Raw genomic sequence first — 143302 nt, forward strand, 5'->3', positions numbered from 1 at the left:
TATCAAATGCTGCCAGAGGCACAGGCATTGTGGGAAGTGTTCTTGATCTGAAGGCAGCTATCTCAGACCACCACAAATGCAGCCAAGCGGGACAAAGAACAAATAAAGTAAGAATTACCTAGGGAAAGTGTTATCTTTGTGATACATCAAAAGTTAAAGATGATTCCCCTTGCTGTCCCTGGCCCTCTCCCTCTGTATCCATAGCTGTTCTTTGGCATACCAAGTGTGTCCTGACCACCATGCCATAGGACACAACCACTCCATTATGCTTCGGTCCTTCTCAAAGATCCAGCTGTGCTGAGCATCTGGCCGAAAGTCCCAAATGGAATTTGTTCCAGAATCACTGAAGATCAGCACTAGTAACTTTTCTCCACAAAGTGCCCCAGAGCAGCATGTGGAAAGACTTGCAAAAGCACCACCATGAGAAATGAGGAACTTGAGGGTGGAGCAGCAAGACAGTGATGGGAAGTAAAAGGGGGGAAATGATTGCACCGTGGTTAGAGGAGAGAAAAACAAGTGGGTATCAAACTCTTCTAGAAAGAGAGCAAGAAGTGCTACAGGATGACAATCAATGTCCAACAAACTGGACAGAGAAGGTGTAAGAAATGGAGTCAACCCAAAGAGCAGCATGGGCAGGGTGCAGTAGGAGAATTGTGGCAACACTTTAATATGTACAGTTGGAAAGAGTAATGGCAAACTTGCATATGGTCAGAATGTTAAAGCTCACATCTTGCCCAGATTGCTCATGGCAGGGGTCAGGGTCTTGTCTTTTACCTCTCCCCTAAAAGCTTTCCCAAGTGATGGTTCCAGCACCTGCCATGTTCCCCATTCTCAAATATGATCATTCACCTGTATTTTTGGACCAAGAACCCCAGGTAAGAGCTGCAGTCAGGTTTGCACCCTGTGCTCCCACAGAAGACTTCCCTGGGTATCACACCTGCTAGAGATATCCTGTGGGATGTCCATCAGCAATATGATGATGTGTTGGGCATCCCTTCTAAGCATGGAAGTTACACAGAAACACGGCAAAAACAAGTTAGAACAGGAAAAAACATGTATAAATTGTCTTCCTTAAAGGCTAGGGCAGGCCTGATCTATCCCAGACACCCAAAGCTCAAAGCTGTGGTCTGCCCAACCATCCCCCCCCACCTCCTTTGGCCTTTTGCTGCTCTGAACATGCTAACAAGAGACCTCCATGCAATTTGCTGTCTCCTTGGTCTCCCAAGCGCTGCCACCCACCACCAGTCCTTGCTTTCAGGTAAATGAGATCATCCAGGCCTGAGCTAAGTCTTTTTATCTGCATAATAGACATACATTTCCACAGCAAGCAGGGAAATTTCAACAATATCCCACTTTTTTTTTTTTTTTTTTATTTTGGGGGGGTGGGGTGGGGAAGAGTCTACACAAAGAGTCTACACACTAGCTTATGGGGAAAAGAAAGTTTCCCCTGGACTTCCGTCCAGACTGCTGGGTCGTGCTCCCCCTTTCCAGGTTTGTCTAGGTCTGCAATGGACCTGAAAGCCTCCTGCTCTCTTGACTCAGAGGATTTAGTGGGCTAGGTCTGTGTGGCAATGGGAAAAGTGAAGTCCCTCTCGTTATATCCACCCTCCCCCCCCCACCCCGCCGCAGAGCGATGTGTAACTGATGCATATCAGCCAGAAAATCCTGCTCAGCCCTTTCAAGAAGCTTTCAGAGTGCCTGGGAGGAGCAGAGCATTTAGGTATTCTCAGACTATAATCTCTTCTCTGATAATCCTGATTTGCTCTTTGGCCTGGAAGCAAAGGCTAATAGAAAGCAAAATGCCTCAGCAAAGCTCAGCAGGTAATTTAGCAGCTCTGGTTTAGTTGTCTCAAGTATAATGTGGGGTTACTACTGCTGAGAATTAATGTTTGTGGAGGTGCACTGGAGCTGTCACAGAGATAGAAGTACACCATAATTGTCAATTACGGTTTTGAAAAGGTCACTGTTTTCTGGAGACAGAGCGAAAATCAGCTGTTGTCACTTAGAAATTTCACTGGGGACACTCATGATGACCTATTTTTAACATAACAGAAGACTACGCTGCAATACCGTGAATAATTTATGGGCATAGTAGCATGATCACAGCCACAATACAATGGCAGCTTCAGTTCCTGCCTGATGATGGAGGGAGACAGAGCTCTCTGGCAATTTCCACTGAATTAGCAAAACAAGACACACGTGGAATGACTGTCCCAGCCTTTCAAAAGCATGTGTGTCAGGATGAATACATGTCCAGAAGGACTAAGTGGGGCAAAGATTTTATCTGGAGCATCCATAAACCTCCTCAGTCTCCCAGCTCTTTCGACAAGCACTGGGGGCAGAGAAATGGGAGTGTGTGTAGGGCTTGGCATGATGGGGAGGAGGAGGGTAGCTTTCTGCATTTGCTATGCTAAACTATATTGAGAAACCAAGAGAAACCGCTCATACATCCCTATCACATGTATTTGCATAGGATGGAGGGTATTTCCTTGAAAGAGGAGGCTGCAATATGAATGAAGTAATTTGCATCTCCAACCTTAAGTGCAAAAAATCTTCTGCAAGATAAGATCAAAAAGGCCAGAGGGAATCGGTAACAATTGACCAGAACTGTAGGAGGCTCCAGGTTGAAGTAAGATGTTGCAATTAGTCTATGGCACCGAAAATCTTTAACAAATTAACCAGGCTTCCACAGTGAGAGCTGCCACCCCCTAAAAGGCTGAAATGGACTCAAACACATATTAAGTGTGCATGATGAGACATTTATAGCTTTTAGCTTGCCACAAATATTTCCTCTTCTCTTTCCCTGGCATTCCATAGCCCAAAGTGCACAGCTGCTTTTTCCAGAAAGTGACTCCTCCGCCTTTGCCTCAGAGTTCACATCCTATGTGACACACATGAAATCGGGGAATAGTTGATTCAGTCAGAGATGTAGAAAGGTCACCCTTAAAATTTTGCCTTGGAGCTACGGCAGTGACACTGTGTTGGCAACAGCCCCTGCACTTTTTCTAGTGGAGAAATGGGTGCCTCTGGAAATACCACAGACATGATGGCTGTAGAGCCTGTCTGAACTCAGAAACCTTGGAAACGACATGTAGGCCCCAGAGGTCCACACACCAGTGTGAAGAGCATCCTTCTCTGCTTTTACTAAATCTGGAGTAATTTTCTCTCATTTCTACTTTCTAAAGGCAACAGGATTTATTTTCAGCATACAATATAAATAACTCATGTTCATTATTCCTGCTGAAAATTACTTAAGATGATAGGTCATCTGGAATTGGCAGCTTGGATTTTTTTATTCAGGAACCGTTTTGGGGGTGGTAAAACATGCACAGTGCTCTATAAAAACCTAGCTCTGTCTTCCTTGTCATTTGCTTAACTTCTTTATACAGTATGATCCTCTGTGTGACAGGTCAGTGTACTCAGTGAAAAACATTTGCATTTGAAGTGGTGAGTCTACCTATCCTGACCCAAAAGATACAGGAATATGGGAAGGGTATCAGCACTGACTTCTGGAGCCTCCTTCTGAATTGTGTCTGTTTACCAACCCCATAGATTTGCCAGGGATCTCCCTTTTCCCCCTTCCCCTAAAAAAGAAGCACTTGCAGCTGTTTAAGAGGCACAAGGGAGAGCTTGTTGAAGGACCCTACAACAGCTTTAAATGCTGGCAGAGGAACAGCAAATCGTATAGAAAATACAACGTGTATTTGGTACTTCTGTTGGCTGGCTGATATAGAGTCCAGTATTTTAAAAAGTCACAGAATAGAAATTAAGAAGTCCTAAGGGTAGCAACAAATACATGTAAAATCCATCTCTCTCTAGAGAGAGATATTGATAGTAAATAGGACTATACATTTTCGAAGGAAGACTGAAGTTGAAAAAAATACCTCACAGTCTCTGGGAAAATACGGTATTCCTGCCTTTTTTTTCTTGGTATAACAGAAAAGATGCTTAAAGGAAGAAACGCGAGGTCCATTCATTACAATGTTCTTTCATTTATATTCGCCTTTAACTGCTGTCTTCAGCCCGCCCAGTATCCAAATTTAGAGCTTTCACACACACTACTGAAGGCAACGGAGGCTGCACCGGGTGGTCCACAGACACGGGGAAGGCAAGCGGCTGCAGCCCGCTCCCTGCCCCATTCCAGGCGAGAAGCGCCAGAGGGATTTTGCGGATGTTCCGTCTTTGGGACAAACGGCCTGAGGGGCCGGACGCATCGAATGAAAAAACGCAAGAGCCTCACCGCCGCCTCTCCCAAAAAGGTACGGAGGCTCCGGCAGCGCCGGCTCCGCCGCATCCCGTGGGGCCGAGCCCGGGGGGCTCCGCACCCCCGCACTGCCCGCGGGCTGGGGGCGGGCGGCAGCACCGCCTCCGCCCCCTCCTCCGCCTCCCTCCCGCGGCTCCGCAGGGAAAAGCCGGCAGCGGCTCCGCTCGCTGGCAGAGTGGTGGCGTGCGGCGGCGGGAGGCGCGTCAGCCTCGCTTCTCGTTTTTAATTTTTTTTAAATTTCATTTTAAAACTTTAATTTTATCCGCTTTTAAAAATTATTATTACTCGCTGTTTGTGAGTTTTCCAGCTGCGGGCGCTGCCGCCCGGGATGGGGCACCGCGGTGCCCGGGCAGCGCTGGGCAGCGGCGGGCGAGCGGCGTCCCGGAGCGGGCTGTGAGCCGCGGCGGCACCGCCGGCAGCAACAGGTACCGGGCGGGCTCCCGGAGGGGTGCGGGCCACAGCCCGCGGGGGAGGAAGGGGCGCTGCCGAGCGGGGACGTGGCCGAGCCCGGCTCCGGGGCTCCGGGGCTGGAGAGCCGCGCTCACGGGAGAGGTTCCCGACCCCGCTCATCTGCCGGCGCCAAGGTTTTGAGGAGGGCGAAGAAGCTCTTTTGGGGCGTCCCGAGCATGGTTTAGGGCTGTGATTGTGAGGAAAATCTTGAACGTGTGTGTTCGCTGAGGGAGATGAAACTGGCTTAATATTTTCTCACTGAGCGTGGAAGTGCTTAGCCCTGTTTCCATAAAAAAAGTCTCCGCGTTTCCTTAGGTCTTGTCTTTCTATTTCCAGTGGGCTTTTATGGCATTACTCGTTAGAGGAGAGCTTAGACCCTCTTAAGTTCCCTTTCCAGTCCTCTGGCTCGTTCCCAAGGACTGATGCAAACGCATTACACACTGGCATTGCTCTTCAGTTTACCTTTGAATGCCCTGGATACAAAAGGTCACCCTAATCCTGTGACTGGTCTTTCTATTGCTGTGTTAGCCGAGCATTTTGCTGCCTCTCATTCAAAGTTTCAAAAAGCTTTCTGGAAACTGTGTGCTTGTGGCCATGCTGCCTTTGCACCCTTTCATCCATCTCTCTAGGAAGAACTGAGTGTATTCCCAGTGTAATTTCAGCATTCATTAATCTGGCCATGCATTCAGCCACGCTCGTTTTAATTACCGTGTTTGAGCTGCTGTCACGCAGCTGGAGCCCGGGGCAGAGAACACGCTCCCAAACAGAAGCATCATCTTCTCCAGTGGTTAATTAGGTTTCACAAGTATCCCTCTCCTGCATAAACAAAAGCAGGAGCATACCCAAACAGAGCTTTAAGGAGGAAGACAGGAGGAAGGTGTATTTCCTGAAAGATTCCTGTGCTGGTTGCCTAGCTGTCCTGGAGATTTTCACTCGGTGCGAAGAGACTCAACCTGATGTGTTTTTTGTGGCCAGGCTCAGAAAGGTATCCACTGGGATGGATTTGGAGCCCTGCTTTATAACCATAATGGGCAAATATGACAGATTGTTCCACGTTTAAATGAGTGTGGGTGGGTATATATGTTGCATAGTGGGAGTCTAAAGGAAGCAAAGTTTATGTTTTCTTTCTCATAAATCCAGTGTTTTTCTAAGCTGGTAACTGAAGATTAGGACAGTCACTTAAGATGGTGTCTGTGCTGCTTGCAAATGCAGGTAAGCACTTGTGCAATGTGAACTTTTACAATCCCAACATCCATAAACTGATTCTGGTTTAACTTTTGGCATCCAAGCAGCATTTCCTTGACAAAGTGTGGGCTTTGGGGGTTTTCTTTGTTTTGTTTTGTTTTTAAGAAGCAACATGTTAAATTTCTTTCCAGGATGCTGCATAAGAGACAGAACACTTAGCTTTGTCATGTTGCTACTCCTCTCTAGAGTCACAGTATAGTTATACCGTAGAGGCTTTTCCACAGCAGAGTTAATATTTCTTAAATTCTTGGGAACATGTAAGTGGAGAAGTGTGTGACTTGTGAAGGAGCATCTATAAGTGAAAAAGGTGCTTTTCTTCCCTTGTGCTTTCAAGGCACAGGACCATTTTATTCACCTGTATCACAGAACAAACACGTGGGAAAAAAATGGTACAAAACACAGCCTCAAAGCTCACAGTGGCATGTTTTCATGCCATGCAGGGTTACCTTTTGCTCTTTGATATTTTTAAACTTGAACAGGCAGAAAGGTAACTTCCACACAAAGTACACTGCTGGAGAAGGTCCGGGGAAGCCGCCTTGCTTTCCAGCTGGGAGAAGTGGGTGTGAGAACTGAAGGCAGCATTTGCTTTTTCCAAAAAAGGGTTGGCTGGTTTGACACTTTTTTTTCCCCCTGATGCTATACATGTGGCAGTGACAAGCTGCTCCCAGACAACCCACTTAACTGGGGTAGTTTTCATGAGGCAAGCTAGGCTGCGAGCAGCAGGGAAATAGACAGCCTGTGTCTGTGGCCATTCACCCTGCACAGAGCTGAAAGCTGAAAGCGGACTGGGAAGGAAGTGAGGACAGCAATGCCTGAACACACACTGCTGGCACGGGCTTATTAGAGAGGGTCGGGATGTGAATTAGTATCAGATAGGGGCCTGTCACATCACTTTCAAGCTGTGTGGTTCCTGGATGATTCTATTAACAAAATGGGAGGGGAAAAAAATGGTTATTTTCTCACTTAGCAGGAGCTTGGAGGTCATTGTTTTGTTCGCTCAGCTTACAGTGCCTGCTGATTTCCTGAAAGGGAGGTTGCTAAAGAAGTTTCTTAGTAAGAGATTTTCAGAATTAATCAGGAAGAGCACACACTGATTTTTTTTTTTTCCCCTCCACTAGTTTTGCACAGATTGTTGCACTGACTCCAAGATGTGCTTGCCCTTTTAGGAGGCAGATAGAAAGAACTGGGCCCACTTGGAATTTAAAGTAAAATGTGAAGTCTTTTGAGAGCAGAAGCAATTTTGCCCTGGGAGACTTAACAAACCATGCTGGCTGCACTTTAAACACGTAACAGAGTCAATGAGAATTTAAGTTACCAACATTGTTTCCCATGCTGTTCTTCAGACAGTTCAGTTACACCAGAGCAAAGGCAGAGGGGCAGTCAGTGAGCAGGGGAGCCAGGCAGCTGGAGGAGGAGTGGCAGGATGGGCTTTGCCAATTCCCCATGAGAGAGCTGGAAGCAGATCGGTGATGGAAGCCAACCCTGGATGCAATAAACTGGATCATGTTATATCTCTGCCTAATGTCAGGAATGGCTTAGCTAAGGCTGGGCAGTCAGCTCAGTTTGAGCTCTATGACTCTCCTTCCCTACATACCCCAAATCAAAGCAGAAACTGCATTTTCTGTTCTGCAGCTTTATTTCTGCTCCTCAGTGCAGATGCTGCTCACGCTCTCACTTATCTGCACCCATGCGGGCTGTTTGGCTGGCCTGGGCCTTGCTTAATCCTGTCCTGTCCCTTCCCATAAAGCTGGTGCTCTGGCATCTGAAATACTTCCAAGCAGGTATTTCAAGGGGAAAGGAAGCAGTGGGTACCAGGTAATCTTCTCTGGGAACTGGTGTTATCCCCATCTGGCAGCCTAGGGACAGACAACCTTCAGCTCTTGTTTTACAGCGAGTGGGCACCAGTCTTATCTCAGCCTTCACAAAATCATAGAATGGCTTAAGTTGGAAGGAGCCTTTAAAGGCCATCTAGTCCAAGCCCCCTGCAATGAGCAGGGACACCTTCAACTAGGTTAGGTTCCTCAGAGACCTGTCCAACACGACCTTAAATGTTTCCAGGTGGAGCATCTACCACCTCTTTGGGCAACCTGTGCCAATGTTTCATCACCCGCACTGTAAAAAAAATGTTTTCATGTCTAGCTTAAATCTGCCCTCTGATAGTTTAAAATCATTGCCCCTTCTATCACTATAAGTCTACACCCAGGGGATTTGGATTAAATCCCTTGAATTTTTGCCCTTCAGCTCTAGCTTTGAAGTATTTTTGCTGCTGGCTCTGGTGCTGTTTCGAAGAAAGAAGATTCCCCCTCCCCAGTCCCATCTAGATTAATTAGGGAGCTGCAATGAGGCTCCAGGAACCAAGCCATGATCAAAAACAACAATCCCAGCACATGCTGCCCCATGGGATTTGGTAGGTGTGGAGAAGGGCAGGTTCATGGTCTACCTGAATTGGATTTTGGTAGTCACAAGTACAGCCCTTGCCTTATTCTTTGCATACAGCCTCTGCACCCAGTAGCCTCAAGAAGGGTGTCCTCTAAGATAACACAAGAAGTAACTGGCCTTTTTTCCCCTAAAGTTACCTTTTTCTTATGTCTTTTTATGTTGCAAGGGTGTCCTGCAATTTTTACTTCCCGACCAGCACAAAAGAAATGACGGATTAGCACAGAAGTATGCGAGCATCTTTCTTCTTTTCAGTGGGAGGAACAAATCGAAGCTGACAGTTCCCTGGAACCAGCACAACACATGAAGTAGTCGCAATAATACATTTTATCTTCCAGCCCTTTTAGAGCATCAGAAGCTCTCTGGTCTCTGATGCCTCCAGTAAGCTGACCTTGGCTGGCAGAGCCAACCACCTCATTACTGCTGTCCCACTGCTCACAGCCTGCCCTCTCTCCTGGCCCTCAAACAGCCTGATTAGCTGCAGGAGCAGCTATTGCTTTCCAGGTTATGCAGCCTGCTGGTAGCCCTTCAGTAACACCAGAACTGTTCAAATAATCCCTTCTGAAATCAACCTCTTTTTTTTTTGTTGTTTTGTTATTTTTTAATTCAAGGCCCTCATCTAGCTGCAATGCCCAGAGATTTGTCATAGATGATTTTGTCCTGAAAAGCCTCATCAACAGGAAAACTTCTAGTCATCAATTAATTCCAAAAAGCAGTTGCAATAGAGAGAATCTATCTGGTCATCACCGGGGTTCTGGTTTTAGCTTGTCTTTACTTCTACAAAACACCAGGCTAGACTAACCCTATCTTTTGCTATTTAAACATTTTTATTTGAGCTGACCAAAGAAAGGAACTCCTTTTCAGTGAGATCTGTAGAAGACAGGCAAATAAGCATCTGTAAACAGTGGCAGGAGGTTCATGTTTCAACAGACCATGCAGGGCTGAACACCAGAGTTTCCCTTCTCTTTCCCTAAATTAAGATCTTGTTGTCTGAACAGCCAAAACTGCTTGATTTGTGCCTCAGTGAGGTATCTTTCTTCATTGTCAGGTTTGTCATGTATCTGCTAGAACACTGAGGAAAAAAAACAGAGGTTTTTTTCTCTGTCTGAACAGAGGAAAAAAATTTGCTTGTAGCAAACAAACATGCTTCCTTGAAGGATGTGTCCCCAAGGCTTAGAAGCATTGGGGATCTGGGCTTGGAGTTGAGATGGTGACACTGGTCTGTGATACTGCTGCAGGCAGATAGGGCAGAAAGCGTAGCTCTGTGTTCAAAGTCTGATGGGCATTTTATTGTTGTACAACATGAAGGAAAGTGCCTTTTCCACAATTAAGCAGCTTTACATCCGCTGTTAGCATTTAATTTTAAAATGTTTGGTTTTCCAACTTTTTAACTGTGGTGCAGAAGTAGTGGCATACGTTATAGCTTTGTGAAATAATATCCCTGCAAGTAGTCCTTGGGCAGTGAGTCTCCTTGGGTATGGACACACCTTTTTCTCTGGTCACCTCTGCAAACATCACTGGGTCATGGCAGCAACAGCTATCCCTGTGTACTTTCCCAACCATACAGGCACATCAGTGGGTGACAGTGCTGTTGCTAATGCTCAATTAAGTGTATAATGTGTTGCCCTGCATGACTGACTGCCCTTTCCTTGTCTTGTTCTTTACATCCTCAAAATAGTGTTCTGTTAGTTCAAAGAAGGACTTGGGTTTTCACAAAGAGGTGCTGGTGGCATTGGGAGCAGTTGGCTGTGAGGTGCTCTTTAATCCATGAGACTTTTTCTTGAATTCAGCATGACACTTGCAGGCCACATCTACTTAGATATACACAAAATCTTGTATATAAGAAAAAATGTTTGCTAAAATAAACAGAGAAGAATGTTTAGTTTATTAGATGTTCAGATTAATAAAGCCAGGAGCTGGAATTGCCCATTGCAGTAAGTCATCTGTGCTACACAAAACCAAACAAAAGCTACATTAAAAATGCTAAGACTCAGCTGATGCCAGAGAATTATCAGCTTAAAATTCTGCCTGCATAAACTAAGGTTTTGCTTTCTTTGAAATCAGAGGGGGATGTTGTCATCATCTCCCCAGATGACAGCTGGACCACAAAGCCTTGTTCCATCACACTGGTGCTGGACTAGAAGGGTTTTCAATACATTTGATTTCCATACCCTGCACTGAAAACAGAAGTTCCCTGAAGGTTAGATGGCTTTTCATATGCAGTTATCCAGTAAAAGGTTGCTTTTTTCCCATTCTCTCCTAGCTCTACCCTTAAAAAGAAAATAATCTTCCATTTTAGTAGAGGTGGCAGCAGTGGATCCAGTGTAAGGGCTCCTATCTTAAACTGAACCCTGTATGCAGGGTTCCTCCAGGCACTGTATTTCTTGTGGGCACATCATGCTGCCACCAGCTGAGGAAGACAACTGCCTCCATTGGCAAAAGGACAAAATAGTTTTCTAGCCTCATGAAAAATCATTATATCCTCCTTTTCCTATATCCTTGATGATAGTCAATACAATGTGAATTGGAAAATGCAGAAATCAACAGAGAAGGAAAGAAAAAAGGAAGGGCAGCAGAGGACAAGCTACGGGTTCATTCCTAAAAGCTTGTCATTAGCCTGCAATGGCCCCAGTAGGTCTTTCTTTTAAATGACATACTGTAGAATAGCAGGGATGTGCCAAGATGCGCTGCCTTAAATTGTGCATAGAAAAGTTACACAAGATAATTACCTTGTAGTTCAGTGACAAAAAGCACTGTCAGATCTTTTTGGTTCATGCTCAGTTTATCTGTAATGTCTCTGTGTCTAGAAAATTCAAATGGTAACGAATCCTTAGCGTAGCTGGAGTATGTGCCATTTTAAGGTCAGGATTTGGGGTTTTTTAATGTCCACTACAAATAAAATTTACCAATTAACCCTGACTAGATCTACCTGCTGTAGATTTAAGGGTTTCATCAGGTTTGCATTGGCTTTGTCTGTGGCAGTGTGAATTTTTTTGGGCAGGAACAGCAGCAGGCACAGACAAGCCTGTATCTATGGCATTAAACTCCTCTGCCCTTCAAAGGAGGAAAGTACTTAAAGACTACTTTAGGAATGGTCCTTGGTCCATGCTTCCCAAAATACGCACAGTAGTTGTGTAAGAATGCCCTATCTGGCCCAAACCAGAACTGTGCCACTGACTGTTCAGCCTTAACCTCCTTTGCCCTAAGGAGCAGAAAGCTATTGCAGAGTCAAGAGAGAGAACAGCTTTTCACTACTGAGAATCTCAGAGCTGTAGAATGTTTGGTGTTGGAAGGGACCTTTAAGGGCCATCTAGTTCCAATCCTGCCCCCATCATGGGCACCTTCCAGTAGACCAAGTTTGCTCAAAGTACAGTCCAAGTCAACCTCAAATGTTGCCAGGAATGAAGCATCTGCAGCTGCTCTGTTGTAGATGTTCCAGTATTTCAACACCCTCACTGTAAATAATTTCTTCCTTATATCTAGTCTAAACCTATCTTCTTAGTTATAAAAGATTATCCCTTGTCCTATTACTACAGGGCCTGCTGAGAAGTTTGACCCCATCTTTCTTCCAAGCCCCCCTCAGGTATTGAAAGGCTACAATCCAGTCTCTGAAGCCTTCTCCAGCTGAATAACCCCATCTCTCTCAGCCTGTGTCTGTAGGAGAGGTGCTCCATCCCTCCAGTCATCTCTGTGGCCCTCCAGCACGTTTGTGTCTTTCCTGTGCTGAGGCCCCAGGCAGGGATGCAATACTTGACCAGGGGTCTCACCAGAGTAGAGGGGCAGCACTGTGTCCCTCACCCTGCTGCCCACGTTGCTCTTGATGCAGCGCAGAATACTGTTGGCTTTCTGGGCTCCAGCTGCACATTGTTGAGTCATCATGATAAGTGTTGAAATGAAATGTGGTTTCAGAAAGTGGTGGCAAGAACAGGTCTCCCTAAAATTCTAGATATTTTTTCAGGTGGTCCCCGTAAACACTTGTGTGTCTATAAAGCTGTTCTGCTCTTTTTGTGGATGCCTGGTATAGATAACTGTGGGACAGGGTTGGGATAGCTGTGCCTTCTGTAAGCCTCCACATAGCAATCACCTTTTTTTATTTTGCTCAGCTGCCCCATTAGTCATCAGTCTTCTTTTTCCAGCACCAGTGTCACTAACACAAGCTTTTTCCAAGAGGGACCCTAGCGTAGACCCTTACCACTTTATCCTCTTTCAGATACTTCTTACAGATCCTTTAATGATTCTGACCAGAGAAATTGGTCGTGTTTTGGGAGTAGTTTAGCCTGTTTCATGGTATTAGATATGTGCTCTTGTATCCTGTGCCTTCAAGAGGTTTCCAAAGCTTAAAATACTCTTGCCAAGAGAATAATAAACTCTGCCATAACTTTAAGTAGAATTTCCAAAAGTCATATATGTAAGAAGACTGAAGTTTTGAATTTGAAAATGAACTGAAGCCAAGAGACAAGCGAGTTGCATCAGAGCAGCCAGCCATTCTTGGTTGTGCATGGACAGTGTTCAACTACTTGATGTACTGGAAGAGAGCTTCAGACAGATGCTATAGCCAAATGTAAATGAAGTAACACAGGACTTTTATGGCAATGCTCTTTAAGTGGCCACGCTTGTGAGATGTCAAAAAGATTAAATAAATCTGTTTCTGCAGTGCTCATATCTGGGAGAAGAACACCCAGCTTTAAAGATGTTCATCCTAGGACACATAAAGGTGTGTCTTCAGTATTTTAGTGAGTAGTGTGCCATTACGACACTTCTGGAAATAGGACAATCATATAAACATCCGTGGAGTTTTAAGTCACCCTAATCCCATGTATTTAAAGAGGAGCTGCAAAGCATTTGTATCTCATTAGTGGCTGAAAGGATTTGACAACAATGATGTTTTACTTTCCTTTCAGGGATGGAAAGCCTGTCTTACTTGTTTAATTTAGCTCACTCGTGCTTATATTAGACCGTACCTGGAGTGGGTACCAAGAACAGCTACTTTGTCTGTCTTGGCTGAGGCAAAACAAATAATCTCTAGAGCAGCCCACTGGTTACCCAAACCATCCTGCATGTGTTTACTTGATGCATTTACTTTCCTGCAGTTACAAAGAAATGGTATGCTCAGCTTGCTGTCCTTGCCTATGCTACTACCATCTGCATTAAATGGGGTTGTAAGCAGCAAAAATATTGGTGCCAAGTTATTGAAGAAATCTCAAGGACAACTTTGCTAGCCATTGCTTTTTTCTCCTGTCACGGTGAAGATTTTTATATTCATTCCTTGCACAGTCTGAGAAAGTGAAGCCACTCTGTGCTGCTTACACTTGACGTGCAGATTTAGGTCACTGCTCAGATTCATCATGGATTTTGCCAAACGACTCCCACTGGAGTTGCATCTATTGACGTCAGGACTGTCTGACCTTACCTATGCTCAATGTTACTCCTGGGCTTGGAGTTGGTCAGTAAGGTGAAGGGAGACCCACCCAGAGCACTCACGGGTTCGTAAGCCTCTCTGAATGCTAATGCTTGCCAAAATGGGCAATAAGTTCGTCACTTTCCGTGGTCTGAGCTAAGAAATTCAAATTCTGCCCAACATCTATGGTCAACCAGGCGTATGCTAAAAGAGCAAGAGAAGTAGCCAGGCTGCTCCTAGGTGGGGGCGTTCCCACAACCTGTTTTGCATCCTGCTAGTCCTACTACTGCTCACAAGATTGCTCCTAGTAGTTTATCTCCTGATGCAGGGATAGATAGCAAGGCTGCCCAAAGTCTTGCACCTTTATTACTATGCAGTGCTGCCAGAACAACAGCATGGTTAATTGTGTGCTCAGGCCACTTGCGCTGAACCGCTTGTTAGGGATTTTGTGCAAGGTGGATTTAAAGCATGAGAGGATTGTTCTCAGTTGGGTTTCAGAAGTGCTTTTTCTTTGGATTATTTTCCAGCACTTGAACGGCAGTGGGACTTCATTTTTAATTAAGTCCTACATTGACATAAAGAATTATCAGTGATGAAGAGAATTGGAGTTGACTTCTAATCAAACATAATTCTGCATACTGGGGTGGGTTTGAGATGAATGAATGTCAAATGTAATTAGATGGTCAGATTCTGATCCCTCAGCCACACTCATAAGTACAGTTATAGACCAAATTTTGCTTATTTATGCTAATGCCAGCTGAATATCATGATTGCCCTGTGTCTCTAATGCTGTAGGGAGCAAGATTAGGGACAGCTCCATGTGGGCTCCTGCGCATGCTCAGCCAGCCACCAGTGTGAAATAAATGTTGGAAATGGGAAAAAAAAAAAAAAAAAAAAAAAGGAGGTCAGCTGCCACGAACCCATCTGTTGTGTGTGGAGCCATCTAGGATCAAATTTATTTTCTTTGGGTTTATTACAGTGAAATAACTCATTTGCATTTCCCTCTCCTTTGGTTTTCAGCTGTACCAAGGGGAAGGTGCAGTGGTGTAGTTCTTTCTCTGAGAGGAGGTTAAGCAGAGGCTCCCTGGCAACAAAAACAGAGAAATGGGGACATTGCACTGAGAGTTCTGGTGAAGGAGTAGCTGCAAAAAGGGGAGGAAGAAAGCTAACTGTGGTATGAGACAAAAAAAGGGTGCTGCTTTCACCTTAGCCAGTGCCAATCCTTATTTCTGTGTTCTAGCGAGGTGATGAGAATTAGAGCCAAGGGCATGTTTTACAACAAAAATAAAATTAAATGAGAAGTTTTCGTGCTGACTTTAGTATCTAGACTGGTGTGAGAGATGACTTACTGAATTTATGGAGCTATACTGTATTGGGAGCATCAGCTATCATGTTCTATGCATTTACAGCCATATCTACTTTACCATTTTGCTCTTGACCTGGATTGTGAGCTTTTTTCTTACTGTTACTATTGCTTTTTGGTTTATGTGCATCATCTCGTTTGGGTAGGAGGGGCAGAACAAACAACACGGGCTGTTCCAGATGGTAGACAATTTGTATTTCTGTTCAGGGTGTCTAGTGATGAGCTAGCAAATACTGTAGCATTTGAATTGAAAATGCCCTTATATGCAACACTTAAAATATTCTTACAGAAATGAGACCATAAAGCCTTGCTATTATAAAGCCTTTTTCCTAGGGCTTGATACTATTTGAAACAAAAGCTGAAATTTGGTACTGAAATACTACATTTTCATTTATTAGGAACATGTAATGGCACCTTGTACTCAGTTCAGGGGATTTCTGCATGAAAAAGTAAAGCTCCCAGCTGTGGGCTTGAGAGCTGTAAAAGATGCATCAGTTGCATAATAAACATTGCTTTGTGCATTGTAGAAACTGAATCCACCCAAATTGAAGGTACTGAAATAGAGCTAATAAAAGAATCACTGTAGGTGTGTGTCCCTGGTGGACATAAAGTTGTCAGTGAGAAGTGTGCTTAAGCCTTCAGAGAGATCCTGCTGCATAATCAGTCCTGAGGATGTCCATGATAGGGAAGAGGCCACCTCAGCAACAGCAGGATGAGCTGAGCTGGACTAAGCTAAGATTTTTGCTGCTGCAAGAGGTGGGGCAGAAGTTTTCCCTTCCTGTGCTGTGGCTACCAATGGTTTTGATGACCACACAGATGTGTCCCACGTGCTCCCATATGTCTCGTTTGAAGGAGGGGGCTCCATGAGCTGAGCTGCAGCTCCTTCTCTGTGCAGCACTGCTCTCTGCAGCCATGCAGGTAAGCCCACATGGCTCTTTCTGTACTAAAATTAACGTCTGAAGCTCATGGATCCGCTGGCCTTTCACCGGCTCATGTAGGCTTGGGAAGCGTGCTTGTCAGTGTAGCCATATGCTACTATTTAGGAATATCTTTAAGCCTTGGACTTCAGTGGAGCAAATGCACATGATTTTATTCTGGCAACCAAGAATAGTTCTTCAGATGGAGCTCACACGTTTGTACAGCTCTAGCAAATGCTGCCCTGCACAAGGGAGGAGTAGCCCAATCACTGGGAGCATAAAATGTGCCATGAAGGTTGTAATTTGGGTAATTGAATGACCAACAGAAGACACCTTTCTACAGGTGCTTCCAGGAGACCCCCACCCAACAGAAATCTTCCTGACATGTACAGAAATTGAGCCTGCTCACTCATGCCTAAGAGTTTTTGTCTTTAAAGTGTAAAAACCCTTGTTCAAGAATTAAATTTCTTGTGAAAGTTTTTATAATGCTCCTGAGCGCTCTTACCCACTTATCACTGTCAAATTTTTGTATTAAAAAACCCAAAAGAATGTCTACTTTCTCATCCAAGATGCATACCACTGTACCTTCTAGGAGCCTAGGGAACATGGAAATCATACATTCCAGGTGGTTGCTTGGGCTACTGGCCATGCTGGCCTTATATTGCCAAAGTGATTCAGCTAAATCAGAGGGAAAATGTTGGAAAATAAATATGAAAAATTACTAGACTTGAGGCTACAAAAGCAAGCAGCATGAGTTGAAGGTGTACAGAATGAGCTTGGCACTGAACTAAGCCTGTGTTAAGTTTAGAATTGTGTTATGCTCTTTGGGCTTATGAATGCAAAGCAGAAAGAATTGGTTGTTTGGGAGGAGGACATGACTTCTTGGGAGGAGGGCATAACAGTTCCTTCTCTTATTGTGATTGCCGTTTTGGTCCTAAATCTCATCTCATTGCATTTAAAAGTTTCTACCTTTGTAAGCCAGCCAGCCCAATAAGCAGAATACAGATGTTGGCATAGATGAGAGAGGAAAATGTTATTTTCTTTCATTAGTCACAAAGACATCAGCTCATTTGTCAGACATACCCCAGGTTTGCAGGTAAGACATGTTCTTAGCATGCCAAACAGAATCAATTGACTTTTGTAGCCATCCACTCACATTAGTTAGTGGACCCCCTCAGCTCCCCTTAACCTCAATAATTATCACTTAATTTTTAACAGACAGCCTGCAGACCATCATAAACAAAAGAATCAACATACGAACCATCTCACTTGTAGGGATTACTTCTCCTTAGATCCAGAACGGACGTTGAACCATTTGTCACACAAGAAAATAATGTAGGGAAAAAGGATTATCAAGGATGCTTTGTCAGGCAGTCCTACCCCACATTCCCATTTAATCAGCAATTATATGTAATCCTGGAGTGTCCTCAAAGCCCCAGCTGCAGACAGCTCCCTGACACCTTACAGCAAATTGTAGACCTGGAGCCATAACTGTAGCTGCTACAAGGAGAGAACAGAAGGGTTTAAGAGCACCTTCACCACTCTGTATTGCAACTTTGCGTGGTTGCTAGCACATCTAGCAAAACCAACTTCCCCCTCATCTTGTGGTGAGCAAAAAATACCATCTCAAAACTGGTCATGAAGAAGAAGCAAAGAAAAAAAAGCTGAGCAAAAGTTAGACTAGATTTAGTAAATATGTTTCTGCCTGAATTTTCCTTAGCTTGAATCAAAGTCCACACTGTTTATTAAATATTTTGGCACTGTGGGAGGCAGAGGTCTGTGATGAAGAGGGCAGCCCTCTGGAAGTGATTGTCCCTTCCCCACTCATTAGCTCAGGCTCAGCTGTTTCCCCATTTCCAGACTGAAAGGAGAGCTGAGAGAGGGGACTTTTATTTCCCTGGGGACAGAGACATCATCAATTATCTGCCATTCTCTGCTGCAAGCTGTCAGCGAATAGGGCAGAGGAGTACTGATAGGATTTCACCTTATCCCTTCCCTCACTGATGGGCTCATCATTCAACTGCTGTGCACTTAGTATGGGCAGTACTAATTATATTAATTATACTTCTACATAGGGCATGCTTATATTAGCAGTAAGGAGAGTGGTGTCTTTTTAAAATGAAACATCCCTGGTTCATTAACTATATAGATTTAAAAGTGTAAGCGTAGTCATTATATTCACTGCTGAAGTGGATGTCTCAAATCACAGAAGCATTTAATATTATTTTAGATGTGCTACTTGCATTATATTGAGAGCAAAATTTATACTGCATGTAAAAGACAGTAGCATTATATCACATAACTGCTAAATGTAGACTGAGAAACTTGATCACCACCTTGGCGTAGCACCAGAATCCCCTTTAGCAGTGTTCAGCTGTGGGGATACCCATCATCAGGTCAGTAAGAGATCTGGGTGAGTCCTCATGGGCTGAGCCTTACTGAAACTGTACTAGCAACTGCATCCATGCATATCATCAGGATGCAAGGATACTGCTAAACTCAGAGGTAGGTTTATGGAGTTGATAGCAGACAGACCTGTGAATGGTTTAAGAGGCAGAAAAAAGCCTCCTCTCAACAAAGGGTATCACAGCAATGTGACAGATACTCATCACTCAAAGTGTATTTGCAAGATGGGTATCATTAATAATCCATCAATGCAGTGCCCATATGCAGCCATTGTCTCTGTGAATCTGGGCCAAGGGGCTGATGCAGACTATGCAATTTTCTGAGGTTGGTTGGAGGTGTCTGAGATGTCATATTATGAATATTAGTTTAAGTCTTAAGAACAGATGGTGTTTGTACAATAGAGTCAACCTTTAACCTGACCAATGGAAAATAACTGAACAGAACTGGGAGATTTCACTTGTTCCGACTCTGTTACCTCCTTTTATCTCAGTTTTCTTCTGTACAGAAATTAAACATACATTATTCACCAAGATTATATATAATATATAGGGAGAGGCCACAAGCCTATCTGGGCTCTGAGTTCTGACCATTTTATGCAAAAGCAAAGCAAAAGTAGCTCCAGGCAGGTCTTCAATTTGCATTTCAATTGCACTTCTTGCACATTTTTCTGGTATCTTGGGGAAAGTCTCAGCTACTAAAGCCTTTCGAAGCCGTCTGAGTGCTTGAGCAAAATAAAGAAAATAAATAAGTACATTCCTTTTCCAAGATTATTTATTTTTTAGTTTGCCCAAAGGAAAAGAAAATCAAAACAGTTCCAGTGTTTCTTCAGAGTCAGATTTGGACACTATGATTCTGTTCAGAGTAAAAGCCATTCGTATTCTGTTCATATTAATAGAGAAGAGACATCATGCAGAAGATATTATTTTCATTTTCACAACAGTTTTGAATCTCAAGCCCTTTTCTTTTCATAGCCAGTGTGGTTGTGGTGAGCACCCAACTTCAAGTTTTGTTTTATCTCTCTTATTTTTTGACCAATAGTTATGTTTATGCAGCTAAATCTCCTCTGATTCTCAGTGTTGTCTGGCTCCTCCTAGGTCTCCAGATGTTGTCAGGGTGCGTGTGTTAATCATCCTGTTAAAGCATTGCAAGTGCTGAACACTTGCAAGGGATTTTCTGCTCCTTGGCACTCTGGACCCGATTTTTAATGCAAATCCTAGTATGGAAGCTTTCAGATTGCAGCCTAATTGTCTAAAGGTTATTTGCAAACCCGAAGGGAACTTGCTGTGCAGAGCCCAGAGTACTGTGGTCGGGTAGTTTCCACTCTGTCTCTCAGGAGGTGGCTCTCTAGAGTTTGAGCTGTTAGGCATAAGCTGCCATAGGGAAACTCTGTACCATCTATAGGGATGTGAGGTTTGACCCTGGAAGCTGCAAAAATGTCTTCTGGCAAGTGCTGTGCCGGGTATCAGCAAGCCTGAGCAGAGTTCAACCCTGCAGAGGTGTGTAGAGAACTTTACGGATGTAGGGCTGAGTACAGACCCAGATTTGGGCTCTCATTCACTGAAGACTCAAGCACCTCCAGCTGTGGCTGGAGCATGTTTATCCCTGTGGGAGTTAGCCAAAGTGCATCCTCACTGTGGTATCTTCTGAGTTTGTGAGGAGCAGCTGCTCCAGAGGCTATCTGCTCCCTCCACCCTCTCCCCTAACCATGGGTTTCTGCCCAATACAGAATGGTCCTGGTCTGCCTGACAGCAACTTCTCTGTCCCAGGGGTTTTATCCTTGCTGTGGTTAAACTCTGAGCCCTGAGCTGGGTGGGCTGCATCTGGGCTTGGCCAGGGACACAAATGGTGAAGTACCATTACCTGCTGGCCACAGTGGAGGAGAAAACTAGCTTTGCACCCCGTGTGGTATCTCTGAGGCTGCTCAGTCAGGGGGGCAGCCCTCACTTCCAGAACAGGAAGATGTATTCTGGTTGGATTGTGCAATAGAGAAAATGTCTCATTAGCAGTAGCACTGGCAATGCTGGGACTGGAAGAAGTGTTTCTGCCAGATGTCTTGCAGAAATATTCCTGAGAAAGCAGCTCCTTGGGCAATGCAGTCTCCTCCAAAGAGAAACAATAGTTTGCCATGGCACCTTCTGCCACGCCAAAGAGTATTTGCCCAGCTTAATGCTACAAATTAAATATAACTGAGCAGTGCACAATGTTTCTTCGCATATTTGCTTTCTGCAGTGAATGTTTGCCGTGCAAGCACCACGTAGCTTTGGTGCTTATCATTAATAAATACATTCAGTTGTGAAGGCTCACAGTGTAGATGTCTGGCTTTCACAAATGACTGGTTTTTTTGGGCACTCGCAATCATTCCTGATCTGCAGGGATTGGGTGGGTGGTTTAGACTTGCTGTCACCCCCTCAGCCCTGTAGGTCAGAGTTTCACAGAACATCAGCTCCCTGCCTGCAGGCAGCTTCAGCCCCTGCCATACCATCCTGCTTCATTACCAAGCTCATCCCTCAGCCCAGCTACTGGAGTGAAATGAACTGGGGGCATGGGGCAGGCTGGGTCCAGCTTTTAAAATAGATGGGAAAAAAATTGCTAAAATCTGTCTTTTTCATTTTCTGTCAGGTTATTTTTAAGCTGGCCTAGTTTCTTAGTCCATTTCACAGCACAGTGGTGTCATCAGCTGAACTGACATCCCAGGAAGGATGGAGGCAGTGAGAGGGTGGGTCCTGCAGGACAGGGGAGGCTTGTCTGGCAGCACCCGCTGACCAACTCTCTCTTCTCCAGCATCCCCGTTTTTCTCCTGCTCCCTGCCCTGTGTTGGCGATGGTGTTTCCCACAGATTGGTGGGGCCATTCCTCTTGCCAGAGCAGCACAAAACCAAGCCAGCAGAAAAATCAATTTAATTGTCTGCCGAGGGCAGAGACAAGAAAAACAGTGGATTGAGGAGAAAAGGAAGATAAAGGCATCCCCCTTTTCCCTTGTGGCAGCAGATAGAGCTGCCGTGAACCATAGCACTTCTCTGCTATTTATTTGTGGATGGATTGAAATCATCCTAGTTTAGTGCAGATGCCAAGCTGGGAATTGGAAATGAGCACACAGAGGGCAAGGGCTTCCTCCCTGCTGAGCCCCCCCTGGACACATGAAATGCAGAGCATACAGTGCCTGGAGCTTGTTTGCTCCTCTCCCTGGACAGTGGAGGGCATCCCCTTTATCATGGCATGTCGTGGCTGCATTTACTCCCACCCTCTCTTCCTTCTCAGCAGCCCCTGGGCTGAGCAGCCATGGGAGCAAGGATCAAAGGAGTGCTGCAGGGCGTTCATGATGTATCAATCCTTATTAAAATTATTATTGTATGTAATCACACTTTGCAGTGATCGTAAGTGCCTCCTAAGAGCTCTGCACGCTCCCATAATAATTCCCAGGACAGATGGGGACACTGGGGCTGGGGTGAAGCATGCCAGGCATGGCAGAAATTTGGATTATCATACTTAAGTGTCTGGTTTCTAGTACCACATCCCTCTTTTGTCTCTGGTAGATTTTCAGTAGACCCTGGGCTGTAAGTCAGAAATTAAAATAGGACCAGTTTGGTTTTGAGTGGGGATGATTTGGAAATGCAAACAAATTTGTGCTCTCTTGCAGCCCATCGTGGGGTTCAGATGCCCCTTAATGTCACGGATGGACACCAGGCTGTCCTGCCTCACTGCCTGTCTTTTGCTGTAGCTCCATCCTTACTGACATGCTTTCTGTTGTTTTTCAGGAATATCTCCGAGGCTCCCTGAAATCATGTCTATAGGATCACATTCATTCTCCCCTGGAGGTCCTAATGGGATTATTAGAAGCCAGTCCTTTGCTGGCTTCAGCGGGCTTCAGGAAAGACGGTCCAGGCAAGTGTCCTCGCTCTCGAGGGGGAACTTCAAAATCGGGATGTAAGGGAGTCCTGGGCTTTAAGGGATGAAGGTGAAAGGAGGTGAGAGAGGACTTCTTTCTCTCTGACTCTCTACCAAATAAAGTGTCCTAGGCTAAAATGTCTCTATGTGGTGTTTGTATAATTAGGCTGTTCCCCTCTGCCTGTTTGCCTCTCCCCCATTAATTCAGGGCTTTCTCACATGCCTCAGAGCTGTGAGAGAATTTCAGAGAACCATTTAAACTTAGGCAGTGATCTTTTCAACATGTGAAATGTGCAGGAACGCTGCACACAATACACTTGCCATCAACTCCTGTTTAAGACCAGTGCTGCCTAAAAGACAGTTTTCTCATTGCTGCACCACTATGAATTCCAAACAAAGCTGTTTCCCTGAGCTTGGCTGCAGAGCCTTTCTGTGCCCTGCCCCTTAGACAGACAGGACTTATGCTTTGAGTCAGGCATGTCCAAGCCATCCAGTCCTGGATGCTCCCAGAGGCCACTTTACAATTGATTTTAACTTGTGTAGTCTCCCAGTGCCAGACCACCAGTTAGCAACTGAGGAGTAACAGCAGGCAGTGTTGCCTCCTACTGTCAGCCCAGGTCAATGATGGTTGTTAGATGCTGACCTACCTGCCAGCAAAGTCCCCAGAGAAGTACTTGTATGCAGCACAACTCTCCTCACTTTGCCACACACTCCACACTCAAGGCCAGTGGTGGGATGCTGTTCCCCAGAAACTCTTTTAATGAAACCCCAATCTTCCTTAGGACCTGCAGGCTTCACACCTGAGATTATCTAGGCTCCCCTTTCTTTTTAGCACACCTGGATGTAGCTCAGCTCTCTCATGGGCACTCTAATGTGAGTTAGGACAGGCGTGGTATAAAGACAGAGAAATGTCTGACGAGCCTCAGACTTGGCTTTTCATTTCCAGACAAGCATTTGTCTTGGGAAGCACATATCCCAGGCTGCTCAGAATCTTAACCTGTAAAGAAATGCAGTCCTTTAACTGGCAGGCATAGAAGCAGATTCATTTTTGCTAGCAGAGATAGTATCAGAAGATTTCTTCAAGCTACACTCCTTTGAGATTTCTATGATTTATAGGGATTTCTTCCTCTTTGATGTTCATTTTGCAGGTGTAACTCCTTTATTGAAAATTCCTCTGCACTCAAAAAGCCCCAAGCAAAGGTGAAGAAAACACATAATTTGGGCCATAAGAACAGCACCACGCCCAAAGAACCCCAGCCTAAAAGGATGGAAGAGGTCTACCGAGCCCTGAAGAATGGCCTGAAGTAAGAGCTTTTATCCTGCTTGTTGATTGAAGCTTTCTGTGACATTTTAGAGCCTAGAGAAACAAGAACAGGTATCCTTCCTCATAAGAGAAGAACATACACCTCTTGGAGTCAGGATTGTGACACTTGGTATCTAAAATATTTATATGGGAAACGGGAATACCGGAGGCAGAACCCCATTTCCATTCACATTTTCAGAAAAGCTCTCAAAGTCTGGAATTTCAACATCAGATTTTTTTCCCCTCTGAGTTTCCTAGAGTCGTATCAAAGGCTTATATTGCCTTCCAGATAACATCCCAGATGATAACAGGGCTTTTATCAGCCAGATACAGGGGCAGCGACTGGAAGGCACCAGCCCATAAACTAAGCAGCAGATTAGCTTTCTTAAAACTGGTTGTTCCGTGTAGAGAGAACACCGAGCTCCTATACACAGTTAAGTAAGTGGGCTCCTATTTATTCCCAAAAAGGCAGCAGGGAGCTGCTTTTAGGACAGATTAACATAAGTGAGTTTTTGTCTGTAAACACATCCAGTGAGGAAAGCCATTTGTCAGGCAGATTTTCTTTTTAGGATGGTCATCGGCCAGGTTGGTATGTGCTGCAGAGCTCATGCCTCGTTCTCTGGTTTGTGTTTGCAGTGAGTATCTGGAAGTTCACCAGACAGAGCTGGATAAGCTGACTACTCAGTTGAAAGACATGAAAAGAAACTCACGCCTGGTACGTGCCATGCTTTTCCATCGTGTAGGTGCACAGTGGCCTTCTTGAGGTGCTGGAGCAGCCAGGGGATGGGTGTGGGGTACAGGGAATTTGCACTGATGCTTTTTTTCCCTTCTAGCCATGGTCTTGTTTGTGATTTCTGTTGAGTGTCAAACACTACTTTCTCATGGTGCTGTTGTGTTGCAAAATTAATCAGTTTTGTGTTCTCTGTTGCAGGGAGTCCTGTACGATTTAGATAAGGTATGCTACTCCCTTTAACACTCATTTTGCAAGGAAGCATTAATATCCATACAGTGTACATGGAAATCTTTCTCAGAGGGATCTGCTAGCTATGCCAACATCTACATTTTCAAAGGAAGAAATCCCACTCTCTTCCCAGGGGCTCTGGTATTGCCCACTAATGCAGCATCAAACAGAATGTGCTCACTAATCTGGCATGAAACATAGCCCACCAACCCTTTTTCTGAGGTCTGCTGGGTCAGCCTGGCTCTGGGATGGGCACAGACAGAGAGACAGACCCCTGGCAGGCAAGGAAGGAAGGAAGCAGAGGAAATACTTCCTTCTTCTGTCAGCTGACAGCCATTAAATCCATTTCCAAATGCAAATTCTCTCAGCCAGCTCCAGTCAGATGGGGGCTGATAGTGGCACACCAGGGGGCTGGGGGGGAGTCAGGTCAAGCCCCAGTTGATTCCTGCTCCTGCCAGTTCCGAAGAAAGAAAAATTGAAAATAAATTTTCCTTGCACAAAAATTTGGGTAAAAGAAAAGCTGTCAAAAACATTTCCTGAACAAGTCTGACTTTTTTTTTTTTTTTCCAGTCAAAATGGCAAACTTGGGTTTATTCTCAAAATGAGCTTGCTAGGGAAGACAGTGGATCTTGAAATGCAAAACCTGATCAATATTAATATGGGAATTTAAAGTACTGAAAATATTATTTTTAACCAAAAATAAGCTCTGCTTTCTTTGGTTTTTTTTTCTTATAATAATTAGAAAAACCTAGAGAAATTCCATCAAATAAAACCTCTTTTTTATTTAGAAATATGCATTAGATAAAGAAGTGAAGGAGCTCCATTGTCAGCAGCAGCTTAACAGGTGTAGGGTGGGAAAACTGATTCCAGATTCATGGTCAAGGAAATCCTGTGTGTTTTAAGGAGGAATATCTTGGATCCGTGGGGACTAGTAGAGCAAGTGTGGCAATGTCTTACTGATTTATTTAAAGGTGCCTCACCCTTTGCCTTTTCCTTTCTTTCAGCAAATCAAAGCAGTTGAGAGATACATGAGAAGGCTGGAGTTCCACATTAGCAAGGTAATGTGCTCTCTCCTATCATCTTTCTTCTGCATCTGTTCCTGTATTATTGAGGAAACAAACCCTTGGCCTCCTGCTACCCCTTTGTGCTGGGGAGGCCGCTCCCAGATTTGCTGTTTTCTCCACGATAGGCTGGTGGTCAGAGCCAAAGAAAGAGCTTGCACATAGACCCCAAGGTCCAGCTGTGCCCCAAAACACTCCCTCATGCTTTTAGGTACAGAGAGAACAAGGGTTGGAGACTTGCTGGGGAAAATCTATCTCACAGCATGCTTACTGTCAGACTTTAGGTAGAAAGAGAGTTGCATCTGAAAGCAATTTAATTCAGCAGTTATCTCTAGCACACACAGCAGCTACCTTGGATTTATTCCTGGATTTCACTGCTAATGCTTTTACTGTATGGTTTGGGGCCCACATCCACTTGAATGCATCAATGAGAATATCAGTGGAGGTACTTGTGATTTACACTAATATGTTTTGAGCTGGATAAAATCCATGGCATGTATTCTCTTACTTATAAACATATCTGCTAGTGATTAGTTGCTTTTTTGAGCCTGACAAAGAAATGAATTATTTTTGACAGATGAAACGTCTTTGAAGAGTAATTTGAAAAGCATTTGTGCAGCTTCAAGTCCTCTAATTATGACAACCTATCCAAACCTTTTAATTTTAGTCCTCTCTTACTCTTGGTGCCAAAAATAAAAGTATAAATCATAAGGCGATAGACTGAGATTTTGTTCCCCAAGCCACCTACTCTCTTGCTGGCAACATGAATGGCAAAAATTAGTACTTGAAGAACATTTCCATTCAAATCCTTCTCACTTCAGCCTGCTCAGAGCTAATGGTTTCTGGACTTATAATAAGAGTGAAAAGCACCAAACGCAAGAGGTAACGCTGGTCACTGTTACTCAGGCTTGCCAACTGCATGAGTTCACTCTCTGTAACCCATGGCAACAGAGACAAAAGGAACTGAGTGTGTGGCGTTAAAGCCACAGGCTTGGGCAGGTGGAGAAACATCTTTGGTTCTAATGACAGAGAAGGGTTTTTTGCAGCAGTATTTAATCAGGGACACAGAGATGCCTTCTGTCTTTTACCAGCCACTGCTGTGTGAAGGAAGCAAAGCAAGGAGGACGAGGTGCACAACAGCACATCCCACATGCTTGGGGAGCAGATGAACATGTCCTAGCCACACTCACATGGGCAGGAGCAGGCTATCAAGTCCTGGACCAAGGCTCCACTCTGATGTCAGAAGTGAATACCAAGTGACAGCTATTTATAGTAGCCATCTTTAGTTTGCTGGCTTGCAAGAGAAACAGAAGTCAATATGAGTGCAGAAAGCTTTTTTTGTAACTTCAAAATGGCAAAATGCTACCTGTGTCTTCATTACTTTATGCTAAACTCTTTCACTTTGCAAAGCATTCCATGTTTTGGGTAGGGTGCCCTCAGGTCAGAGGCTTCAGCCACCAGTTATCCAAGATAGCCTTTTAAAAATTGACCCAGAGCTTTGAAGCCATCAGGAAGACAAGTCCCATTCCAAACAAATTAGCAACAGCATGGTTTTTTTTTTTTAGAGGTTAAGCAGGCTTGGAAAATGGGATTTGAAACATGCCTGGATTGTCACATGAGGCTCATCTCTAATGCAGCAGTCACAGACTGATGAAGCCAAGGTGCTGGATGCTTTCATAGAAATTCTGCCATGAAAATCCAGTACTGAGCAGGAGCACTGTGGGACACAGAGTGACTTCTTGATTTTTGGAGATAACAATGGAAAAAGTTATTTTAGATAAAACCCAAATATCATCCTGTTTTAGGAAGGACATTAGAAGCCAAAAGAAGAGACAGCTTCTTCCATTCCTGTTCTTCTCACCCTGATAGTGAGGTTAGAAAACCCACATCTTCTGTATCTGACAGATTTAGTTTACAAAAATATAAACCAGTATATATAGCTGGTATATATATATGTGCATATATTACACGGTGTAAATGTATACATTGAGTACAGGGATTAGAGGGAAAAGGGAAACCAAACCACAAGGTGTGTAAATCCATTGCCCCTCTGAAGCTAGATCCAGGTGAGACTTCAAACAGTGTGACTATGTTTTGCAAACCTTCCAGCTCATTTACAGTATGTTGGGTCACTGGGTTATGTAAAAGAAGCGTAAAAAGATGACTAGATGTAAATGTCTGGGGGGGGTTGAAATTCAAAACACTTTTTTGACTTGACTTCAGCTGTTTATAAGCCCTTCACTTGTGCTGATTCCTAGTATGACTCCCAGTTTCTGGAAGATTGAGGGTAAGAATTCAAAATATCACTCCCAGCTTCCAATACTACCCATTAGTCAAATATTGCAACAGCCTTGATCCATGGCTGATATTAGGGAACCAAAGCCACTGCTGACCCTGTTAAATGTGTCATTTACCACTTCCAGTCACATTTGGCAGCATGGGCATTGCAGTTGCCTTTTAAAAAGCTTTTCCACAGTGAGATGTTTGAGAAACTGGCTGCATTCCTGCCTCTCTGGTAGGATGGGGAGAACACCAGTAGCAATGCTTAGAGGCATACAGGGCAAGAAGGTGAATTGCTGGCATCTACTGTTGCTCTATTGATATTTTTACAGAGGAAGTTACTTTTATCTTGTGTTTCTTTCCCACAGACTGTAACACTATCACAGCTTCATTTCCTCAGCCCCTCCATTGGATATAATGGTTCAGCTGAGTTTTCTTTTAATGAAAATTACTCCATTGTGTTGGATTTATTTTGCTGAATTTTCTGGGTTTCTTCTCAGCACATTTTCCTTGTTCTCACTAGGTGGATGAGCTTTATGAAGCCTATTGTATCCAAAGACGTCTCTGTGATGGTGCCAGCAAAATGAAGCAAGCTTTTGCAATGTCTCCTGCCAGCAAAGCAGCTCGTGAGAGTTTGACTGAAATCAACAGGAGCTACAAGGAGTACACAGAGGTACCTCCTCCTCAGTTCATTCTTTTCACTCTCACGCTGTTTAAAAGCCATGGGAACTTTGCCACTGATTTCAGGGAGCGTTTCATCAAGATAGAATAAATAAAAGCAAACTCAGCAAAGAAGAATTAGTATTTGTTTTTCTTCAGGTGAATACCTGATGACTGACAAAGACCTGGGCCCAAAGAGTTCCTTGAAATAATAGTTTAAACTCTATTAGAGCCTGGTTATGCCTAGGAACTCAGCACAAAAGCAAAAGCATAAATCTGCCCTAACCCTACTTAAACTCCAATTTCCTCCTTCCAGCCTGCAGATTTAGGGATGGCAGATTGACTGGAAACCATGTGCCTATAGACATATGCTGCATCCTACAAGTTGCACTTGCTGTGATTGAAATCTATTTTATTAAACAGGCAGTAGTTGATGAACAACAGTCTAATAGTGTTGGAAACATCCTGGCACATAAACTGTGATAACCTTCCAAGATCTGAAGGAAGAGCTGGAGAGGGTCTAATACCCAGTCTCTCACAGTCTTCTTTCTTAATGTAGTTCATGTTTCTTGAGAGATTAAATCATGCTGGGAGCCACTTTGGCATAGAGCTGCTGCTGTTGGCACAAGTTCTGGCTGGAGAGGGCTGGAAGAGTGAGCAGGTTACACTCCAAGGGCAGATCCTCTTTTTGCCATCAGAAGGATTAGCACACAGCAGCAGAGGAGCACAGGATTGCAGTGTCAAAAGAAGCAGGCATAGCTGCCACTTTTTAGGGCCAGATCTAGCTAAGCAAGAAGGACGCTTCTGAGATTGATTTTATTGTGAAGTAACTTTAATTCGCCTAGCATAATATATCTTTACAAACAGACCTTAAAAAAAAAAAAAAACCCAAAGAAATTTTGTCTGACCTCACTGTTCTCTTTTCCTACATAGAACATGTGTACCATAGAAGCAGAGCTGGAAAACTTATTGGGGGAGTTTTGCATCAAGATGAAAGGTAAGTGTATTTCACCTTTCCCTTCTTTCTCAGAAGGAGTAGCATTTGCTGCACACATTGGTGAGGGAATTGAGACATGCTTTGTGACATGTATTTATGACAGGTGGGGTTTCCCACCCCCCCCACCCATTGCTGAGCCTTCAAACCCCCCAGTTTACACCCCTGACCACTGGAAAGGATTACAGAAACAGACCACCAATGCTTACAGACTTCCTGACATTCTGCTGTTTGTTTTCTAGACTAACAGCCGCCCACAAAGACTCCTTCCGACAGCCAAAGCAATTCGATTTTGAAGGCTGCTATAATTTTTGCCTCTATTTCAGTAATTCTTTGAGAAGGTGGCTGGGAAATTACCTGAATTTCCATGGAGTTGAACTTGAAATTTAAAATACCTTCTTAATTTGACATCAGCTATTTCTAACTCATTTACTTTTGCTAATTGTGACCAATACTATTTTTGACTAAATGTAAAAGCAGCAAAAAGCTGGAGATAGTTTTCCTAGATAACTCTGTGATGGCATTCACCTTTCTGTTTTATTCTTTGTCTTTATTACGGAGAGTTTATGGGTTTGAATACAATGGAATCAGTTTTACTTGAAGCTTCAATGGATCATCAGGTATTGCTGATGCTGTTATCCCTTTAAGACTCAATGTCTTAAAGAAGAGATTGGGAGGGGATATCTCTTTTGGATCTTCAGTCACTGGCATGAGAATAGTTCTATAAAACAAATCAGCATCTAAATATTCATGAACTCTTAATTCTTCACTTGATATCTTGCCATTTAAAACACCCACAGCATTGCTGGTAGAGTTTTGAGAGCTCACAAATCTCATACAAGGTTTTGATTCTGCCTGCCTTGCCACAGTTGTTTCCTATGATTGCATTGTGTAAGATTAAGATTAATCTTAGATTAAATTAAAATAGCTGCTCTGCACTCTCATATTAGAGAAAACAATTGCAGCAGATGTTGGAATTCTCCTAGTTCTGTCCCTCAGGTTTTAGATGAACACACAGAGACTGAGCCAGATATTTCTGTGCGGGGACACACTGCAGAACCACAACATGGACATGCTGAATGAAACAATGTCACAGAGTGTATAAAGAGATTTTCCAGCTCCCTTGGAGCATTTCTTCACTTTCTGTAAATGCAGTGCACATTTCCTGACAGTGGGACATGTTGCAGAAGGTGTCACAGTGTCACAAATGTCTTGGCTTAAGAGGTCTGGCCCCTTCTCTTTTGGATGCCAAATCCTCTGGCAGAACTCAAGGGCTCTGGAAAAGGCAGGTACTGCACTCACATGTGGGAGCAGAGCACAAAGCACAAGCAGTAGCTGCTTCTGAACAGTTTGCATCATGTAAAGAAGCCCAAATTAGAAAACAGAAAAGAGAAATGCCCTATTAAGTATTCTCTAATTAGGGCATCTGAGATTTCTATCTAGATAGTTTTCCCTAGGAATAGGAATCCTGTAGGACAGTACAGCCGTCGCTATTGCTAAGGCTTGCAACAGCTCTGGCACAAAAGCCTGCAGATCACACAGCAAGTTCCCCCCTAAAGTTACACTGCAGCATATCCAGCTAACTTTAGGATCTAATTTAAAATCAAAGCATTCCTCTCCCCAAAGCTTATCTGTTCCTAGCCATTCCAGTGAAAGTTATTTTTATTTTGTGCCCTCTGTCACTTACACTGAAAGCAAGCCAACCTACACAATGCTGTCAGGAAGCAGGGGAGCTGCACAGAGCTTTTATGACTGATATTTATAGAAAAAAAAAAAGCCTAATAATTTTTCAAAATAAAGATAATAAATGTACCAGTTAATTCATCAGGATTAATCAGTTATTGAAATTTACCAGGGAGACCCGGTGTGGAAATTCCTGTATGGAATCTGTGTGTTCTGTTGTGATGTACAGGAAAGTGCCCTTGCAGCTGTTTGAAGAGCCAGGACAGCAGGAGGTGAAAAGCCCAGATGTTTCACACAAGGGAGAACAATACAGTGGCCTGACACACTGGTGGCTCTGCAGCACAGAACCACCACCAGCATCCACAGTCCAGAAGCCCAGCATCCTGCATACCAGCAGAGCTGCACATGCTGTAATTACTTATGCTGACTCCCCAGAAGCAATCTCCTGTCCTGTCTGCATTACAGGCCCAGTGCTTTTACATAGCACTGATGTTTGAAACTGTATGATAGAGCCATTGGTTGCTGCCATTTTTTTTTTGATCTCCCAAAAGCCGTTCAGTCACCAAAAACTTGTTTCCTGTGAAAGTACTTACCCCCTATTGTCAAGTCAGCATTTAGCCTCCTCTTCATCATGCTGAAAGGACTTGACCAGCCTGGTTGGGCCAGTCACAGCTCACAGACCTAGACATCTATATGGAGTTTTAAGCTGGAGTTTCCTTACCCATCCACTGGGCAAAGAAAGGACCTTTTATTTTCCTCACGTGCTTTTGGTGATGTGTCCCAGGAGAGATCAAATTCACTTACAAAAGCATGCCTGGGGAGAGAGAAGCAGTGGTGGAGTGCTAGCAATCTTAAATTATTGATAAATAGTAAATAAATTAGAAAGGAATTGGTAATATGAGCTCTATGCAAGGGCCCCTCTGTTCTGCTAAACACTAAGATGAGCAAAGAAATTTTCTGGTCAAAGAAATGGAAGAGGCAAATAAGCAGATCATGGGGACAGTCCATGACTGCATGCAGGGATTGAATTGCTTCTACAGTACAGCTAGCAGGACTAATTTATCCCTGCAAATGCAGCCAGCACTAGGGTTCCTTATACTTGCCTTGATCTTAACACACCCCTGTATGTTCTGTTGTGGCATCCCTTTGTCTGCCACAGGCTTTGTAAATGGCCTCAAGACAGTTTCTTTGGGCACAGCAACACTAGAGGCATAGATTTAGGCTCGCACAGCAGAGCTAGGTAAGTTTTTATACCAAAACAAGTGCAATGGCTACATACTGAGGGGATCTGTGAGAAAGGAGAAGCTCCCTGTGTGGGAAAAACAGCCAGCTGAATCCTGTAGAAAAGCAGGTCAGCAGGCCAGGAGAGGGCTGGTAATTCCCCTTGGATTTCAGCATGATCCCTCAGGAGACCTTAATTTCATACGCACAGTGCTGATACAAAAATAGCATTGTTGTGTCCTACCTTAAAAAACCCCCAAACCTCACACAGATCACAAGTGCTTTGCTGTGCTACTTCTGCTCTGGGGAAAAGTGGGATTAATCTGGTATTACAGATGTCAGTCATATTTCCTGATGCACTTACTATTGAAAGACACTCAGCTGTTATGGGAATGATAATGTTATGGAAACACCAAGCAGAAGGAGCCCCTGTTGCTTGCTGTGTCTCTCTGAAGATGTACTAAAAAGGAATCTGTGTTGAAGTGTAGAGCTGGGTCAGGTTAGCGTTGAGCAGCAGCACTACAAGGGAATCAGCAGCTCGCCTACACCTCACCATGGGAAGGGCTCTCAGCTGAGTGGCTGAAGCCAGATGATGTCAGGAAGCTCTTTTTCCCTTCTCTATAGTTATTATATAAAAGGAAACCTTAGGCTTTCATAGAGAAAAAAGCTGAAAGGTGTAAATCTTTCATGTGCAAGAGACCACAGCCCAACAAATTTTATACAAAATAAAGAAGAAAACAGAATATTAAGATGGTAGGCTGTCTTGCTTTGGAGGGTGCACAGGCAGCAGTAAGAGGGGGGACATGAACAGCAGCGGGGGGGCTGCAGGAGAGTGTTGCTCTCTTCTGTCCAAGTGTGGCAGTGGTGGCCCTGGGCACACCACTGCACCCCACTTCTTGGCTCAGCCATGCTTGGCAGCCCAGGCTCTCCCACAGCCTCTCTGTTCTTTCTTTCTCAGGTCTGGCTGGCTTCGCTCGGCTCTGCCCAGGAGATCAATACGAGGTACGTGTATACGTGTTTGTTTATTAAATAGTAAAAGAATCAAAAGGAAGGCATACCTCTGCTGCTTTTTTATATCATGATGAACAGAACCTTTTCACAACAGCACCTCTATAAACAGCTATTATTTTTTCCATATGTGCTCTGGAAAATGTTGCAGTTCTCTGTATGTCTGCTTTTGTCAGGGCATCTGTCAGAAGACCTGGATTTTACATGCAGAGAGACAGGTGATGGCTATTTGAAGAACTATGAGCTTTTATTTTCTAGCTTTTGAAAAATATTATTTGTGACAAAAGTTTCTAATTCCCCTGGGAAAAAAACATATGCCCTATCCCATTCACGTAGGACAAATGGAACACATCCTTGCAAGGATCCTTTACTGAATGCATAGGCTCTAATTCATCACAGAGCTAAGAAAGACACTGAATTTCTCTCATTTCTCAAGAACCAGATGTTACCTGCTGTGAGGCTGCATCAGGATCTCTGGTCATTGCAGTGTTTCAGTAGAGAACATCAGGGGCCTATTAATTAGAGATGGATTAAAATTAAAGCCTTCAGCTCTACCAGAACAGAACTAACCTTGCAAGAAATTTGCAGTGGATTGATAGTGGATCCCCTCAGCCAGTATTTCCTAGCTGCCTTGACCATAGATTCATTTGTTCCCACTCTCATTCCCTGTGACAAATGACTCCTGCTGCTCTCACTCCTGGTTCCTCTGTGGGGTCAGTTGATTGGTGCAGGTGTCTCCCAAAGTGATCTTCCTGCTCTTGATGCTTCAAACTGAGTTACTGCACTATGGATGTCATCCATTTCCATTATCAGACAACCAAAACCTCACAGCTGGGGAGGTCTCTGATGGGGAATGGCTGAAAGTTCACCTGCCTGGGAAGGCAGAAGATCCAGCAAGTTGTAGATGTTGGGATAGACCCTGGGTACTTTCATCCTGCCCTCCCAAATCTCCCTCACCTTGCCACTTTCCCTGTAAATGGAATTAAATGCCTTGCAGCTGTGTTATGAGTCATCAAGTTATATGAAGTTAAAATCTTGGGTGAAGGGTAAATTACTAAAAGGAGCAATTAGGAGAGCTGAGAGATCCTCCAGTAGATTTTTCCTTCTGACTCAATGGGATGTGAATGGGCAGCACCTACACCACTAACTCTTCCAACCTTTTTCAGACCCTTTTCCCAGTTCTGTTTGTGATATTTGTGCCTCGTGAGAGCAGATTTCTCAAGAAAATAAAAGGATTTTTCTTTCATAGATTTTCATGCGTTACGGTCGCCAGCGATGGAAACTAAAAGGCAAAATAGAAGTGAATGGCAAGCAGAGTTGGGATGGAGAAGAGATGGTTTTTCTCCCTCTCATTGTTGGACTGATCTCCATTAAGGTATGTATGCATGCTGACTCCTTTGCCTGCAAGCAAGGCAGGAGTCAAGAGCCTGTCTTATGAACCATCAGCAAAAACACAGAAGCAGATCATTAAGCTCTTTAGAAATGAGCCATAATTAATACACACCTACTAAAGTATTCTAGTATTGTCCAGTTTAAATATCACAAGACTAATCAGTTTGTGAAAGCTGTGGGAGAGATTTTCTTCTCAAACTGGAGTCTTTCCATCACTATTTCATCTCTTTATTGCCCCAGCCTCCCAACACAGTTTAGTCCTGGCAGGAAGTCCGTATGCTTTCTTTCCAGTAAGCCTCCAACCTAGAGATACCCAATTTCTAGACCCCCATCTACAAATTGCTGCTAAAAACCATTCTAGATGTCCCTGGTTAGGTAGCTTAAACAGAAGAATGTCTTAAAAGTCTTAAGGGACATGGCCCACTTAGACACTGCAAATACATTATGAAAAAAAAATGCAGGTGATTACAAAACCCACAACCAAAATAATCCCATATGTGTGAGACAGTAGGTTTTCAATGAAAGGCAAGTTGTGACACACGGTGAGTCACTCTCCTCAATCTAATACACAGGTTTAAGGTGGAAAGTTAAGAGAGAATCCCTTTTTATAGTACATAAGAATCCCAGTATTAAGGTTAATGTGTATATTCTCTTCCCATTTTGGACTCTGTCCAAACACTTTAACATAAAAGGTTCAAGAACTGAATTTCAAGCAAACAGCCAAAGGCTGATTTGTGTAGGAGCTGCATATAGAGCTGTCACTCTGAATTTCCAGGCAAATATATCTCTATATATGAATAGTGCTCTACTCTTACTGTAACAACATATATGGAGGTGGTTCCTCAGCAGTAGATCTGTGGAAATCCTCACCAAAGGCCATCCTTGGTGCAAACGATGACATGGCTTCGAGTTACAAGAGAGAAATGCCTGGAATAGAGCTCCCGTGGGAATTACTAATTATTGGTTACTAAGGTTACATCAGGAGATTCCCAGTCAGGAATTTGTCAACTGCTGAGACACTTTATGCCCCCCCTGTTCTCACTCTTTCCTTGGCCTCATGTTATCATTAGTGAAAAGATCAAATACAAGCCTAGAAAACCTGTTGGTCTGAGCCAGTATGGTTGTTCTCTTCTGACTCCTATAAAAAACATAAAGAAAACATGGAACCGTGATCATACGCAAATAAGCATTTCTTAGAAAAACCAAAACAAAACCACCACCAAACCCTAGATTTTTTTTCCTTAAGTAATGTAACAATCATATTTTAGAAGCTTTTTAGCAAGGGGGCCAGACCAGACAATCAAAACTATTATCTTGAGATCAAGGATTGCAATGCTTTGTCAGGCCTTAAATATCCTGTTCTTGTCTCCTGCAGGTCACAGAAGTTAAAGGGCTTGCTACTCATATCCTTGTGGGAAGTGTAACCTGTGAGACAAAAGACCTGTTTGCAGCTCGGCCTCAGGTGGTTGCAGTAGACATCAATGACCTTGGCACAGTAAAGCTGAACCTTGAGATCACCTGGTAGTAAGTAGAACAACTCCGTCAGTTGGTCAATCCATCAGCTGTAAAACTTCAACCAAAGAAAAATGGTTCCTCCATGTGGCTTGTTCTCTCCATATTTTTCCCTGCCAAGGAGCATTGTGAAGGAACTGTGGCCCAAGTTTGGTATACAAGAAGTAGTTCATAGTCAGCCACAGTTTGCCGGCTTTTCCTGTGGTAAAGAAGGTTGTTCCCAGTTTCAGCTGTTAAATTTGGTTTGGTAAAGACTGACATTACAAAGTATGGGAACTGCTTAGTGATGACAGATCTCTGAATTGCCTAAAGCTTAAAAATGGGATATAACTGAGTGCTCGTATATATAGATACATAGATACTTAATATTTTTAAAAATCAGTGTAAAAATCAGTGCTGGATTTACGGATTTACACTAGCATAGCAAAGTTCCGGAGCTTGCCAGTCTTGAAAAGCAGCCTTTTGAGGGCTTCATACACCACAAGAGTGATAGGAAATCTCTTGGTGTTTTCTATTCACATTGGTCAGCATAGGTGGGCTGGTAGCCTTAGGGAACAAACCCAATTCTCACTGCATTTTTATGAAGTAGCTAAATGTCATTTCTGAAGAAGCATCGATGCATTTAACCTTTTACAATAAACATGAAGCCAGCAATAACAGCTCCTGGTTTCCTTTATAATGCAACAGCTCTATTAATAGCTGAGCACCTTTCTCATTAGTATGTGTGACACTTGGCAACTTAAATCCAAGAATACTTTTCATGTGAGAAGAATAGCATCAGACTACACTACATAAATGATTTCTGAGGGAACACTTTTATCAGAACTGAAAACCACACTTCTGAGACTGCTGTCTAATTAACAACATTTTCTTTAAACACTTCAGTTTAAAAACTTGCTACCTCTGGGTTTTGATGTGCTAATAAACCACCCTTTCAAAAATAGCTTCTATGGACCTGAAAGTCCCTCTTGCCCAGCCTAACAACCTTTTGTTTTCTCCCCTCTTGCTTGTGTATCCATAGCCCCTTTGATGTTGAAGACTTGACCCCATCCACAGGAAATGTGAGCAAGGCATCTGCTCTCCAGAGGAGAATGTCCATGTACAGCCAAGGCACTCCTGAAACACCAACCTTCAAGGACCACTCGTTCTTTGTAAGCTCTGTTTGGCTTTGTGTTTATGTAATGAGATACCTTAGAGCAAACACTGCAAACATTTCATTGCTTTACATGTGTAAGCTTTTTTCCCCTGGTTCCAGCAGGTTATCTTTACAAATACTTATAAAGCAAGTGCATTCCTAGCTGCTAATCCTAAAGAAGGTGACTATGATTCTGGCATCTTTGAAACTATGTGGCCAATTAATGCATACCTATCCTTCCTGCCTAACTGCTGTGATACTTTAATAACCTTTAAAAAATGTGTTTTCATTTTGCAACAGTAGTTAAACAACCATTATAGCACAAGTATTTTTAAGTATCCTGTGATAAAATTTGCCCCTGTACTGAAGATATTCATGGGGTGTTCCTATATTTTGCATGAATCGAATTCTGAATGCTTAATCAGGCCATCTGTACAGAGATTAACTTTATGAGTGCTGCATCCCATGCCTGTAATTTAGTACTCTGCTACAAAGCATTCATTTAACTTGCCCTTCCTCACACCCTCTTTGCTTTAACTGTTGAAGAAATGGCTGCATCCCCTGCAAGACAGGCCAAAGTTGACAATCTTAGATGCTCTTCAAGACACTTTCTTTGACAAGCTTCGTCGCAGTCGCTCTTTTAGTGACCTGCCATCGCTCAGGCTAAGCCCAAAAGCAGGACTAGAGCTATATGTGAGTCCTGGTTTTCATTTGGTGAAGGATTTTTTCAGTTCTTGTGTGGCATTTCCATTCCCACGCATGCTTCATGTGTTGCTCTCTGTTGCAACTCACTCATTTTGCTGACTGATTAGAGGGCAGGACATAACTGTGACCCCATGCAGCTCACATTAAATAAAAATTCCTCTTGGTTTCTATAGAGATAATGATCAGAAGTCAACTATCTGTGGGCAGAGAACAGGGCAGGAATACAAGCCAAACAGTGTTTTTAAAAATCACCTGCTACACTGATTGACACTCTACCTTTGCCCAGTAACAGGACTTTCAAAAGCTAAAAGCATACCCATGTCAAGGGAAAGAAGACATAAACCTTTGATTATGATTATGTTTAGGGAAAAAAAAAGCTGCTAATAATACTAGAAAAAACATTCAAGTTTTGAACATTTAAACCTTGAGCTTAGCAACATGTGAATGCCTATAGTTCTTTCCAGCAAATTGTCAGCAAAATAGTAGTTGCCTTCCATCTATGCCATGCATTTCTGTGAGCTGGCCACATAACAAAGCAAGGTCTGGAGTTCAGAGAGGCAGGTTGTGACTCCTGTAGTGATTTTTCCCCATACATCAGTCAGAGATGAACATATCTGCCCTGATAAGTCTGGAGTCTGCATAGGCTGGTTTTGCTTCTTAAATGATCAGTGTCCTGCTCAACACACTACCAGTTTTGCTGACTTATTTCAGCAGAACCTCATGTTGGATGGGACTCCTGTATAGCTCTTGTTCAACAATTGTTCCAGGCATCCATGCCATATGCAGGACATGGGATAAAAAGAAATAGCACAGTTTTATTACCATTTAACCACTATGACACTAGAGAAACTTTTGGAGCAAACTGTGTTATATTTTACAGATTGCTACTTAAAAGTCAGGAAGTAAGTAGAACGGAAATCTGTAATGAGTAAGAAAATGCAGATGAGAGATGGCTTACATGCAATCCCATTAAAAAGAGTCATGGTACAGGAACTAGAGCAGTGCACTGGAAATGCTGTTTGAGAGAATATAGTAGGGTGAGCAGTATTCATGTCCCTCTTCATGAGATCATTTCTTAGAGTTCTCTATTTAGCAGAGAGATGCTGAGCCCAGGTTTTCCAGCAGTTTTCATGCTGAAATTGAGGAGCTGTGCTAGATGAAAGCAGAAGTTTGATTTGAAATATTTTTTTCCATTTTTCAAGTCTTGAATGCTTCTTTAATCTTTTTCCTTGCCTTTTTCTTCCTTGGGCACGTGCTGTATTTCTATCCTCTTTCCAATGCTGCATGAAAAGCATTTTCTCCCTATTATCTTTTCAGTCGAATTTGCCAGATGATGTATTTGAGAATGGGACAGCAGCCACTGAGAAACGACCTCTCTCCTTCACTTTTGGTGACCTGCCTTACGAAGATGCCGTGCCCCCTGCCAACTCAGCAGAGTCGTCCTCTGCTCATGTCAGCTCCAGCCCTGACATCACTGTGACCTCCACCCAGCACCGAGCCCTCGAGTCCTCCCAGAGCTCCAGCCTAGACTGTAGCAGCAGCAGCTCCCGCAGGGACTCTGTTGCTGAGCCAAAGGACCTGCTGTCCCACGGAGAGGGAGCAGTGGCTGAGAACAAGAACACCCCAAGGGCAGCTCCTGAAGTTTGCCAAAAAATCCCTGATGCTGGCAGCGATCGTGTCTTTGTAGAAATGAGTGTCCCGGTGTCTCTCCTGCAGGACACGGATGAAGGTTCAGAACTCAAGCCTGTGGAGCTGGATACCTATGAGGGCAACATCACGAAGCAGCTGGTCAAAAGGCTTACATCAGCAGAGACACCCCTGACCCCAGAGAGGCTGCCATGTGAGGGATCCATTAGTGGGGAATCAGAAGGATATAAGTCTTATCTTGATGGAAGCATTGAGGAAGCCTTGCAAGGGCTTCTCTTAGCTCTTGAGCCACATAAAGAGCAGTATAAAGAGTTTCAGGACCTGGATCAAGAAGTGATGCATCTAGATGACATCCTAAAAGTGAGTACATTTTCAGAAAATACTACCCTAAAGAAAATCTGAGCAAGTAGAATCTCCTCGCCTGCCTCACAAACATCAAAGTAGGCTTTCTGGAGAATAGTAGAATTCCCTAATAGCAGTAGATTTGCTCCTGCTTGGAGCATCCTTTCACAATGTTGCATTTTTAAACTTTTGTCAGCAATGTGCTTATCATAGCCTTGTGTCCTCAAGCGACAGATCTCGTATCAAAACCTGGGGGAAAGAGAAAAAGGTGCTATGACAGAAGGGTAATTAAATTACACCCTTCTCTGAACGCTTTGTGAACCATTATGAATCACCACTTGTGAACCCATTGCTTGTGCCATACTGGAGATCAAATATAGCCAAACTTTTGCCTTTGAAATCTATGAGTCACATCCTCAGTGGGTGTACTTTAGCACACTACCCCTGAACTCTGTGGAGTTGTGCAAAACGACACTGGCTGAGGATCAGACCTTGTAGCCGTAGAAGCTGAATTTTCCAAATTGCCAAAGGGATTTAGAAGCACAAGTATCAATGAGGGTTGCTGTCGCTGTGTCACCTGGGCATGGCCTTTTCCTTTTTCCCTCACCCATTTTCATGAGAGACATTCTGTCATTACGTCAAGATGCAGAAAATAATGTTAAAATTTGAAAGAAAAGGGGTTTGCATGTGTGTTTGTTAATATGTTTTCTACAGATCACTGTTACTCGTATCTCCCCCATGAATAACAACTCATGACACGTTACTCTGCAAACAGTATTTTATGGGAAATAATCATTTCAAATGCTTCATATTCATATGCAAGTTGGTCTGCTAGTCATTTAAGCCTCATAATTCAGAAACATGGCTGAGGAGGAAGCAGGGAATCATTTATTCTTCTGCATTACCTTTTTACAAAGAACCTTTGTTAACGTCCTTATTTCCATTGGTGTTTACAGCTGCTTGGTACTTTGCCAAGTTAAGTGCTTTTTTTGACAGCCTGCAGCCCCTGTTCCTTGCATTATTTATTCCTAGAAAGGTTTGAGCAGGCAGAGGTACCATTGCTATTATTTTCTAACTTGGTACAAAGAGGCTAACTATCCAACGGGCAGAGGGACAATGGAGACTGTTTATATAGGCTGTTTTGATCAGAAGTTACAAACAGAGACATGGGCTGGGGGCAGAGAGGATGGAAGTGTGCAGACAGGATTCCTGCACACTTGAGATGGATGCCACTTCCAGAGCTGTTGATGTCTGGATGTCACCTGTTGATCAGCTCTCAGCATCAGGTGACACTCAGCATCACCAGCAGCCATTCAGAAAGGGGCTGCATGGGCTCCTCATGCAGAAGGGTTGAGCTGGAATCCAGCTGTAGCTGAAGAAACCTCTCTTGGCCATATTAGATGAGCAGAGAATATGGCCCACATGTTGCTGTTTGTATCTGCTTGAAGGAAGAAGCTGCACTGCCAAGCCCTGAAGGAAATGGAAGCTGAAATCATTGGTACCCCACAAGAGGCAGGATACAGCACTCATCCTTGTCACAGATGTGTTGGAAAGTGTGTTTGATCAGCTAATGACTGTACAGTCAGTTTAAGGACTCTAACATCCTAAGTGCAAATGTATGACTATTAGTATTGTGTGCAAATGAATTGCAAATAGAACTCCAACTCCCTTCAGCTCTAGAGCAGCTGGTGTTGAATCTGAACTCCTTGGAGGCCAATGCATTTTTTTGTGAGCTGAGACAAAGTCATGGCTCCCGCTTGGGACTGGAGGATGTGGCTTGTGTAATGGCTCACATCTGTTTCTGAACAAATAATCACACAGTGTGAAAGATGAAGTCATTGCACCAACCAGTGGAGATGATCCTTCAAGTTACATCTGATTCTTCAGGGTGACCCTGGAAGCAATTCTGTGGCCGCATGTGGATGAATTGCTGCATGGGGTCAGGGTCTTCCATACTTCCTACAGCAACAGCAAAGTTTCCTTTGAGTTTCTTCCCTGCAGTGAGGTGGGATAGTTTCCCCCCTCTCTAGCAGTGTTGTGTTCTGAGTTACGATACTGCCTTTCTCTGTCACCTAGGAGTCTGATGCCTTATTGGCTTTTCCTTGATAATCCGTTTGGCTTCGAAGGCCACAAAACTCCTCTCATCCTATTAATAAAAGTGTGGCTATGGGACCAAATTCATTCCTGGCTAAGGTCTGTTAGAGTTACGTCTGGAATAAATCAGGTAGTGCCACTGGATATGTATGAATTTGCTTCTGTAGCTAGAACAGCAATTAAGGAATGTGCCTTCCACTTTCAACTTCCATTGCATTAATTCCCATCATTCCTTTTGAATAATGCCAAGAGCTGTGAAACTTGAATTCAAGAAGTACTTCTCATTTCTATAAAACACATTGAATTTTGCCTTTGAGGGTTTTCCTTTGGGGAAGAGAGTGGGTAGCATGAGGAGGGGAGGAGGAATGAAAGGCTTTTCCCAGTTCCCAGGCTTTGATTGTATATGCTATGAATATGAAGGCTTGAAATGAAACACCCAATAAAATGAAGTTTTAAAAATAAAATGAAGAATTGGAAGTTTTAAGCTTTATCTTTTTTTTTTCCTTATCTTTCTTGTAGTAGCTAATATCTGGGGTTTTCATTGGTTCATTCTGCCTTTGCAGTGCAAGCCAGCAGTAAGCCGAAGCAGGTCCTCCAGTTTAAGTCTAACAGTTGAAAGTGCTTTAGAAAGCTTTGATTTCCTGAACACCTCTGACTTTGATGAGGAGGATGGTGGTGGTGTGGAGGTTTGTAATGGTGGAGGAGGTGCAGACTCGGTATTTTCAGATACTGAGATTGAGAAGAATAGGTAAGTTTGTAGAACCTGCCAGCTGTGCTTACGCCAAACTGACGCCCTGGCTCTTTGTCACTAACAGGGGATCCTGGTGCACAATTTATTCAAGGAAGACTGACTAATCCTTGATGAGTTTTAGGGTCAGAGGGCTCCCGTGGCTGCTGCATACAAAATCTTTAGTTTCCAGGACCATTTTTTCCCCCCTGTTCAAATACATGCAATCTGTCCTCCAAAGGAGAAGGGTAAATTAAATTAAGCTGACATCAATACTGGCAGAGCCTCTTCCTTGACATAGGTTTGGACCTGGCTTTCCTTGGATATAATTACTAACTCCTCTGTGGTTTTTCCCCCCTCCCTTTGTCTTTTCTCTCTAGCCGAATGAGTCTTTGCAGTGGATTAAGCTTGTCAGTAACAATAACACAGGGCCAGATTTAAGCAGCATGATGTAGGTTGCCTTTGGAATGTAAGAGTGATGACTGGTACTCTGTTCATGGCCCTGCGTGTTACCTGCCCTTCTTTCACCACTTTTGGTCTTTCTGAGAAAAAAAAAAAAAAAGCTGTGGTGGTGTGCCGTGGCCTGCCATTGTTGTGTGACTTTAAGATGCTGTGCTTCAATCATTAGATCTTAAAAGCATGTTTGCATCCTTTGAGCTGACACGATGCCCAGTAGGCACGTAGGCGGCACTAGAGCTGGATAAAAAAGAAAGGGACACGGTTCCATCCCTGCCTGCACTTTCCAACCAGGGAGCTGTACTACTCACAGCTTGCTTAAAGCAATTTGAGTGCAACAAGCAGCCACCATGAAGTTGCCATCACCTCATGTCCTCATTCCAGAATAAGACTTGGTGGGAAAAAAGATTTGGGAAATTGTGTTGCTTGCTAAACTGTCACTGTGACCTCAGTCCAGTCTGTGCCGATTTAAGGATCTAGCTTCAACCAGTTAAAATAGAAATTAAAATTTCTTTTTTTCCCCCTTTGGCTCATTCCCAGACAGTGCAGATTCCCACTTCCATTTTTAGATGTGTAAGTGTGTGACTCAGTGTAAAGATTGCAAGTGTTGAAACTTCTGAACTTGCAGCCAAACACACTTGCCATCTGGGGACTGACCTCAGGCTTTGCATTTAAACACAGGGAGGATGATTTGTACAGCAAGACAATATTAGAAATAATGATTTAAAACACAGTAAGACTAGCTCTACACTTTTGCAGAAACAATTGGAAAAGTAAGCTGTACGCATTGTGTCTAAAACTGCATATGAAAACATCGTGTCCCTTGCTTCAGCAGTGGTTTTCTTTTCCTTCTGCAATGAGCCTTAAATTTGCTAGCAGGAGGACTCTGAAAGCACAGAGCTGTTCTTAGCAACTCACCGCTTGGGAAGGTACAAATTGTCATGGTGCTTAATCCAGAGTGACTGGGCAGGTGATTCATCACAAATGGGAGAAAGCTGTCACCACCAAGGGACAGTAGCCACGGGTTAACTAAGCCTCCTGCTGTTGAGGGCATCACATCACTCAAGGCAAGCCAGCCAGGGCACAGGTCTGTCCCCTCGATGTGTCCCTTCTGTGTCCCTTCTGTACACAGCCAGGGCAGCCCTGCTCCTTTGTGATGTGATGTGCTCATCACCAGGTTTGTGTATGCTTTCAGCTCTTCTGCCGTGCTCTTTGCTCGTGTGGTGGTGTGTGGGTGTGGGTGTGTGTGTCTGCTGTGGCAGCTGCCGGCCCTGCACTGACCTGCTCCTCCCTCCCCAGTTACAGGACGGAGCACCCCGAAGCCAGAGGCCACCTGAGCGAAGCTCTCACCGAGGACACGGGTGTGGGCACCAGTGTGGCTGGCAGCCCTCTGCCCCTCACCACAGGCAACGACAGCCTCGATATAACCATAGTTAAGCACTTGCAGTATTGCACCCAGCTCATTCAGGTACCAGGCCTGCCTCATTTGGGGCATTCATTTTAAAATCATTCCTGCCTGCAGCAGGGGTACAAGCAGCGCTGCTCCTACGAGGCAGTGGGAGCTCAGGGCTGGGACAGACAGACACCATGCCGGGCTGGGATGGTGACACCCTCACCCAGAAGGGCCTCCATTGTTTCTATCCTGGCCCGTTGTGGAGCAGACTTGATATGAGAACTGGGGGGCCCTTGGCACGAGCTGCCCAGGAGGGCTGAGGGACAGGGGCATCCCCTGCTCTGGGTTACAAACTCCTGCTGGCTTTGCTGGGAGGTCCTCAGTGGAGTCAGTTCCCAGTTACAGCAGCCCATGTCTTCAGAGGTAAAACAGGAATCCTGCCCCCACTGTTTAGCTGAGCCCCAGATGAGCCTGCAGCGTTCAAGAGCAGAGATGAATTTTTGCACGTGAGGCAGAGAGATTTTGTCTGCAAAAGGCACAGTGAAGGCAGCATGAGACAGCCCCCTGAGACATCGAAACTGTCACTTCATGCTCACAACTAGAGAGTTTTTTCTGTGGTTTTTTTCAGAGTCTATGCACAGCAAACGCAAATTTAAACATCCAGTAAGTGAGGTCATCAGGGTTTTCTTGACAAATCAAAACATGCTGCACAATTATTTTACTCTTCCATCTTAGATATAATTAGCTTTATTTTCCCAAAGGCTTACTGAAGTAATAGAGCATGATTCCAGCACCCTTAGTGCTGAGCTGGAAACTCTGCTGACTCACAACCATGAGAAAAGGGTTTTTTTTTGGTTTCAGTACAAGAGTACACAGTAAATTTGCAGCAGAACAAGGTGAGTCTGAACCATGTTCACACATGGTACAGGTTTGATATGAACATTATTTCCATAGACTGCTGAAGAAGATGCAGATAGCAGTAGGGAGTATTAGCAAGGATAAATTAATTAACAAAATTAATAAAGGCACCTAAGTAATTGATCAAAGCTGAAGTGGAATGGAGAAAGAGCAACCTGTGAAGAACCTGAAAGAAGAGTCTTCTTCTATGCAGGGTTGTCCTGAAAGTCTGCAGCCTATGTTGTGTGAAAGTCAGACTGATACTCTTGCCTGGCTTTAAGTCTTGTGCTGATGAGTTTCTTTAGTTTTGTGGAGTGTGTAAATCAGAAATTACTTACGCAGATGGATACTTGGATACTCAGGTGTCTGGATCTGGATGTAGATATTGAAGGTACAACCAATGGTGCATATCAGCTAGGACCAAAAAGTATCCCAAAGACAAAAATTTTTTTAAGTGAAGGAGATCCTGTGGTTCCAGGCAATGAATTTGTCATTGCATTTCAGATGTTTCAGAGTTATCTTGGGTTTGTTTTTCTGAGGCCAGGTTTCTTTTTTGTTCAGTAACTCCTTTTTGTATCTTCTCATCTCTCTTCACCAGCAAATTGTGTTCTCCAGTAAGACACCATTTGTGACAAGAGACCTCCTGGATAAGCTGTCCAGGCAGATCCTCGTGATGGAGAATATTGCAGAGATCAGCACTGAGAACTTGGGAAACATCACCTCTCTTACTGATGGTAAGAAACAGCTCAGGGGCTTTCCTTCTGACAAGGATTTGCCTGGGCATGTGTGTCTGCTGAAGTAATCACTGTGCAGAGCTCACCAGCAGGGCAGGAGATGCCACTGTAGTAAGGGCTGGCTCAGGGTCACCAGGAGGTGCAGCAGTCAATACAGCCAGGCAGGTGTCACCTACATCTGTCCTCACCCTGGTATACAGAATTTTTGCAAGTGAGAAGAGAAAGGGCAGCTAATCTAGCAGAAGATGGACAGATGTCATTGGTATTATGGGGTGGGGAAACTTCCACCTCTGAAGACCAAAATTATTCTTCCACCTTTCTTTCCTGAGGAAAGGCAGGATTTATATTACAGTATCAGAGGCATAATACAAGTTCTTGAACATTTTCATTTTTAGTCATCTCTATGGAGAACTTCTTAGTTATTTTTCTTTTTGCATCTATTTTAATACTTGAAAGAATTGGACAAACACAGTTTGTCAACCCTCATGTACACTCTGGCAGAATAGGTAAATACTACAAGGTGTATTTACTGTACCAGAAAATTGAGGCCAAAATCGAAGCTATAAAGCAGTGCTACGACAGGGACCAAACTTGTGCAGACCATTTGTGATGTTCCCCTAGTATTTTGTGCCATTTAAAAGGAAGAGACATCAATGCCAAGAACTGGATCGGGAGCAGATTTTCTCACATTACCATGGGAAACACAAAAAACATGTTACAAACCTGGGGTGAGCACATGGCCGTGCTCTGTGAAGGTAATGGCTCAGGGAGACCCAGCAAACAGTAACTGTTTATCCATGGGATAAACAGGGTGAGATTTCCTCCATTCTTACCTTCTTTTCTCCAAGTTGATGCTTCCAGCGTGGCTTTGTTTCATCATTCATCTTGTCTTCCCCAGCAATTCCAGAGTTCCACAAGAAGCTGTCACTGCTGGCTTTCTGGATGAAGTGTACTGGCCCTTCAGGAGTGTATCACACCTCTGCAGACAAGATGATGAAGCAGCTGGATATCAATTTTGCTACCACTGTGAATGAGGAGTGTCCAGGACTTGCAGAAACAGGTACAAACTGCTGCAAAAAATATGTTAGCCATCAAAAGGGAGAACAGTTGTGTACTGAGCTTTGTTTTCCAACCACTCGAAGATCTGTTTGGCCACAGTTCCAAGATCTCATTTGAAAACTAATACTACAACTCTTGAAACAGTTTTGGCCCCAGATAAAAAAAAAAAAAAAAAAAAAAAAAAAAAAAAAAAAAAAAAAAAAAAAGTCAGGTTAACAGAAAAGAAAATACTGTTTCAAGGTTTATGAGCTAACCAGAAGGAAAGTCTATACAGATACCCAAATACAGATTTGTAAGGGATTCAGTGAATCAGAAATCCCTGTACTTAATTTTGTGTATCTGTATAATGCCCACACCCCATTACAGTGCACTGGGATGAAATTAATCCACATTCAAGTGAGTTTGTCTGAGCACGGGTTCTTAACTTGTGTGGGATGTGCCACACCTCAAACTCCATCTATTCTGACCAGCTCTCCCTCGGACAGAATGGGGATGGAGGCTGATTTGCCCAGGTGTGGCCACCTGCACTGTGGGTGCCTACACATGGCAGTGTTCTCCTTCCTGCTCCATGCTACAGCTCTCACAGACAGTGCCTCACACCAGCCTTCTGCATGCCACACTAGTGCAGGAATACCAAAAGTAGCAAAGCCAAATCCTGCCTCTGTGCACATCTCCCCTGCCTCAGTGGCACTGTGGGGATGTAACAGGCAGTGCGTGTGGAGAGGGGTTTACAAGTCAGGATATTGTTTAGGTAGAAATGATGCTGTAGTGATTGCACAGGAAGCTGCACTAGCCATCTGTAAACTGACAGAGGTTCATCCTTACAAAGATATTCTCTGGTAATGAGACCAATGTTTAGATGTTCCAAATGTTTACAAACACTGGGAAGTACCTCGTCTTGCAGATGCGGTTCTTTCTGGTTTTGAAGTGGACTGTGTAATTTTGCCTGCAGCTTTTGCTCTCACTAACCTGTCCCTTTGTCCATGGCTGCCTGCAGTCTTCAGGATCCTGGTGTCTCAGATCCTGGACCGGACAGAGCCTGTTCTCTACTCCAGCATGTCCTCTGAGACCATCACTGTCTTTCAGTATTACAACTACTTTGCCAGCCACAGTGTCAATGACCTTGGAAGCTATTTGCTACAGCTTGCAAAAGAAGGTAGGGTATATAAATTCTGCTGGCTAGGGAGAGTACACCCCTGATTGAGAGAGTACATCCCTGTCCTTCTGAGCTCAACACAAAGCAGTTCAGCCCTGAGGCTGATTTTACAAAAGGAGGAGAGAAAAGAAACAAAGAAGTGTCCTGGCTATTAAGTGAATGCACTTGAACTGTTGTACATGTCAAGGGAAAGGAGCTGATGCAGACAAACCCTCAGTCATTTCTATTTCCATATTCAAATGGAAAAAAAAAAAACCAAAACAAACCAAAACAAAAAAAAACAGTTTTGAAAGCATTGTTTTTCAGGAAATGACTGATGGTGGCAGGCTGAGCCCAAGGTCTGGGAAGTTTTCTGTGCTCACAGCTTGGATGATGTCTTGGTCTTTCACCATCTGTTGTGGACACACCTTCTGAAGTGCTGAGCAATTCTCAAGGGAACCAAAGGATCAATCACAGCACCTCAAGAGTTTTGCAGCCTCTGCCACCATGAGCTAAAAGAGAGAAGCAGACACTGCACAAAGTGTGCTGGACTGCAGTCCCTGGCAAGCCAAGTTCCCTTCTCTGTTTGAGAGGGAGTTTGAGGAACTTTGCCTAGTTTTCCTTTTTATTTGGGCATACTAGGGGAGCTTTTGCTCAAAAGCCCGGAAACAAAATGGCATTTCAGCTCACTTCTGAAACATATTAGCCCTAGCTCTTGTTGGCAGACATCAGTCTATCCATGAAAAGCTCTCACAAAGATGCTCTGGAAGTCAGTACTCTGGCAAGAACATTTGGTTTCCATTGCTGGAGTGAGAATTTACATCTCCCAGCAGAAAGCAGAGATTTGGCAGGTAGACCTTTAGCTCTGGGTAGGCCTAAGTGCTGCACTATCCCACAGCCCATCTACTCGTCTCCTCACTTGAACAAGGTCTGAGAAACTGGCCCAGCTTAAAGCTCAGACAATTCCCCAAGCAGACATGCTGCAGTTGCTCAGATGGGGGTATTTTCAAATCCTCCATGTGTGTAGTATAAATCAAGGATTTCTATGAGGAAGGATCAATCCAAAATACGGAGAGGATAAAGCAAGTAACACGGATCTTTTTCTTGCACTTCTAGCGTCTGTGGTTCAGGTGCTGCAGTCAGTGAAAGATGGAAAACTGCAGCAAAATGTGTCCAAAATAAACTCCAATAACCTTCCACCACAGCAGGAAGTTTTAAGAGCTTTGGCTTTACTTCTCAATGAAAATAAAAATGAAGTCAGTGAGACTGTGGCATCACTTCTGACAGCAACTGCAGAAAACAGGCACTTCAGGGAGAAGGTAAGTGGCAGAATATCACCTGCCACATGAAAGACCCATGTTATCATGACCTCTTTCTTCTACCTGTATGTCTCAAATATCTGTGCATATAAAATGACTGATCCAAGTTTGATCTAAACTGTTCCAGAGGGATGTCCTGTCTTAATTTTTCAGTACATGTGCAGGTCTGTTTCTGTCTTTATGCCAGTCTGCTTCTACCTGTTATTACACTGAACAGGTACTAACCAAAACTGCAAGTACTTACTGAGTGCTGTGCTCTCCAGCTGTCTTCCACACTTGAGCATTTCTGCTGCCTTGTCTCAGGCTTGGCTTCAGTCCAAGGCTTCAAGGTAACAGTCCCCAGCATCACCAACATGCAGAGACATGGGTCTCAGATTTTTTTTTTCCAAAGGACTCTGGCATCTTGGGACTTCTTGCCATTTCCAGAGGGCACAGACTGCCTTGGGCAAACACAGCTCAGCTGTGAGAACTAAGATTTGAGTCTATCTCTGATACAAAATGCAACAAATAGGGCCAGGTTAAATACAGAAATTAAATAGAGGGGAGAAGGAGGAGTAAGAAGAAATTAGGGATTGGTTCCTACCCTTTCATGGCAGACCTTTCCCTACCATCCTTCTTGTTCTCTATCAGGAAAGAGCAAAAGAAAAGGCAGCTGGAAGAGGAAGAGTGGCAGAAGGAAGACAAGGGGAAGAGAAAAAGGAGCTCAGTCTTTGCTTCTCTTGTCTATCAATCCAGTACCCTCTTTGCTTGACCTTTCATTTCCTCTCCCTTTTTTGTTGCCTTTGGTATTTCATACCATCCTTCTCCATCCCCAGTTTCCTGGAGGCAGCATCTCAGGGAAGATATAACCTTCTCCTGGAACAGGCATGTGTAGCTGATACCTGGTCCACTGCCTGCAGGAAGGACCACAAAGTGGCTTCTGTGAGGGTATTATACAGCCTTATGCTGCACATTAGTTCACTGTACAGCTGAGTGCTGCTGAGATTTGCTGCTCAGTAGCTATTAATTTCTAGGGTCAAGCTGGTCCAGCAGCTCATGCTAACATTGTAATCATTATTTTAATCTCCCTGGGGTCTATACCAACTAATTAATTATTATCCCTACATTAAGGAGACTGTCTCAAGGGCCACCTCTTGAGATATTTAGACTCCAAAGCCCAGTCAAAGCTCTTTGGTGGTGGTGGTGATGAAATGGTAGGGTGAAAAGTGCCCGACTGTGCATCTCACTTTAATGTGAACTCTTCCTCACCAAAAGCTGGCCTGAGACTGCTGATCTATGACTAGTGATCTGGCCTGGAAATTATCCCACCCTGTACCACCCCACATGCTCACTGTCAGCAGGGCTGGCTGCAATTGCTCTCCCTTTAACAGAGTAGCAATACCTCCATGCTTCACCCTTCTCCATGGAGGCACAGACATTTTCATTGCTATTCTTCTTTATCTATTTTCAGGCCTTGATTTATTACTGTGAAGCACTAACTCAGCCCAACCTCCAGCTGCAGAAAGCAGCTTGCTTGGCTCTGAGATACCTCAAGGTAAGAGACAAGGAATACACTGTGGTCCTTGGCTTTGCTTTACAGAAAGGACATCTGATAGAAACAACAAAATTAAAATTGCAATAACAGCAGCAGTAGTGTTTTTGTTTTGTGTGCCCCATTCTTTTTCAGATAAAGGGAATGGTTTAGAACCATTCTAAACAAACACCTGGGCTCTGTGACCTTGGCAGAGTTTTATCTTTTGTATATCTTTTCCTCCCTCTCATACTGGCTTCAGGAGACTCAGTTCCACATCACAGAGAAAAAAAAATGTTCATCTCTGTCAGTGAAGTACTGACTGAGAAGGATAAAAAAAATGCTTTCCCAGGATAAAATTAGCTCTAATGCATGTGGGCTGTAGTAGCAGAAAAGAGAGATCCCAGCTTGTTTTGTGACAAATAACTGGTACATCTGGGCACTACAGCTTCAGCTAGCATCTGGGGCCATCTTTGCATTCTGGCCTATGACAGGATGGGGAAATGCGCTTCTGTTTTGGTTGTGTAGAGCCATGGGAGACAGCAGCCACCCCAAGCCTGGCTGGTACAGGACACTGGGGCAAAGAATGTGTTCCATGAGACAGATGCACTTTGGACTGACTACTTCTCCTTCTAATCTGTCCCCTGGCAGGCAGCTTTAAACTGTAACTTCATCCCAGTCACAACTATGATGCCATCCCTATACATAATCCAGTATTGTTTAAATATGGAAAACCCTTTCCCTTAAATTAGAAGCTAGTAGGAATCCCTGAGAGGCAATGGTGAAGGACATCACATCCCTGCTGCATGCAGGGTGCAGTGGGGTTTTTGATTGCTCTGGAAAACTCAGACTAGGAACCAGTGGTGGGAATTGGAGCTAGACGAGTTTAACTTGAGCAATGTAGCTCCAGTGAGTCTTGAATAGTGAGAATGGCTGGGGAAAAAAGCTGCTGAGGGAAGGTATCATCATTTGGGATCTTCAAAGAAAAAGCTGAAGCTGGAAGTTACTACTTCAGAGATGGAAATGCTCCAATGGATACGTGGCTGTGGATGGGGTAACCCAAAGGCAGTTTAATCCACATCACTTGCACAAGGTCCCACTGAATCTCTGTGGGGTTTTTCAGCAAGCTCTGTCTTGCTGTGGCCCCATCACTCACAAGTGTTTCAGCTGTAGTCACCAGCACGCACCCTCTGCAGCCTGACCCTGAGTCACACACAGGTGACCACACTGAAGACAAGGTGGTGACATTTAATGGCTCTGGTAGCAAAGCCCTCATTCAGAGAGGGGGGTTGTAGACCAAACCTTGTGCCCCTTGGATTGACAGGGCTCATACAAATCCTGACCCTGTGGCCCAGTGCCTCTTCCAGGTGTCACACTGGGGCAGTACCTGCCCTTCCTCTGACTCATCTCTCTTGTAGTTTTAAATAGACAGCCAGAGACACTATGACAGCTGCTCTCCCCAAAGACCTGGCATTTTTGTATCCCAGAATAGGATTATTCCTTACTTTCTTCCCAAAAATAGCAGAGACAAGGCAGAAGTGTGCAAATAATGGTGAGCAAGGGCTTGACAGGCTTTATAGGAAATCCATTTGCTTGACCCTTGTCTCCTGTTCATTTCCTTGCTGTACACTTACCTTGGCATTCTGTGGCCTTGGTCCACAGCCCATCACCTATCCTACAGTCAGAAGTGGCAGAGAGAGCTGGTCTGCCAGATGTATGTATGTAGTGCACAGGGTAGGGAAATTAGAAAGGATCCACACCAGCAGCACAAAACATTTCTCCTCCAAATTCTTCCCCTCAGGGAAACCCCATTCCTCCTGTCTCCACCAAAGCCCTTTGCTTGGAGTGGGAAGGGCAAGTGCAGAGGATGGTTACTATTTCCATGCCAGGTTGTGGAAAAACCCCTAGTACTGTGTGGTGCTAATGCAGTTCCTTTTGCACTTTCCAGGCTACTGAGAGCATTAAAATGCTGGTCACGCTCTGCCAGTCTGACAATGAAGAGATCAGAAAAGTGGCATCCGAAACCCTGCTCTCCCTTGGTGAGTTGCCTGGTTTAGAGCAGTATTTAATTTTGTTTTAGAATGTAAGACACCTGAGTTATGTAAATGCAAGATTGTAAATTGAAACAAAACTTTACAGAGTGACTTAAGTCAGAAAATAGAAATTCTTAAAAATCATTCATTTTGAAAATGAGCCTAGAAGAGAGAAATTGGAATTGTGTGACTATGGAAGGAGAAGCACTAAAAGGAAGGATAGGAACGGAGAAGTTGAGAAACAGGAATAATTGAGAATTAATCTGCACAGTTTCTGGGCACCAGTACTTCAGTGGCACATAATAAAAATTGTGGTTTTGGCTAGGCATGGATTTCTTCTCCATGGGAGAAGTGTTCTTGTGTGATTTCAATTATGCAAACCCTTCAAATATGCTCTCTTCCATTCACCACTTCAGCAGGAATTCAATCTGCTGTTGGACATGTTATTGCCCAGGTTATAAAACAACTAGCCCAGGGACACTTGTGAAAACCGATTTTTCTGCCATTTTTCTAGACAACATACAGAGACCATTTTTGGTTCCTAATGGCCAGTTCAACACATTGGGCTCTTACATATAGAAAGTGCATATAGATGGCAGTAGCTAAGGAAAAAGGACTTGAAAGACAATTATATTTAGCAAACATATTGCTTCCTCTTTGTCAGCAGTATAGAAGTAACAATGTGGATGGACTCACTTTTTTAAAGTGCCAGGAAGAGGGAGGTGGATAAACTTTGTATTTTCCAAGGCTGAAGTGGATAAACATCATTTACCTCAAGTACATCACAGCAGCAGCCGAGACCTTGACAAGCACAATAGGTCATTCAGTACAAAAAGGGTGCAGATACTGTCACCTAATCATCCAAGCCACATCTGCTTCTGTTTGGCTTTAGATAACCAAGAAGTTACACAGGGAAAAAAAAAAAATTTGAACATTCAGAGCATGTTTAACTTTCCCAAATAATTTCTGAAATTGCTTCTAACAAGATAAATTTTAAGAAGGGGTAGAAGTTACTTGCTAGTCAGTATTTTCTAACAGCAGAGAATCCAGTATTTTAAATGTTCTTAGCCAATGACATAATACATTATTATGCTTTATCATTTTGCACTTAGGTGAAGATGGGAGGCTGGCATACGAACAGCTGGACAAATTTCCCCGGGAATTTGTTAAAGTTGGAAACCGCCGTGGAACTGAAGCTGCCACAGCTTTTTAGATGGAAAAGAACCTGCTAATATTTAACAGGCATTACAGGAGGATGGAGCTGCACTTCAGTGTGGGGAAGAGAAGGAAGACATTAAAGAATTCTATGAGAATGTTCCAAAATGTAGCAATTTGCAGACTTCTTAAAGAAAAGCAAAATCTAAAATCCAGCTTAAGGTTTCCTACTGGCTCCTCATTGCAGCTCATGATGGAACAGTTGGATGCTGAGGAACAATACTTTCTTGACTGGTTCTAAACAAATAATACAATTGCAACAATTGAAGTCAGAAGTCAACAGACTTCTGTGAGGCTTTTGGAATTTGGCATCTCCATATATTTTCCTAGTATATTTACTTCCTTGAAGTTGTCGTGAAAGCTTGAGACATGTGATCCCGTATCTAACAAGGACAAGCAGGAGGCCACCTGAGCAGGCATGCAAAGAAGTTCTCCCTTGAATCCCACATGAAGTGTCTGCTGCCATGCAGTGTCCCCAGCAACACTCCAGGGGCAGGAAACGCTGCTCAGCTTTCTCAGTTGTGTCTTGGTAATAAAATACAGGAAAGGTTCTACAAGTTTTGCCTGGAGAAACAGCGTGATGTAAACCCTGGGAGGGAAGCAGCACTTTGGTGACTCATTCTAAATGCCTCCACTGGTCTTTTATTCCCCTCTCTTGCCCTCCAGCAACAAACCATCATTAAACCAGCGATTTGTGAGGGGGCTCAAACAATCATGTAGGTTTCTGAAAACTAGATGAAAAGGTAAAGTGCATTTATTTATTCTGAGAAGGAGGAGTGAATACTGCTAATTGCACGAGTCCCCAAAACCATTTTGTCCTGCAGGTTGCAAGCAGGATTGGATTTCATACATTCTAATTAGTGGATCATAGTTTCTATAGAATGATTTCAATATAAAGAACAGAACAAACTCAAGTGGACCTCGGAGGCAGTAATAAACAGAGGGGGAAGTGAATGCACCTCCCCTCCCTGCACTGCAAGGTTGAAAGACAAACTGTTGATTACAAGCCTTATGTTAACAGAGGAGGTGAATAGAGTTTAACAGAAGAGTGTTCCTGTACTGTGTTCATTATGCATGAAATGCTATTTAGATGTCAATTGAAGTACCCAAATTTGCATAGACAACATAGAAAATATTGCAAACAGTTCACATCAAAAAGAAACCTTGTGAGCCAAAGACTTTGGCAGGCAGGGGTCATTTGTTTTGTTTTTTCTACTGTGAATGTTACAAGAATGTACATATCTGTATATTTATAAATATATATATTCTTCCTTTAATTAAAGAAGTGCATTTTGTACAGTGCAGAATGCTTTCTTGCTTACTGAGGGATACAAACTCTTTTTGCAGAGGGTGAAATAGCCACATTATGGTTTTTATACTACATCTGTCCCATCAGTTGAATTCTTTCAAGGTGTCCTTTTGTATCTTTTTTTTTTTTATTTTTTCTTTTAGTTTTGTGGCATTTGTACTCACCATATTTCCTATCACATTTAAGTTATAATAAAGATTATTTTTTAATTACTAAGCACATCAGTCCATATGTATAGTCACTCTTTCCATCAGCAACCTCTTCACTATCAGGCTCACAGTTGAAGTTCAGAGGAAGCCAGTTTTGTGTATCATTCAAGACACTTACCAATAAAGGCCCCACAGGGACTACTAGAAAACGGAGAGGCTCCAGAATTGTTGCCAAACTTGCACTGATTACTCCTCCCTTCTGTGAAGACAGACTCTCCTCAGACAGAAGGCATCCCTTCCATTCATTTTCCCTTTTCAAACATTCAGGCTTACAGCTGCCTATGGAGCAGGGAGCCAAAGCTGCAGAGGACAGGGGGCAGCTCACATACAGAGAGGTACTGCATCACATGGAGGGTGTATCTCATCTCATTGTAGTTTAGACTAATAAACTTCTCAAAGGGTGGTTTTAAAGTTGATCTGCTACACCATTACAACCATTAAAAGTCATGCATTCAGTTCAAAAGAGCCAGATAGGAAGGAGCAAGTCATGCTCTGACTAAAGTCATTGAGGAAACGCACAGGAATTTTAGTATGAGCAGTTAGATCACACTTAGTCTCTGTACATCTGTATTCCAGGTTCAAGCTTGCCAGTCTCAGATACCACAACAGGAACTAAGTTTCACCTGGAGCATTAATACTGTTTTAGAAAACTAAACACACAAATAACCATCTTCTAACAGGATTCATGACAACTGTGACAAAGTGAACAGACCTTAAAGCTCCCAAAACCTGAAGGCAAATAAAAACACCCAAACCATTTATTTGTCTCAGTTTGTATATTTTTATGCTTGCAGAGCTGACAACTCTGCCTTTTCCTGGCACATTAATGCACTCTTTAGTGGAGTAGGAAAAACCAGATGCACAGAGGTGAGCATCACAAGGCTCATGTTCACCAACTAGTAAAGAAAGAAGCAGCAGGCAGTAATTACAAATGCTCTTAGGGCTGCAGCAGGTGACTTTGACAAATTTAAAGGTCAGGGCCACCCCAGGAAAGTATGTTAGGAAAAATTTCCCATACCAACGTAGCTCAGCAGCAATGCAGATGGAAGAGAGGGGTAGCTCACTACAAGTGCGCTTGGGAAAGGGGTTTATCTGGTGGCAAAAGTATCCTTTATATTCTTATGCTGGGGAGGTTTTTACTCCCCCTGCTATGCTGCCACTGCCTCAGCATTTGGCCCCATAAATAGAAACTTACAGCACCCCTACACTACTGTAGCTACAGCAGCATGTTAGGCTGCCCAGTTTCACACTGCTTCTGGGCAAGGCTGTTGTATCCATCAGACCTCCAGAAAAGTTATCGCTGGAGTTTCACCCTATCATGCAGTCTGTGACACACAGATTAACGTAGGCTTCAAAACTGGGAGTCAGTACAACTGCCAAACACTGTATTTTAAGCACTGCTCCCTGCTTTGCAGTGGGATTGTCCTGAGGAATGGATCCACAGCACCGAGCTTCAAACGGCTACAGTGCTTGAGGGTAGGATAGATGTGTCCTCGCAGCTGCCAGCAGTTCAACAAAGAGCAGCCAATAAAGTTCCTTGTAACACCATTATCAGTTTCTGAACTGCTTTGCGTTATTTATCTCTCTATTCCTGTAATGAATAACACAAATATTTTCTGCTGAAAAAAAAAAAAAAAAAAGATGGCAACGCAATTCAGTCTTACGAACACTGGAATGCTCAAAAAGCACAGCCTTGGCAAAGTTTGCACATCTTATTAAATTCTCAAATCCACTTCTGAAAACAACCTGAGATGGCCCTTGAGGAAAAGTAAACGAAAATGCATTTTTAACACATTCCTAGGAAAAAATAACCTATTACTAACTTCATGACTTACGCAGAGCCCACACTATAAGCTGCAACATTGGACAATGCTGCCGGCCCTGATGGAAGCAATCCAATGCCAAAACCCAAGTGAGTTTCAGCTGCCCTAACAAGTAGCTATTATGGCCAAATTAATTTCTCCACACATTGTCTTAAGTACAATGGGTGTTTAGCAAAAATAACAATTTTTAGTGTTAACTAGTTATGAGTTCTTCCTCACACAATCCACCTACCCCATGGCTGGCTTGTCCCTGCACAGCTGCTTGTTCTTGAAGCATCTGACACCTGCAAGTGACCCACCTCCCGTCTTCACTGTTGCATGGCTGAAACTCAGCCCTGTTCAGACAAGCACATTTTATGGGAGAAGTGCTAGGACACTGCAGATACATCCCACTTCCACACAGCCTGGCCTGCCTCAGTGAAAGACGAGATTGTGTCTGTACCCTCTGCAGTGAAAAGGAATCAACATGCTGCTAGCACAAATGCATTTGACTTCTTGGAAAGAATCACATTCTGTACTTAGGTTCCAGAACTGGTAATTTTATTGTGCTACATAGAATGTTCTCTAATTCAACTGGATATAAAGGTTGTCTTTAGTGATGTTGATTTTCAGCTGCTACATAGCTATGTTCCAGTGATAAATGAGTTTCCTTATACACTTGAAATGTCAGATGCTTGTAAGAGAACTAATCACAAAAATCTGTATATCTACACCTTTGACAAGCCCTTAGCACGTAAATACAAAGTTTCTTGACTTAATATGTAGCAGTGTTCCTGCATGCACATTAAAAAAAACACAGCAATTTTCAGAACAATAAACAAACACAATCCTTTTAGAATATTTTTAAACAGCAATTATTGCAGCAGCATAAAACTGCTGACAGCATTTCTATACATTAATGTCTGATACAATAAGCACAGTCAGTGTTTGATCAAGGTTCAATGCATCTGTGACAAAGCATGTATATAGGTTTTATTACTATGGCACAGTTTGGCTCTCACACCTGGCATCCTCCTGCATCTGTTTTTTTTCAGTTTATACAGCAAACTATCCTCTCTGCTAACAAATTGCATAGTGGTCTTTAAAACATTAGTATGTATTACTGAGTAGTACATGCCTCTTTGATGTAAAAATTTACTCTATTACAGGTGGGCCAAATGCTGCTATACATCCATCAGCCTACTTGCAGAACTTCTATGATTTATTTGTTCATAGCTTATTTCAACAGAAGGAGCCAGTATACCAAGGGACTGTCACATCTTTTATTTAAATAAAACCAACCCAGAAAAAGCATAAGATTTAAACCTAATAAGCATTCTTCTTGATCAACCTAAAGAAACACAGACACTGCACACAAATTCTGGTTTTGTCTCTTTCTGGCAGTTCTGTTTCAACAACAGCACCTCCACCACAGCAGTTCACAGAGCAGGAAGTAAAATAGTGGGAAAGTTGCATTTGCTGTCTCATTTTGGTCTGCTAGTTATACCACAGTCCCTTCTGCTGCCTCTGCAAATGCAATATGCCTAAAGATTAAAAATAAAGCCACCTCTAAAAAAATTAGAGCTAATAATGAATAACTTAAATTGAACTGCAAAAAACCAATTTTAACAAAATGAAACTTACGTTTCCTTATTTACTAATGTTGAACTACTTTGTTATGAAAGTTGCTTAGAATCTGAGATAGGAGAGGTTCTAATTCACTTGACGAGCTTATCTCCATTTCTTAACAGAAAACCAAGATTGTTTTACAAACCATTAGCCCAGCACCCAATTTTGTTTTTTTTTCTTCATGACAGCTTCAGTACAAGATAAAGGACACACCTTTATCACCTTTTCAGCACTGTGACAGAAAGGAATACATCAAAGCACCGTCTGGAGTACACACTGGAAGATGCAATCTGAGGTTTACAAAGGTCACAAGAAATAGCCATGCCTCATTTTCTAGTTACATGTTTGAGGTAAAATAGCAGCCAGGAGTATTACCTTCTGCAATGGTTTCTGACACTGCCTGGATGGCACAACTGAAATCAGTTGTGAAACATCTGTTAACATACCAACAGCCACAGGAAGTTAAACAGAAGGAATATAAAGGGGCCAATCTGATAGCTCCAGAGTCATTCACACATATCCTGAAGCAACCATCTTCGGCGGTGCCAGAGACCCATGAACCAGGATCCTTCTATTCACTTCTGCCTCCTGAAAGCCACTCAGCTTTAAGCCCCACCCAAGATTTGGTAACAGCCACCATTGTTAAAGCCTCTCCTGAGGAAAACCTTGTTACAGAACAACTGCTCCCACTCAGTACCAAAAAATCTGTGTCCAACTTATTCTCCTGCTCTATCACACCCCCCTGCAGTTGCCAAAAAAGGTGCTCAAGGTTTTAAGGATCGCTTCCTATTCCTGTAAACCTCTCAGAAACCAAGTACCTTGGTAAAAGGGTGTCTCATCTTTTGGTAAATATCAGAGCAGTACTTTTCCTTTCAGAACAGCTGCTTTGTCTCCATCTAGTTTTCAGAACAGCTGCTACTAGGACCAAGAACACAGCACCTTCTCTTCATAAGCCAATGCAAGTTATTACTAAAAGAAATTGTCTAGTATTTCCTACTTAAGCTCTCATTACACAGCTTGTAAAATCTTTCCTTAGAAGGCAAAGAAAATTAATTAAAAAAAAAATCCTAAATCTGATCATTGGGTTTTGACGCTTATTACCCAGTCTTGATTTTCTGAAACAGCACACAAATTTTTTGCTTTTACCCCTCTCTACTCACCAGAAAAGCAACTTTGCTCTCCAGAAGTCTGCAAATCTAAAAAGACTTAAAAACTGCCTAGGCATTAAAAAAAAAAAAACTTGAAAGCTTCCATCTACAGTAGTCATAATTGATTTAAACCTGGGATTAGCCATTCCCCTGTAAATTAGGAGGCTGTTTTGGTAATGCAAAAAAATTTATTTATCAATTTTCATGTATCATGTCAGACCAACTGATAAAGGTATTTACACAACAGTTGAAATACACAGTATTTGTGTGTCACACAAGCAACTACATGCAGCCTGTAGTAAATTTTCCATGCAGTATTCAGATACTCCTCCCACTGCTACATAATTCCAGTTAAAAATACCAACGTCTGTAATGTTCCCACAAGAGTTTCTATACCTGAGGTTTAGTATATCCTTTCAAGAGGAAGTCTGCAATTAAAAGCCACATTCATAAGCCTATTTAAAGGTTGTCATTCCAGTTGCAAATGGCTTGCTTCCTTTGAAGGAAAATCTGATCCAGTCTCTCTTAAGCCAGACAATACTTGGGATGGCTTTTCTTCAGAAGGGCTGTCTGCCTCATCTCCACAGGTATGCTCTTCATTTTCCTGTCTGGATTCCTCTAGAGCCAGACTCTCCAGTGTCTCAAGACTGTCAGGTGCTTGCCCAGTTAGCCTCTATAAAGAAACAAGACAGTGAATTTAGTATTTTCTCTACTTAATAACTATGAAATAAGGAAATAAGAATCTGCATATTAAATTAAGCAAACCATCTTCATTTGGAGGTTGACATAATCAAAACATTCCTCAGTTACAAAATCTTAAGATACAAGTTCAACTCAAATTACTACCTCTTAACTTGCACACCACAACTGCTTTGTTGACTGTTAAGTTTCTCTTGGTCTTCAGTAGGAAGAACTGTTTATCTCAGGCAATCTAAAACATGGGAAACTGGTTCCCAAGTATTTACTCTAGTACCATATAGGTTTTACTTTAGAAAAATTACTGTGCAACCAATTTACTCCATTTTTAGTTACAGATAATGAAGCTACATTAAGTCTAGATGAACTTTAACACCCAGCAGTCTCTAGCACTTGATCAACCTAGATTTGCCAGGCATCCAGATTCATATGCCAGCTTAATCCCTGGAAAACACACCTGAAAGCCAGAACATTAAGGTTCCACAGCTATCTTATTGTACTTATTGCAGCTTCAGAGGCTCTTACAAACAATACACTCCTGCTAGAGGAGCCATGGAATAAGTGACACAACTACAAGGGAGCCCACAAGGAATTCGCAGAGGGAGCTGTTGGGAAATTTACAAGTTTATGAACCCTAGAGACTTTATGTATATCCCTTTTTGGGCCATGAAAATGGCACTGTCTTTACTTTAAAGTCCATAATGGTCCCTCTCACCACTCTACTTTGGAACTCTGTTCCAAGTTTAGGTTCTCAAACTGGACACAGCCAGTACCAACCTATTAAGCACATGAACTTAAGTCATGCCAATAAAGGGAAAAATCAACTTTCTCTTATCACAATCGCCAACATGCAAATCTTGTTCTGTTAAGAGAGTAGGTTGAATCCCTCCTTCACAAATCATCCATCTTAGTACTCTCAGTACTCCTGTAGGTTCTAAGACGGGAAAAATTCATCCCCTTAAAGGACCTTTATGACTCTAGAATTACAGCAATAATCCTGCAGCAAACAGGTCAGAGAGCAATTTAAAATGAAGAGTCATGTCAGCACATGTAACAAGTCATGACTTGTTATAAATACCTCGGCTGGTTTCTCACTTTTTTGTTCCACAACATGAACTGAAAATTGTTTTAAATACCTCAATCACATTGGTCATATAGTGCACGTGCTCAGCAAGGGACATGAGCTCTTCATTCTCTTCTTTCAGGCGAGCAATTTCACTATCCTTCTGCTCGATTTCTTTGTGCAACTGAGATCAAATAACAAAATATTAGAAAAGGAAGACAATAGCCAGTGATGAAGCAGTTAGGTATCTTTGCATAGCTACCTTTTCATTTTCTTGAAGCACTTCATACAGAGCCTTCCTCCTTTCTTCAGCCACTTCTTTCCAATACTGAGATGAAGGACTTCCTGAAGTTAGAGGCTACAGTAAGTCTGTGGGGTAAGACTCCTTAAGAGCACCTTAAGATATCCAACTTGTATACAAGTCTTCTGTGAGCTGTGATACTAAAAACTCACTCTGTATAGTGTTTTCAAAGACTTGTTGGGAACTACAACTAGTGACACAAGCTTAGAGGAAACAGATCCTAGGGCTGCAGTAATGGCTGTACAGTGCCTTCAGGCAGCTGCCTCAAGCACTGCAGGCTCCGCAAGACGGCCACATTTGCAAATGCTGCTCTCAATGTGTGCTTTGTGGAAGGCAGAAGTGTTAAGTTCCAGGACACTGTCCACACTGGGCACAAAAGTTCTGAGAAACTGTGCACACAACACAGTGCCAGCCAAGGTTTTCATTTCAACTTAATTACTAGTCACCGGAAAACTTATAGCTGAGCCAAAATAACAGATTACAAGACTCCTTAACACTGCTGTGCACACAGTGCTCCTCAGCTTCTGGTTTTCATGAACTCATTCTTAAATATTAGACATCTATACTTCATTTAATATAGAGGATAAGTATCATCAACTCCTGCTAGACATTATGAAAAATCCACAGAGCCCTTATCTAAATGACAAGGGAAATACATTTCAAGTATTAGTCCCACAGCAGCATAGCATTTAAAGTGTAAGAAAACATTTCAGGAATTATCACATACCTTTCACCATGAGATCTTCAGCTTGAATGACATTCTCATTTTCTTGTCCCTTGTCCACAGACACCTCAGCTTTACAAGTCTTTGAGGCAAATTTGTTATTCCAGAGTTTCCTTCTGACTGAAGACTTTTTCTGTATAAAACATAGAGCAACACCTCAGCCTTCACAAAAATACAAGCTTCTAAGCCTGCAAGTCTCTTTAATTCCTGCTTTCTTCACATTATAGCTCTAATTTAGACATCTTCCTTAATACCCAAAGAACTGAGAAATTGCTAGGTTTTAATGTTGGTTATTACTAGAACCAATAGTAAGCCTCAGTTGTGTCATACTAGTTAGCACATTGCATTTTTTTCAAATACATTAGTTTTCAGTTAAAGGCTCAAAAGCATTTCACTATGACTAGAAATAATTCCATACCTACAGATTATCTTTCAGTTCATACCTCATTACACCTGCCAATCAGGCTACCTGCTGCTGAAGGCTGAATCATTTTAAGAGTCTGTCTTGGGGCAGCACTGCAAGTGGCATCTGTGAGGTACTTCTGAAAAGACAAATGTGGTTCAGACAGTAGCCACTCTTTTCTTCACAAACTGAAAATTATTATGAATCCATCATACTTCCATTAGGGTAACATACAATTCATTTTTTCAAGACAGAAAAAAAAAGACACTGTAGCTTATATTAAGGCTTTTGTAAGGGAAGGGGATCTAATTATTTGTAGCAGAGATAGGTCTTAATCACGTGTAGCTATGATCAATACCTGCATCTTAGGAAACATTTACCTTTCAGAAAAGAATTTGAGCAGAAATATTCTGATTTCAAGGCCAGTGACTTTAGCTCAAACTCTCCAACTTGAGTTTGAGAGCAGCAGCCTCAGACTCTTGGGGACAGGGACAAAAGTGATTGCAGTTGCAAGGTTAGGTGGGGTAAAGGCACATCACTTCAGGCAATAGCTGTTTTTGTAACCTGTGAACACACCATCAAGCAGTGTTCATTTAAACAGATGTGTTACTTTGATTATCCATTAAAATGGATCCAAAGCTTCCTTGCTTCGATGGGACAGGCCATTGTTTTGTCTAACCAGCATGTTTGTCACCCTTCCTATCATGCATAAATGCCTCTTTCCCGCATCAAAGCTTTCTGATTGGGTTGGTTACACTGCCACCATGGGACAGTAAACAATGGCAGACAACCAAGCAAGAACAGCCAGGATACAATGCCACACCAGCGTGAGAAAGCTACCAATTCACACCGCACTTCATAGGACAAGAGCTCGCCTTTCCCACGGTAGTTGCTGCCACCAATTATCCTACTGTTCCACTAAAGGACAAACATTAACTGCTGTGGGAACAAGAGTCACACGTCGTGTCAGACACTGCTTGCGGCCACCTAGGATTAGAGTTAAGTCTGCTCTGCCAAGAAATTACTGGCCAATACTCAAGTTAACTCACTGAAAGTACAAAAAAGCCATACCGAGCAACTTATACCCTTACAGACACTATGGGACAGGACTGCCATGAATCACACCTGTCAACTGGCAATCTTCATTAACACCTGAAGTTTTCATTCCAGTCACTACGCCTCATCATACAAGAGCTACTAGCCTCCATTATATATAGTTTTGTACTACTCTGATTAGAGCCTACATTAAAAGATTTACCAAGAAAAGTTACTAGGGCTTATACCTAATCAGTTAGCGCTTAAAAACCTAAGTTATTTAAGCATTTTCACCAATTCCAACTATGATTCATGAAGGTCACTTTAGAAAGTGACCTGCCTGCTTGAATACTTCTTTTAAAACATGTTTGACACAAGACAGACATAACTCTTGATAAGTGCCCACCCATAAACAGCCTACAAAACCTACTCTACAACCCCTAGGCATTAGCCAGACAGATTCAGTAAGCAAAGGCATACAGTCAGGACAAACAAACCAAACTAACCCTGAAAAACTAAACGGAGAGACAACAAGCTCAGTGTCAAAGCAAAAAAGACTTGCTGAGCAACAGGAAAAAGAGTAGTCATAAGCACATAGGCCCAAGCAGGACAGCATGTTCCCAAGCCACACTTGTCTGCCAGGAGGCTACTCAAGCCAAATGGACACAAGCCAGGTGGAAGCACATTGCAACAGATCCCTTTATAGTCTAACTTCAGTGGACACAGAGGCTTGTGTCAGACAGAGGTACTAGCATCAAGGCTTTAAAGACTATACCTGCAAAGATCCTGAGGACTTCTCTGTGGTCAGTTTCTGTTTCATTTTGGAACTCATGAGATCAACTGCGGTAGAAAAAACAGTAAAATTAATACGGCATCGGTCTACTCCTGAAGTTCGGGAAGCACTAGCTGAAGAACACTACGGTTCCGGATTATCAGCTTTCCTGGCAGCCGGCAGTAGGCAGCCATGCACGGCCGGGCAGCGGGCCGCTCCAGAGCCCCTCCTGAGGCAGGGCCCGGCGGGAAGGGAGCGCCCCGCGGCCTTCCGCAGGGACAGGGGGAGCCCAAAGTGGCGGGGGGAAGCGGACACTCACCCACACCAAACCCCGGGCCCGCTCCCGCCAGGCGAGCTCACAGGGCCCCTCCCGCCCGCACGCCGCCGCCGCGGCCAATGGGGAATGGCGAGGCAGGAGCCCGCCAACACCCAAACTCGGCCATGGAAGCTTGCGGCCCCACCCCGCCGGTGCCGGCGGCTCTGCCGAGAGGGAGAGCAGCCCGCTCCCGTCCTTGCCGCCCCTCTCCCGGGCCCCCGTCCTTGCCCCCCTCTCCCGGGCCCCCGTCCCGCTCACCGGCGGCCGCTCCGCACGGACACCGCCACTCGCACACAGAGCCACCCTCTCGCGCCCGGCGCGCGGCTATAAGGAGCGCGCTGGCGGTCACGTGACCGGGGGCCCCTCTCGAGCCAATGGCGGGCCGCTCCCCCCGCCGCGCGCCAGGCCGGTGTGAGGGGGCGCGCGCCGCTGCGCCTTGTCTCGCGGGGTTCGGTTGCTTCTGGTTTTGGCTTTTCGTTTTAGTTATAAAAGAGTTGTCCCAAATCAGATTTAATTCCGTCTCCGCTTATTCTCAACGCTCCTATCTAAACGCGGTGCAAACCGCGAAACAGAGGAAGAAAATTAGCAGTGTTAAGCCCAAATAACTGCTACACCACACTAACTTTACACACGATATAGACTACACCTAATTATGCCTGAGGCTGCTGTTAAATTTGTTAGAAACCACTTGACAATTATATTTTTGCAAATATTTGCGCATTTATCTTTTATTTATGCTAATAGTATCTTCTGCTGACTTGTGAATAAACATTTTGTCGAGTTAAAGACACATTCCTTGCAATCAAGGTCTTACAGAGCAGCTATCAACATTTTTCCCAGGCAATATGTTGGAGCTATTAGAAATTAGGACAATTACAGAGACAAGTATTTATTTAGTCTGCCATTCTGTCCGTCTCCTGTTTGGAAATAAATTCTAAGGCCCTTACGAGAATGTTTTAAACAGAATGACATGGTCCGATGAAAGCAAGAAAGGCAGAACATAAAAAAAGGTGCATTAGGAAATCTTTAAACAAGGATAGGGAAATAAAGCTGATCTCTCTTGCATAAACTTATTCAGTCTCTCATTGACCCATTTAAGTTTTCATTGTCCACAATATCCTTTGGCAAGTACCTCTCTAGAGCTCAGATAACCTTTGGTCTGAAGAACTTAAGAACATATATATTTTTTTTTTTTTTCCTTTGAACCTGATTCCGATATTGCCACTTGATGTCCCCAGTCCTCGTACTGGAAGGGACAACAAACAACCTGCCTTCATCTAGGCCATTATTGATTACTGTTACACAGACTGCTCTCCAGTTCTCTCTCCCAGGCCTATTTAGCCATCCCTGACATGAAAGCTGTTCCATGTTCCTGCTCTTTAGTGAACTGTATGGCATTTGATTTGCCACTAGTGAACACTGGGCTGGCATTTCTGTGGGAAAACCTGCCACAACTGAGATCTTATTCCTGAGTGATGGTCAGTTCAAAGTTTGTCATTCAATGTGTGAAATTAAGATTTTTTTTTTTTTTACTTATGCATATTCTTTGATGTTTATCTGCATTGAATTTCATTGCTGTATTTGCCCATCACTCAATTCCATAATGTCCTTCTGCAGTTTTTCAATCAGGTCCCTTCTTGTTATCTTGAATAATATAGTCACAAGCAAACTGTCACCTCAGTAAGCTTTGTCTTCTATACAGAAAAAGAAAATAAGACATCCAGAAACATCATCTAAATTAACATTGCTCTGCTACAGTACCAAAAAAAAAAAAATAGTTCATGCTCTTAGGTTAGTTTAATTCCTGTTGATTCCGGAAAAAAAATTTGAAATTTCCAGGTTTCAAAACACCAGCAGATATGCTTAACTGGTTATACATGGACATAAATCCTACAAGCATTGAATGTTCTTTAAGAAAAATCTCGCTACAGGTAGTGCCTATAAAAGCACAATATAAAAAACATTCTTATTTTTACATTTTATATTTTCTCATAGAGAAATTTAAAAATTCAATAAAAACTATACAAAGCATTGAAATTAGAGGCATGCATCCATTTCTATCATAAATCATATGTAAGAGGCACCGTGTGCATTTTATGGCTGCAATACATAAATTGTAAGTCTTGTGAATACGATGTTTTCAAATGAAACTTTCACAGACATTACCTTTTCAAAATTCAGGTTTAATTAATAAAAAAAATTTCAGGTGGGTTTACAGTTCAGAAGTGGAATAACTGCTTTTGGAGATGTTGGTAATTGGAAAGGTCTGAGGTAATGGGAGACGGTTCTGATGTGACAGTTGTGTTTGTTTTTCCTTTTAATTTGTTCCTTGCTGGAGGCATACAATCTGGAGGTTTATTACAAAGCTGCCACTCCTTCAATTTATCCAGCTGAAGAACGTGTCCTCTTATGAACCACCATGTCCCAGAGTTCAGCCTCTTCAGTTTGAAAGGTTTGTAAAGAACCCCATCACCATCTCAGAAAGAACTCTGGTAGTTTATTGTGGGAAACCAGTGTAATGATATTAAAACTTCACCAAACAAACAAACAAACAAATGTGTTCAGGTTACTTTACTGTAATAATTCCCCTTTTTGTAGCCAAGGTTTTAATTTAAATAGGGATTGGGGCATTTTTACATGCAAAAATCTGTCAACCCAATGCTAGCAGAATAATATTTTCTTCAGACTGACTGCAATATAATGCATTTCAGCTTGTTTGTTTCATAAAAATAAAGCTCTCTGTCATGAATACTTATGACTATTTGCACTTCAAGTGAGCCTAAGCAAACATGTCAAGGTTTCCCATAGAGCTCAGCCAATTTGTTAGATTATTCATGGCAGCAGAGATGTGTACTTTTTAGAGCTTTTGTACTCCATTGCTGTTGATAAATGTTATCAGTTTTTACAGCAAATGACAACTGGGAAAAAAAAAAAAAAAAAAAAAAAAAAAAAAAAAAAAAAAAAAGCTCCTTTTTTGGAGGACTTCATATACCTGGTAACGTGAGAATAAGTGGGTCTCCAGCAGCTTGGGGGTCCTGTACTGCCTACACACCAATGTGTGGAAACTTCCTAAGCATTGCAGAGGGGCAGTCTGGGCTTGGCTATCTGAATCAAATGCTGGCAAAAACGTATTTGTACTTGATAGTCACACCATGCCTTTTGTCAAGGCCCTTTTTGTACTCTGCAGATAATGATCTAGCTCTGGGCTGCCTGAGGACTCTTTGTTTCTACCTGCCACATTAAGTACAGCTAAACGACACTGAGGATTTTTTAAAAATTGTGCACAATGTTATTACATAAATCTCATAAATGAGCTTCTATTTGTTAGCATTTACTGTAAGCTACGACTGTAAGTGTTTGCGATGCAGGGGAACACCCTGGGAGAGGGGCCAGGGGAGCAGCTGCAGTGCTGAGCCTCTGACACACGGGAATGTCTCATCTCAGTCCTGCCCTGGCCGCAACCCTGCAAAGGGTCCGGGGAAGGAAAGCCCCAGGGCGCCTTTGAAATCCCTGAATCACAATCCCTGTGGCTCTCAGGGTCCCTCGCTGAGGTTCTCTTGGCCCTCCTGTCCAATACTTATCTCAGGGATGAAATGATTCCCGGCAGTCCGCCGGGTGACAGTAGGTGGCAGCGTGGCATCGCGCTTCCCCTCCCTCTGCCTCTTGTTTTTCCGTCGGGCTTCGCGCGTTGCAGACAAGAAATCCACGGTTTGTCTTCTTTTCTCTGGGTTATCAGCATGGAAGGCTGCATGGTAAAAAAACTCATGGATTATGTACACGGCACAATCCAGGCGTAATTCATAAGGCCAACTGGGTGGGTTTCGATGATGGCCACTGTTAATAATCACATCTCTCCAGAGAGCACGCAGTTTTCACGTATTAGAACGTCCTGTGAACCTTGATCCTGAGTTTCTCAGAGGTGAAAAGTTAAATCTACAGCTCACCTGTTTATTTTTTTTTCCCTAATTAAGTACTATATGAACCACTAAGACATCCCTTAAGACACTGATAGGTCTTAACCCACAGCTTCAAAAAATAATTTATAATAGTGCTTTAAGATTTAAAAATTAAGCATGTTCTATGAAGGTTATAAATTAATAATAAGGTAAAGTTACTGTTGACGGCAAGTATTTAGAATATTATTTACAGACTGAACAAATAAAAGAAGTTGTTTTTTTTAATTTTACCCTTATTCTTGCAAGCATCTGCTGATCAGACACAAAACCTACATTATTTAGGACCAATACCTCACATGCCCAAGAACTTATGTCCCATTTTATGACCACATCCTCCTGAAACTAGAAGGTGGGACACAAGAAAGTGCCAAATGAAGCTTAATATTGTAGCAACAGCTGTGCAGTTGTATGCTAGTTTTGGCAGGGGTAGAAATCATTTTCTTCTGTTCACTGCTGTCCATCATGACAAGAGGTCTTGAATCTTATGATTCAGTGGTGGACAATCCAAGTCATTCTATGATTCTGTGATTCTAACTGGGTCCAGAACACAATATAAGGAATGTTGCACGCATTAAACACTGACATTTCTTTGCACAAAAGCATTCCTGTTATGCCTTAGAAACTAATGTTTTCTCTGAAGGCAGAGAAGAGTGAATCAATATGTTCTGAAGTATATGAAAGAGTTTTAATTACCACCTAATTTGTCTTGTTTGAATTTACAAAGAATACTAATTTAATTTTGTCTGATGCACAAATATTTGGCACTGAATAAATCATAGTCTTGTTTTTGAAGCAAGTAGCTTCAGGGCTGATTCTGCTTCTAACATACAGTACAGTATGTGCGGAATGTACACATGAGAGATTTAAAAATTATAAAAGATAACAGATAACAGAAAAGATAACAGAATCCCTCTCATCTCTTCCTAAATATGTCTAGAACAATATATGTTATTATGCAAATACGTCTATACCTAACAATTTGTGACACTCTATTAAAAACTAATTATTAACATGAAATTATTAGTTTTTAAGTAGCTAATCATTAAGCTGCAAAATAAGAGCAGAGACATTAGAGTACAATCTTGCCCACATGCTTACGAGTAAGCATGTAATTCTGAAAACAGGAATTAGACTCTGAAATTACAGAAATTTTAGGAAAAAGAAACCCAAAACAACAAGGTGTATCTATAAAGTTATCAATTGTTTTTAATTTACAGAAAAAGTACAAGTTATTATGCAAATGAGTGCTTGATTTCACTGAAAATGGTGAGGATATGATAACATCGAGACTAGAAAATACCAGTTTTTCAGAGAAGAATAGCCAGCAACCAGATATTCTAAACTTTCAGGGCTTCTCAAAATTCCATGGCTCACTTTCTCTCCCAAGGAGTATATTTTTGCTAAAGGTCTTTCCTATCTTTCCACGGGCCATTGCCCATGCTGCTGGATTCTGTATTTCTGCAGGGTGGCAGCCCTGACGCTGTGAGCCCAGTCCTCAGAGGGGTCTGTGTGCACCTGACTCCTCCAGGACTGCAGCTACGTGGTGTTGTACACAGTCCTCCTCACTCTGGGGGAAAGCCTCAGGAACACCAGCTGATTTGTCTCTGCTGTGCTAAGCACGCAGAAGCTGACCCACTCTGCTGGCTGTTTTGCTCAGCCTGGATTTAACGTGCACAAGAAATACTATTTTTTTGCTGTGTTAACGGAATTTAAGCCTAAAAAAAGAGAACTATTACTGCATATAATGCCACAACCTACTTGTCAGGTTTGTTTTGTGTAACAAGCACATTCCTCTCTTCTCAGTGATAAACCTTGTATTATTTTAAATTAGATTTGAAGAGAGGCAGTCTGCCATTGGATCAAGTGTTATAACTGCAAATACACCCAGCTTCCAGGGCCACAAGCTTCTCTAATAAATGATGCAACATTGCATAACCAGTTTGAAGCATGACAATAACATGCAATTATGTAGTCAAGAGAGTTACGGATCAATAGCATACAAATATTTATTTTCTTAAGTCTTAACTCTCCCTTCATTAAGAGATGTTACTTTTTAACATATGTTTTAACTAAGATGATGATTTTTTCTACCCTACAAGCCTCATCATTGTGCATGATGGAGAAAAAGAAGCACAACTATATAAAAGTAGGACAAGACTTAGCCATTACTCATTAATTTGATAGTGTAAGTATTTCAGCATGTACATGTAAAATAAACAGACTTGGATTGGTTAATTTACTCATTTGCATATATGTTGTCAGGGTACCTTTACTAAACCATGAGCCAAAAGGAAAAAAAATCTTCTCTGAGCGTGCTAAAGAAAGGAAGTTGTCTATATAAGTAGAATATAGACAGCAGTTCTTTACAGAAGGAACCTGGAGTGATTCCAGTTCCCCATCCCTTTCTGATAGGATTTGAGCAGCCTGAGTTTGCAGAAGACAGGTGGTGACTGCTTAACATGTAGTACTTTGTACTTGAGCTCCCTTTTCCTTTACACACAGATACACGCACATATTTATATGTATATGTATATTTCATCTAAATATATATATTCCTCTCTTCATAGCTCTGCTGTGAAGCCCTCCAGAACAAAAAGTGCTCCTACACCAGCCCTACATTTGACAAAATTTTTTGGATGCATTCCTCAGCTTGGGGCCGGGCAGCTGCCCGATCCCTTGTGACTGCATCCCTACACTCAAAAGGGCAGCTGGAGGCCCTGGGCTGGAAGAAAACGCCTTCCTTTCCCCTGCGGAGGTGGGCAAGGCGCCAGTTCCCTCCGCGGGCCGGGGCAATCCCCACGTCAGGCGGTGCCGAGCTTTCGCCGCGTCCGCTGTGCCGGCACAAAGAGGGTCACAGGCCAAGTGTGAGTCACGGCTTAAAATAGCAGCGGGCGCAAGGCTGCAGCACAAAATGTCGCACAGGGCAGAGTGGAAAACAAAACTGGAGCAAACCGGCTGGAAGAGCGGTTATTTAAACGCGCTTCTCCTTACGGACAGACTGACGGTGTAGTTAAAAAAACTTCTATCAGTCTGAAATAGAAGTGCAGAGCTAATGTAATCCTTTTATTTACCTGTCTTGCTTTCTGCCACCAAATAAAGGGTTATTTTCAATCGGCATTGGTCATTAGAACAGCAATATCTAAGTAGGTAAAAATTATCGTTTCTGCTCTGTTCTTGTTCAAACAGCAGAGGAATGTTCTGGGCAATGCCCGTGTCAGGGAAGGCAAGAGGAATGTTAGTTGGAAGGTCTGACTAACTAACACCTGGGGAAGATAGTGAGGTCCAAGGGCTGAACACAGCTCCTGTCTACAAGACAGGCAGGAGACAGATGTCCCAGGGAAAGTATGTAGAGGAAAGGCGTGCTAAAGGAAAATAACTAGTTTGAGGATCAGGAGAGAACAAGAGGGATCGGCAGTACGTAAGAGACTGGGGGTACAAAGACTGAAATGCGGAGTTACTGGAGAGTGCCATTGCTGTGCTGCATGGGTTTTGAAACATAATCAAGCGAGAGTGCCCGCACTTGTCTTCTGCCTGTAATCTCTCTGTGATATCGCTGCTGTTCCGGTGAGTCACAGGCGACAGCTTCCAGGGAAAGGTGTGAGAGATGCGTTCACCCACCCCGGCAGCCCGCTGCGGCACAAAGCGGCCGGTCTCCACCCCTCGGCTCCCCAGCACGACCCTGCGCTGCCGGGACATGCCGGACACGGCGAGCTCTGCCCGGCACACGGGGCTGCGCCAGCAAACGGCCGGGCCCGCCGCTGGGACGGCATTCCTCCTTCTCGCCCGGGGCCTGCCCACAGGGAGAACGCTCAACAGTAGGCTGTGTCCTCGCTTCGTTTCCATTGCTTCCATGCCATTCCTCCTTCCTTTCAGAGAACGCGAAGGGAAGCAGAGCATTTGCCTGTCCTCGTCGTGCAGAAATAAAACCGGTTACTTCTCTCCAAGGATTAGGTTTGTGTCTCTGGAACAGCAATTACTTATTTATAAAACTCAGCCAGCCTCCTTGGGGAAGCGCTGCGACCTCTACGGAGAAACACAGGCTGTCACACTGGCTGCTGTGGCGAGATCAGCGCTGCAGACAAGCCCCTCGCCATGGCAGCTTTGAATACATATTGGACTTTAACTGTTGTTTTAGTCACAGTTTATACGTGAGACGGGCTGAATACAAACCCCGACGGACACAAAATATGCCACTACGAGACTTATTTACCTATAACGTCCCCACGCTTAAGGATGCAACAAGTTTAAGTATTCCCGTAAGGCGACGGAATTTAGGGATCAGGGAGGCAGGGGAGCTGCCCCGGGCAGATACCACCTCGGGCGGGGGGGAGCGGTGTTCTCTTCCTCCGCTTTGCCTCCCACGCCCTGCCCGTCGTTCCCCACTCCCCACCCCCGAGCACGGCGTTCAGTGGCGCCATCCGGGTCCTTGTCCCGCGGGCACCACGCGGGGCGAGCGGGCGGTTACACGAGGCGTGACTGCGGGGGGTGGAGGGGTGGAAAGAGCAAGGCAGTGCGGGTTCTTGGCGCGGTGAGAGCTCGGAGACGCTCCAAGCCGCTGTTATACTTTGCTTTCTGCCATTCCTGACGAGGCGTGTCCACGGTGGTCGCTGAGATTGAGCTCTACTGCCTCGACCACAACCAGAGCCTCGCCCCCCCAGAGGCACCAGCGCGTGGTACACGCCGGTAGTGCGGGTAGGGCGGTGCCTGTGTGACTCAGGCGCTGCCATTTTGAGGGGTCCGTGGTGGCTGCGCAGCTCCACTCCGCGCTCGCTCCGTGCCGAGGCACAGGCACTCCCGCTCCCTCCTCCTCGCTCCTGCCATCGCCCTCGAGGACGTCCCGGGACCGCCTGGGCGAGAAGAGGCTCTACTCAGCCTTTTCATCATTCTTCCCGGCCGTCCCGGTCCTCCTTCGACGCCGCTCCGGATCCCTCTATGCCCGCCGCCCTCCTCCGTAGGAGCCGCTAGCGCAGGGACAGCGTCCTTCTCCTCCTCCTCCTTCCGCCGTCGCCGCCGTCGCCTCTTCCTCCTCCTTCTCTCTCCGCCACCATTTCCCCACTCCCCGGCCCCGGGGCGCTGAGCTAGACTATGGGGACCAGGTCGGGGCCGAGCAGCGGCAGAGCGGGCGGCCCGGTCACCGTGTCCCCTGCGGCAGGGATGGGGGGGCTCCGCGGCTTCGTGGCTTTATCTTGACATGGCTCCTCTCCGTGCTGCCAGCACCGCCGCCGCCTCCTCCTCCACTGCTCCTCCTGCGCCCGCTGGCTGCGGGTAGCGAGCGGGCCACGGTCCCGGGCTCTCGTCGGAGCCTCTTAGTCTCTTGCTTAACTGGGGGGGAAGCTTTGGGAGAGGTTCTTTTTTTGTTTGTTTGTTTTAGTTTTCCTTTGGTTTTTTTTTGTTCCTTTCTCTCCAGAGAGAGAAGGGGGAGAAGTACTTTTCCCCCCCTCCTCTTCTTAACCTGGTCTGACAAATTTGCTAACCTAAAAACTTTCTAACCCCGACTAATCAAACACCAGGGGAGGGTAAAAATGTCTGGAGAGAGGAAGAAAATAACCTGATAATTGGGGATTTATTTTTTTTTTCCGGGGGAGGGTGATTTAGAGGTTTAAAATTGCAACCTAGATTGCAATTAAAAAAAACCAAAACAGAAACCTCGCTCAAAATTCTGTCACCGAAAAGCAGGAGCAAAACGCACTCCATGTTTTCCGAGTCGTGGCCATGAAGTGAGAGGGGAGAGAGGCGGTGCTGCTGTGGGTGTCCCGCTGCCCCGGGCGCGGCCGCCCTGCGCGCAGAGAGAAGCCGAAGGGAAAGCCAAGAGCGCCGGCCATGCACAGCCTCGGCTGACCGTGCTCGCAGCAGAGAGAGAGGGAAGGGTCCCCGGGGATCAGCAACCCAGGGAGTGTATGAGGTGTCGGGGGATGTAGGATTCTCCCACCGGTAGGGAGCCCGGGTTCGGGGCACTGATTCAGGTCTAAGTCTCTCGGTGAGAATACTGTCTTTTGAACCCCTGTCCGCCCCTTGTCAATGGCCATCATGATCCCTCTCCTCTTCGGCTGCAGTAGCCTCAGGGCAATGATGAGCAGGATGAAGTTAGAAATGACTCCGCTGTCTTTTCTCTTTGCTCCCCTGCAAACCAGCGCTGTGTTGACTGTAGTTGATTTTGTTGTTGTTGGCGGCAGAGAAATGTCATACTTCCCGGGTTGTGCACTCCTCCTTTGCACTCTTTTCTCTGCTCTCCACCAAGTGTAATAATCCTAAAGAAAAAGACGGGCAGCATAGCAATAGTGGAAGGCTGAGAATAATAATCAGTAGAGTCATGAATCTGGCTGTGGTAAAGCGCAATTTGTAATTTCAGCTTCGGGTTTTTTTTTTTTGTTTTTTTTTTTTTTTTTTTTTAAGCAGAGCAAAAGTACCCCTTCCCGCCCCCCCCATGGATTGGGCTTGTGCCAGTTGCTTATTATTGTACACATAAATTGTGACAAGATTTGTTTGGGGTTTTTTTCCTTTTTTTTTTTTTCCTTTTTTCTTTTTTTTTTTTTCTTTTTTTTTTTTTTTTTTTTTTTTTTTTTTCCTTCATTCTTATCCACTTATTCCTGCGGGTAAACTGTCCAAATTTTTCTCTTCGAAATTCTTTGGGTTTTTTTCCTTGATTTATTGTAAAACTTCTTGTCCAACCATGGCTGGACAACTACTTTCTTTGTTTCTTGACCCCTCCAATACGACATTCTCCTCAAATATTGCCTGAGGTGCGGTTTTGGGTTACATTAGCGTTTGATCTATTCAGTTGTATTAGCAGGAATCAAACGACTTGTTTCTGTTGTACTTAAGTCTTACGAAAAGGTGCCCATAGTTTAGCGACAGTTTCCAAAGGCTTTAGTACCACCTGTATTACAAAATGGGGGACCCAAACTCCCGGAAGAAACAAGCTCTGAACAGACTTCGTGCTCAGCTTAGAAAGAAAAAAGAATCTTTAGCTGACCAGTTTGACTTCAAGATGTACATTGCCTTTGTGTTCAAAGACAAGGTAACTTGGTTTTTAAGTATGTCTCTGTGTTTGCTGCGTGTTAAGTGTTCTGTGCAAAGTCTTGTTGCCTGATTGCATCAAATGTTTTATCCCTAACAGGTTCCATTGACTTTTAATAGTTGTTATAATATTTACTTCCATCATGTTTGTCATTATGGCTTTTCTATTCTGTGGTTCTGTAAGGCAGAGGGTTCCAGTGTATCATTAAATGGTTACTTGGTAACTTCTGTATTGGATAGATATTTTTGAAAGTTAACACTGTAACTCGTTAAGCCTAGTTGGGGTCTGACCTGCGCAATTGCTGGCTGTGAGGGGAATGTGGCTGCGGCGATAGCCCCATGTGTTTATCTGGTAAAGGCAGAAAGGGAAGACCTGGCAGTTGAAGGGAGGAGTCGCAAGATGTGATGTGGAAATGGCCCAAGTGCACAGGCATATGTGGAGCTGCTGCTGTCATTTTGAAAGAGAGTAGCGAGGGCAAAGAGGAAATCTTCAGTTGCTTGGCTGCCTCCTCTGCTGCTGGATGCTGCACATCTGGGTGGGGAGCTGGGTCTTTCTAAAGACAGCTATAGATCCGCAGTTGTGGGAGACTTATCCACAAAATGTTAAGAAAAGTAGGTACTTAGAGGAAGTGAATGTGTTAAACAAATGAGGAAGTGAAGAGAGAAGCAAATGGCAACAGAGTACATAATGTGCAAAATGCATGTAGAGGAGCATTGAAATAGTTAAATCCCCTTAAATGTATAGGTTTTGCATTTGCTGTAATAATTAGATGTTTAAAGTTAAGACTTTTCTTTGAAAAGCTTCTTTAAAATTCCTAAGGTGGGTTTGCTTTTGTTTGTCAGTTTTAGTACGAGCAGAGATGGATATACTGGGGCTATAATTTCTGGTTACTGTGACATAGTAACATAAAGTTTAAGCAGTGGCAACAATTAGATTTTCTTAGATGACACCATTTTAACTCTTTTAGTTGTACATTGATACTACTTTTTGGTTGCTTTGTAGAACTTGGTTTAAATCCTGTTATATATTTGTAATGAGTATACAAGTTATTTAACAAATGAAAATAGGCCTCAGAGAAGATTATAGCTTACTTCAGATGGGATCTCAATCACCTGCTGTCACCAAATGTGGCATTGAAAGATTTCACTTCTCATAAAAGGCCAACTGTAAAAAATTGGAAAGGAGAAAGAAGGTGTTATTTAAATGATATTTGCAGAGAGTAGCTTGCAGAAGTTCTTGGTCATGCCAAAGTCATGTGCTCTACTTGAAGAAGGGGCAATATTTAGACAGAATTTTAGTGTTTGCAAGATTGATACGCAAATCTGCATTTTTGGAGACTACAAAAACCTGTTCAACTTTTATAAAAGTTGTCAGTCTGATTCTGTTTAATTTATAAATTTCTGCCTGTGAGTTTTACCGTGGTTTATGTCCAAGTCCTAGCCTGTGTTATGTTTACTTTATGCATTTATACAGAAAATCACAAACCCTGAAATGAACAGTTGCCTATAGTTTCCTAAAAAGGATTGCAATCTTAATGTAATCTGTGCTTTTTTTTAGAAGAAAAAGTCAGCGCTTTTTGAAGTGTCTGAAGTGATACCAGTCATGACCAATAACTATGAAGAAAATATCCTGAAAGGTGTGCGGGATTCCAGCTATTCTTTGGAAAGTTCCTTAGAGCTACTGCAGAAGGATGTAGTACAGCTCCATGCACCCCGCTACCAGTCTATGCGCAGGGTAAGGCGCCTGTTTACTCTTGCTGAATTTGACTTTTCAACATTTGACTTTTCCTTGGGAATCTTAAGGCAAATCCTGCCTTTTTGTTTTCTCATTTGCTGCATGAGGGCTTTGTGGGCCTCTGTTATGGAGTCTAATTTGAAGGGCAATGGGGTAATAATATGTTTAAATATGTAGTTTTTAAGCTTTACCTTTCATTTGTCTCATTCAGAGACATGCCTCGGGAATTGTATCTTCTTGCCATCTTTTAGATCTTCCTTTGGAAGGCATGTGTTAATAATTCTTGCAACAACTCCTGCTGTGCAACTAAATGATTTTGATTTATGAATATTGGAAGACAGTCTTTGGTAATGTTTTCTTAAAGTTGTAGTTCATATTAAGTGGGTACTGATACTAAAATTCAGTGGAAAGCAAGGAAGACTTCAGGTGTGGTATGAGTAATACAAATGGAAAATCAAAAAGATGTTGTTTCAGTATCACCTCTAAAGTATGTGCCTGTATAGATAAATTGCTTATCTGTGTCTTTGACCACTGGAGGGAAGGAATGTAAGTACAGAACTTTACTGCCCACAGGATGTGATCGGCTGTACCCAGGAGATGGACTTCATTCTATGGCCTCGTAATGATATTGAGAAGATTGTCTGTCTCCTGTTCTCTCGGTGGAAGGGATCTGACGAACCCTTTAGGCCTGTTCAGGTATGTGGTTTTGGGTTTTGACTTCAGTAACTTATTCCTGGAGGGAGTGTTCTCTGTAACCAGTAAGTTAATATGGTATGCGAGTTCTGTGCATGTTAGAGAAATGTGCTGTCTGGTTTTATTTAGAAAGCAGTCACTATTCTGAATGCCAAAGTCTACCTCCTATCTTTGTGCACTATTGTATTAGCCCTTCCAAAATGTAACTTTCCAAAGGGCCTTTGCAAATGTATAAATGCAGTGTGTTTGTATTTGTAGGAGTGAATTAGATGTGCCTCTTAGTACAATTGAATCTTTGGCGAAATGTGATGGTGTTGTTAAGGTTCTGTCAGTATTCCAAATTGCTGTATTTGATTACATGGAAGAGCGAGATGGCTGGAACCTTTGCATTATAATTTTGCCTAGAAATTGTTGCTCAGGGATCATCTGCCACAGGAAGGTAAATTGGGTTTTATATATGCTACAGGTAAAGTTGTACCTTTTTGTTGTTAATATGTCATTGCAATGGCTGAGGTCAGTGTTGGCAGAATGAAATTAGGGGATGCTTTAAGTTGTGTCAAGGCACTGCCGTGGTCCCCAGTTTCTGCTTCTCAGAATAGATCAGAAAAGGAAAGAACAAAAGTGGTTGTAAAGTCCCAGACTGAAGGAAATGAATGGGTTACACATGACCTTTATCTTGAAAAATATTTTATTCTCCTCCCTTACACCATGTAGGCCAAGTTTGAATTTCATCACGGTGACTATGAAAAACAGTTTCTGCATGTTCTGAGCCGAAAGGACAAGACTGGAATTGTTGTCAACAACCCTAACCAGTCAGTGTTTCTCTTCATTGACAGACAGCACTTGCAGGTGAGCTTCTTCTGTCTTCATCTTAACAGGTGTATTTTAATCACAAAAAGCTTTTTCTTCTCTGCAGCATCAGTGATTTTGCTGTGAGATACTCAAATAGAAAAACAGAAGATGCATTCATGATTGCATTTTGGCAGTTTCAGGGGAAACTTATGCTATGAATAGGACTCATACATGCAAAAACTATGGGCCACGTATGTATTCACATGGAATTAATGTTTTTGTATTGATATTAAATAAGTTCTAAAATCGGCCTGACAGTGTTTAAGAAAAATTAAAGTATTGGTTTGGTTTTGGTGACAATGCAGAAATAATTCAAGTGAAATATGAACAAAATATTGAAAATGTTTTATGCATTAGAGTTTGCAGACTAATTTTAAGCTCAAGCTGTTTATGTGTACGAAATAGTGAGTTTTAAATGTCTGTGGGGGTATGCTTATTACTCCTGAGTTAATTTCTAGGTTTAATACCTTTTCTTTGGGTTTTCTTTGCCTCTAGACTCCAAAAAACAAAGCTACAATCTTCAAGTTATGCAGCATCTGCCTGTACTTGCCGCAGGAGCAGCTCACTCACTGGACGGTTGGCACCATAGAGGATCACCTCCGTCCTTACATGCCAGAGTAAGGTACTGGCCAGCAAAATGGGGAAGATCACAAGAATGCAGCAGTGGATTTTCACTTTCCTCACCACTTTATTCTTTCAGAATTTAGAAGAAAAAGGACTCATGTTCAGAACACTATACATTGTGAAACTCGATCATCCTGGATTTTTTTAATCATTTGTATCTCAGAACTTTGCAGGTTTTTTTTTAGCTGTTTTCTGCATGGACCTTGTGAAAGAGAGGATGCTCTGCACACTTTCTGCACTGCATCGGCATCTTACTAAAATGTGAAATGAAGGGACTGTACATTGAAACAAATGTATCCGAAAGCACAAGGTGATCATTTGTGGTGGTGTTCCCATTTGTGCTGGTCATGCCCCCTAACATCTCTAATGTCAACCATCAGTATTTTGAGGGTGAGAAGTGAATGTAACGGGTATCAAAGCCTTATAGCTTTGCTGTTAATGATTGTATCGAAGAGCACTATCATTCATTCTAATGAACGAAGAAGTGGCTGTTACAATAGGAAGTAAGTGTGGGAAAGATTTTTCTTAAAAAAAAAAAAAAAGGCATCTCATTTAATGTATAGGCATTTTTTGCCTCTCTTATTTTGCTGGGCCATGTCTTAAGTTTACTGGCACTTTTGTTTTGGATCTCTTTCCCCAAGTTGCTGTATAACTGTATGAAGATATTCTTTTGAGTTGGATGCATTTATACAGATGAGGCAGACCTGGAGTCTGAAGTTGCTAAAGCAGCTCAAAAAAAAAGGTTATATAATAGCTGCAGAAACAATGTTGGTAGAGGATTATTTTTTCTTGAGAGTTGAGACTTGTAAACTTGCAGGTGAACTGTGCAGGAAATACTGGTTTCTAAAACATTTCTGATGGAAAACCCATCGAGGTATTTTTTTTTTTTTTCTTTTGGAGTAGACATTATAAACCAATGTAAAATAGTGTTTGGAGTGTCAAAAGTTGGTTCTGACAGAACATTTTAAGATTGTGCAATGATAAAAGGAAGACTACTGTATAGTTTCGATGACAGAGAAGACTCTGCTTAAGAGTTGAGTACTTTACTGGAGTAAACTGCATAAGCCTACTCCTTTGGATAAAACTAGTGCTTACCTGTTTAAAACTTGTATTTAGCTTTTGTTTGGAATTGGAAAAAATTGGAAATTAAATAAATTAGGTGAAAGATGGCTGGTTTTATTTATGGAAAGACTATTAATTGAATCTTAGTAATATCTTGCGTCTTAAGCGTTTCACCCACTGCAAACTCTGAAAATGTACATGTAAATGAAACAAAAACACTGTAAATGAAATGTTAAGATCAGTGGCAAAGGTGTTCTTGGTAATATAGGCCATATGTTTTGAAAAGTACTGGTCAGAAATGATGGCATTGCTAGTATCTTACTGTATTGGTACAGAAGTATTTTTACTTCCGTGGTTATAAGTTCCTACAGGTAATAGGAAACACCCTAGAAAAACACCGTCTGAAAGCACCAACTTCACTTTCATAGTTGCCTTAAGTTACATAGAAATACCTTGAAAGTGCTGCTCTTCAGAATGCTATAAAGACTTTCTAAAATATTCAATAACCACCATAGATGCTAATAGTATTGAAAATTTCTCAACTTTAAGTGCTTCTGCTTTGAATGATCTGGAAGACATAATACAAAGTGTCCATAATGAAGCTTGAGCTAAGTTTCATAGGGTCTTGAACACTCAGGTTTCAAGAGTTTACAATTTGCTTCCTAAGTGTCATCCTTTGTTCTCAATTTGTCATTTTGGGCATCATCTCACCACAGTGAGAATAGGGCCATAGTTACCTTGATTAACAAACAAATGACAGTTCTTGCATTAGGAATTGTGGTTTTCTTCAGCCTAGTTTGTACTAGAAGCAGCCTCAAGATGTTGGCCTGAGTGGCTGTGTGCAGTGCTTTCCAAGTGTCAGTAATCATAGGGATTTTAACTTTTAACTCTCTGTATTACAGGAAACAACCTGTTCAGTTCAATTCCTTTTTTAGTTCTGTACAGAGAGTGTAAGACAGGCTACTCATTTGTTCCTCATGACAAACCATACCACGCTTCTTTGGGAGAGCACAGGATTAGAGGAAACAAAAAAATGGAAAACTAATTGTCTTAAATGTGGTCTATGCTGCCCAGCTAGCAAACCTGATGCTTTTGCTGTGCTGTCAGAGTGAGTTGAGAACCATCACTATTGTCTAAGTAGTGGGGAAAAAAAGATAAAGGGGACCAACAGGTGTCAGAGTATGAGAATGTTGGGGAATATATGAGTTTGTTCTTGTACCATTTGGCATCTTTGAAGAGTTTCTCTCCTCTTAGAACTGGACAGCTTTTGAGGGAAGCGATTCAATTCTTGTTCCACTCTTTCTCAATGGAACTTCCAGTTCAATCTCAAAATAGTCTTCCATTACGTTACTTTAGCAAAATTCTGTTCAGAAGTGAATGGAAGTAGTTCATAATTTCTAGCTTTTAATTTCAGGCTCTCTTAATATCAGCCTAATGACTTCTCAGTAGTCTTTTTTCAAAATGTAGGTTTTATCTCACAAAACTCATTTTCCAAAGCATAATTTGTGATGGTGTGCACCTCATTTTGGAGTTGTTTGTAAATACAGAAAGGCTCTCTTACAAGAATTTTAGTTACTACGTACTGTCAAGTGCTTTGTGTGGCTCCCTTGGATGTACAATTGAAATACACTCAATATTGCACCTGAATATGGGAGTTTAATTGGGCTGCTGCTTAAGGATTTGCCATGAGACCTAGGTAAGTACCAAGGGGGCAGGGATAAATTAAGTAGATAGAATAAGGCCATTAAATGTTAAATGCATCTCAGTGAAGTGTGGTGAAGGGAAGCTTGTGTCAGGTGCTTCCTGGATGATGAGAAGCTTCTTAATTGTTATAGTCTGTACATGACTATGAAGCTTCTCTTCACTTCTCAAGCTTCTTCAGCTGTGCAGGAGTTAATCAAAATATGATAAGATGGATGGAACTGCTGTACAAGTACTGCCAGAATGTAACAGGCCTGTAGTTAGTTTGCAGTTGATGTTCTGTCATGTCTGTCTCAAAGCATAAATTCCCTCTCAAGAGCTATTTTATAGCTTTAGTGTTTATTTTATAAACATGAAAATTGATCTGTTAAGTGATATACCAGGTAGTAGAAACACATTGGGATTAGTCTGTGCTTCCCTTTAAAAAAAGAAGTTGGTTAATCAATTGGTTACTAATCTCTGAGCATCAAAAGCTTTATATCAAAGGTACTGATTGCTCACTATTAGTTCTTTTTTTTTTTTTTTTATTGCACAATGTCTGTTAGAAAAGCAACAGGTGGAAAGATGAAAATTGGAACTTGTAAAATGACCTAGACTTCTAAAAAATCAATTTTTACTTGATTGTACTTTGAAAATGCAAACCTGAGGGTCAGCCTGCACTGCAGTAAGTGGCTACGGTCCTTGGGAATGACCACATCAGTGCAATGTATTAGTTTTGAAATTACTTTAAAACCTCATACAAATGCTATAAATGCTTGGTTCTTGCTTATACCTGCAGCTTATGAGGTTTGCAGGCATCCTTCCCTTCCCACCCCTGTTCTGCTGCCAGGAGAACACCTTTTTCTTGTCTGCTGAGTCATCTAGGTTACTTGCCGTTACTGAACACCAGCTTATGTTGAATCAGGATCTGGGAGGTTGATCAGTGAGAAGAGTCACTGAAGTGTTTTTTGCCTCTTTAACAGTGAGATTAGTCTAATGGACTGTTGGAAGCTTCATTTGGTATTACATTAACATTACTGCCATTGAGCATGATAGTTGAAATCAAGAATAAGTAGAGAACATTCACATTCACTAAGCAAATAGACGTGCCATGTGAGTTTACTTAATTGCTATTTACTTTTATTAGCCTGGAAAATCATCTCAGATTTTTCATTTCGCATTTATTGCAGCAATAAATTCACAAGCTGTGTAAGCCTACAGATCCTGGAACAGCTTTCTGGAGTGAAGTAATGAGACAAAACATCACTAAAACCCTTTAGGTCTGCAGCAGTAGGTGCTGCTTTCTGCTTTGTGCGCTGCAGCTAGGAGGGAGCTCAGGAGGCTCACTGGGTAGTGCAGATGCTGTGGAAGCAGGGCTGTATCAGCTCTACAGGTTAACTGAAGCTAAGTGTAATTTCTCTTCTGCTTGGGTGACTGAAATGCTTTTTAGGGCTTAAGATATCCGTGGCCTACTTCTGCTTGGAAGGGATTTACATATGGAAGGTCCCTTAATTTAAGCACAATTACTGTATGCTAGAGCACCCGCTAAACAAACTGCTCTTCTGGACTCCTGAAATCTATTGAAGCAGCTACTGCTTTTAAGCCAAAGAAATCAAAGATCCAGAATTTGACTACAGCGTTACAAGCCCCAGGTACTGCCTTAGTAAACAAAAATGGGGCTCTTTTTGTTTGGTTGAGTTGATTTATTTTTGGATTTTTTCTGGAAGGATAGCAAATGTGTCTTATTGGATAAAAGCTGACAAGTAATTTATTCTCTTTTAAGCGAGAACTGGATACGCTGCTGTGTCCCACAGCGATGGCAGCTTGGGATCCTGGTCTAGTGGTAGCAGTGGTTCAGTGAATGCATTACAGAATCATGAAGGTGAATCATCTTGGCCCTGAATTCAAGTAGCAACATAGGCATCTAAGTGGTTTTTTTTCCATTACCATGGACAGTGAGGTAAGGGAGAGGTTTGGGGGGTTCTGGCTAAATGGTTTTTTTTTGCAGATGGAGATTCTAAAATTGTGAATGATATAATGCAGTTGGAAGTTCTTCTGTATGCCCTGGCAGTGGTTCAGAGCCAGTCAATGAAGCTGAAGATATTTGAGCTGCTGTTCAGAACAGTTACTTAACAGCCTAATTCACCTCACATCCCTGCCCTCCTTTCCCCATCCCTGTTAGGTGGTGGTTTGTGAATTTGACAATTGTAAACCAGCAGCTCAGCCATGAGACCCCTGTGATGGGGTGGCTCGACTTAGAAGACTTACAAGGAGTTCTGATAGCTCAACACTTGTTTCAGTAGTGACACCCTTCCTTACCTTTTCCCTAGTTTATTACTGATGTCTTCCCAAGAACTGGAATCCTTAATGACTAAATCCCATCTCACTGCATCTTAATCTGTGATCTGTATCTGCCCTGATTAGCATCTGGACCCGGTTCCTAATGCCAGTGGGAACAAGTCTGTTCTGATTCCTTCTTTTCTCAAGGCATCTGTAAAACACAGCTGTAGATGGTGCACGCCCGTGGGTGTCAGTCTGAATGCATTTGTGCAACAGCAGTGATGTGAAACCAGCATGAAACACTTGGCTGGACTGCGTACTGTATGAAGTGGGAAGCTGAAGTTACTTCCACTGAGAGAGACAAACTGTTCCTCTACCTTTCATACCACTATGTGGTCTCCATAAGAACAGACATCTAGACATAAGTATAATTTGGGTGTTTGGTACATTTAAAAGAAAAAAAACCCCAAACACAACGAACTGCAATATGGGAGGGCTGGTCTCATTTTTAGTTGTTAAGATACGGAACTTGGAGTTGTCTGTCACTTACTGGATATTTAATCTAGCATACTACTAAGACTCACAAGATGAGCTCATGAAGTCACTTTATTTGCTTACTTGTAAGGGAATTATGCCTAAATCTGCAGTGATGGAACCAGGTCAACCCCACAGGAGGTCTTGTTTGTTCATTCAGATGCCAGGTGGAGCCATGTACCATTTGTCCTTATAACGGTAATTTGTTTCCATTACTTTGCGATTCAGCTAAGGTAAGATACAGATCTTTCAACATGTAGGTTAGAGTGAAATCAGTAAAGAACACTTCCAAGTATTAAATCTGATGCTTGGCAGTTTACTCTCCATGCTAGGCAAGCTCAATGGTGTCAATTCTTTCTAAGATCATCTCTGCGCCTGAGGTCAGTTGTGAAATAAATTACGAGGTCAACATACTGCTGCTGGTGAGGGGTAACAGACAAGGTTGTCTTAAAATAATCCATTTAATTAACTGCTTCAGAAATAACTGGCCTGCATATTAATGATGTCCCTCTTATTAATTAGGCAGTACTAAAATACTGTGTTGAATAGTCTGTTGTAAGGGAGAATTCACTTGTTATTTCAGGCAGGCTTATTTCTGTTTCCCTCAGCCTGAAACAGTCCTTGCCAGGCTTGAATGGGAACAGGAGGATACTGTTGTTTCCGTGTTGAGGTTTGCCACTCTCAATTGGCCTGGACGCTTTTCAGTTGTAATTATGTAGATATGATGAATGCTAAGTGATAGAATGGGACCACTTAACTGTGATAGGTTCCTGAGGCAGCCAGCGCTGATTGAGGAAGTCGTGTTAAGTTGCAGTGGGACAGTTACACAAGGACAGAGTGGCTCCAGCACGAAGAGCTGAGACTGTTCTCAGGATTTTGGCACTTAATGAATTTGACACCTCCTTCATTCTAACCCTCTGCTTTTTATTTCAGGTAATAGTCAAAACTGCTCCTGTGTTCCAGTGAGGGGAATGGGTTTATAGCAATTGGAGGGGAGTGGTTTTAAATATTTTCTTGCACTCTATTACATGAATAACCCACATAAGAAAAGTGGTAGGCTTAAGAATGAGAAAAAAGATAACTGGAGATGCCAGAACATTTCAATAGGAAGATAATCAGAACAGCAATTGCCGAAGTCAGTAAGTGCCTCCACTTGCTTTGATGGATCCTCTTCTGCTCATCCAAGTAATAGCAGAGAAACTGGAGATGCTAAGATTCCTAACAGCACTCCAGGTTTAGGGAGCTGTAAAGTGAGGATTTTATACAGTGAACCATCTAGTTCTGATGAGCAAAGATTTAAAACAAAAAAGTTTACTGCTTGGTAGGCACTTTTGCAGAACTCTTTTATCAAAGCATTATGTTTCTTTAAATGGGATTCAGGGATTATTTCTGAGTATGAGTGCAAGTACTGAGGGAAAACCAATTATGAATGAACTGCTAAAGAGAGAATGCTACTATTAAAAATTCAGCTAGGCAGAGGCATGCAAACTGTGTATGCTTCTGAGGCAACCTCAGAGAAAAAGCTTTTCTCAGAATGTATGTCCCATGAAAAACTGTTCTAAACTTGCAGCAAAAATACATGCTGGTGGCCTGAACTAGATACTTTTTTAAAGAACTTCCACTGAAGGGTTAATTTTCAGCTCATATTAGTTATTTAAAAGTAATTTTGGAAAGATTAATGACACATTAGTAAACTTGAACAAGTTTCTACTGAAAATCAGTCTGCATGAACAAGTCACTTGATTCATTAAAAATTACTTCCTAGGTTTAGGAATGCACAGAAGAAAACCCTAACTGTTCATCACAACAGTCAAATGACTGAAGACAATGAGTCAACTTCCACAACAAAAAGGGCTTACAACACATGTCCTTTACTAGAGTAGATTAGCTCTTTGCTAGAGGAGAGAAACATGGACTGCATATGTAGCACTGCTGTTCTTATTACAGCTTGATAGCCTTACCACGGATCGTTTGTCAACAGTTTGAAGAAAGCAGTTAAGCCTGTCCACAGCAGTGCAAGAGGACACCAGGCTTCAGCTGATGAACAGCAGCTTAACTCTACCACATTCAACCCAGGTCAGATCATCTACAGCCTTAGCCTGAATGAAAGCTCACCAAAATTACTTTTTTACATCTGTAACACGCAACTGATGGATTTTAAACAAATATAATCACAACCTGAGGTAGGGAGAGCTGAAAAGCCCACATGATATAACTGTATTTTTCCATTCAGGGATCAGAGGGAGATGATGACATCTCAGGTGAATTTGTGTACAAGAGTTCTACCACACCCTCTCTCAATCACTCCATGCTGGCAAGCTTTTACTTAGTGCAAAGAGACTACAGAACTATAAAACAGTCTTCAAGAAGGTAGTTTCAGAAAGCTTTATTGAATGCTTCTGGATTTGTTATAAATACATCAGTAAATTACGTTTTGCATTAGCCTGCTTTATATTTTCAAGCCAGTTCTGGATGATTTTACAGCAACTCTGTACTACCATCTCAGGGAGCAAGTACAGTTTGTAAGCACTTCTAGTGGTGTCTGAGTGTGACTGTGACGGGCCTGAAGACAGGGTTGCTTTGTCACATGACAGCACAGGTAGCAGATCTCTCAAAATGCTCTCATGCTGTTTAACCATATGGCTGGTCCAAAGGCTCTTCCCTTCTACTGTCTTGGCCAAAAAAAGCCAAATGCCTCCCTGTGTTGTCACACTCTGTTGTTCATGTCAAACTCAGGCTTGTAGCCATTCTGGTGGTAATTAAGAAATTTGTTGGTTTATTATAGAAGTGAGACAAATTCACTTAATAGAGACTGTCACAACTTTGTGCAGATATTGTATAAGTGAGAAAATAATTCTATATGAGATTCTGAAGTCCAACACTATTATTTAAAATACTTTTTCGTATTAATTTCCTATGAACTTTGTATGTCTACCTTGTGCAATTAACTTTCCTGTAGCCTTATTTGTTAAATCCACAGTGGCAAACGCAAGAGTTCTTCCTTGCTTCAAAATCTGAGCTGTAATCAGTACCTCTTCTCCAATCTTAGCAGCAGAAGTGTATCTTCAGGGAAGAAAAAAAAGAATAGGTAAGAGACTGATAATATAAAATGCAGGAATAGTCTTGGATTTATCCTCTGTACAAAGGAATTAGCAGAAGTGGATAATAAAGACACATTTCTGTCTGCCTGCCTACTTGCAAACCCCCATTTAATGGATTTGAGCTCCTCTGACTACTGGCAGTTCTAAATAAGTCTGAGAGTTCTCTGAAAAAAAACAAAGGCTAGAAAGAAACCTATTGGCTGGGTTCTGAGGGAAAGTCTGTTTTGGAACAGAAACAATGAAGTATCCAAGACTTCAGTTAAAATTTCAGCTCCAAGTCCTATTCCAATCACTGCTGGCTTCCTACAGCCTTTCTTAACTAGTCTGGCCGCTTCAGCTGCAAAATGTCACTGTTAAAAAGGCTACAGAAGGTCATTTCTGTATGGAACCATAAGCATAGGTTAACTGTTCCCATTCCCTGGATAGAGAAAGTCATGGAAATCTGGGCAGCTCTCAAATGTTGTTTCCATTCCTTAGACAACTCTTTGTTTACATGAGCAGAAAGGTGTGCTTTTAAAACACACTCTTTGGGGAATAGAAGAAATTTCTGCACAAAGAATTCCCCTGGAAAGAATTAGGACACACATGATCCAACCATGATCTGAGGTAAGGGAACAACATTCAAATGTCAGAGCTGCAGAGGAAAATGAAGAATTGGTGGATGTTAATCTTGTTGAGATAAATTTCATCAACCAGTCCATTTTTATACATGACACCATGTCAGAAGAATGTCAGTCATGCCTAATGCTGATGTAGCACCAGCTCCATTGCTCGTCAAGGGCAGGATTTCAGCCTTGTCTCATTTCCAGAAGCTGCTGCTGATCCTCTTGTGGTTACCAAAAAAAAAAAATTCTCCGTTTCTCTCTGTTCTTTCCAATACTGAAATAGCTTCCTCATGACAACTTTTTAAAAAGCTCTTTCCCAAAATGGAAAAAAGTTCTTCTAACAGTATTTGATATCCAAGCTTACTTGTTCAATGAATGCAGCAGTCCAAGTTTAAAAAAAGCTATTAATATTGCTTAATGTAACATTGCCTAAAGGAAATTTTGGATCACCTCCAGAGACAGCACTTTCTTCAGATTTCATCCCTTATATAATTGGGTGGACATAACTGGTAGAGTCAATAATTCAGCCTGTTGTTATACTACTGCAGGAAAAAACCCATAACGACAAGAGAATTTTAGGTTTTTATTTCCAGTAAGATCCTAGTCATCACAGTGGTAGTATGAAGCTTAAATACATGCTTAATCCCATCTACCCAGTGGAGAAATCAGAAGGTGCTGGGAGAGTGAGAAAGGAGGGAACCTGGTAAAGAGCTTTTTATTCTTTTGGTTTTTTTAAAGGCACTTTTGATGAAGGGTTACTTTTCTAGGATTTTTAATGCTCTGTGTTAGTTATTCCAAGTAGGATTACTTTAGTTCCAATTGGTTATAATCTCTTCATTAAAAGTAGTGAAGCAAAGCTGACAAGTAACAATAGCATGATCAGAGAAAGTTTCAGAACAACTTCTTTTTTAAGACACTGTGCTTTGAATTTTCATTACAGGAAGAACTATTTTCAGTATAAAACTACCTTAAAATGACCTAGAGCAAAGGATTCTTCTTCCACTGAGAAATTCTGATTCAATCTGTAATTCACCCTCTATATGGGCACACAACAGAGGTAAACTGTTTCCTGCTTTAATATTTTTTCTCTGGTTTATGGAGTAATACTAAAAAAGGGTTTATAGAAAGCTGCTTACCCTAGAGCTTGGGTTTTGAGGAGACATTAACATACCTGCACAAGCAAAAACTGAAACCAAACCAATTTCTTAAGAGTAAAATTAACCACATATTAACCTCCCATTACATTCCTTGAGGGAATGGGCACTGGCTTGTGAACACAAATAACAAATAAAAGCTTAAGAGGGTCTAACTCAAAATTTGAAACCAAATGGCAGTCTCCAAAACCACACGTGCAACTCCTTAAATTTATCAAAACAGGACTTCTGAAACCAAAGAAAACACACATTTTTAGTGAGCACAGAAAAGATGTACAGTGGAGTCAACAGGGCAAGAAAAGTTAGTATGTTTTTGGTAACCACAGTGGATGATACCTACGTGATGTTCATGTCCACGCTGACCCCAGGCATTGCTCTTTCTGTGTACAGCAATGCTGCTGTTGACACCACGTCCACAAGTGTGGCTGTCAAACCTCCGTGTAATGTGCCACCTCTGTTTGTATGCTCCTCCTCTACTTTCAATTCACAAACCACTTTTCCAGGAGTTGCAGACTGAAGTTTCATCTGTATAATCAAAAAAGGAACAAAAAGCTTAGTGACAGTAGTACCAACACCTAATATTGCCCTCAATCAAATTGAAAGTAAATTTTGGCTGATTCCAGACTCATGAGACAAATTAGAAAATGGGAAATACAGTAATTCAACTGTCCCATTAGATATTTCCATATATTTTGATCAGAAGACTATTGCCTTAGAAAAATCTATACTTTTAATGCTGATAAATATTTAAATTGACAGCCTAACAGAACTTCAGTGTTTGCTATGCTGTCCAGAACTCCTTAGGAGAAAACTGTCTTCAGTTATCCTTTTGCTTTAATCTGTGAGTGAAAGACCAGATTAGAGGGAACATAAAACTGCTGTAAGAACCTGTGTGTAGCATAGTTGTGAAGGCATATTTGTTAGCTCACAAAATGGAAATGAGAACACCAGTAATTCATTAATCATTATATTATCGCAATCTCAATAAAAATAAGTATTTTGAAATGAGCATTGGAAATACTAATCAGATTGGCCTCCCTAATTGGAAATTCATATTAATGAGTAGAAGTATCCAAGGCTGTATCACAGTGTTACAGCATCATTATTTGCATATGTAGTTTTATTCCAGCCCAGAGGTGGTAAATCCAGAATTATAGCTCACCTATGGTACCATGCTTCCCTCTATAACCAACACAAGAAGCTGGAATTTTGAGACCAAGAAGTTAACTGCAATTCGGTATTTTAAAATCTCTATTTAAATTTCTTCAGTTAGTAGCACTATATTCAAAATCTGACAGCAGATGCAAAACAGGTTAAGTTCCACATATATTTACACGTGTAATCAAGACTTTGAATTGCTTTTAGATTATTAAAAGTGTAATATGGACATACTTATTGTATTTGCTCCTACTAATTTTCAGGCTTTTTACAAGGGCTTTTTTAAACTTGAATGTTTCCATTCTGTTACCAGCTGAGTTGATTTAAATCTTTTTTCATCTTAAAAGGTATTAATGTTGAAACATTTCCAGTTTCATCATTCTCTATTTATACTGCAATTGTAAGAGCTGAGTTTCACTCTTTCTGATAAATCAAAGTTTATCCAAATTTTACAGAACAATGATACTAAGATCAATGATGATGTAGTACTGTCTTCTAATGTAAAAAAGGGTATTAAACAGAGAGGAACTTAGTGAGGCAGCGTCCTAATACAGAAACAGCACCTATATCAATGGAAACCTGAAGTCCTAAATCAGGCATGCTGCACTGCACCGGAGGCCTAAGCTTCTGACAGAATTTCTAAGGAGAACTTTACTGATGCTGGGAAGCAGATGGCTTCCACTCCCATCAGGGACTGGTGCTCCAACCCACCAGCGAGGTGAGGAAAGCATCTGGTCCCATTTGTCATTGCTCTGATCTGGCACTACATGCCTGCTCTCCTTGACAAAAATAGTTCAGTACTCGAACACTTCCAGGACCCACTCAGCTAGAGCTGCTGGTCTGTGCTCCTCCCAGCCCTGCTGTGCTTGTCCTCCCACGCGTCTGCCTCGGGGAACAGTGCATTGCTTCAGCTTCCAGGCTTGAAACACACAGTCATTAAACCCTGGGTAGATACCGCATTGGAGTTAAACCAGAAAATACATCTGAGGATGTGAAAGGTTTCAGACTAAAATGTGTCTTCTCTGGAATAAAAAAAAAAACAACCTTGAGTCGTTTAGTTATGGTAAGAGAGATTTCAGGTATCTCCCAGAAAAGCAACTGTACTTTTATTGTCATTATCATCAGATTCCTAGCACCCTAATTCTGGAAGGTTGCAGGAAAAAATCTGAAAGTATTCCAGAGCAAGACTGAAAGCCTGTCTCCCAAAGCTCACTTCCATCCAGCTACCTTTACAAGCTGAAATATTAATGTTTGCTCACCACTTATCAGGACTTTTAAAAGGAGAGTAAAGTGAAATGGTGAAGTGGTGACTAACAACTAAATGGACTCTACAAATAGATAAACTATCTTCTTAAAGCTTCAGGAATTTTTAAAAAACTTTATACTCACCAATGTCTTGGAAAAACGTGACTAAGAATTACTTTGTGAACAGCTGATTTTTATTAAATGTATCAGATCATGAAGCTGTCAACAAAAGCACTGCTTCCATTATAACATTTGCTCCTTTACAATTCAAAGTATGAATTTTTACATGACTAATTTTCTTGGATATATTTACTCCGTCGCTCCATGTCACAGTAACACAACCAAATAAAAATAAAAGGGAAAATTTAATGAGAACACTGAAACTGCTTCATAAGAACTTTCCTACACAGCAGCTATGCTACTGTACACTACACAATTTACAGTGTAAATTAACAGTAGCTTCAGCTTCTTTTTGAGCATAATATAGCATGACACTGTGGCAGTACCAGTCACTTATATTTCTTTGCACCAGAAGGTGCAGTGTAAGGTATGGTGTAAGGCCTTGTGTAGAAATTCAGAGAGCACTGGGGCGCACATTGTGCTTTCAGACTGACTTCAGGCTCAAGTGCGAGATGTCATAACAAAGTCGCTTTCTAAGTTTACACAGGGAAGCATTTATTCACACTTCACGGTCCTGGAAGTTAGTGGCTTCGCACGTACTGCGAAAGGGAAGAATGCCACCTGCTGAATGACCCCTGAAGGTTACTCCGGACAGCCACCTTCAGAGAGCTGCTGCAAGGCAGCCGGAGTATTTAACGAGAGTTACTGAATACCAAGTGCGTTATTATTCTCCTTATCGCAATTGTGTTTCCCACCCCGTGTTAACAGCACGGTGCCGAGGCCTGGGCTGCGGGCAATCAGCAGCGAGCCCGGCCTGCAGCAGCGGGCTCCTGCCGTGCCCCGGCCCCGCCGAGGCTCGGCGCTCTGCAGCCCCCGCCGACTGACCCCCGGTATTATTATTCCGGCAGGGGACAGGAGGCCGTATAAACGAGCTGTCCCTGCGGGGCTCCGAGAGCCCTGCCCTCCAAGCGCCCGTACCTTGCGGAGCACCCGGTCGAAGCCCCGAGACTCCAGCATGTACTTCATGGCCTCCTTCAGGCTCTCCGCCGTGAAGCCCATGCTGCCGGCCCGCCGCCCGTCCGCGCCCCGGAACGAGAAGCCCGGCGGGCGGTGCCTGCCCGCCTTCCGCCGCGGCCATGGAGGAGGGAGCCCGGGCGGCGCCCAGCCCGCCACCGCCGGGGCGCAAGCGGGAGCTGGAGGATGAGGAACGGGAGGCGCTGCACGTCGCCAAGCGGAGGAAGGAGCTCTGCTCCGAGTTCGCCGCCATCACCAGCAGCGACGCGGCCGTGGCGAGCCGCTTCCTGGCCGACAGCGACTGGCACATGGAGGTACGGCCGGGGCCGGCGGGGCAATGGGGCTGCCCGGCGCCGGCCCCTCCCTGCCAGCCGCCCCTGTGTTTCAGAGGGCGCTGAACGCCTATTTCGACCCGCCGCGGGACGCGGAGACAGCGGCGGGCAGGGCGGCCCCGGCCTGCGGGGACACCGGCAGCTGGTAGGTGACAGGGACAGGGGATGGGGAGCAGAGCCTCCCCGGGGGAAGGCAGGATCCCCTCCGCGGGGGAAGGCAGGATCCCCTCCCCGGGGGAAGGCAGGATCCCCTCCGCGGGGGAAGGCAGGATCCCCTCCGCGGGGGAAGGCAGGATCCCCTCCCGGAGGAAGGCAGGATCCCCTCCGCGGGGGAAGGAAGGATCCCCTCCCTGGATGAAGGCAGGATCCCCTCCCGGGGGAAGGCAGGATCCCCTCCCTGGATGAAGGCAGGATCCCCTCCCTGGATGAAGGCAGAATTCCCCCCGCGGGCAGGCGCTGGGCCCCCACAGCCGGGGAGAGCCATCGCCGGGCCGAGGCGTAACTCGGGGAGCAGCGCTCCGCTCCCGCCGGGCATCGCACCTCGGCTGAGGCAGGTGGCTCCTGTTCCTTTTCTGCACCCGTTCTCGTCCTTTCCCGGCGTTTCTCTCCCGTGGAGAGGCTGTCAGGCTTTTGGGCTGCATTTTCCCTCCGTGGATCCTCTGGACTGGTGGATTCTGAGCCTTTTGGAGAAGGCGCAGGCACGTTTTCTTCTCATTGCCTCGTGTTCTGCAGCAATACGAGTGCAGATTTTACTGTACGCACATTTGTATATATGTAAATTATGCATATTTTTATTTTGCTGGATGTATGCGTATTTTTAGTTCCATATAAATAAAATGGGCATGTACACGCACACCTTGTTAAATGTACCTGTGAAAGTTAAGATGTAAGATCTGTGTCTTACACACACCATCTCACAGCACAGCTGGAGCATGTACTGAGTGTATTGACCTGCATGTGGAATTGAACTTCTCTGCATCCCTGCCTGCTGTTGTTTAACCCCAAATACCAACCAAGTAGCATGACACCCTCACATACCACCACCGACCCTCTCAGTGGGCTGGGAAAGAGAATTGAAAAAAAGGATGAAATCCATAGGTTGAAGTATAAAGAATTTTACAAAGAAATAAAATTAATGACAATAATACAAAACTAATTGTAATAAAAATGGAGATAACAAAAACAGAGAGACATGGAAGTGAAGAAAGATAACTGATGCAAAGTACAATTGCTCAGCACCCACTGACTGATGCCCAGCCCATCTCTAAGCAGCAGTTGTCTCCTCCTGGCCAATTCCCTCCAAGATCATTCACTGAACACGATGATCTGTGGTATGAAATATCCCTTTTGCCACTTCAGGCCAGTTCTCCTGGTCATGTTTCTTCTCAGCTTCTTAAGCACATGGCAGAGCATGAGAAGCTGAAAAGTCTGTCTTGAGGTAAGCACTAGTTAGCAACAAGAAAAACATCAGTGTGTTATCAACATTGTTCTGACCGGGTTTGCTTGGCAATGTTTTGGTAGTGAGGGGCTACAGGGGTAGCTCCTGTGAGAAGCTGCCAGAAGCTTCCTCTGTGTCAGACAGGGCCAAGGTCAGCTGGCTTCAAGGCAGACCTGTGGAACCATGCTGTGCCCATCAGCGAGGGTGGCAGCGTCTCTGGGATAATGTACGTAAGGTTAAACAGTTGCTGCACAACAACATCTGCAGCAGAAGAGAGAACTGAAAGCAGCCCTGCAGACACCAAGGGTCAGCAAAGAAGGAAGGGCAGGAGGTGCTCCAGGTGCAGGAGCAGAGATTCTCCTGCAGCTCATGCGCAGTGCACGGTGAGGCAGCTGTGCCCCTGCAAGCTCATGGAGGATCACAGCTGAGCAGAGATGCTCCTGCAGCCTGGGGAGGACTCTACACTCTCTGTGAGTGCCTGAAAAGGCTGACCCCATGGGAAGCCCATGCTGGAGCAGACTCCTGGCAGCATCTGTGGGCACATGGACAGAGGAGCCCGTCTTGGAACAGGTTTGTTGGCAGGACTTGTGACCCCAAGGGGAATCCACTTGGAAGCAGCTTGTTTCTGAAGTACACAGGGTAAGACTGGGATGGTGGAGAAATACAAGAACTACTCGAGTGCTTTGGACGACGTTGATTACCATCTGATTAACTTATGTGAATGTAATAAATGTTGTCTTGCATCTCTAAGGAGGAGGAAAATCCATTAACTTCACCTGTGTACCGCAGCTCTGTGTGACTGGGGCCTGTATGTTTTAGTTACTGTGCTCTTAAACAATGTTGAGATCAACACATGCTTTAGAAGGTGTGTCAGTCACAGATAGATTAGTATTATTCATGTTAACAAACAAACACACTCTCTCTGCAGCATTGACCTCACTGCAGATGGAACTACAAGTAATGCTGGTGTCAGTAGTGAAGACTCACAGCAAAAAGAAGATGACAGCAACTTCTCACTGATCACCTGGAACATTGATGGGCTGGATCCAGGAAATCTGAAAGATCGAGCTAGAGGAGTCTGTACATACCTGGCATTGTAAGTACAGCCTCCTCTTTGTATTGTCATGTACCTGGATTCAACAACAACAAAAGAAGCTGTTTGTTTTTAAGTATTGACACACCTTCATGCCTCAATTATCTTAATGTTTGTTAGATGCAACAGATGAATCACTATATAAATCCTAAGTAGCTGAGAGTTGTTATACTGACTGTAAGAGGTGTGAACCTGTGCAGCATCCCAGAGGTTAAATATTTTGAGATGGCTACTTTAAAAGTCAAATAATGTGCAATATTGTTGAAGATGCAAATGTACATCATGAACATAGTTCATAATTGCATCATGTACGTGAGAATCTTTCAAGGAACATGTCCCAAATCTACTTCGCAGCTGTTTAAGTTGAATTCCTCATGTATGTAGTGTATGAAACCTGCAAGATTGGGGTATAAGGAAGTCATGCATTTTACTACCATGTGGTTTTCATGTTCAAAATAACAATCATTATTAAAACAGTTATTAACAATTATTTACTAAAGGGAGGTTTCCTCCCTTTTAATAATGATGGTGTCTACATGCTGCTAAGTACAATGCAGATAGATTTTTCTTTTTTGAGGAGCAGAGTCTTAAAAAGCCTAAGAAAATGAGAGCGAGGTGCACCTGAAATCTCTAATTTTTTCCATTTGGCCTCAGAGTGTTGGAGTACTACTTCTCAGTAATTAACTGAATTTTTTCTTGCCTTGTTGATTTCAGATACAGTCCGGATGTTGTGTTTTTACAGGAGGTCATCCCACCACATCTCCCTCTTCTCCACATGAAGGCAAGCAATTACACTATTATTCCAGGTAAGAAGAAGCCCTCTGGTGCTAAAGGCAAAAAAGCCCCCAGAAAGCAAATTAGGATTTTTTCTGTCTCCCTTGCCAAAACCTCCAACCATTTTAAAGAACATAAAGAGTAAAGTGAAGAAGGAAGCACTCAGTGCTTCTGTGTTTTGGTATCAGCATGTATCTTGATGCAAATTATACATGTGAAAAGCTTGCTTTTCTGGTGTTTTCCTTTGTATTTTTTTCTACGTTTTGAAAGATGGGTAGAGCAAGGGTAGTCAAAAAGTACCACAGATAAGTAATTTTTTATGTATTTGCATTTTAAAAAATCTGAAAATTTCAGACCATTATTATGCAAAAATCATTGCATTTGCACAGGTTGTGATAGAAAGGTCACTTTCAGAACCTTAGCTGCTTCATGTCTGTTCTGCTGTGGCACAGCAGAAGATGTCCTCAAACATTTCTTTGCTGGGTCCTCTCTAGGTAACACAGAGGAGTATTTCACTGTCATAATGTTAAAGAAATCGAGAGTGAAGCTACTGAAGCAGGAGATAATACCTTTTCCAACAACTGCCATGAAGAGGAACCTTTTGGTTGTGCACGTGAGTGAGTCAGGATGTACTAAGCAGCTGTACTTCTGCCTTCCAAACAAAAAAATCCCAGGAAGGGCTGAACTGGCTTCTTCTCTATGACAATCTCAAAGAGCAGAAAAGCTTCTCCTCCAAGCATATAAACCCAGTTGCATCTGAAACTGACAAATCTTTTATGCACGTTACTTACCATCTTTTGTTTTCAAGCCTCATAACCTCTGAAAACAAAACTACAAGCCTGTTATACTTCAGTCAGCCCCTTTTCTCCCAATGTAGAACTAGTGTTAACCAGAGCTCTGTCATTCAGTCATTTGCTTTGTGATTAGATTTTGTCTTTGAGCTTATCATCATGATGTGGCTAAGAGTGCTGCCTCTTTGTTTCACACATAGGTGAGCATATCTGGTATTGAACTCTGCCTTATGACCTCTCATCTGGAGAGCACTAAAGATCACTCCAAGGAACGGATAAAGCAACTACAAACCGTGTTAACCAAAATGCAGAAGGAATCTGAGTCCACCACTGTTATATTTGGAGGGGATACAAACCTCAGAGACAGTGAGGTAAATAGAAATAAGCAAGTTTGTTATTTAGAAAAGGTATTTTGACGAAACCTTCTCCGGCTTTTCTGTTGTCTTTCTGAGGAATTACCTGCTGAGGCAGAACAGAAATATTCAACACTTAAATGTGTAACTGTGACTAAGTAGAAGTAAGGGTTGTTATAGCTCACGGGATTGATATGGAGACCCCTTCCCAAAAACGAAATGCTTTAATAACAATATTTATATCTGAGCAGATGCAGGCGGATTTGGTGAAAGTTTTGACTTCAAAAACATCTTCTCCTTTTGAGAACCTGGTCTTGACTCGTTCAACTCTCCAATTCTCAGAGCTTGTAGAATCAGTGAAGGAGGAGGGTGCTTTGGAGAAATAGATCTTAATCCTGCTTATCAAGACATTCAAAATTAGAAGTAGTTTTTGACTTCTGATACCAAAAGGGAAATTTGCATATTATTCCTAGAAGGTCAGAGTTTCACCTCTCCCTAGCGTGAAATTTCATTGCAGTGAACTGGAATGACATTGGCTTCATGGAAATGTGGTGGTGGCCCCTACAGCTCAACATTTCAGAGCTGAACATTTGGAACGTGTTTTGGATTTAGAAAGTGCTACATGGAATGGTCATGCTTTAGCGTATGGAGGCATACCATAGGTTAGAAACATCCCAAGATCTTTGATTTTTAACAACTTAAATTTCGCAGAAAAAATCCAGTGCTGTGACAACTCAGTTCTGGTTTTTGATGGCAGAGTTCGTGAATTCACTATCTTGTGGAATTTGTTTTCTCCTTCTACCTTCAGGTTACTAAACTTCGTGATCTGCCTGACAACATTCAGGATGTCTGGGAGTTTTTGGGCAAACCTCAACACTGCCGCTACACTTGGGACACCCAGTCCAACACCAACCTAAATGCAGCTTACAAGTGCAAGATGAGGTTTGACCGTATTTACTTTAAGCCTGCAGTGGAAGGGGGGCATTTCATTCCACGAAGCATGGACTTAATTGGGTTGGAAAAACTTGAATGTGGCAGATTTCCTAGCGATCACTGGGGCATTCTGTGTAATTTTGATGTTATATTATAAAAAAGAAGAATTGCATCATTAGTTTTTAGGTGATCTATTCTTGTTTTTGCAAAATTTTACCCTCTTGGTTTAAGGTAGGCCATATTTAAGTTCTCAACCATAATACATTTTTGTTCTTGGCTTCTGCAGGAATGTCTTAATTTCAAGCCAGGTTTCCCTTTTCCTACTGTATGCATCTTTTCTTGAACCATGTTTTATAATATTTATTTTTAAAAGTATTCACAAAACCAAACCAATTCTAGTTTTAAAATGGCAGGAAAGATCTGTAAATACATTTCATAAACATACTCAGTGATTTCAAAGACACTTACTTTGCCATGTACTATGATCTCACAATAAAGGCTACTTTTTTTTTATTTTAAGACTACTTTTCTTGTGCCTTCATTGTTTATATAACCTTCATTTTACCATTCCCATCATCCTTTACCACCTTGTCTTTTCTCGGGTGTTCTTTTTTTGTTAGCTTCTGAAGTTTGAGTTGAATGTACACACCGCTTCAGGCAAGACAGTTAAGTGAGCTGAGCAAAGAATGACTACATTGTCATGAAATAAGGGTTTCCTAAGTAGAAGCTGAACTACTGTTGAACAGATTTAACAACAATATGCCTTCTATTTGACAAGAAAATGATACAGGCAGGTGCATGGAGTTTGTTCCCCTGGGATGGTGTGCACCTTACTTTGTGGTTATTAGCCTGGATATGAGGTGCAGATTAAGACGTGTTTCAGTGAGCTCCTAGAAGCTCTCATAAACTGCTGGGCAAAGCCTGGACAGCTCAAGGCCTTTGCAGAAGATCAGCCAGACCTTCCTGCTCTACGAACTGTGTAATCAATACTGTAGAAGCCATTGCTTCATAGAAGTGCAATGCTGGTTCCAAGGGGAAAGTCTCCTAACTTTCTGATGTGAAGTTCAGTGACAGGCGTGGAGAAGAAGGACAGAAAAATCTGTCAGTGACATGAAGTGAATGGAGTTTGACATTTTTTTACTTCTTTTTGTTATTGTTGTTGGTCTTTGTTTTTGAGCCCAAAGCTTACAAACAGCTTGTACTTCCTGCACTACTGTGGTTGGTGGCTCGCTTCCACCTGGTAGCCAGTCTGCCACACAGCCATTGTCTCAGTCCCCTTCTCCAACAAGATGGGAGGAAGAAATCAGAAAAAACTCATGGGTTGAGATAAAGACACTTCCCAGTTATCCTCATGGGCAAAACAGACTCTGTTTGCGGAACTTAATTTGGTTTGCAAACGCATGCACGGAAGGAAGTTCCAGGAAGTTCAGCTGGGACACGAAGAACTTCCTTGCTGGGCAGATGGTTGAGCACTGGATCAAGGCTGCCTGGAGAGGGGGTTTCCCTCACTGGAGAGATTCAAAAGCCGCCTGGGCACCCTCCTTACTAGTGTGGTGCTCCAGTGGACTGACTGTGCTTCAGCCAGGAGGTTGGCCTTAATGACTGCTGGTGTTCACTTCCAACCTTACCCATGATCGCATTCTTGGACAGTAATTTACAGCCCGTTAAAGTGTTTGATTGCTCTTTCAGTCAAGATATCCATCCTGATATGTCCAGTCTAAACCTGTCCTGAGTAAGTTAGCAGCTTTTCCTCTTGGGGCAGGAACAGGGAGGCCTGAGGTAGGTGTGGTTTTCCTTTCTTTCAGCAGGAGGCCCAGGTGGCCTTACTACAGGAGCAGAAAAACCTCAGGAGGTTAATTAGCTCCTCAGAAATCAGCTGCAGAAGTCTCTTCCTGTTCTGCTGTCACTTCGTTAAACATTGATCAGCAAATTCTTTTTATGAAAAGTGAAAGACAACAGCCGGTTTTGGGAAGGCTGTCCAATCCTTGATTGGCTTTCAACATACCCCATTATTTTATAATAACTCAGCTGCAGAAACAAGGAGGGAGAAATCACTGATACATTTTTAAACTCGTGTTGAGCCCATCATCTCTTCTTCCTATTCTCAAATAAATAGTTCTACAAGAAAGTGAAAAATAGGTACAACTGCCGGGTTTTTCCTTCTGGGCTTAGAATGGCGTTGGCACAGATCACACATTATGACTCGCTCCATGAAAATCGTGTTCCTTACCAAGAGCCTCTGAAGAAATGTCATGGGGTTTGTTGTCAGGGCTTACACCTCCACCCCCTCCCTGGCCGTTCCAGCCGAGGGATTTGTGGGGAAGGTGAAGGCTGTTTCACTTTTCTAACACTGTTTCTTCCTAACAGAAAGGAAAAGGACAATAAAGTCGTGTTTTGTCACCAGATTATATGGCCTTCTGCATTATGGCTGCTTTTGTTTATGTGGCTACACCTTCTGGAGTATTTTGGAAGACATCAAAGAGGCTGACACCTGTTGTCCTAGGGTTTTAAATTGGGGAAAGAAAGCAGGAAAGAAAAGCATTTGGAGTAGCATGTGATCCATCTTGATGCCTGAACTGCAGATCCATTTCTAACATTGACTGATTCCTTCTATGATCAGCAGTGTTTCTTACCCTTTGGAGTAGATAGTGAGGGGGGATGTAAGAGCAAGAAAAGACATAACACTTGTATGGGCCAATTCATTTTTATAATTATAAACAGTAGGTAAGAGCAAGACTGAATTCAGTGCAATTAGTGGTTAGTCATTCTTCCAAAATGAGGAAATTATGCATCCATCCTTTGAAAGCGTTCTTGAACTACACAAGTGGTAATACTTTGGAAGAAGACATAAACACAAAATGTTTCACTGACTCCTGGATGTGAAGCAGTACATCTTTAGTTCGATGTTCTTTAAAACCACTTAATAAGCATCTAAATTACTGACAATGAAGAGCAGTCAGAGCCTTTCAATTAATTTGCCTCTTGATTTAATCAGTGATGTAGAAGGTAAAATGTCTGCTGAATACAGCAACTAAAACTTGAAGGGGTACAAACAGCAAAGTGAGACCAAACAAAACTTTTCTTGACCTGCAATTTGTAATTTGATTTATTTTCTTGATTCAGTAGCCTAGTATTATGGCACCTCTACAGCCCAAAGGATTGATACAAATGTGAAGGTGATAAAATTAATAATTAACAGGAACCTGTACTCGTGGAAATCATGTACAATTGGAGGCATTATTTTATCAATTCTTTGATCCAGTTACCAAGAGAAGCAATTTCTTCTTCTGAGAATCCAACCGGTCTTAAACACTTCTACACCAAAAGAGCCTGAACTTGCTAAAAGAGAAGAGATATACCTAGAATTAAATCAAGAAATGTTCAACATATTAACATAGTTAAATAATAAGTAGATGCATTTAAAATGAAAAAAAGCGGGGGGAAATTACAGATAAATTTCCCAGGGTTTTGGTTCACTGAGAGTATCCTAAATGTTCATTCACGAAGATGCATCGATTGCATTTTTTTGTTTCTTGGAGACGTAGCCTGTTGTGTAACACGTCAGAGGAAAGAGACTACCAGTGACTGAGAAGTCTTCATCCAACAGTGACATTTGAAGAAGCAGGAGGCTTGAACAGGAAGGAATGGTGGGCTGAAACACTGCCTAATTACAATTGAAATGGAAGTTACACTGTTTCTGCAGTGATAGCACTTAAATGAAAGACAAACAGGACGGATTACACCACACCATTATAACATTTTGCTCTAAGTTTTTCTTCTTACTGGTGGGACAGAAGAGCTACTAAAAACCTACTCGGAAATCATTTGTTGAGGCAGACCCTTGACCTGGGCCTGGAAGTAGATGCCGTGTGTAAGTACAGCTGGCAAGGCTGGAAAACATGTCCGAGAAAGGGAACTGACTTTCTTGTGGCTTTCCAGAATTCTCCCCATTATTGAAAAATCAGGAAAAAATTTTGTCTCGGATGCCCTGGAGGTGAATGCAATGATCCTTTTCAGTGTTGGCACACACTTCCTTGGACTCAAAGAGGTCTGATTTTTTTTCTATTTAGGATGGAAGGTGTGGAAAAGGGTCTTTCTGCAGAAGCACAGCACTATCTCACCAAGGTTCGGTAACCAAATCTGTGCATGTTCTGCACCTCCAAGCAGATGGCTGGCTTGTGAACAAGGCAGGTAGGCATGGGAGGAGAGCAGGGTTCAGGGTTCCCAGAGGGCTGCACCAGCAACGGGAGAAACCTCCCAGTAGTGCTATGCCTGGAGACAGGGCTTCCCTGCCAGCAGCACCAAGTGAGTAGCAGAAGGGTCATTTGATGGTGATGGGATGGGTGCTTGCCAGGTCTCCTAACTACCCTTGGATGTCTGGCAGGGAACAGCCCTCTGCGGGGCTCTCAAAGGAATTCGTGCCTCGAGAGGGTCAGGGAGGGGGACAGCCCCATTACAGACCCTTGCACTGTCTTCTAAGCGGGGGTGGAACAAGGGGAGGATGCAGTGCAGAAACACTTCAGTTCAGAGGTTCCACGACTAGAGTATAAAGATCTTGTATTTAGACGTGACCGAGGGAAATCCCTGGCTGGCCCCTCACCCCGATCTGTGCCAAGAGTGGCCTTCCCTAGACCTGGATCATTCCAGGTGGAGGTGCAGAGCAGGGCTGCTTCTGCTCCCCACAGCCTTGGATGAGACAGCACCGAGGACCAGGACCAAGAGCAGGGAGGAGTGCTCCCTGAGGTTCTTAAGGGAGTTTATTAATCCAGAGGGTCAGGGAGGGAGACAGCCCCATTACAGACCCTTGCACTGACTTTTAAGCAGGCGTGGAACAAGGGGAGGATGCAGTGCAGAAACCAAACCGAGACAAAGAGCGGAGGAGCTCAAGGAGGGACTTACAGAACAATGACCAATGGGGGAACATAATGGGAGGGTACAAATTGAGCAAACCAATTGTTCTTTGGACACCATAGAACTTTCCAGAGCTAAGGGCGGGGTCAAACACAGATTGACAATCAGGTAGGTGGGGCAATGGGCAGGGGGTTGGTTCAAGGGGGGCCTGAAATGGGGCATCCTGGAGCAAGGGGCAAGGTTTGGGGGATGACAGAGAAGAGGGGAAGGATGGAGTAACTGGGAACAAAGTAACAGCATGGGGGGAAAATGGAACAAACCACTTCAAGCGTACAGTCCAAAATTACACCCCACCACTGTGTTTTTGCTTTTTCTGTTGAGGAAAATCCTGTTTTATTGACATCAGGGGATGCCCATAAGCAGAGAAAACGAGTCAGGTCCATGATAACTTGGTAAGTAGGTTTTGGAGCAGAGTTGGAAAAATTCCTTTCTGCAAGGAACAGATTATAACTTAGCACAGCAATGCTGTCACCTTTCTGGTCTTTGGAGAGTGGAGGAGCCAGTATTTTAATATTTCCTTATTTTGTGGAAAAGTAACTGGTAAAGCAGCAAGGATTATTCACGTATGCGTGATGTGTTTTCCACAGACCCCCTGCTCCTCTTGTTTGCAGTCTGGGATAGAAGATTGAATGTACTCAACTACTGAAAGATCCCCCACGTGTGTGGCTTTGCTGGGCACTGGACATGCTCTGTATGGTAGTTATCCACCATTACAAAACATTCTGAGGAGATCGAGGGCACTGAGTGAAGTTGATTAGATTGCTAGGAGGGGGAATTTATTAGGACTGGCTGGCAAAGAAAATTCTAGCCTGTGTTAGTCTTCTGTTAATAAACTTTAAATGCTTTCTCCCTTATAAGCATGAAACGAGGAAAAAAGAGGAATTATTTTTATTGCAGTTATTTTCAGTCCATTTTTTCAGGCCAAAAGATAGTCTGAATGATCCTAGGTATAAATATACAACATAACCTGGGTGAATCACAAATCACAAAGGGCCCAGTAACTGTTTCCAAAAGATCAGCTTCTCAAACTGTATCCTTTGGTTGAGGCTTTTCAGTTTAGTTAACTAGGTTGAAAACAAAATGTTCTTTCACAATGTATTTTTGGTTTGAAAGGGGATTGGTAGCTTTCTTCATTCTGCTTGAAGCCTGCTAAGCTGCATGTACTGTTCTCTCTCAAAGCTTGGTTCTTTACAACTCTGAGAATAAAATACTGTGCTTGCTCCCACTGACTGACTGAAATAAAATAATCTGTGATGCCTGAACAAGTCTAAATGAAATAATAATATCCTTATTAGTGGAAACCAGATTGTTGATATGATGACTGAGCAGATTTATTGTCATCTCCTTGGACTACTCTGCTGAAACAGCCTGCTGTTTTATTTTATCTCATATCAGAGGAATTGTGGTCTGGTAATCCGTCATTAAACAACATTTAGAATGATGGATGAAAATGTCAGCTTTCCCAACATAATTAATCCATATCTTATTAAAACATGTTATTTATATTTCTTATAATGGAACCTGCAGGGGTTTCCAGAGGAAGGTGGACACATCAGCTGTTGTTGAAAGATGAGATATACTGTAGTTCACAAATTAATAAATGCATACAAAAAATGCTTATCCACACTATGAATTGCCCTTTACCATTTTACAAATAAATCTAATTCCTCGGCTTTCCTCTTGCTGTGGATGGCAGGGCATTGTTATGTTTGTTTTGTTAGTAATAGTTTAGTGAGAAAAATATTAAAGAGCATATAGGAAAGACCATTTTGCAAACAATTTCCAAGACATTTCCAAGGTGTGGGGAAAAGCCCTTGAATGCAAATGAGTAAGAAAAACTTTACTGTTTTGTTGCTGTTTCCTAAGGACAGCTTTTGTCCCTGTTATTCTCCATGCAGAAAAATCAGTGCATTTCTTTAGCTACAACTGAGTTCCATTTTAAGGATATTTTCTACTGTATGCTGGCTCAAAGATAAATGAAAACTTGATTTATGTGATTGTGGTACTGCTGTAGTTGTGGTCACAATAGCAGCTGTTGCCTCACTTTATCAACATTTGAGGATCACTTTATGCTTCAACTCTTACACATCAGCAAAGAAAAATGAGTAGTAAGTGACTGCGTAGTGTACAACAGACCAACTTATTTTTCAGATGAAAATAAAGACAAAAAGTAGCTTTGATTTGCCTGTGGAATTACCATAATCTGCATCACTGGCAAAGGGAGTTTGCCACAGGAAACAGTTCCTATCTGTTCAGCAGCCAGTGCAAAAGAAGAACTACCATAGTGTGATCTTTATCAGATCATCTTCATTGCACTAGACCAGTGACAAATGTATAAGTTGATCAACTAGAGGTGCTTTGAATTTCTAATCCTATCGGGCTCTGGGCACAATGCAGTTCCAAATTTTGTTTCTGAGTTTATTTTACCAAATGCAATGCTGGCTGTGAAGGGAAAACAAACAGTCTCTACAAGCTGTTAGCTTCCAGATAACAGCTTGTGTGTATAACAAACCAGATCTAAGACATAAAGATCTTATATTTTTGTCCACCTTACACCTGCAGATCAGAGATGTTTTACTTCTTTTCAATTTTCTCTGATTCATTTAACTTCACCTTAGTGTGTGTAAGGTGATGATCTGTATACATGAGACAGCAATTTTGGCTTGGTTCATGCATGGTTCTTGGAAGAAAAGGTTTTCAGATTTAAAAAATCTTACTACTTGTATATCCTAAAGAAAGAGAAAAAAATTCCTTCTTCATGCAATGATGACATAAACTACATTAGCAAATCCCCTAGCCCAATCATAAAAAGAGACACAAGATTTTCACACATACTCAGAAATTTAGCAGTCAGCTTATACAAGACTGGTTATGTAGATTATGTGTCTTCTGAAATTAAAATGATGCTATCTTCAGATTCGACAAAGGTACCTTTTATGGCAGCTGGAGGAGTAACTGGAAGGCAGAAAAGATATTCAAATCTCAGCAGTGATGTCCAGAGCAGAAACGTGAATATATTTAAAAAAATGGCAGAAGTGGGAAGACATATGTGGTTTCATGTGGCACACATACATCACAAAATGTCTGAAAGTCACATTTGGGGAATTTTTCTTATTCATTCTTCTCAGGTGAGGGAAAAGAGAATGAAAGGTTGTATTTTGCATTATGTTCTCTCCCACCATGGTTTTCTAGGGAAAAAAAAATGTTTAATCCCTAAAGAATTGCTCTATCAGCTTTATGGTAACAGTGAGACTGATACTGCCCTTGAGAACCTGTATGAAATGACTGCAAAAATATTAGATGAGGCCATCTTGCATAGCCAGCCCTTTTCCCTTAGGCTATCTCCAGGTTCTATTTTATCAGATAAGAAATGTATCTGCAAGAGGAGACACACAGTCTACCTTTTCTAGTCATCAGAACACTTTTTCACGAACACTCAAATTTTTTGAAAAGGCACGTTTATCTTTTCTCCAAGCTTATATTTGACAATATTGTAAAGACTTCAAAGCAACCTGAGGATTCAGTCAAGTTGTTCCTGTCTCTTTAGCAGTATTGTACTTTGCCAGCAAATAAGTCACGTTCAATAAATATGTCATTCAACTTCAAAAGAACATGGAATAATGTTAGTCTGATCTTTTTAGTTGAATTTTGTTTATTTGTCTGAGCACAAGACAAATAAAAAAGCACCAGCAGTGTGTGGGTTTTGGAAAGAAAAATCTGGACAGCACTGATAACATTGAGGCAATCAGTGAAGCCAAATTTCATTCTGCTGCAAAGAGAGGCAAGGTTTTAAATAAGTACAAATTGAAAATACATGACAATCAAAAACTATGTCAGAAATGAAAAGTGTTGAGAATTCACAGGTATCAATAGCCCTTTTAATATGTTAATATTTCACTTGTAGTGAACGAAAATGATCTATTTGTTTAACCACAATGCATTCTTCAGAAAAGTTGGCACAGAGAAAGAGAAGTTTTCATGTTTATTGTTATTAAACGAGGTATAAGCTCCAAACAGAACTACCAGGTAAGGAGGGTTTTTTGGTGGTTGTGGTGGTTTGGTTGTTTTGTTTGCTTGTTTGTTTTGTTTTAATAGTCCTAAAGATATTAAATATCAGAACTTAAAACGACACTGAAAAAAAGCAGCTGGGAAATTGGACAGTGGATCCAAGGAGCAGTGAGATTGCATGTTATTTGGGATGAGACTTCTGCCAGATGCAATTAGATAATGCCTTATTCCTCTGTGGGATGCTATTTGGTGATAAATACTTCAGGGTATTGCTATTTTTCATAATTTGCTATATGACTTGTAATTAAAGCTAGGTTACTACTTTCTCATTAAAATAAAGGCATGGCCTTCTTTAATAGCAATGAGTGATGTTTTAATTAACTTTTGAAAGAGTAGATGGTAAAAGAAGGAAGAATTGTATGGTGAGCTTTGAGACTACTCAAGAGCTGCCTCAAACACCTTCAGGGCACTCTTGTGATACAGGTGAGTATTGTTGTAAGGCATAGTTAATGTGGTAAAAAGCTTTCATAAATATTTTAGATGTGGTTGGAGAATTTAGTAGTCTTGCACTAAATATTTGTGCTAAAGTATTTTCTGCAGTAAGATAAAGAAACAAGGTAGCACCAACTTTGATAGTCATATTCATGATATGTATTATCTGTATGAGCCCACAGTATTTCAGATCCAGTGTCTTATTTATAATGAGAGCCTTTTTTTGTAATCAATTTTACAAATAAGCTTTTGAAGTAAAAATGTATTGTCTTTATGAGCCCATGATACTTCAGATACAATGTCTTTTTTATGGATGTGTTTTTTATACATAATGAGTGTCTTTCACATAATTGATTTTATAAATAAGCATTTTAAGTAAAAATACTAGAATATAAATATTTAACACTCCACACTATCTCTATAAGTCAGTTTCTGACTTATTTTGCTAGGAAGAAACCATCCTTTTTTGTGCTTAGTGGGTATGCAGTCTGCAATATTGAATGAAAGCACCAGTATGCACTATTTTATGCTGGAAGCTATCAACAATATATACCAAATATATTGTATTGAATGAAAGACTACATAAATCTGTTATTCAAACGATTGTACAATGCTTTTAGTAGATTTCCAGAGAGTCATAAAACTTATAAATTAATACATTTCTTATCAGTTCAGAGCCAGTGGGTTTAATTAATTGTATTTGCCTGATTAAAATTAATGATGTGTTTTTAATATTTGGATTTTTAAAAAATATTCAGAATGACATCTTTTATGTTTATAATGTTAAAAGATAACTATTAGTTAGCTACTGCATGCACAATGTGCCAAGCTAGTTTGAATCAAAGCTGAAGTCCCTGGAATTGAATTGTGAGAGTAAGAGAAGATTAAGACACCAGAGTCCACTGAAGAAGAATTTCCACAGAGTAGCTGGGTAGACTTTTCAGGTCATTATCAGTGACAATTTGAAGAATACAGTTTTTAATTGTGATGGGTGCTTTTGGCTGGATGCTGTGCATCCACTATACTGCTCTATCACTCTTGTTCTCAGCAGGACAAGGGGTGGGGGGAGAAAGTAAGAGGGAAGGAAACTTGTAGGATAACATAAAGGCAATTTAATAAAATAAAGGTTATACAGAAGCAAAGGAAAACAAGAGATTTATTCTCTACTTCCCATCAGCAGGTTATGCTTACCTCCTTCCCAGGGAGCATGGCTTTAACACTCATAGTGATTGCTCTGAAAAGCAAATGATGTAATAGCAAATGCTCCACTCCTTTCCCCACCATCACCCTTTATTTTATTTGCAAACCATATTAATATGGTATGGAATATTGTTTTGGTCAGTTTGGGTCAGCTGTCCTCTCCCAAGGTCTTGCCCATCCCCATCCCAGTGGTGAGTGGGGAATGCAGAGAGACAATGCTGGTGCTGTGTCAGCCCTGCTCAGCAGGACCCAAAGCACAGGTGAGTTAATAACACCTTCCAGCCACCAGGGCAGAGCAGAGCTCCGAGGGCTGCTGTGGGGAAATTAACTCAGCTCAGCCAGACACAGAACATTAACAAATCTGGTGCTTTTCAGCTCGGACCAGCCATTTGGAAATGGAAAGCACTTCTGTGGTGGGATCATTGGGAAAGAGCCTCCAGACATGCAGACATGCAGAGATGCTCTAATTTATGCTCCATCAAAGGGAATAACTCCCTCTCTGGAGTATTTCAAGTGAAGGAATCTAGTAGCTTTGAACAAACTTTCAGCTGGGTGCAGCTGTCAGGAGTTATTAATCTCACTGCCATTATGAAACACCATGGAACCAGTAACCCATATTTTTGTCTCAGAGAAGTAGAAGTTGTTCTAACTCTAGAAGGAATTTCTGTGGTCTTATCTTTTCCTGTACTGATTTGTTCTGTTCCTCTTGATAAAATACAACATACAGTGCCAGAGAGCAGACCACAATATCATTTCTGTGTGGAACAGGACTTTCAAATCCTATGCAAGTGCTTTAATACTATACTGTTCAGGTAAAAGTTACAAAGTATTCATCTTCACTACTAGTTTGGCACAATTGCTAAGGTTAGCACTCAGTTTATGGTATGATTGAAAAAAATTAAATGCAGTGTAGTCTATGGATTTCAAGGAAGGCAGTTCAAATATATGGGAGAATAAGATGCTTTCTCTGAGCTTCACTGAAAAGAAAAGCTATTTTCATACTTAAACCAGCTACTCATGAGCTACAGAGAATATGAAAACATTTGACAGCAAACGTGATATTTCTTCACATATGTCTCCAAGCAAAAGTTTAAACTGAAAACCAAAGAAATGCTTCTAATGCAAGGATAGTAGAATCTGCCTCTTGATTTTATGGAAACCATAAGCAAGTGATGGCACGTGTTGTGGGACTGATACAGAGAAATACTCATTCTGATAAAGGCAGAAATTTCCTGGCTCCAGACTTACAGTCAATAATAGGTGGTTTTCCTTGTGTATGTATTTTGCTAAGATTGAGGCATAATAAGAGTTTTAAATTTGACTTGGCTTGATTTGATAGAACTTTTATGCTCATTATAGAGAACCTGGAGAAAAACTAGTTTGAGAGAAAAAGAAGATTTTTTAAAATCAGTTACCAACATATTTATATTAGGCAGAGTGTAAACATATAAACTGAAAGTATTCAATACATTTTTATTGTACCGCCTACAAGAAAACAGCACTGAATTTTTTAAATAAGGCATTGTGTAGTCACGGCCACGTGTTGAAGGTCAGCAGCATTGTCTGCTCATTGGAACACATTGGAGAGACCACAAAAGCTGAAGACCTTAGAGATTTGAGATGCTTCCACTTGAAATTCTAGCCAGCTAATGACTGACTATTGGTTATTTAAATAGTGAGAACAACATACTTATAACTTAATAAATGTTTATGAGTAAAGATGATGTTTTAACAATGGTTTAACCTTGGGCTAGTGATTAACATATGCCACATGGGCTTCATTATCACAATCATTAGGAAAGATACTTCTCATGAAATAAAAATATCAATTTTATTATTGTAGTAAGTCCATGCTATATTCATGGTATCTCAGATATTTTCATTTGTTTGTATTATTTTGCACTGAATAAAACAATTCCATCTGTTCGTGTTGTGTTTCCTGGGAACTCATTCTCGACCATTTGTCAGCTGGTTGCTGGTTTTTTAGATAGTGATGCTTGTCATAAATCCAGTAAAAGTTAATGAGGAGTTCTGACTTTCTGGATCAGCTAGTAGGTCTTTGTGCACTGTCTCTGCTTTAGCAAGGTGTGCTGTGATGAGCACACAGACCCTCCTGCCTCCAGCACTCTTTAAGAAGCTTTTCCAGTAATGATTTATGGGAACCCACTAAGTCAGACATTGCAGGTTTGAAGAGGGAGCTGCACACTCCTCTCTAGGGCTCTGTGTGAAACCACTGTTGCTGGTACAGAGCTAAAGCACGCCGCTTCTCCTCCTGAAAATATTGTGGATGTTAGGACTACGATCTGTATAAACCTGATAACACATGACAGAAGCCTTGGTGCTAGCATAGACCTAGGAGGAATTTAACCTTCTAATATCCGAGCACTTGCAGGAACAGGATACTGGGTAAGAACTCTGTTACTCTCTCTCTCACAGCAATATGGAATCAATACTTTTGCTCTCAGCCATAATGGTCAATGTAAGAAAATCTAATGGGAACACTGTATACTTTCAGCCCTCCAGACACTCAAAGTAAGTATTGCTTTTCTGTTCCTGCCTTTCAGAACCTGCTTGATAGTTACCAGATGCAAAGACACTGGTAGCACAGTCTTGCTGAGTTATAAGGTATTTAGAAAAAAACTTGTAGCAGTTTAAAAGCCTTGACTGTTACTATAAGCACCACTTCTGGATTAAATTTGGTACTACTTTTTCAAAATAAATACTTTCAACAGGCCCTGCAGTTAAGTGGATCGTTATGATTAATTTATGCAGAATGAAACAGCCTTTTAAATTGATAATGATTAGTGAACTTTCTAAATCTGTAAAACTTCAGTAGACTTAAGCTTTCAATATATAGCACTGTCTATTTTTACACAACAGGCTCTCATTTAATGGAACAGGAAACATCTCATCCTGAAACTGCTGATGCTGCAAGCTCCAAAAAAAGGCTTTTACTTCACCTACAGTGCAGCAAGAATGTCAGCCCATACCAGTTTTTATCTGACCAGAAAGCAAAACCTAAGAATTTTTGTCACAGCGTTATTTAGAAATGAACAAAAATCCTCTTGCTACAATCTTGACCTAAACTTACCTTGAGATCAGTGATAAAATAGAGAAGAAACGAGGGTGAGTAGAAGTAAGTTTAGCTTTACCTTTTTGTTTTTTTACCATCTGATTATGACCACTGCCTATGGTACTTAAATTTGACTTTTATACTTAAATTTGATTAAAGACTTTTTGTATAAGGTCCAGTAATTTGACGTTTTCTCAGCCCAAACTTTGGAAATTTGGAAGGTAAATACATACAAATTATGTGGCACCACTATGGACTCAGCTGGAGCTCTTGTCTAGGCCAAGTGTAAATGCACTGTAATGTTCAGGGAAAACTGGTGTGACACCAGTGTGAAAGGCAGGAGAATTACTGCTTTTTGGTAAAGAACTTTCATATTCTCACCATAGCCTTGTATCCTCACACCTGTTCTGCATCATTTCTTTTTCTGAGCACACTTGGGTCACCTTGGAAGGAAAGCTGTCACCTGAAGTTAACATACACATGAGAAATTAAGGTAACACCCTTCTAAAATCCTGTGAGGCTTCAAAGCCATGTTCCCCTATGCTGTATTTTGGGAGTTGCAGCGCCTTTATGTGTTATGACAGGATCAGCTGAACTCAAAACCTGCTTTTTTATCAACTGCTCAAAATCAACTGGTGCTATTGCAGCTCCTTTTCAAGTTTCTCATGGCGGCAGGGAAGCTGCATGGGGAGGTCAGTGTCACAGCCTCTGCACAAGGAAGTTGTCAAAGAGTCTGAAGTAGCTGTTCCTGTCCTTAAAGAAGATTACTCTTGAATTAATACAACTTCACTTTCACACATAACGTTGACCTCATAATCATCTATTAATGTAGTTCACTGTGCCAAATATATATATATATATATATAATTTTCTTTTTTTTTAATTTATGGGAAGAGAACCAACTTATGTCCTGTACTAAACATCATCCAAGTCCATCCAAGTACATTTAGGAAAAGATACTGTAGGTACTAATTAATCTCTGTATATTGTTCCTAGAGCTTGTAGTAGAAGCAAACATGTCAGAAAAATGAACACACATCTAAGTTACTTCTATGCTTTTTGCCCTCTAGTGCCTAGGATAGGAAAAAAACACAAACCTGTGAGGTGCTTCATGATCTAGTTGCTTATATCTGAAGCATAAATATCTCCAGAATAGCTACTTGAAAAACCTTATTGCTGAATTGTGATTTGCACATGACTTACTATAATTAGAAGGGGAAGCTACTAGGAGGAAAAAAAAAAAAAGGTGTGTAGAAGTAGCAAGCAATAAGGACAACTTTTCCATTTAACTTTATTTAGTGCAAAAGGTGTTATTTAGTGCAAAATGACAACAACATTCAAACAGTGTTTGTGCAGATGTCAAGGGTACTTTATCCCTCACTGGTTAACGCCTTTAGTCTGTTTTGGAAAGATGCTACATGGAAATATTTATTTTTGTCTTCCTCTAACAATGTTTTTTCTCACAAGGTCAGATTTACCATCAGGACACCAATATCCACAGAAGTGCACTAATGAGGCAGACATGGACTTGGTGTCATTGAGTTCCTCCCCTGTTGTTTCAAATGGCACTCTTATGTGGGTGGTAACAATGTGAAGTGACAATTACATCCTGAGTTGCTGTATTCTGAAGTGAAAATGAGACAGAACTCACGCAGTCTATCTTTTAAATGACTCCTGCTTGTGCAATTTCAGGTGCAAAAAGAGCTATTTGGTCAAAGTGTTCCTGCTGTGTAAGATACCTGCAAGTAAAAGGAGAGAAGACAGGAGTGCACTTTTACCAATTATTAAGCATTAATAGAAAGTCTACTTGATTAGAAGCGGGGCTAATTCATTAAACACTATCATTGCAGTTTATAGGCCTTTTCAGTTCCTTTCTGCAGTTGATTTCTCTGATTGCTCCATGAGAGTTACCTTCTCCCCGGTCATTTCTCTTGTCCGACCTTGACCTACAGATAGTCTTTGGCATTTAATGACATTGTGGCTTGTGGTAGCAGAAACTGCAGAACAGGATCTTCCCAGTGGCCTCAAGCCAAAGTGTTAGTTGTTGGCTGATGTTTAGAATGGAATGGTGACAGCCATGGGTGAAAGAAATGAGACATTTTCCATTTCTGTAAGCCTGAAATCTGAACAATAAACTGCACTGAAAGATCCATATCCTTGCAAAGAAATTTTGATTCTTCAAAGAATCAAAACCCTTTGCAAGACTGCAGTAAAATTTTATTCAAATATTTTTGCTCACATATCTTAATGTCCATTTATGTCTCAGCTGTGTAAATAAGGAAAGTATGCTTTCTAGGGAAAAAACCCACAACCTGAGCCTAAGCCACAACCCACAACCTAAGCTCAGATTTTTAGACAAGGTAGCAAGTCACTATTTGCCGCAGATGCAATCATCCATTGAAGTAGATAGTCATAATAGGAAAAAATAAGGGCAAACTTTGACCTGTAAGTAAAAGAGCTTTTCCTCTAGCAAGTCAATAAAGTGGAATATACAGTCAGTTAATGTCAAAGTTAACCCTTCACTCTGCCTAATACCTTACATAATTTCTCAGTTTACAAAAGACACCAGGCTCTGCTACACAACATTTTGACCATGCAAACTTTAATTGTTGGTATAATGAGGCAACTTGATACTTTCATTTACCTTTTGGTAGTAACCTCATTTTCCACATCGAAGTTTATGATCTGCTCCTCATTTTCCAGTCAAAAAATTCTCATTACGAACATAGCTAGCATACAGGTGATTCTGGTCTTAGCCGTTTGTCATTAGAATGAGATCCATCACTGTTTTAACACGCTGAAAATAATGATGGCAAGACAGGTGTGGTAAAGCATGAGTCTGCCTGGAATGAGTGGTGAACTCCATTACCCATTCTCAGCCGGTGCAGTGCTCCTGTGTCTGGCCTTGAAGGCTCTGACCTACCCTGAGGCTGCTTTCTGGACACAAGTTGTTTGTGAGTACATAAAATTGCACTGCCAATCTGCTAGTGCTGCACATAGTTGTGGGTCCTTTTTAAGAGAAAATGTTTGCTGGCTGAGAATGACAAGAAATTTTGTGGGAGGAGGACATCTAGTGATCTGATATGTATTTACATGAGCTGTGTCCTTGCATAGCTGAGTCAGCCAGCTAACCAGCCACAGGATTTTTTGAGTAATATTGAAGAAGGAGGCAGGTATGCTTTGCTATAAATCTTGGGGTTTTGCTGAAATGACACCCAAAACAATAGCAACCTTTTAACTGCCTGATTTTCAAATCAAGGCTCTTGAAATTAAATGTTGTATAGAAGTGGTGATTATGGCTACACTTCTCATCCATGGCCATGCCATCTCCCAGCCTGTATTTTGCTGACATTAACGACCACTTAAACATTTCTAGCAGAATGCCCATTAAGATCCCAATATATTTACTCTTAAAGCTTCCCATTGGACTACAACAACTGGTCACCATAGAAGCATCTCTGAAATATACTGACATCTCTTTTATAAAGATTTAATATAAAAATTCTTCTGAAAGCATGGTTTGTTACATCTCACAGTGATCAAAATTAGTTATTCAACATTGTAACTGCAATGGGAGAATATCTCCATAGTTCATGCTATTAGCCCCTGACAGACTGGATTTCTTCTTCCAGATTTCAACTTTGTAAAAACCCCGCTAATAACATGCAGCTTTTTGTGTTGTTTTTCTACCAAACTAGAACTGATGGGATTTAAGCTCTGTGTTGTGTATGCTACAGGCAAACACCAACATGAGGGATTCTCAAAGTCACAGGGAATTTCCAGAACAGTTAAGAAAATCTCTTCAAACCATGTTAAGAAATCATGTCCCTGATTCAGGACTGAAACCCACCCATTCATATCAGAACAGAACCTAAACACAGAAACAATTTTTTAAAGAATAGCTCATACTTATAAATCCATTACAGTGTGAAAATTGTAAATCTGCTTTGAATTTGTGTGGGATCAGTCCTGCCCTACATAGTCTTAGACTTGTTCTGCTGTATGATGCTTGTAGAGTGCATTCTCTCACTTTCCTAATGCAAATATTCCTCTGAATGATAGATATAGCAGATGATAGATATAGCATTAATACTGGTGTACAAGTTATATAGCCATTTTATATAGGGAGACTATTACCTAACCTTTTTTTCATTTTAGCCAACATAGCCTATGGAAGATGGAAGCAGAAAGAATTTTTTAAGGAACAGTAATCCTGGGTGTCTTATAATAACTTTTCCTTAAACTCCCCTGGCTATTGAAAAAGGAATTCAAATTTCCATGTACATGGACAGTTTCTCTCAGGGTTAGACAAGGTTTCTTTGTCATGCAGAACATTTTCATTCCAAAGTTTGATAAACAAAGTCAGCATTGACCTTGCTGTGGTTATTAGTCAAGCTTCTGGTTTTTAATATTTTCAACATGACTGATATTTTGTCTTCTTAAATAAAGAAAAATCCTTCTCAGAAGCAAAACAGATAAAAATATATTGCTTCCTACTATTTCCTGATTCTGAAAATTACCAGGTGCCAAGCTCTGAACAGAATAAAATTGAAGACCCTTGAGGGTGACCTAAAGAATCACAATGGTGAAGAATTGTGATGTAGTGGTTTAGCTAATTTTGTAGCAGCTGCTTGACACTAGAAAAATGAGAAATGAGTTTTCTGTTGCTAAATATAATGAATTCATTTTCTGTCCTGTCATAAATTGTCAAACTTTGTAAGTGAAAGCAAAGATGTGGTGCATGCAGATGTAAAGGTTAATATGAATATGCATATTTTAAATGGAGAAATGCATATTGCCACAGGAGGATTTTCTTACATAAGATATTGCATAATTATTCTAAGTAACTTATTTTAAAATTAGCAGATTGATGTAATGCAACTTCTGTGTCTTCAGAGCAATTTTCTATTATTTGCAAAAATGACTACATATTCAACAGCATAAATACAGCTGAGTGACTTCATTTCAGGATAATTTTTAAGCCTCATTTACTTCTTTTTACTACAATTTGTGAGTATGCAATAGAACAAGGCAGCCACTTTTATTTAGAATTAGATTTAAATGCTTTTCTGAATCAGACCATGAAGCACCTAATCATTTAGTAATACCATGACTTACTCTTTTAGTTGTATTTGCAATTGTACTAAATTCAGTGTAGCTCAGCTTGATTTTGAAGGCAGCAATAGGTGTCATTTATTGGTTTATGCCATACATGAATAAATGTACCTTCAATAAGAGATGGTCAGATTTCTCTTGATTACTCAAAAATGCTTATAATTGCTATTTCATACAGTTATGGCAACAATATAACTGGAAATTTGCCACCTCTAGGCTAGGCTTTTGCTAGTCAGACTGTTCTGAGTGTAGGGTGGCAGTCACTAGAATCCCCCAGGACCTAATACCCCCATATTCCATAGAGATCTTTCAGCCCAGCAAATGTCCCAAGGAACAATATGAGTTCATGGTCAGGATGAGTTTCCCTGTCAGCCAGAAGCCTTTTTGGCACAAGACTCAAGTTGCATTTCCCAATACTACTGATAACAAATTCAACTTTCCAGAATGTGTGAGTAATATTTATACATTAGTAAAGATAAGACTTCATCAGCTATAGAAATTATATGTCATTTTCTTTCATGGTCTTTGCTGGCAAGTGAAAGACAATGGATTTCTTCTCTACAAAAAATGGAGGGATGCTGGAAGTCATCAAGCTAGTCACACAAGTGAATGCAGTTGCACAGGTCAAGAAAGGGAGGTGCCCAGTAAATCCTGCTTGAGTCAGTCACCAGTAACTTCACTGAAATTAGCAGGATTCAGAAGGAGTACAACCAGGATCTGATAATAGCAAAGAATGTTCTTGAAGTGAGAGATCTTCTGCTGCTCCCTGCAGAACTCTAATGTAGAAAGAGCAGCAGGGCTTCAATTTCATTGGAAGCCATGAACGTGAATTTAATTTGTTAAACCAATCTGGTAAACAATCTGTGCTCTAAACAAATCACATAAAATGTTTTCAAGAGGGCCTTTGCAATGGACCTGGAAACAGCCAGGGCAAGTTATTGTTCAGGCTCCTCCTGCTGCCATTGTTTCTCCATGCTCCTTTGTGGATGTGCACTGGAGCTTTTACTACCTTATCTAATAGGCAGTGCATTTATATTCTGATCATTTTTGGAGCAGCTTATGAATATGATCTCTCATTAAGGTTTTATCCGCCCAGAAGTATCAAATTATATGTTGTCAAAATTTCCTTAACTTAAAAAAAACCAACACGACAATGAAGTTAAATTAGGGTTTATTTTAAATTTGTCAAAATTTACAAAAACCTCTTTAGGTAATATATATTTAAAATATTCCATATTTACTAAATAAGTACCCTGTTGGAGCTTAACGGATATCCAAGTCTGAAAAAATGCCTTTATATCCATTCTCCATCCCATACCACTTTGCTTGGTTTTACTTTTTGTTTTGGGAAGTTTTTTTGTTTGGTTTTGGTTTTTGTTTTGTTTTTTTTCTTTTTTTCTTTTTGCTTTTGATTTTGTTTTCGCTTTTGTTTTTGTTGTTTGGTTTGTGGTTTGGTTTTCGGTTTTGTTTTTAAGCAAGTCGACCAAGTGTAGGAGTTGTTTACAGAACACTGCCTTCAGTATCTATAGGTAAAGATCTTGAAGTGTTCCCTGAGCATGGCCCATCTTGGATGCACAGTAGTGACAATGAAAGTCTCTGTTAGGAAACGCTCCTGGAAGAGCAATCCAGGCTCCAGCACATGGATCATCCCTGTCTAGTAAAGCTGCTTTTGTAGGGCAGCAGGCAACCAAAGGGTGGCACACTGAGGATTTGCTGCTCCTGGGCTACTCCTAGTTATTCAGTAAATTTTAATTCATTGGCTTGCCAGTTCCCGTATTTTTTTCCAGTTATACAAAAGTGAATAGAAGGAAGACCACACACATTTCTCTACTTGTGCACTAAATGTGCTTCTCAGCATTTTTTGAACATAGAAGGCTTTCCAGGACTTGGCATATTTTTATGTGTACTTGTGCTGAGCACTTTATGCCTACAGACAGCTCAGAGGTCGTGTCTGTGTGATCTGATATCACAGCTTCCATTTGAAAACAGAGGCACAGTGAGAAATAACTGTGCTTTGCAAAGGCAAGAGAAGCCTGAAGCAATAAATCCCCCACCTCCCTGCGAGTAGCATTGGTGCCAACATTGTAGTAGCTGTTCAAAACATTAATACTAGAATGTAGAGCACAGTTTTGCATAAGATCCAAGGACAACAAGTCAACTAATTTACACTGTCATGCTTATTTAAGTACTATTTCGTGTTTCCTAGGGACACGACGTAACTTGGATAACACTTACTGACAGATGACAGATTGTCTCCATAGTTTTATGCAACCTATGCTCTGCAAAATACTGTTCACTACAAGCAAAATCAGTACTTAGGATAAAAACTGATGAAAACATTTCTTTCCACTTTTGCCAAGGTTCTCGTGTTAAAACACTCCAACTCAACACAGCTAAAAATGGAGGAAGTAATATAAATTCAGTATTATAAAATTATACAATTTTTTACTCAATCAGGTGCCAAAATATGGAACACAGATCTCACTTTTTTCTGGATTTTCATTGTAAATTAACACTTAAATTCTTCTCAACAAGAATAATATAACCCCAGAAATTTAAAAAAAAATAGTTTCACATCATAAAAGCCGTATTAGGTAACTAATGAACTCCCTTACTCAGAATTACTTGGTTGTATCTCATTTTGGGATGGAAATGAGGAATTCTATCAGGACTTTTTGGGATTTTGGTAGCAGTTAAATGTTGCACAGGTCTTGTCCAATATTTTTTTAAAGTTGTTATTTAAGACTGCTCTATTTATCATGAGCTCATGCCCAGATTACCTGAAGACTCTGCCTCACCTTTCTTCCCCTGTCTCACCTGAGCCTGAAGTACTTTGTCATGGCTTGGGTTTATTTCTGCTGAGCCAACAGGCTGGCTCTCTGAGCTGTGCCAAGACATAAAACTGTCATGAACGAGTGAGAGGCAATGAGTGTGCAGAAGTAAAGCAGTTTCTTTCTGAAGCTGCCAGCCTCAGGAGGAACAAGACTGATGGCTGATATTAACAGCCAGGATAAACCCAAGGCAGGGCACCAAGTGCTGCAGAACCCACATGATGGAGTTTGGCAGCCCTGTCCCAAAGGCCACCTGAGATCTCATGGCTTTTTGAGCTGTGGGCAGACAGCTGCAGTTTTGCTCCTGCCACACACCTCCAGTGGACAGAGGCCTCAAACAGGTAATGTTCTGTGGTTTTTTGATTGCATTTTTCAGTGGAAAATCGGCCCAGAGTCAATTGTAATTCCGGGCTGGAAGACATCCAACACAAAATAAGGCAGAGTTTTGGGAGAAACTGGTAAAACAAATGAAAACACCACAAGATTAGTTATGCCACAGGCTAATAATTCAGAGGTTAGAGAGAAGTGATATATTCCTTCAAATCAGATGTATGCTTTCAATAGGTTCATCTAGTAGGTGGCTATTCAAAATTTTAAGGTTGAGTGGGAGTTGCTGGTTTTTTTTGAAAGGGAGTGTTATACCATATAGAGCATATAGAGCTTTCTTTCTTTCTTTCTTTCTTTCTTTCTTTCTTTCTTTCTTTCTTTCTTTCTTTCTTTCTTTCTTTCTTTCTTTCTTTCTTTCTTTCTTTCTTTCTTTCTTTCTTTCTTTCTTTCTTTCTTTCTTTCTTTCTTCTTTCTTCCTTCTTTCTTTCTTTCTTTTCTTTCTTTCTTCTTTCTTTCTTTCTTTCTTTCTTTCTTTCTTTCTTTCTTTCTTTCTTTCCACTTTGATTTATTGTTTATTTATCATTAATTTTTTGTTTTCAGTGATCCTAAAGTCTAACCTGTGTCTGGGAAGTCTGATGCTATGTGAAGAATCCAACTCTCTCAGTGTTTCGTGCCCTTCCCAAAGCAGAAAAACACTGAAATGTGCAAAAAGGTTACCACAAAATGTATCACACAAGCATAGATCTTCTTGCTTGCCAATTACTAACCTAATTATAGGTTAGTATAAAATACAACACTTTAGTCCTAATAGTAAACCATGACAAGGCATGTCAATCAGTATGATATAAATGAAAAAAGTTACATTATTGCCCTGTGACCATTCTTTAAAACTTCTCAGAAGTAGAATAAAACAAATGCTTATATTTCTCTTCTTCAAAACTTAAATTAACGAAGTATAAAATTGCTGTGCTCATAAAACAATACTGACCTGCTTTTTAGCAGTCAAGTATGTAAATGGTGAAGAATTGATGATACGCATTTACTTATTTACTTTTACATATTATGATACATTAAAAAGACAGTAGGTAAATGAGTCATCCTGAAGAATTTTTGTTTATCTGTATCTCAAGCCTAAATCTCATTGGGACATAGAGGTATTTAATTTAGGGTTCCTGTGCCTTGTTTCATGTTCCAGAAGATGGCAGTAGCCCCACAGTATCTTATGGATCTGTAACAGCTGTCTTGCCTCCATACAGAGACAAAAATAGTAAATGTTCATTAGCATTACTTCAGTTCTAATATACAGTTTGTATGTGATGTTTTTTAGCATCTATTCAGAATTTGCTTAAAAAATTAATTTCTGAATCGAACTAAAATGAAAAAAAAAGTGTTAAAATGCATTATTTAAGCCATGTAAAAAGACACGCAATACTATGCATCTAGTACTCCACTCTAGGGAGATGTTAATGTCTGTTCTGTCTTGGACTGGAGAACAGAAAGACAATATTAAGCTAATGATAGTTAAAACAGATTTAATTGCAGCCCTGAGCAATCAGAAAACTTAAACATTTGAGCAAATATTATCTGTGCCTGCTGATGCATAAACTGAGGTACAAAGAAAAGTTTTTTATTTTCATATTTGTATTGCTGATTCTCTATTTCATCAGAAATCTTGTATTTGGCATTCTCTTGGACTCCATTAAGTCAAACCATAACGCAATAAAAGTGTTAGGTCCTCTTTTTGAAAAAAAGAAGTGTGTTACTGTAGTTGTGTATGAAACTGAGTATACAAATCTTTAGAACCTGATGTCAGGTGATAACTGCGAAAGTTGATACCTGTAAATGTCTGTAGGCAGCAGCACCATATTTTGGAAATCACTGGTATGGCATGAAGTTTAGTGTGACTATAAATGCCATCAGAGGGAGCACGAGAACGTGGATGGATTATTTCCAATGACACTGCCTGCTGCATTTGTGGTCTCTTGCTTACTGCAGAAGTTTCTGGGTTGCATTTGCATAGCTCACAAAACTGTCTCTAGTGCATCAAAACCCCAATGAGAGCTGCCTGTGCGTGCTCCACTGAGAACATGCCCTGTCACTTTGTCTGCACTTTCTCAGCAGTTAACACAAAAAGGACTTGAGTTTGATTGGAACATTTGGATCTTACTTGATTAAATGTAATATATTACTTTAATACCACCTCTGGTATTTCTGAAGATCAGTTCCTTCTTGAGTGTCTTTCAGAGTCTGTAGCTCCTATTTCTTTTAATCTAGGAGCCAGCAATTCATTCCATTGTGATTAATACTTTTTGCACTGCTTGCTGTGTGAACTGTGGAATACGTGGAAGTTATTTTGAGGACAATAGATGAATTGTAAAGCAGTAATTGTGAAATTACCATGGTGAAATCCTAGCAAGTTTTTCTCCTTTTTCTTGTTTTTCCTCCTCTTTCTCCCTTCTCTGAACTTAGCTGAGTTCCTGTCATGATGACCTGAGACTACTTCAAGGATGAATAAAGAGTGATTTAATCAATCAATAATCTCTCTTGACCTTGTTTCTGAAAGAAAAAGGAAAATGTGTTCAGAATAATTTCGAATCATTCCCCTGTAACTTCAGCTGCCTAGAGCTGAATACATCTTCATTATTTTGGAAAAATCACTGAAAGGCCCAATTTCCCTCTCCAAGTCCTCTTGAATTCCTCCCACAGCACCGAACTGTGATAAGGAGGATACAAGACATTAGAGACTTGTGCAAAGTCATGAGGAGGAAGATTAGCCCAGTTTCAAAAGTATAACAGTTTCAAGTCCCTAAACTATTACCAAAAGATGAGGATTATCTGGTGAGAGATGACTTTACACCCTGTGCCTATGGCAAGCCGTAACTTACTTCATTAATCACCATTTTTAAATAAAGGAAAAATTTAAGTGCTTCAGAGCCAGAAGCTGATGGTGACTGGCTTAAGTTGGACTTGAAACCACCTCTCATGCAACTGGGTCATGAAGCTAGGGGAGAACAGATGCAGGCTTTGTGAAACTCCCATGGCAAATTAATCTCACATGAATGTTGGGTCATGTTGGTGTTGCTCATCTTATGCGTATGTTCTCTTCCTATAATACCTCCTAGGGATTTTCTAAGATAACTGGATTCCAAAATCCATACTGAGGATGAGGAACAATAAATACTAATGTTATTTCCTTCCTAGCACTCTATTCTTTCCCTTAAATGAGCTGGCATTGGGGATAAGCGATAAACGTTAAAACATAATCCTTGTAAAACACATTGATGATAACGTTACAAAAAGTAAGAAAACCTCTTTTCCCCTTTCACTTTTGGAAATCTGTAGTTAATTTAGAGGTGAAAAAGCCTCATATGAAAGTGCATGTTGTCCCATGTTGTCTTGGATGCTTTCTTTTACCTTGTATAATGAAGTATCTTGTCATGTCAAGTTTCTTTTACCTAGTATAGCTCATAAAGCAGCACAACTAAGATGATGAAGTGATACGAGTTCAATTTACACTTACTTTCTGGTATATAAACACATGCAGCTTTTTGATATTTCAGACTTACTGGGCTTAAACACTGCTGCATTTTGCTTTTTCATAAAAAAGAATGAGCCAAGGGAATGCTTCTTTCTTCTTGTCATGCTATGTGTACATGTTTATAGCAATAAACCAAAAATTTTGTGGCAAGACGTGGCACATATCGAAATTTTCTGCTCAACAGCCATGGACATTTTTACCAGGTGAAGATTTTTATTAAAGGAAGTACACACAAGTGTGTCTGAAACTCTTTGATGTACGCCCTTCAAAATTACTTCAATTTTCCCTGTCTGAAAGGTATTTTCCCAGTGCATGCTAAATTGTTGCAGATAAGTATTTCTCTCCAGCCACTAAACTTTTATCTTTGTTTTCACTCTGCTCAAGGAAATGAAGTAGGGCTGATTCATAGAATCTATATTCTCCCTACACAGTTAAAGCAGCAAAGCAGATTTAGAGGGAGGAAAAAGGGGGATTATCTGGGACTTCAGTCAAGGCAAGTTATCAAATAGTAGCTAGGACAAGGGAAAAGGATAATTAATAGCATTAGGCAGCTGTTCCTATTTTGCTAGTTTAATGTCACCTGTGGCATTCAATATTCTTAGCATTGCATTTGTGGTTCAAGGAAAACACAGCATAGGACCACATCCAGCACAGTATCCTTGCAATACTTTTTTTCCTGTGAAACTACATCAAAGCTCACTGGTGTTATCAGAAACCCATGAGACTATGTTATCTGTATAATACATGCTCAAAGGAAAAACGGCAGTATGAATAGTCTACTAATACTTGGAATTTGCCAGGCTAGGAAACAAAATGTCCCCTAGAGAATGCATCACAAAGTGAGCCCTGTGAGACTGCTGCATGATGGTGCTGTTGTGAAAGGAAAGCAAACACACCCGTGCACAGGTCCTCAAACCTGGATTGTCACCTCCTTCTAATGCTGACCTGACTACATGTGTCTTCATAAATCATTTCACCTCCATTGCTGACACTGCTCACATTGCCTACAGAGGCTGTAAATTTTCTTTTAAGCGAAGGAGCTTATTAGAAAGAAGATGTACATTTTCCGTAAATTTTTATAGAAAGACAAGTAGCTGATGAAGCTGTCACCACTGATGGGAAACAACTATTTTATGGTGACAAACAACAGATGGGGTGAAGAGAGAACAGAGCCAGGGGAAGACCTGAAAGGAACGACAAGTGCTTTATATTTGACACTGTGCCTTTGATTTAATGAGTCTGCTTACAAGCTTCTGTTTCAAAGTGTACTTGTGTGATTTACAGGAGTGACTGCAGTTTCAGGTTGGATCAGTTACAGAGCAGTGTTGATCAAAACACAGGAGAATGGTGGGAGCTGGATACTCTGTATTCATCAAAGCTCACAGCAGTCTTACTTGCTTATCAGCTCTGCTCCTTCTGACTATTTCTAGCTTGCAAGTTACACAAATGGGAATCCTGGACTTGTAACCAAAATTCTCAGACACACACATTTTTGTTATCTTTTATTTTCCTTTTTTTCCCCTCTAATTGTTTTTTATCAAGCAACAATTTTTGCCTGCAGTTACAACTATGAGAAATTTCTCTGTATTTGGGTGTTTCAACAAAGTGCTAATATTCTCCTCTTAATTGACGCAAGCCAAGTCATTAGAGAGACAGAGTTAAAATTGTACAAAATACAACAAGCTCCTGGTACAACAAAGATTTTGAAAGAGCTCAAAAAATGAACAGTTTTGTTGTTTAAATGCATGTGCCAGTATGAACACAGGTTCCTTGGTGTCTTACTTTTTCCTAGTCAGATGTAAGCATTGTGGAATATGAGGGGTGCACTGCAGGCTATAAGTGCACTCTGAGAGAAAACTATAATAAGTAAAGGAGGAGATCACAGGTTACTAGATGATGTTCTTCAGTATTTTCACTGACAACTTGGCTGACAAATCAAAGGTCACTCTTACTCAGCTGGTAAGCAATATTTTGGTTTTTTGCACTAAGCAACATCAAACTGGAAAAAATCCAAAACAACCTGGAATTGAAAACATGCCTGACTAAGTGGAGCTGAAATAAAATTCAGTCTGTCACAACTAAAAAGGATGACCCATAGTCAAAAGACAAGCAAAATGTAAATGCATATTGAAAACTGTTGTGTTATATGCAGAAGATGTTATTGATATTACTGTGTTTACAACCCTCAAATTATCACCATACCATATGAAGGATTAACACTAAGTCAGTGTTTCTGTGATTCTGTTTCTATGTCATACTTTTATATGCAACATCAATAGGGTGGCAATACCTTTTTAAGGATCCTGACACAAATCTAACTTCCAGCAAGTAAAACTAACCATTGGCTTCTAAGACATATTTCGGTGCAGGTCCTCAAAGTTGTCTGTCTCTGGGGCTTTCTTCTTGTCTCATCAGTACTGACAACGCCAGCTATCCAACAGCTGTGACTACAAGCTCATCCAGTTGCACATGTTTAGATGTAAAGATGTGCAATTCACTAATTTTATTTGCAGTCTTTTTATTCATAAATAAATGTGTTTTCATTTCAAAGAGGCTAAAAAGAGAAAGCTATAGAGATTGTATAATTGTTATGACAACCAAGCAGCTGTTGATATGCTTGTTACAACTCCAGCTATATTCCTAAACTTCAAATAAAACCTGCTAAATCCTACTTTTAGTGCTTAGGACTTTGAAGTCTGAGAAATTCTAGGAAGATACATAATGTTTCAAGTCTTTCTCACTCCTTACTAATGAGGAAATGTTTGGTCCAAAAATCTCTTCATAGCACCACATCCTAGTAGTCCATCTGAAAACATGATTTCTGCTTCAAATACTGTGTAAGATTTAATCTACATCAGCAGATTTATGGTTATAAATCCATATTTCTACAAGGTTGCAGATCTAAATTACAGGCACAAGGAGCAGTACCTGCTTCTGTGGTGGCATTAACATCAACAGGCCTGCTTTTGCTGTTTCTTCCTCCACTTTGTAAAGCATGCATCCTCCTTGTAAAAGGCCTGAAAGCTTACTGTTTCCCCCTAAATTTTATCATTTCTTTTCTACAAGAAGTGTTCAGTCTTCGATGTCTGAGTCACTTTTATATTCAATGATTCTTTTGAGTCCCTTCCCACTCAGGATATTCTATGGTTCTACAATTTTAGACAAAATATTTGGATGGTCTCAGGACTCTCTCAGAAAGCTACACAGCAGAGCTGGGTGTCCTTACATATTTATGAAATACACGATCTCTGTTTTCTTTCAGTTAATTGGATGGGAAAAGTTTGTAGGGAGTGGTGATATCTTGAATTAATTTTAATCATACAGGGTGGAAGAAACACAGGAGCTTTCAGCACAGCAACCTTTCTCCCAGCCTGAAAAGAAATGTTTCTTCATCCTCAAACCTCACATATGATTGGATTTTTTTCCAAGCTACCATAGCTTTATTTCATAAATGCTTTTCTTATATCCTTAGACCATTGTAGTAACCACAGCATTATTACCACTGCTATAAGTAGAAGGAGGTTCTGACTCCAAAATAACTGCAGAGGGCAGCATTAATTCGTTATTTAAACTCTCCAGTGACAGGGAACATCAATGTCCCTTGAAAATCTCAAATAATATTTTATATGTAAATAACCCAGGGCTTCAATAAGGAAGTTTGTCATGCATTGCCAAAAGCAAATATTAGAGGATTTTGTGATACACTCTTTCTTGAAAAAGTACATTACAATTTTCAGATTCTGGATAGACTGAATAGTGTGTTCTGTAAAATCGTATTTTGTTTATGCTTTATTATAATATGTTAGAATACAGTGGCATTCACCAACAACTTTTTACAATATGACTAAAACCACAAAAGAATTTTCCATTGGCAGGAAAACAAATTTGACACTGTTCTTGTTTGTCCCTGGTGAATGTCAAGTTAATAAGACTTATACCAACTAGAAACTAATGCTATTTAACATGATGCTAACTTACACAGATATCCAATCTTTAGTACTGGTGAAGTTATTGTTCTCTTTGCAATTTCTGGGATTATGAGATATTTTTTCAGGGCACAGAGCAAACTTGAATCTTTGGTTATGGGTAGGTTGTCTTGTGAGCACACACTTCATGGGAAACACTTCAAAATATATTTATCCTTTGTACGTGATATAAACTAGAGGCTTTGTTCTCATCCTCTAGTGCTCATCCCAGAGCTCACTTATTTCCTTCCTTGCAAGTATCTGGTTTTATGGGTCTCCAAATATTGTGGGAACTCATCAGCAAACTTTCAGAGCAAAAGAGCAGAAATAATGCACCCTCCATTCAACAGGCACCTCATGGATTTCTCAGTCTTACTCAGTAAATCATTACTTTTCTAGAACCTATTACAGAGCCCTTCTGTAGTTTGGAGAAGTTATCCAACAAGCTTTCCTTTCTGTTTCCTTTCCTTTCCTGCTCTTATGGTACTGTTCATTCCATTTAATCCTTGACTTCTCCCTTTCATTACTGTTTGACCCTGCCGGCAGACAAGATGTTCTCTGGTTATTAGCATTAGAGTATGTAGTTGCACATTTTTCAGTGCCATGCTATGTGAATTTTATCTTCAATATCAGTAGAACAAAATGTTTCTGGTTTTGTATGTATAATGCTTGGTGTGTGTGTCCATCTGAAAATGCTCTGGAGCTCACTCCTCTGAATGCTCATCTCTGTGGATTCAGGTTATAAAAGTCTGAGGGAAACCAGCCTTTATTCTGAGGATGCTTTAAAACAGCTGCTTGTACCTGCCATATCTGCTCCACTTCTAAGTTCTTCACTGAGAAATTTCAATTTTAGTTTATGTCTTTCATTTGAAAAATCAGAAAGCAGACACTGAGTCCTGCCACTAAACTGCAATTTTAAAAGCATGAACTGCACCAAGGTCTTCACTCCAGTTCTCTGTCACATTTGCAGCACAAAATGGGCTGTCTTTAGCCTCTGACAATATTAATTTAAAATGTATGGCCTTCACCCATCTGCATTTCCTAGTTCACAGTGTGTATGTATAAGGAGAGAAAAAGAGAGGAGAGAAATTCCTCCTAGCATTTATTTTAATAAAAAAGTTCCCCGCTTAAAATAGATGTTGATGCAGAGTTTTACTTAGAATTTATTTATAAAAAGACTCCACAGATGCAAAAGGATGCTAAATGCCTGCTGCTACAATAATATGTCCTGCAGCCTAAATAATATGTCTAACCATGCCAGAACAGCCAGCAGCATGTTGACTAAAGCTGCTTCACCCTGCACGCTGTGTAGAGACGGATTGCATTGGGGCATGAAGATAAGAATGGGAATGGATTTAAATGGCAGCCAGAAACTTCAGATCCTGGGAAAGAAGACAGACCTTTTCTACTTTCTAACCTTGTCACACGTCAACTACTGAAGTGTGGCCAACATGACAGTTCAAATAATAAATAACAGTACCATGATATTTGTTGTTTTCCAAGCATTTTGCCACAATGCACATGGAAACAGATTTTAGGATTTGAGAGGATTAGCTTTTTGTTTTCTAACAACATGTAAGACTGTTTGGAGTCTTGAATGTATGAGTTAGGAAAGAAAGTCCTTATCAAGGTACGTAGACAATATATATACAAAGATGGGTGATGGGTTTCATGTTAATAGCTTAACAGCAGCATCACACTGCTGGGTATTTGTGTTAGGTTTGAAACACATGCAAAGCAGGTAACTAATGTATTTCAACACCAAGAGTCCTGATAGACATAAAAGGCGCCTTTATAGTTACTATTTGATGGCAATAGTAATCCTGATGTCATTACGAGGGAGATTTAAGTGAAACATTTTTTCGAAAAAGGTATATTCTATATTTCACTAGGTAAACCCCAGTATTTGTACAGAGATAAGTGATTAAATGGATTATAGATTAAAAACTGCAACTTTGGGGTTTTATTCTGATGAAGGAATGGCTCTTTTGATAAGGGCAGGCAGCTGCAGCTCATTTTTTCCATTCTCCACAAAGCTAGATAGACTCTAAACATAATAACACATAGGATAATGTTATCACCATATGTTGTAACAAAATGATAGCTCCAATGTTATAAGAAGAAATATTAAAATATGTCTTGCTATTATTACTGTATCATAATTTCTGAAATTGTTTTGCCCAGTTTTGTGTGACTGCTTCAGAAGACGACCCCAATGAAGGACTAGCTGATTAAACAGCTGACATAACTTGTAGCTAGAACAAATATCCTGCCATAGCTTCCATGGCAATCAGCTCTGTGAAGGGTTGACCCTGGCTGGACTCCAGGTTCCCAGCAGAGCAACTGTATCACTTGTCTCCTCAGAAGGACACTGTACAGAAAATACAACAAAATGGGTCTCATGGATCAAGATAAGGACAGGGAGAGATAACTCACTGGTTACTGTCACAGGCAAAAAACACTTCACTTGGTAAATTAGTTTCATTTATTACCAGCCAAATGAGAGGATAATGAGATAAAAACCCAAATCTTAAACCCTCTTAATCCTACATTTTCCTTTTTCCATTCTCAGCGTTGCTCCCGAGTTCTATCCCTCTTCCTGTCAGTGGCACAGGGGTGCAGGGAATGGGGGCTGCAGTCAGTTCATCACACGTTGTCTCTGCCACTTCTTCCTCCTCAGAGGGAGAACTCCTCACACTCTTCCCCTGCTCCAGTGTGGGGATTCCTCCCACTGGGGCAGTCCTGCAGAAGTCCTCCAATGGGAGTCTTTCCCAAGGGCTGCAGCTCTTCACAAACTGCTCCAGTTTGGGTTCCTTCCACGTGTTACGGTCCACAGGATATGGCTGCTCTAATGCAGCTCCTCACTCCAAGGGGCCACAAGAAGCCTGCTACAGTGTGGGCTTCCAAGAGAGTCACAGCATCCATAGTCCCTAAGTCCATTTCGGGGACGCACCTGCCTCAGCATGGTCTTCACCATAGGTTGCAGGGGAATCTCCACTCTAGCACCTGGAGAACCTCCTGCCCCTCCCTCTTTGTCTGCAGAGAAGTTTCTCACTTCTGTCTCTGATTGTACTGGTGTTTTGCAGCAACTATTTCTCTTTTCTTAAATCTGTTATCCCAAAGATGCCACCACTGTCACTGATGGACTCAGCCTTGGACAATGGTGAGTCCATCTTGGAGCTGACTGGCTCTGTTGGACATAGGAAACTTTCTGGCAGCTTCTCACTCCAGAAGCCACTCCTGTAGCTGCCCTGCCACCACCAAAACCTTCACTTGCAAACCCAGCACATGCTTGTACTTCAGAATTTTCCCAACACCTTCTCTGTGAACTTTCTCTCCACTCTCACACGACCTGACCACACTGAGGCCACTGGGGCTGTGGGAGCACCACAGTGAAACCTCTTTGGGCAAGACCTATTGGTCTTCAATGACTTTAGCAATGTTTAAGCCATTAACCATTTCAGTCTCACACGCCTCTCTGGGGGACATGGCATATGGATCTATTTGGGATCTTATTATATGAGATCTACTCTCACAGTAATCCAGCTGCAAGTGGAGGTGTGAAAGGCTCTGTTGCATTCATAAAAAAAGGAGGCAGAATTTTAAAGCAGTAAATTCAGTAAATTAATCTGTATCACTGGTACTAGTGGACTGTGTGTCACACTGACAAGCAGTGGTGAAGCAGGAGCAGCATGAGGATTTGATGGTCATGGTTGGTGAGTCAGTGCCAGAGGCAGAGCTCCAGCACGCTGCCTGGGGGGACTCTGACTTCTCTGTTGCTAGAAGAAGAAAACACACACTGTGTTCTTATCAGATGACAAATATGAGCCTTGTTCTGCTCCAAAACCTACTCTGTGAGATAACAGAGTGAAGCCTTCGTGTAATTTCCCAAGACATCCCTGGATGCCTTGCTATTACCATTGCAATGAGACAAACCTTTTGTTCATAGGCGTACAGTCACACGTGGCCCATTTTTATGTGGATGAATTCACCTGCCTCAGCTATATTGGCCAGATAAACTCAGAGATTTTCAGGAATGCTGAAAAGCCTGCATATACCTTGGAGAGGAAATACAGTCATAGAATAATTTAGGTAGGAAAAGATCTCTAAGATAATCAAATCTAATAATTAACCTGCAGTATTCAGCACTTAACCATGTCCCTAAGCGCTACATCTATACATCTTTGAAATATCACCGGGAGTGCTAAATCTACCTTGGGCAACCTGTCCCAACACTTGACAACCCTTTCTATGAAGGAATTTTTCCTAATGTCCAACCTAAACCTCCCCTGATGTGACTTGAGGCTGTTTCCTCTTGTCCTGTGTCTCTCATTGTTTGGAAAAAGAGACTGATGTCCACCTGGCTACACCCTCCTCTCAGGCAGTTATAGAGAGTGATAAGGTCCCTCCTGAGCCTCCTTTTCTCCAGCCAGAAGACCCCCAGATCCCTCATCCACTCCTCATAAGGTTTTGCAGATATCTATAATCCCTAAGTATTTTGCACACCTTACCTACCTTCTATGAAGTAATTATTTTCAGTATGTTTCAGCCAATTTTTCTGAGGTTCAGCTGATCTATCCAAAGATGTCAAAGAGCAATGTGTATTTTAGCTATCAGGCTATTTTTTTGTGGATAGAGAAGTTCCAGTTATTTAAAGTGAGTCTCTATGACACTAGAAAACATCAGGATGGCATTTAAACCAGAAGTTTTTGAAAAATAAATATATACAGAAAGTCGATTTAGCCATTAGTCATCAGCAATCTTCTGAAACGGACCATCATAATTTGCCATTTTAAGTAGAAATTAGTGCTTTTTGAAATGCAAAACAGGTAACTTTCATCTGTTGTGTAACCTCAGAATTGCTATGCAGAAAATGGAGACATTAATATATTTGTAGTAAAGAGTGTTAGTACCTAATGTTTCAAACTAAAAGCATAGACCATAACTGTATGGTCTGTTTAAAAGCCATTGGTGTGTAGGGCCAGTTGGAAAATTGTTTGCAGGTACAATCTTGTTATGGAAAGATGGAGTGGAAATATTTCATATTTGGAAAGGTGGGCTAAGAACACTGTCACCTAGGAGTGCCAGGTAGCCCTAGAGGCATTGCTTGACATGTTGGAGCCATGCAGGGAAGGAAAACCTGCCTTGGCAGAAATGAATGAAATGAAAATGAATGAAAAACAAGCATCATTTGGAGAGGGGAGGAAACAATGACAACAAACTCAAATAAACACACCCAGTGTATTGAAACAACCCTGATGAAAGTGTTGAGCATCTCCTGGCTGTTTTGCTGGTGTGTTTTCAGAAGAAGCATTGCAGGCGGTCATGCCAGGCACGATGTGGCACATCAGGGTGTGCTGCAGCATCCCACACACCACAGGAGGGAGAGGGAAACAGCAACATACCAACAGAAAAGTGACTCTGAATTTTGGGTGTTTCCCCTCCTTCCTTTGAGCTCATAAACCATGAGGGGAGGAGGAGAAAAATATTGTAGCTGTAGCTGTCTCTTGCTAATACACAATATTGTCTTTGCTACCAAATGAGGGACTCCTGAAGGATCCAAAAGCTGACCTGTGGGACTGGACAGCAGCACAGATAGGAAACTCAGAGGACTCTGACAGAGTTTAGCTCTGGAGAGCCAAGCAGCAAAGACACAAGATAATTATGACCTCATCCAAGTTTTTATTTCCTGGTTCCAGGAAATTACTTTGGAATTTTTTATAGACACTGAAGAAGATTTTGTTACATACATGTATGTAATTGATAACACAGGAGAATTTCCAAATTTTTTAGCCCTTGAGCAGCACAATAGGCTATACTCAGGGTCCTTACTGATGGTTGATAGCTTTATTTCTGTCATCCCTCAGATATCTGATAAACAGCCCACATTTTCTTGATCAGCTAGTATGGCAACACAACATGGCATTTATGTTCATTTTCTGTAGCAGGTGCTTTTATCAATTATCCCTACAACTGCAATTTTCAGTGGTTGGTTGTTGTCATTGAGAAGTAAAATTGCCCAGCAACACAAAGAATGATCCAAATAATCTTATTTTCATTTTTTAAATTGCTAAAACAAGCAGTAGGATCCAATGAATTAGTTATATTTATTGAAAGAAAATAAAAATACACCAAAATGTAAAAGAGGAAAAGTAAGTGTTCCCACTATACCACAAATCAGGATTCTTGTTCTGGATGTTACTGATGATATTAAGACTTTAGGAAAGCACCACATCACAATTTTTTATATTCCCCATGATGTGGATGGTTCCCTTTATTAATGCAATCTTGATAACAATTATTTTAGCCAAGCTGTAGATGAATAGAAGGACAAAGGACCACCTTTAGTTAGGGCTATTAATCGCATTTGACAGTAGAGATAGTAAATGTAGAAGGAAGCACTGCAAGACCAGAAGCAAGTCCAGTTGGCTAGTCAAGAGAGGCAGGTATGTGTGACACGGCAATGCTTTGAAAACTCCTCAGTAGATGTCACCCTCAGCAGGAACTTACAGCCCCTAAGCAGCACAGAGTCAACACAAACTGTAAACGAAAAAAAGACCATCATTGCTCCACTCAGCATGCAGCGTGCTGAGCATTTCTTGGGAAACAGCAAAGTGCAGATCACTGATCTGATTGATTACTCTGGGAGCACATCATCAGCGTGGCAGTGGTCACTGTGGGAACATGATTTTCGGATTTGCAGCTTTGCTGACTGTAAGTGTGCCAGTGCAAGGGGAAAGGAAATGGTACAGTAGCTCTAATGCACATGCACAAAAGCACACTGTGGCTTGTCTCAGTCAGAGTGATAACAGCAGGCTCCACAGCAGCAGCAGGAGGTTGCCATCCACCCATCTGGGCTCTCCTGGTTGCCAGTCACCTTGTCCATGTCGAGCATTCCCCAGGGAGGATGTGGTACAGGGCACAGGGGCGATGGTGCTGCTGCAGCTGCACCCCGGTGTCCTTGCACTGGCAGCTGCAGCAGCATCACAGGGAAATATCCTTGGCAGGCCAGCCTTGCCTTTGGATACTCTCCACTCTTCAGCAAATAAAGGATTCTCTTCATGGTAATTTCACATGCACTTGATTGCCAGGTGCCTCACGAGGACAAACTCTGGTAAAGAGAGCTTCTGATGGCTGGATACAGCTGACCTGGGACTGAAACCTCAGAGTGCCTTCACTGCTGTCCTTGACACACTGCAGCACTCCAGAGAATTTTGCCAGAGCTGTCAGGGTGGGAGCTGCTCCTGATGCTGGTTCTTTCAGGCTGCGCTTGCTGAGTATGCTAAGAAACACAGGGGATACAGATGGTGGTTGTTTGCTTTTCCTGGGCCTCTTTTGTAGATGACACCAACAAGATCAAGCAACAACAGCCCCTGTTGCTTGGAGTTTATGATTTTTGAAGACAAAAGAAAAGAAAAAAAGCAGGTAAGTAGTGGCTATCCATTGTCACAAACATCAAATTTGGATCTTTCTTAGCTAATAAATGACCATGGGGAGTGATAAAATTCCAGTTCTTGTAGCTCTCCTAAACTGTCAGCTAATCCAGGGTTGAATCAAACCACAGATGAGTTCATTTTACAAATCTGCTGCCAGTAGGTCTCTGAGCCAAGAAACTCACATCTCATACAAATGCCTCATGTGATAGGTAAGGTATTTATAAACGTTTGTATAACCTTGAGTCATTTCTAGCTCACTTCCTTTAACTCCATTTATAATTTCAAACCTTTGAGTCTTCCAGCAGAGACAAGCTGGCAACGGTGGGAGCAGAAGACAGGATTTTTTTTTATTCAATTTCATGGATGACAACAACCCAAATGCAGTTACTGCTGAGATTTGGCTCAAAATAATCTCCTTAATCTACTCTACACCCTCGCTCTCTAGAGACTTTATTCCTCCTAAAGTTACTTTACTTAAATTCAAAGACAGTAATTACATGCACAGAATACAGTGGAGGGAGGCAGTAAGCCTAAGACAAACTGGCAGAATACAGGTATCCTTTTTTTTTGGGAAGCCAGACAAGTAATGTCTAAAGGCCAGGTTATTTTTGACATTCAACACTTAAAAATAAGTAGTAGTAGTGGGAACAAGGTTTTCTGAAAAATCTCTTCTCTTTCTCAGTGCCTCTGAAATTTTAGTGCTTTGTATAGGATTCTAAAGTTGTTTGAAAATGATCACTCAAGTCAGTCACCAAACAATGAGATCAACCTCCTGAGGAGGTCTCCTTTCATCCAACACAGAATAATAAACTACCACCATCTACTCCTGCAAACTAGTTTCAAGCAAAAATTGTAGCTCAACTGGCTGTGTTAGCTGCTTCTCTCCAGTTACCCCCTTTTTGTCCTGGTGATTGAAAAAAGGAGCACAACATTCAATAAGGTTAACCTGAGGTTAGCCCTAGGAAAATATTTTTGTCCCAATAAAACACACAGAAAATGTTAAAGAGCTCTCAAAGGTAAGTTACAAATTAATAACAAACCCAAAAAAGTTACGGGAGGAAAATGAATTTTTAGAGACTTTGGTCTCTGTCTAAACAAAACAGAAATGAAAAGGAAAACAGAATCAGATCATATCCAAGCCCAAAACACATCAAAACTAATAGCAGTAACTAACAAGGATGAAATTAAAGATTATTCAGAAAGTTAATCAATTACATGCATGAGGCAAACTGGGTTAATTGTTGCAATATATTTAGTTTAATAAAAAATAAAGCCACTGGATTGGGGCTTTCCCCATGCTCAGTTTTTTCTGTTCAAAATCCTCATTTATTTCTGATAAATTTGGAGACACATGTCTGGGACTAGGAATTGTTAACCTTCCACATGTCTGAAATTGCTTTTGCTGTTGCAATTTTATGGCGAAAGCAAATGGGACAGAAAGATTCTGAATATATATTCGCTGAATTTATTATTTCACAGTACTGTTTTTTAAAATACACAGAGGGGTGATAAATTTGTCCTAATTTATCTATTATCCAAGGGATCCACATCCATTCACTTTGAAGGCAGTCACAGAAACACATAAGAAACAACTATTTGCACAAAGCTTTGAGTAAATAATAGATTCAATTAATTTATTTGCCAGGGACTTGGGTCTTAACACTACTATCTATTCTGTTATCTATTCTGTAAATACAGACTGCTGATTACCTGTCCCAGTTTTTACTTCCAACAAGTTTTGTCTGTTGTGGTGCACTCAGTGAGTTTCTGGACTAGGAGATTCATCCTCCCAAGCTCTCTAACCAAACCAGCTGTCCCAGACTGCGCCTCACAAGAAGGCTGCACTAATGTTCAGTGGCCTGGTGAAGACATTGCCCAACAGCAGATTACTCACATGCTTTGGAAATCAATGTAATACTTGTTTTCAGATGAAAATAACCCTTGCTGTGAAATTTAAATTCTTTTCTGTTTCCTCTGTGTGTTACACTCTGGGTGTGAGCATGAAAGACATATTTTTCAGGCAGTCTAATCTGGTCTAAAAGCATGCTGCTACCAGCGATTTCACACTTTCCCTTGCTGTGACTCTATATTCACGTACGATGGCAAAACCTTTGTTTGGAGTTTGACCATTTAATTACTCTGACAGAGCACAAACCCTTCTTTTGTACATGAAATTTGCTTCCATTCCTTGTACACCTAAATCAAAGTCTTTAACTGAAATAAGAGCAAGGGGGGGGGACACAAGACCAAAGTGTGGGTGGGAACAGCAGCATCTCCTTCCCCCATTTTGGTGGTATCATGTCTTTAGATTGGCTGGAAGGAAACAAAACTTTTACCTGCAGTTAGGGTTTGTTTGGTACAAGGTGTTAAACTTATTACGTGATGTTTTGCAACTCCAGCTAACATTTGAATTATGTAAAATGAGGCTGAAATCTGATGTTCAGTTAAAACATTTTGCTTTCACAGTTTACACTTTCTCACAGCTGTTTGCTGCACCAAATTTTATTCCTTTCTTTCTCATCATGCGAGACTATCTTTTCATCTCTTCCAACCCTCAGATTTCTTCCATCCTGGAATACATCACAGAAATCACATTAGGTTTACCCTAAAATAATTTAGTAGCATTTAACAGACTGTGGACTGAAATTCATGTCTCACATGGTTCTGGTTTTGCAGTGCAAATTATCCTGGAAAATATGGCTGAAAACTGCAGGAACTGAAAGACAAAGGCAGTTGTTACAAGAATCTGTGGTCAGTAATATCACAATAATATATGGAGGAGGAATACAACTGAGCTGAAAATATGGAACAAATCCCATGGGCCATCCATTACTCAGCTGCAGTGCTTGTGCCACATGTCAGAGCAAATGTCCTTCATAAGAATTGTTGACAGGACTTTGGGGGGTAAACACATTATTGCTGCTGCAATGCCAGTAAAATTCTTTCCAGACTGTTCCTGACAAGTGTGTAATTCATTTCCACCCACTCCACCTGAGAAACAGCCTTCTGGACAGGGTCACCACCGACTAGCTTGAACCAGAGCACCAAGAGTTGAACACTCTGTGCATGTCTGTGCTCAGACCCACTGAACTCCTCAGGCTGATGCTTTAGTGGACACAAAAAAGAACTGGGAAAGAGAGTCACCTGTATCCTTTCTCTTACAGGAGATCAAAAAGAACTGGGGGAAGTCTGACTAAACCCTTTATGAACATGGTTCTGGATGAACACTTATAAGATGAGAACAATGTTCCTGGGTCAAGGCCAAGAGGGCAGCAAGAAAGATTGATGCAGTTTGAGTGCAGAAGGCTGTTTGAGGGGAGCAGTGGGAGCCATGAGTGTTGCAACAGGACTTCTGGCTGACCTCTCCAGTATTTCTTCCCGTTACTGGGAGATCATATGATTGATGTTAATGACTGATCTGGCTCCATGCATGTCATATTGCTTCTCCCTGCCAACAGATGTGAACAAAATTAGCAGCTGGTATTATTCTCTGCTGTTGCCCCAGCTCTCATTAATGAGGCAGCCTGAGTGCAGTCCTTTATTCCTGCTTCCCTGCCAGTCAACCCCTGGGCCAGGATAACAGCCCTTGCCTTTCTCTTGGCCTCATGCTGTAGTCCTCAGTAATTTTGTTTCAAGGTGTTTAGAGGTTAGGACTATTTAATTTGCTCCCTCACCATTTTAGTTTGATTCCTGCTATAGACTTTTTGTTCATGTGTCAAGCTCCAAGAGAACACTTTGTAAAATGTGAACTGTGAAAGCGCCAGAGAGCTGCAGTGGCACAATGTGTTATTCTCCTCCATGTCATTAGCTGAAAAGTCCAGGAGGCATTTTAAATTTGCCATTCTCCTCTCTTTTGCAAAAACCACCTTTTTGAGCCCAGGCCAGTTAGGGGTTTGGTGGCATTGAAGGTTGCTTTTGTGGCTGAGGACTGAAGAGAAACTGCAGTTGTGTTGGGCTGTAGTTTAAATGACCAGATACCCAGTTAGATACAGGCAGCTTGGGTGCAAAGTCTGAACATCCATTTGATTCATTCAAACACGTTGTAACTGTGCAGTTATCAGAGAGCTGTGGTGTATTTCAGTTATGTATTACACATGCTGGTTTCTCCAGCATGGTCTGTTATTGCCAGAAATGGGAACTGGTGGGACAGTACATTTGTGACCACTGGTGAGTGGGAAAAACAGAAGCATGATTGTTTTACATCTTATTTAGTAAGTGATATTTTTTTATTTGCAGAGTTTAAGAACTAAAGAAATGATGCTGTGGCCAAAAAAGTAAAAAAGACATCTCTTAAATAGAAACTCCATAAGAATTGGTGTTGTTAACATATAGAAAGAGTAGGAAAATGTATGTTTACCTACAAGGTATTATAGTAACGTTCTGATGGCTATTTGTGGAACATTTGGAAATCAGCCATTCTTTCAATTGCTTGGCAGGCAAGAAACAAAGATGGTAAACAGCATCAAAGGAAACTATCCTTGAATTTATGTCTCTCTGAAACCCCTGAATACAGATCCAGGAGAGTCCTGTCTTCTAAAAAAAAGCCATTTTTATAGATTTGAAGACAAGCGGCTACAATCTGTGCCAACACACACAGATAAAGAAGAAGCCAAGACAAGATCAGGCTCAGCATTTTCTCTTTCAGGGATAATCCACTGTTATCTCTTGAATTAAACCAGCTTTCTCTTAGTTGAATTTTTGTCTTCTGGAGTGTAATTGTAGGAGAAGGAGGCATGGATATATGTTATATTAGTAGCTATGTTAGTATGAAACAAACAAATACCAGGTTACCATTAAGAACTTCTACTTTTTCAGTGACAACGAAAAAGTAAATTCATACTTTGAGATTATTTTTCCGTAATGATGTTGATTAATGCATTTATTAAAAATTAATGCAATGTCTCACTAATTTTTATATTAATCCATTAATTTCTACATTTTGAATTGGAAACACTACTTAATTATTCCTATTATAGTGACATAATAGTCATCACAAGATGTTGTTGTTTGAAATCAAATTCTAAAGCTTTAGTTCCCTTTTTGTCACAACAAAAGATCAAGCTGGTGGTAGTAGGCATTTGTAATCCCAGTGGGGCATGTTTACTGCTTGTATAACCAGCATGGTCCCGCTTCAGGTTCTCTGCTTTCCTTTTCATATCAAAGAATCACAGACGCTAGCTGGTACAGATTCACAGTCACAGACCTCTGCAAACGTTCCTCTGGCAATAAGAATTTCTGCTTTGTCTTTTTGCTTTCTTTCAAATTAACTCAATAAACATCAGAGGATTATTCACACCAGACAAAAAAAGCACTGTAAAGCACAGGTGAACACTTACCATCTTGCCCTGGCTACATCTCAAAAGTCAAATGTAAGCAGGAAGGTTTGTGCTTAGTTCCAGTAATCCAGAAAATAAACACATGGATGGCAAGTGTCACCTGCTCCCTGCCCATCAGGCACCTTCTGGGGAGGAATGAGACACAGAGGAGAGGAGAGGAGAGGAGAGGAGAGGAGAGGAGAGGAGAGGAGAGGAGAGGAGAGGAGAGGAGAGGAGAGGAGAGGAGAGGAGAGGAGAGGAGAGGAGAGGAGAGGAGAGGAGAGGAGAGGAGAGGAGAGGA

The 143302-nt window shown here is 41.7% G+C and overlaps 5 protein-coding genes across 7 annotated transcripts; 3 read left to right on the plus strand and 2 right to left on the minus strand.

The window, feature by feature from the left end:
• Positions 1-4108: 4108 nt before the first annotated feature.
• RIPOR2 (RHO family interacting cell polarization regulator 2) lies at positions 4109-56369 on the plus strand. The gene is made up of 23 exons (XM_066328034.1): positions 4109-4259; positions 22234-22360; positions 23512-23667; positions 24303-24381; positions 24598-24621; positions 25632-25685; positions 28492-28641; positions 29562-29625; positions 33485-33528; positions 34784-34909; positions 36302-36450; positions 37460-37589; positions 38120-38266; positions 39596-40285; positions 42925-43109; positions 44844-45012; positions 46433-46568; positions 47467-47628; positions 48625-48783; positions 49879-50081; positions 51532-51615; positions 53540-53630; positions 54737-56369. Exons 1-23 carry the CDS (start codon positions 4172-4174, stop codon positions 54835-54837), a joined length of 3318 nt encoding a protein of 1105 aa, XP_066184131.1. The 5' UTR covers positions 4109-4171; the 3' UTR covers positions 54838-56369.
• Positions 56370-59428: 3059 nt separating this feature from the next.
• Positions 59429-66557, minus strand: GMNN (geminin DNA replication inhibitor). 3 transcript variants are annotated; one of them, XM_066328083.1, is made up of 8 exons: positions 66534-66557; positions 65934-65998; positions 64164-64262; positions 63724-63853; positions 62958-63040; positions 62769-62879; positions 60486-61609; positions 59429-60442 (listed from the first exon to the last, which is right to left on the minus strand). In XM_066328083.1, exons 2-7 carry the CDS (start codon positions 65988-65990, stop codon positions 61406-61408), a joined length of 684 nt encoding a protein of 227 aa, XP_066184180.1. In that variant the 5' UTR covers positions 65991-65998; positions 66534-66557; the 3' UTR covers positions 59429-60442; positions 60486-61405. The 3 variants fall into 3 exon arrangements, with proteins under 3 accessions (XP_066184180.1, XP_066184166.1, XP_066184172.1); XM_066328069.1 differs by lacking the exon at positions 66534-66557 and adding an exon at positions 66505-66528; XM_066328075.1 differs by lacking the exon at positions 66534-66557 and adding an exon at positions 66250-66293.
• An 8346-nt stretch (positions 66558-74903) lies between these two features.
• Positions 74904-82292, plus strand: C1H6orf62 (chromosome 1 C6orf62 homolog). Its single transcript, XM_066328041.1, has 5 exons — positions 74904-77220; positions 78778-78954; positions 79528-79650; positions 80362-80496; positions 80995-82292. Exons 1-5 carry the CDS (start codon positions 77092-77094, stop codon positions 81118-81120), a joined length of 690 nt encoding a protein of 229 aa, XP_066184138.1. The 5' UTR covers positions 74904-77091; the 3' UTR covers positions 81121-82292.
• A 6758-nt stretch (positions 82293-89050) lies between these two features.
• Positions 89051-95161, minus strand: ACOT13 (acyl-CoA thioesterase 13). The gene is made up of 3 exons (XM_066328059.1): positions 95041-95161; positions 91880-92064; positions 89051-89742 (listed from the first exon to the last, which is right to left on the minus strand). Exons 1-3 carry the CDS (start codon positions 95119-95121, stop codon positions 89586-89588), a joined length of 423 nt encoding a protein of 140 aa, XP_066184156.1. The 5' UTR covers positions 95122-95161; the 3' UTR covers positions 89051-89585.
• A 7-nt stretch (positions 95162-95168) lies between these two features.
• On the plus strand, positions 95169-101309 carry TDP2 (tyrosyl-DNA phosphodiesterase 2). Its single transcript, XM_066328050.1, has 7 exons — positions 95169-95390; positions 95465-95553; positions 97775-97942; positions 98654-98745; positions 99208-99326; positions 99705-99875; positions 100666-101309. Exons 1-7 carry the CDS (start codon positions 95199-95201, stop codon positions 100945-100947), a joined length of 1113 nt encoding a protein of 370 aa, XP_066184147.1. The 5' UTR covers positions 95169-95198; the 3' UTR covers positions 100948-101309.
• The last annotated feature ends 41993 nt before the right edge of the window (positions 101310-143302 follow it).

This window comes from Sylvia atricapilla, chromosome 1 (genome assembly GCF_009819655.1).
Source record: "Sylvia atricapilla isolate bSylAtr1 chromosome 1, bSylAtr1.pri, whole genome shotgun sequence".
Lineage (NCBI taxonomy): Eukaryota > Metazoa > Chordata > Aves > Passeriformes > Sylviidae > Sylvia > Sylvia atricapilla.

Coding starts and splice junctions, on each gene's coding strand:
- RIPOR2 (XM_066328034.1), top strand. CDS start 4,172: ATGTTCCGTCTTTGGGACAAACGGCCTGAGGGGCCGGACGCATCGAAT. Junction 36,451..37,459: donor AACCTTGAGATCACCTGGTA/GTAAGTAGAACA, acceptor GTGTATCCATAG/CCCCTTTGATGTTGAAGACT. Junction 46,569..47,466: donor CATCACCTCTCTTACTGATG/GTAAGAAACAGC, acceptor TGTCTTCCCCAG/CAATTCCAGAGTTCCACAAG.
- GMNN (XM_066328083.1), bottom strand. CDS start 65,990: ATGAGTTCCAAAATGAAACAGAAACTGACCACAGAGAAGTCCTCAGGA. Junction 63,854..64,163: donor TGATTGGCAGGTGTAATGAG/GTATGAACTGAA, acceptor TGTTTTATACAG/AAAAAGTCTTCAGTCAGAAG. Junction 63,041..63,723: donor TGAAGATCTCATGGTGAAAG/GTATGTGATAAT, acceptor CTCTAACTTCAG/GAAGTCCTTCATCTCAGTAT.
- C1H6orf62 (XM_066328041.1), top strand. CDS start 77,092: ATGGGGGACCCAAACTCCCGGAAGAAACAAGCTCTGAACAGACTTCGT. Junction 77,221..78,777: donor CCTTTGTGTTCAAAGACAAG/GTAACTTGGTTT, acceptor GCTTTTTTTTAG/AAGAAAAAGTCAGCGCTTTT. Junction 80,497..80,994: donor TTGACAGACAGCACTTGCAG/GTGAGCTTCTTC, acceptor CTTTGCCTCTAG/ACTCCAAAAAACAAAGCTAC.
- ACOT13 (XM_066328059.1), bottom strand. CDS start 95,121: ATGGGCTTCACGGCGGAGAGCCTGAAGGAGGCCATGAAGTACATGCTG. Junction 92,065..95,040: donor TCGACCGGGTGCTCCGCAAG/GTACGGGCGCTT, acceptor TTGATTATACAG/ATGAAACTTCAGTCTGCAAC. Junction 89,743..91,879: donor AGCGTGGACATGAACATCAC/GTAGGTATCATC, acceptor TCTTCCCTGAAG/ATACACTTCTGCTGCTAAGA.
- TDP2 (XM_066328050.1), top strand. CDS start 95,199: ATGGAGGAGGGAGCCCGGGCGGCGCCCAGCCCGCCACCGCCGGGGCGC. Junction 95,391..95,464: donor ACAGCGACTGGCACATGGAG/GTACGGCCGGGG, acceptor CCTGTGTTTCAG/AGGGCGCTGAACGCCTATTT. Junction 95,554..97,774: donor TGCGGGGACACCGGCAGCTG/GTAGGTGACAGG, acceptor CTCTCTCTGCAG/CATTGACCTCACTGCAGATG.